We start from the raw sequence: 144,179 nt of genomic DNA, 5'->3' as shown, positions 1-144,179 counted from the left end.
TTTGACGGTTCAATTGCAAAGAAAAAACTCTGCCAATTGGGGGTTCAATCAAAATATCTAGTTTGATATTTTTCTTTTTGGGGGGTTCAATTAGTTTGGTAGTTTGACTAGTTTCTTTACGGGTGAAGCAATCATAGGAAATAGGCATTTTAATTTGAATGTGGGAGCGATGGGTGATGGGATTGGAGCCAATTGGGATATGGCAAAATATCAAATTTCTTGCATAATAAAATTTAGATAGAATTTATTAATTTTTTATTTTTTAATAATATATAAAATAATATAATATATATTTATGACGTCATTGGTTCAACCACGGTTCAACCGCCGATCCAACTAGTGAACCGTGAACCGGTAACTTTTCCGGTTCAATGACCGGTCCGGTTCTGAAAACATTGATTAAAATACAAAATCGCAAGGTTTTATATCAGAATCCTAAACTTTTGAGTCAGCCTAGTACAAACCAACATCCAGGCATGGCAACTTTAAATCCGAACTGGATTTTGGCATAAAATTTCATTTGCAATCTGATTGTATCCTTGTTTTGTTTCTGAAGCTTTTTTGTTCATTTTACCTTGCAACCGCCATATGTATAATACATGGCCATCAAAATCATATAATAAACCGCAAAGCACAAAGCATGCTGAAGTTCTATGGAATTAATCCATTACTAGAAAAAAGGTTGTTCACTTAAAAATGCCAATTAGGAACCACAACAACAATTCTGTTCAGGTTTTCTCTATTTCAGCATAGACTGAGTTTGGCTATTGAAGCTGAAATCCTAGCCCAGCTAGGAGAAATTTCTATGGGGATTATGAATCTTATACTTGGGAGTAACTCTTCAACTGTTATTTCTGGGACTCCACTAGGAGCAAGGCCCCATGATGATATGTTCCTTGGACTATGAGATATTAAGGATCTATATAGGAATACAGCAACCACTTTTAGGTGGCATCTCAGATCAGATATTCAGATGATAGATGGGCTAGCCAGCATTAGAACCCTTGAGGCTTGTAGGAAACTGTTTTTCCATGTGTGTTTATGTGCATGTTGGCAAGAAGATACATCTTTGAACATCTCTAACACAAAGAAACCAAAAAATTACCTTCTCAATCTGAAACCTGAGGGCACATTTTAACCAACCAAGATAGACAAATAACAAAACAATTTTAAAGGCATACCTCAGTTCTTTGTTTTCTTTCATGATTACAAAATGCAAGGGTCGTGTCAAAATCCTGCTGAAGAAATTTCCTGCCGAAATTAGAAACATTGATATGTTAGAAAATTCGGAACAATCACAACAAGCAATCAAAAAGATGTCATAACAGGGTCATCTCACTGTTGAGAACTGTGGTTTTGCACATTTTGATAACGGTCACATGCATCAGAGAGGGAACCGTAGTGATGTTGTCGTTGCTGATTGAGCTGATGATGCAGTTCTGCAACTTTCTGCTTCAACCTGGCTACATCTGCTTCAGCAAGAGCAATCTCCTCAAGTTCAGCCCTTGTCTTCAGATCAGCATGAGCCATAAGAATAGTATTAGATAAAGCTTTTCAACCATAAAAAAGGACACTTAAATTCTGCTAAGAACTGTACAAACCTTGGAATCCATACCACGTGAGTTGGAAAACTGTCCAGAGGGCATACTCAGACCAACCTCTAATGCAGCTCTAAGATCTCTTTCAGCTTGCAACTGCTCTTGAAGTCTTGAAACCTATATCAAGTCATTTACAAGTAAGCAGACACATGCAAAGTGGAGTGAAATAACATAAGTTTTTCCCCCCTTCTGCAAGTTAAGGGAAAGTACATAAAACTCTCTAAAACCATAATACATTTGCACAGTTGACAGAAGATTACAGAAAACCCCAAGAAACTACACCCATGCTAAGTACTTGTTACCACACTTCTCTGGACCTGGATTGAGAGCAAGAAGGGAGGCTATAATAGCTGTTTTAATTGTTGGAGACTAAGGCCCAGTTTAGATTGGCTTCTAAGAAGCTGACAGCTCTTGTTTGAGCTAAGTAAGAGATTTTATACCTGTTTGGGTGATTTTATTAGAAGAGTTTATGACTTAAAACTGAGCTTAATATGGAGATCAGGAAAATGTTACCTCACTTAAAAGCACTATTTTGGCTTATACAAGAAATTATTCCATGTATAATAAAACTTTTATAATACAATATTATCATTTTAGAATTATGATTTTGGCTTCGACTTTAGCTACTATTAAATCCAAAAAAAAAGGGCCAAAATCCTAGTGCCTTAAAGTTAATAATTTATGAATAATGAGATCATTACAAACTTTTAGAACCTCATATTTTAGAAGTATCTCAAACTTATATCACATTACTACATGGTACTAGAAAAACACAGACTCAAGGTAGAAACACCAATATGCACAAACAAATAATCCATTTTACATATGTATGACTATAAAGGTCCAGATACCTATCAAGATATTTCCTCTAGTCCTCCAAGTGGAGATAGGGATGCTAGTTTGATTATTTTTATATTCTAATGTGAAACAGGTTGTGTTTAAACATTATATGTTATTTACTAAGTTAAACTATATGGAAATTTTATTTATTTATTGTTTTTTACAGTTAAAAGTAAAAAATTTATAAGTAGGTGGAGGTGCCTGACAAAACAAAGAGGTTGCAGCCCAAGCATACAGGATGTGTAGAAAGAATGCCCAAGGCAAAGACAAAGACCACCTTAAGTCCTTAATAGATGGTCCAAAAAATCAATAATTGAGCCAAAGTTAAAAGAGTTCTCTTCAGAAATAAGTCTTTGTACTTCCATTGCATATGCCTCCCTCAATGCCTACAAATAAATCCAGAATCTTAGCAACCTCAGCCCATGACCATCCTCTAATCTCAGCCCATGATAATCCAACTCCAACCTTAAATAAATTCACATCTCACTCCCTCTATGGCCTCTAGTGACCTATCTAATATCTATTTAACGTCGTTAGCTAAAGAGCATCGATCAAAATTTAACTTAAGGCTACCCTCTTGGAGAGGCCTCCACTAACATAAAGACATCTGTTCAAGCTAAGGACCTGATATGGGTTTTTTTTATCCCCTGAAGCAATCACTAATACTGACCTCCTTTAGGTAACCAACAAACAAGAGCATTTATTTTACAAGGCTTTCCAAATAAGCATGGAAACTGCTAATGATAATGTAAAAAAGTCAGAAGTAGATTTGGGTCTAATTTGCTGCTGAATTAGAGGAAGATTAAATCAGAGAACAAGTCAAAGATTTTATAGATTATTGCTACATTTGAAGTTTTATTTCAGTTCATATATTTTAGGCAGCCTAGATTTTCCGTACAGTTGTTCCCTTTCTTGTATATTTTCGGTACTCTTTCAATACCTTTGTATATACCAATTATTCATTAATGAATGTGGACAACAGATTCTCTCAAACATGTGTTCAAAACTGATAATCACTGGTAATGCATTTAGATGTAAAGTGGGATTTTCTATTCAAAACCCAACATCTTCCACCAAGGAAGACAACATATACACTTTCTCCAAGAAAAGAAAGGAAGTTATTTCTTTGACTTTCAAAGTTCCAAGAACGAATGCAAGTTTGAAATGGGAATATCCCTCAATCTTGAGATTTTAAAAAATGAGTTCAAGAAGAGCTCTGTGAATAATGATCTCCAATAATCTAATCTCAAGCCCATTTCCAATAATGATCTCATATGAGACAACAAATCTTAGTAGCCTAAGGAAATGCTTTCTGCAACAACAGAGGGAGTGCCTACTTCAATGAGTATAATCCCAGCCACTATTTTGCAACAAGTACTTACTTTCAATAGTGTAAGACATGAACAACTCTGTGATTTCTTGAGACACAACCATGTTCCCATCCCATGGCTCTTGTCAAAGGACCCTTGACTTGGTATTAAATGACTTCCCTCCTCTAACTTGTTACAAAATTTGTTCCAACAACAAATCCAAAATTTTTTAAGCAACAAAATTCATTTCTTAGGGAAAATAATCATTCTTTTTTTAAATCAGAAACAAGATAATCCATCACATTGAACTTTTTTAAGTACAATGAAGGATAAGAAGTCCTTCCAAGATTTACAAAAAATTTACCCAAAAGGAAAAGTAAATCTTTACCTCCATATATAAACAAAACAAACCGTAGATCTTATATAGGAAACTGAACTGAAGTACAATGCAAAGCTGTACAACACATCTCAAAGGGGTCAAAAGACCCCAACAAAGGGCACCAACTGTTTAGTCCCTTGCTTGACTAAATGATACGCTTCTTGGTTAGAAACATCTCAAACCGCTCGCAACATCAGTAATTTGACCTATCCACCAATCATACTTCTATGGACCTATTTCCCTCTTGGGCACCAAAGAAATGACTCTAAATATCTCAAATCTTTAACTTGCAATAAACACTCTAAAAGAACTTGAATCTCTACCTCAACAGTTATACCCTCTCCTGCTAGTTTAGAAAATTCTCCCAGTACTATACCACAATGGTCTCTAAACACTCTTCCAGTTCCAAATTGTTCTAAGTCACCTAAGAAACAATATTTAACCTTATTCCTTGCTAACTCCTGGTAATGATCACCAGTCATTTATGGGGATAATCCATTTTCGAAAAATCTGATAAGCAAATCTGCAACTCACTTTCTTTGACCAAACAACAACCTGAATAAAATACTAACTGTAAACAAACTAATAAAGGCAAAGTTTCTTGTTCAATTTACACTAGAATCATGCACAATTTTTCATCATAGGTACTGATAACAAGGTTCTCCTAAATAAATTAATTTAATATATCAAACAGCTTAGAACGGTACAAGTAGAGACTAATTTAATATAGCCATTCAACAAATTGAGTATGGCATGTTATGTATTATATGCACATTAGTTTAGACAGCATACACAACCGGTAGACTCAGCAGCTTGACTTACATAAGAATTTAAACATTATGGTTGGAGGTATAAACAGGAACCGTACAGACCACTATTCTAGAACGCCAAGTTGAGAAAGATCAAAAAAGCTTAAGGCTTATGCACTGTTTAATGGGTTCAAGACAACAAGGCAATTCAACACTGCTAACACCTATGTGAAAGGTAAGTCCAGGAATGTAAGCAAGTACAGGCAAGAATTCATTAATCCTCTAAGGACTGTCTGATTGTATTTGGAAACATTTTCATCCTTATAACAATAATAAACACCAATTCTCCACAAAAAAAAAAAAAAAAAAATTGAAGAAAAAAGTGGGGCTGACAAGTATAATGGTCCACAAGGATTGTCAATGCTTTTGCCTTTTTCTCCTTTAATATCACACACACACACAGATGACCATGTAGATAGGATGTTTGAAGAAATTTCCAATCATAGAATCAAGCACAACTTCATTCCTATTAATGTAAAGAATAGATAAAACCCTTCCGGATATTAGTGATTTAACCAAAAGCCAGAAATACACAGAGTGTAAGAATAACTAAACTCATGCACTCAAAAAAAAAAACAGCAAGCTGATGAAACCAAGTAAAATTAAAGAAGAAAAGAATGACAGTATTTAATTGGGAAAAAGCCCTACATCTTGTTCAAGTGCCAAACGTCGCTCATGCAAAGCTTGCTTCCTTCTCTCCAAGCTAGCCTGTAAAATTGCATTTCCTCTGGCCTAATATAGACAACAACCAAATCATCTTTAATGAGAAGACCAATATTCAATATTCTAAGATTGTATGAGGAACTGTTTCCATGAAAGAAATGATACCTCCTTGGCAATTCTGTGCCGCAAGTCATTTTTTGTAATCTCAAGCCTCTGAATAGCAAGTCTACAAACAATTCACCAAATTCAATTATCAAAACAGATTCACAGAAAAGTAAGGAACAAATCAGATGCAATGAATCAATATTAATAAAGGGTTGCTACAAAATTGAATAACAAATTCTAACAAGCTTATAGTAGACAATTTAAAGCCTTCCTCCAATTCCACTTGAAATGACAAGTTGTGAAACCACTTTCATCATCCTCAGAAGAACCCAGACAAACCCAAAGAATGAGAAAAACAAAATCCACATATTTCTCCAAGCAGAAAATAGATAAAATCAGACCCAATCACTCATTTATTTTGCACATGCAACAATGATTGACTAAAATTAACCCCTAAGCATAAGCTGGTCAATTAGCCAAAATTTTCTCCTGCATTACTGAACATTAAAAGAAGCCTCTTTAGGAGACCCCAAGGACTTCCTAATCTCCCCCCACCTTAGAATCATTTAGTCACTCCAGAAAAGGGTTCACTGTCTCTAACTCCCAGTCATGAAATTCCCTATTAAACGTCAGATCCCAATGAGATTGGACTCATCCACAATGACAATCTGCAACTCTAGCATCTCTGTTCTCAGCAATAGAAAACAAATCCAGATATCTTAATGTCAGCAGTCAAGAACACATCATTCAGCATAGTGAATGCATCCTCTGATTATCTCCCACCATGTAACAAAAGAATTGTGAGGTCACCCTCAACCAAGCACTCCTGATGGTTTCCCATGGCAGAAGCCCAAGTAGGGCCGAGACCAGGTTTGAATACTCCATGCTATCCACCCATTGCTCTCCTCCACAAACTATCATTTACCCTTGTAAAGCACAACCATCATTTTTCAACCAACACTTTAGCACACAAAGCTTCCAACCTATACCTAGTTATGGTCAAACTCCCCACACCCCAATTCACCAAATGCATATTTTTCTCCTCTAACCCTCCCAAATGTGATATCATTGCAATTTCTAAACCATTTAGCACCAAAGCATGCTCATCAAAGTGGCATACAATACACCAAGAGGCTTCATGGGAAACTGTTAATGAAATATGATAATGGCACAACAATCCACTATATTCTTAGTGATTCTTCAAAGTTTGCATTTTTCACTATAAAATGAGCATATATAGCAACATCTGAAACAGGCATGATCATGTAGTGCATATAGTATTAATAATCTTACCCCTGTGCACATATAAATGACTAATTAATTGATCCATGCACAAGTTGATCCAAACATCACCATTCAGACTTTCCAGCCTCAGTTGAAGATTATTTAGTTCTTAAATAGCATAAAATAATGGATTGTTTCACATCTGAGCATTTTATATGCATGCTGCATAAGCAGTATAAAAAGTGTATATACTATTGAGCAAAATATTAACATAGACACGGAATATCTTACTCTTCTTCCCCAGATGAATCAACTGATTCTGTTGATGGTGTCTTTCTAGCCTGCATAAAATAAACATGAATATCAGATGTCTAATATTATATATACACTAAATAGCAATGATCAATTTACCCCCCTGAGTTGTACAGAGTCTTTGGAATCCTCATTGTCTTGTCTCATAGTGTTAATGTCCAGCTGCTTATTTAGTTATAGTTTGGTGTACATTCCACTTACTTTGTCTTCAATCAGGTTATATATATTTGGAAAGATTTCTCATATTCTTACTAGCTATTAATTCATAACAATAAAATTATTGCTTCTGATCATTAAAAATAAAGTGCATTTCAAAGTGCAGCACAGTTGAAACAGAACTTGAACATCGCATGTTCATGTCTCATGCAAACAAACTAATAAAGCTGCTATATATCATGAAACAGTTAACATACTAAGCCTAAGCATTTCCATCCACACAAGAAGTCAGACACTCTATACTTTCGTGGACACTTCTAACAAGCAAAATATGCATGTTGCTCATGTGTGAAAGTAAAATGCATTTCAAGGTTTTGTCATAGTGGTACTAAGCACTAAAAGATTACCATTGGCCCAGTCTCTGATTTCTAATTTATCAAATTGCTAAATGCAACACCATTTAGACCATGGAAACCAACAATTTACACAACAACAACAACAACAATAATAATAAAAAGAATAAGTATTATAACTAAAAATGATAACAATAATAATAGCAATGGCCTAAGAACAATCATAATAAGAAAAGCTTTGGGCTTGTCCAATTTTGTGGTGGAGGGGGATTTTGTTGTTATTATCTCATGAGTGGTTAAAAAGGAAAGAGGTTCATGGAGACTTGATGGGTGCCCACACCAAATATTCAATATCCTTACAGACTTGGAATGCTCCATTCGAAAGGTTCCTCCTCACTTAGCTAATCAAGTGGTGAATGCACTATCTAATGTTTGTTTCAAATGTTGTTTCACTTTTTGCAATCTCTCCCATTTGTTCAGCTATATGGGTCCATGTAAAGGAATCCATTCCCTTGTCTAGATCTAAATTAGTACACTGTGGAAGGATGTCTCTTCCTTTTTAATATTTATAATTAAGAAAAGATCTATTGTTTTTTATCAAATAATAATGATTACAACAATAAAAACAAGGAGAAGAACAATGAGAACAAAAACAAAATAAGAATAGCAATAACAATAAGATAATAACAAAAAATAATGATGATGATGATGATCAATGAATCAGGTTGCCCATGAAAATAAATCACAAATTTCAATGGTAAGACAAGGAAAAGGGTGGGGACTTCAACACCCCAAGGGACAAAGAAGACCAAACAGGCATGAAGGCTCTATAATTACCAAACAGAAAGAAGAGAGAATTAAATGTTACAAATTAAAAGAAAAACTGTCACTGAAAATGTCCAAAATGCTGAGAAAATTAAATGTTACTAATTAAAAGAAAAAGCCTCAGTGAAAATACCTAAAATGCTACAGAAGGAAAAAGGTTAACATGGGAAAGAGAGAGAGAGAGAGAGAGAGAAACCGTGTGCACAATTAAATTTTTAAGGGAAATTTCCTGAACCCTTTCAATCAAACAACCCCTAGTTAATAGAAAGTTATAGAGAAACAGATACAATATCAGTGGATAAAACAACTCAGTTTTTAATATAAAATAGAAGATGGATTGAAAAGAGACAACTACTCACCGTGCTTCTTCCCCAAAATGTTGATCGCTTCCCATTAGGATTTGAGCTTGTAAGTTTACCAACTGCCTTCTCAGCACTTGATTCAAGTCCAGAGACAGGCAGAGGAAGCCCAGGATCCATTGAAGCCAGAATCTCCCCCATTGATCTTTGAGATTCAACAGCTGGTAAAATGCTCGGACTGTCCATCTCATTAATTGGGCTTTCACTTCCTTTATTCTGTTTATCTTGTTGCTCAATAATTTGAATATTCGAGTCCCTAACTGGTTGAGAATCAAGTAAATTTGAATTCACTTCTGAAGCACGATTATCTGTAGGTGATCCAACATCTGAATCATCAACCCCAAATGCCTGCAAGTTTATAAAATGAATGTAAATGTCAATAAAAATTAACAAATACAGTGACAAAAAGCAAAAGATAAAGGAATTGACACACTATCAATTTGCCACCTCTTTTATTCAGTAAGTACAACCACAACTTCATAATTATAGAGATGCAGAAAATACTGGAACAGACCATTACATGCTTGGAAGTATATCTGGAATCCATTTATCCATCGGAACAATATTGGCTGTCAGACCATAGAAACCTCCCTCCCTCACAAGCAAGAAAACATTATAGACACTGAAGCACGCTACCTCTAAAAACCTGAACACCAATGAGGAGGGAGGAAGTTCCCCAAAAACTCAAGAGATGAAGAGGCTCTCCTATTAATCAAGCTATCAGCCTCCCAATTAGCTACTCTAGGCTTCCAAATAAAGAAAACAACATTCCCTGGCATATCCTACACTCAATGATCATAAAGCCACAGTCCTGTCCTTTCTGTGGAAGCTGACGAGGTAACAAACCAATTGCATTCCCCACATCCAGTGAACTCTGGGATCCTCCCCCTTCTGTGGAAGCTTAAGAAGTAATTATCGAAGAGTCCCTCTTCTACCAAGATTTTTTTTTTTTAAGTAAACACACAGAAAAAATATATATTAGAAGAAAGGGCGCCTTAAGGCTGACCCAAAGCATACAGGGGTATACAAGAAGTGCCAAAAAGCAAGAACAAAAAGAAGAGGGGATTAAAAAAATCACCAATCCTCATCTAAAACCCAACCAATCAAAAAAGTTGATTAAAGAAAGAGGTCCTTCATCTATAATTGACTTAGTCCAAAGCCAAAAATTACATACAAAGAATTTTTCATCCTATGAATTGAAAGCTCCTCATTTTCAAAGCAATTCTATTTTTTTCCTTCCAAACCACCCAAAAAAGACATAAGGGGGTTGTCATCCACACCTTACTACGCTTCTTACCCATGTTGATACCATGCCAACCAAGAAGAGTATCTCTAACCGAATAAGGAAGGACCCACATCACTCCTAAAAGAGCAAACAATAACTCTCATAAAACTCTGGCCTTGGTGCAATGAATTAGAATATGATCAATAGACTCTTCTTCCGCACAACAAAGGAAGCATCTATTAGCTAAAGTCCACCCGCTCTTTTTAAGTTGATCCAAGTTAAGACCTTACCCCAAGAGGCTTCCCAAGCAAAAAAAAACCCACTTAGTAGGAACATAAGGACTCCATATGATGCTCTTTGGAAACTGAACAGCACTTCTTGAATCTAGAGCACTATAAAGAGATTTGACAGAACAAAATCATGTCCTTAGTCTCTTTCCAAAGCACCCTATCTTCCAAATTAGGATTAAGTCTCCTTCCTTGTATTGTCACAAGTAGCCTCTCCACCTCCCAATCATTGAAGGGCCTAGAGAACCTAGGACTCCAACCCCCTTCCTCGCCCGTTGAGTCCCACAACTCCACTAGCCGCCACTTTAGAAGCCACTAAGGCATACAAAGAAGGGAGAGAATCACAAAGAGCAATGTTCCCATACCATTTGTCTTTCCAAAATTTCACTCTTCTACCATCCCCCATAGAAAATACAACTTTGTTTTGCAAAAGAGACCCTTTCTTCCTGATTTCCTTCCAAAATCCCACACCAAACCCCTCCCTCACTTCCCTAGTACACCACGCCACTTCTTCCTCCCCAAATTTCCTACTAATAATATGCTTCCAAAGAGACTCTCTTTCATTCGCAAAGCACCAGTTCCACTTACATAAAAGGGCCCTATGGAGAGTAGAAAGACGTTTAACTCCCAAACCACCCTTCCTTTTGTCTGAACAAACGGTATCCCACTGTACAAAATGAGGCTTCCTCTTCAAAACTCCCCCTCCCCCAAAAAAATCCCTTTGAATTTGCTCTAATCTTAATCTAACCACTCTTGAAATACGCAATAAAGACATCAAGTAAATGAGCATACTAGACAAAGTACTGCGAATCAGAGTGATTCTCCCTCTTTTAGAGATAAATTGTCTCTTCCACATGGCAAGCCTTTTCCAAAATCTCTCCTCCACCCCATCCCAAACAGCCACGAACTTGTGCTACGCACCCAATCGAAGCCCCAAGTAAGTTGTAGGGAGCCTCCCCACTTTACAACCAAACTCAAAAGCCAAAGCTTCCATATTCTCTACTCTCCCTACCGGAAAAATTTCACTCTTATCCAAATTGATTCTCAAACCTGAGATGGCTTCAAACCACATCAACTACCAACTTAAATCAGTCATCTGATCTTAGGAAGCCTCGCAAAAAACCAGCATATCATCAGCAAACAACAAAATGAGTGACCAATACTCCATCACCTTCCCTCAGCCACACTTCTCTTGATTTTTGCCTCCAAAAAATCTCCTCCATAAGAGCCCACTTCTTAAAACCCTCTTTTGCTTCCTTTCTAGCTTCCAACTCCTTCATCGATAAAGATCTCAACTTCTCTTGAGAGTCCCAGTAAGACACTTTGTCAAGAGCCAAACTCTTATTCACCCCCACCTTCCCAAAAACATCTTTGTTCCAGATTTTGAAATTGGACTTCAAAGCCTTTAATTTCTCTGCAAGGATAAAGCTGAAGGATTTGCTGAAATTGAAACCTTGTCACCATCTATTCAACATATCCTTAAACCCCTCCTCCTTCGACCACATGTTTTCGAATCGAAAAGGGGTTGGCCCGCTCCTCACCCCTCCCCCATCAAATAGAATGAGAAAGTGATCAGACACCAGCCTGGGAGGAATGCACTGCACCACCCCATTGAAATGGCTTTCCCAATCCTCCGAGACCAAAAACCGATCCAATCTTGACATGGATTGGCTATTCAACCCACCACTCCAGGTAAATGGGCCCCCTTGAAGAGGGAGATCCCTCAAATCTAGATCATCGATCATCTTCGAGAATCTTCTCATAGAAGAAGACACCCTCCCTCCTCTACTATGCTCGCTTGGGAATCTTATCACATTAAAGTCTCCTCCAATGCACCATGGGTCATTCCAAAGCCCACAAATGACCCCTAACTCCTCCTAGAAAAATTTTCTATATCTTTTCATAGTAGGACCATAGACACCTGAAAAAATCCACATGAAACCATCCTCACAATTTCTGAATTGACAGGAAATGGAAAAGAGGCCCACCTCTATCCTTATCGACTCCAAAACTCTGTTATCCCAGAATACTACCACCCCTCTAGCAGCACCCCTAGCATTCAAAGCTCCCCACTCCTAGACTTTGCACCACCACTAAAGACATGTCCTGCATTTTAGTTTCCTATAGACAGACCAAATCCACTTTTTGAGAGTTGATTAAGGCTTTGATTATCTTCCTATTATTTATGTTATTAACCCTTCGAACATTCCAAGATAAGATCTTAATTTTCATTTAAAACATGAAACCCTATCCCCTCCACCTCTGTTCGAACCATTCTCCTTGTTAACCCCATCATAATTAATTGAACATTCTAACTTTTTTAATTCCCATTCAATCCTAATAGTCCTTGAAATTCCCCTCTTCTTGCCTTCATCTCTTCTACTTTTCAGTCTTAAAAGCAATTTTAGGATTTCCCCTTCAACACCTTCTGTCGAAAATCCCAAAGATTTGTTGAACTTCACCAAACAACTATCATCCCAACTACTGCTAGAAACCCCCCTTTCCTACAGTGGCTCATCAAGCGCAAGCCTTCCCCCCCACCCCCTACCCACTCCAATCTCAGCCAAGGACTTTTCCCCCTCTGTCTCCATCACCCACGGACTACCAATAGCCAAAATAACACTCAACGGAGCCTGAAAACCAACATATTTGACGGCAGCCAACCCTCCCAAGCCAGAGGACTCCCCCACCACCAAAGCCAAAACAAACCCAAGGGAAGGAGTAGAAGAGAAGAAATACCGAACCCCCACAAAGTTAAAGGGAGAGGACTCGTACTTGAATGCCTCGCCAACCAACGCTTCATCAGTAATCTCCACTCTAACATTCACCGTGAGCAACTCTAATTCCCTCATAGCCCCTCTGAGAAAGCAAACGAGCCCCTTATCCTTCCTATCTTGAACAAACGAAGCCTCCTCTAGTGCTCTAGCTTCTGTCTCAACAAACGCAGATGAATTAAGAACCCTCACTCCCTCTAACCCCGCTTCTCTGAGCCCAAAGCCCAAACCGAACAGCTCTTTGCAGCCCACTAAAGAGCCCTGAAAAAGAAGAGCCTCTCCTCGAAGCCTGCCAAAGTGCCCTTTAAAAGAAAGGGCCTTGGCTCACTTTCCTCCCAACCTCTTTTTAAAAGAGATTCCGCCCCTTGCGACTGGGTCACCATGTGAACAGGCACACTTCTAACCTCCCCAAGCCCAATTTTGTTCTGGGCCTCCAAATGAACAGACCCACCTTTAAGCTCCTCACGCCCAATAAATTGCCCACCCAATCTATCGACACCCCCCTACTCCATGACCCCTATTCACTAGGCTTCCTTCCCCAACAACTACCTCAGTGCCATTGACAATAACACTGCAGAGGATGCAGAGGAAAAGCCCGCAACACTCTTTAAAAAGCTTCCAGAGGGTGACACGTCTTGTACCCAAACTTGCACCTTGTACTCCATGACCCCTATTCACTAGGCTTCCTTCCCCAACAACTACCTCAGTGCCATTGACAGTACCCTGCAGAGGATGCCGAGGATGCAGAGGAAAAGCCTGCAACACTCTTTGAAAAGCTTCCAGAGGGTGACACATCTTGTACCCCAACCTGCACCTTGGACTGAAACTCCTTTTCCAACAAGCTTCCACTACACACGGCGCATGGTCTTCCCCCACCAGCTTCATCTTCGTCCACTAAAACACCTACCCCAAGATATCTTCCCGCCGGCACCACTTGAGAAAACCAAGGCGGGGTTTCCCACCATAGTTGAATGGAGAAACTCCCCGACCCAACCACAATCTGAACAGAGCTAGGCAAATCCCTATCAAACAACTTCACCAAAATTCTAGCCCATTGCAACTCTGCCATAAAAGTCGTATTCTCATCCACTCCAATGAAACCTCCACAACCATCTCATATCAATTTAAACAGCTCGCAACTCCAAAGATGAAGAGGGATACCCGCCACCCTCACCCAAGCCTCATTAGAGATGGCTCCATTACAAAAGCACCCCCCTCCACGTTCCATTTTTCCAAAAATAAAACATTCTCCTTAACTCTCCTCTTGCCTCTGGCTAAGACTCGCTCAACCTCACTTAACAACTCAAACTCAAATAGCAGAAGTCCTCTTCCCAACACAGCTATGTTCAACTCCCTTTGAGGAGCCAATGGTGATAAGCCCAACTCTTTAGAAAATCCAACCCAAGGAAAGGAATAGAGAAGTTTTCCCACCGACGCACTAAACAGCGAGCCAACTGTTCCAATCTTCCTTGCATCTCCCTCCTCCCCAACTCCAACCAGACTTTGTCTTCTAACCTACCCGTTTTTTATTTTTCAACATCCGCAAAAGTCCTTAGTTCCAACTCTTTTTCTTCCTAAACACCTCAAGGGATCAAGAATCCTTTAAGCCTCCAGAGGGAACCACCCTAGTCTCTCTCAACTTCTCCGCCAAGATATTCCAGCCTCCAATCAACCCCTTCCCTTCTAGAAAAATTAGAAAAAATCTTTTTGCCTCTAAATCATGAACAGAGCAAAGAAGAAATCTTCCCGCCTCATTTGAGTGACACTCCAGCCTATACTTCCTTCCCCCCCTCCTCCCAAACAAGGGACTAACTTCTATCGTCACTCCCTCTACAGCAAGTCTCAACTCCATCCAGCAAACTACTAAGGCTTGCATCCCCAAATCTGATCCAAGAAGATAGCCTCTGCATCTCTCCCAAATGCACCCTCTCAACTTCCCTCCTATGTTGTCAACCAAAAGCTCAAAAGATTTGGACTCCACAGCAAACCATCTTCTTCCACCCCTGGGGCCTTCCTTCATCTCCATTTTTTATCCAATTCAGAATCTGTCTCTCATCCTCTTCTACCAACATACTTCCTAAAACCAACAATAGAGCCTCCTTTAAATTCCTCAAGTAATGATAGTAAGTTTTAACAACCCTCCCACATCCAGCCAGCTTTAAAGCAAGACTTCCTTGAGATCTCTGAAAAAGTCCCCAATTCCCAAGCTACCCATATTACCCAGAAAGCAACCATCAGACTAAAGTTTGATATAAACAATGGGAGGAACCTGTTAAAAGATTGTGGTTTTTCTCCCTAAAAGAATGAACGTCATTCCCCTATATATAGAGATCAAACCAATGGGATAGTTACTCGCCCAGGTCTCAATGGCCCATCAATTCTTAAATCATCATTCTTACACACATGCACACACATACATACACAAATATATATATATATATATATATATATATATATAGAGAGAGAGAGAGAGAGAGAGAGAGAAAGAGGAAACCTTATAGTCATAAAGATCACTGCCAGCATAACCACTGCTTTCACTCAATTTGCCACTGTGCACACGTTCAGGATCATCTTCAGTGTCTGGATCAACTTCATTTTCTGCATCATGGTAACCATTGTCTCTCATGTCTATGTTTTCATCATCTGTTGAATCTTCACTCCCACTGTTTTCAATCCGAGAATCTGCTGAAATAGAGCATCTGTGTAGATTGTCATCCTGAAAGAACAAATGACAACAAAGCACCACATAAACAACAGCAAAATAGAGTACCTCCTAAATAATACAATAACGATAAAGATCAACAAGAATGTAAAAGCTGGCATCACAAAATGAGGGAAAGCATGCAGCTACTTGTACTTGCGAGGGCATATAAAACATAAAGTAGGTGAAGACTCAATACTAAAACATAGAAACAGAAGCATCATCACAACTGCAGAAAAAATCAGCATTGCCAAAATTCTCTAAATTTCAATGTTATAGTCATGTGAATTTGCATATGAATTAAGATTTTGTTAAGAGTCAAAAACTTGTTATTCCTCATTTTCTCTTGCAGAATAAAATCAGCATGGCACCAGTATGATAATTGTTCATATTTTCCGACCTTCAATAGAAAACTGCAGCATATTCAATTATCAATAAAGAATAGTATCACAAAGAAAAGGATACTTCTTCCTGGCTCTTCAACATTCTAATAGCAAACAACAAACCAACCCAACCATATAATCACAGCAAAGCAAAAACTAGCAAGATTTTCCCCACTAATAATTATCATAATCCATCAACGCTCATTACGCCAGATGTGGAAGTTGATAAGAAAAAGATGGGAAGTTTGAGGTGAGCAATGAGACAAGAATCAAATTTGGCAAGATGTGTGATGTGGTGGTGTTCATTTAAAGGACTCTTTTCCATCTCTATCCTCCTTTGCAACTTCCAAGGAGGCATGAGTGGATGATGTTCAAGAGGTAGAGGGTGGGTTAGTCATGTGGAACCCGTGCTTCTTAAGACATTTTCAAGATTGGAAGATGGATAAAGTTGAGGAGCTTCTTCAGAAGCTATACATGTTAGGAAGAAGCAGCGGAAATGACAAAATGGTGTGGGGTTAAGCTTAAAATAAGGAGAGGGGTTTTTTTTGCTTTTTTATTTTTATTTTTTATCAGTAAGTAATATGTGTATTGCAAAAGAGGCGCTAAAGAAGTGACTCAAATAGATACAGTGTAGAACAACTCACCCCTTACGAAAGAACCCAAGCCACTAAGAAAGCACAAAAAAACCCTCTCCCTTAACGCATACACACCCATTCAATAAAATCTATTCAAATCTAGTAAGTAATATGTGTTTTGCTTTTTTTTTTTTTTCTTTTTTGCTTTTATCCTTCTTGCCTACATTGAGCATTTATTGTATGCTTTGTGTATACTGTATTGCACCTCCATTTAGGAGCCTTTAATATATTTTTTCATTTATCTATTAAAAAATTAAAAAATCTATAAAAATCTATAAAATAAATAAAAATAAAAAACCTCCTCTATGCCTTTTTGAACAATTTGGAAGGAACGCAACTGAAAATTTGAAGGGGTGTGATACACAAATCAATCTCTTAACAATTCTCTTATATCGAATCTTTATATGTGGTCTAGAGAGTATATATATATATATATATATATATATATATATCTAGGCAATAAAAAAGAATATATTAATAGTGTTCTAGAAAGGGCACACAAAGTACAGACGATGTATACACTATGTACCTAAAGGCTAATCAAGGAAAGAGAAATGTAAATACATATGTTCTTATTTGCCTACCAAAAAATGCTTTTTTTTATAGATAAAAAAAAAATTTAAAAAGGGCCGCTAAAATAGCAACTCAAGGTATACAAAACATATATAGCTACCACCAACAAACACCACAATAAACCTAAGTTACAAAATAAGAATGAATTTAAGCCAACCCACCATCACCAAAGGCCCAACCAATCTAGAAAACTAAAAAGAGTTAAAGGAACATCATTTATACACCCTTTTGCTTATGACCAAAGAAAACAAACAAAAGAACTTTTTAAACTTTGGATTAAAAGTTCTTCCTCCTCAAAGGCAATTTTATTTCTTGTCTTTCAAACTATCCAAAACAAGCATAATGGACCACCTCTCCACACCTTCCTACGCTTCTTGTCCACAAATGAACCATGTCACCGTAACAGAGTCTCTCTAACTGACGATGGCAACATCCAAGACACCCCAAAAAGGGCAAAAAGCAACTCCCACAAGACTCTTGTCTTTACACAATGGACAAGGAGATGGTTTATAAATTCTTCCTCAACATGACATAGAAAACATCTATTCGCCAAAAACCACCCCCTTTCCTGGACTTGATCAAATGCGAAGATTTTTCCTCAAGTCACCTCCCAAGCGAAGAAGCTAACCCTAGGTTACACCCACGCCTTCCATATGTTGCTCCAAGGAAAAGAGATCAATATCCTCGACTCTAAACCAGTATAGAGCGACTTCACAGTGAACTTCCCGTTCCTTGTCTCCATCCAAAGCACCCTATGTTCATCATCCTATGTACCCTCATTCCATCTAACTATGAAAGAAACCTCTCCACACTTCCCAATCATTGAGGGGTCTAGAGAAACACAGGCTCCAGCCCCCCTCCCCAAGGACAGAAGAATCCCACACATCCTCCACCCATGCATCCTTTGAACTTGCTAAGGCAAATAAGAACGGAAAAGAGTTACACAACAAAACATTCCCACACCACTTATCCTTCTAGAATTAGACCCTCTACTCATTACCCACCAAGGAGATTGTTGAATATAATGAATTTATAGTGTACAATCTTTCTTTTTTAATATAGGTCACATGTATGGTAGTTAGGACTCCTAGCCTTGTATATATATATTTTCTTAATTGTAAGTAGACACAATGAATGAAAATCAAGGTTTTCTTCTCTCTCTCTCTTAACATGGTATCAGAGCCAAGGGAGAAAACCTAATTCTTTCCAGTTTCCCCGTGTCATCAATTCCGGGAAACCTTCCTGTGACCATGTTTCATTCCGGCCACCTTCCCCAGACCCCAAAGCTTTCCGATCGGTAGAATCGTCGTCAGAAAACATTCACCGCCGGCGACTTTTCCGACGACGTCTTTTTCCCACACCGCAAGGAGCGCCTGGAGGAGATCTCCAATTTTTCCCAAAGCACCGGAGCCAAAAAACCACCCACGCGCATTTTTCCGGCCGACGACTGCATCTTACGCTCCGGCGCGTGAGCCACTTTCTAGCGACGCGCTTCCTCCTCCAGCCTCGCCTGATGCCGACTAGCCACCCTTCATACATGTTTCTGCCATCCGAGCCCTGCACGTGCCTCTTTTGGGGTTCTTTTGCCTCCGCCGGCCCTCCGAACAATTTTTCCGGCGTCCTCCGGCTATTTTTTCTCAACCCTAATCCTTGCACGTGCCTTGGGAAGTGTTCTTCTACCTTTCCGGTGGTGCCACGGTTGTTTTTCTTTTCCATTTGGTCTCTCACACGGGTGATTCTTCGATTTTTCCTTCTTCGGCCGCATCTGAAGCCATATTAGGGCTCTCTTCGATCCAAATATACTTCATTCTCCAGATAAGTGGATATGGCTACTAAAACTTCCATTTTTCCTCTGTCATATCTGGATCTCCTATGATTACTTCGGAGAAATTGGTTGGCAGTGAAAATTATCTTTCTTGATCTGCCTCTGTTGAACTTTGGTTTATGGGACAAGGATATGAGGATCACTTGGTTACACAGGAGGCAGATATCCCTGAGGTTGAGCGCGTACAGTGGAGAAAGATAGATGCCCAGTTATGTAGTGTATTATGGCAATCCGTTGATCCTAAGATCCTTCTTCATCTTCGGGCTTACAAAACTTGTTTTAAATTTTGGACTCAGGCCAAAGGATTATACACGAATGATATCCAGCGTCTTTATAAGGTGGCTTCTGCTATTGTCCATATTAGCCAACAGGACTTGGATCTATCTACTTATATTGGCCAGATTGCCTCTCTTAAGGAGGAGTTCTTGACTGTGATGCCTCCTTCTCCTGATGTTGGGGCTCAACAAACATAGCTTGATAAGTTCTTCATGGTCCTTACTCTTATTGGCCTCCGTCCGGATCTTGAGCCTGTCCGCCATCAAATTCCTGGTAATTCATCAGTTCCGTCCTTAGATGATGTGTTTGCTCACCTCGTTCGTATCTCATCCACTCAGACTTTGCCATCTGATAGCATTTCAGATTCTTCTATGTTAGTTTCTCACACTACCTCTCGAGGAGGACGCAGTGGTAACCGAGGTAGAGGCCAACGTCCTCATTGCACCTATTGCAATAAACTGGCCACACTCGCGATCGTTGCTATCAGTTACATGGACGGCCTCCTCGCACTGCCCATGTGGCCCAGTCCTCTGATTCTCAGTTGCCTCAGCCTCCAAGCTCCTCCGCATCTCAGGCATCTCAGGCTTCTGTTGCCTCTGTTGCCTAGCCTGGTAATGCTTCTGCCTACCTTACCCACACATCTTCTCTTGGACCCTGGATTCTAGATTCTAGAGCTTCTAATCACCTATCTGGTAATAAAGATCTTTTCTCCTCTATTACTACTACCTTTGATTTACCTACTGTTACCTTAGCTAATGGTTCTCAAACTGTAGCTAAAGGTATTGGTTTGGCCCTTCCTCTGCCTTCTCTACCTCTCACTTCTGTCCTTTATACTCCTGAATATCCTTTTAATCTTATTTTCATTAGCAAAATCACTTGTACTCTTAATTGCTCTATTACCTTTTCTGATAAATTTGTGACCTTGCAGAACCGGAGTACGGGGAAGACGATTGGCATAGGATGTGAGTCTCAAGGCCTCTATCACCTCACCTCGGATTCATCTCCTACAGTTTGCATTTCTACTGATGCTCCTCTCCTCATTCACAGTCGTTTGGGCCACCGTAGTCTCTCCAAGTTCCAGAAGATGGTCCCTCGTTTTTCCACTTTGTCGTCGCTTTTGTGTGAATCATGTCAGCTTGGGAAACATACTCGTGTCTCGTTCCCAAAGCGTTTGAATAATCGGGCAAAGTCTCCTTTTGAGCTTGTCCACACTGATGTTTGAGGTCCTTGTCAGACTGCGTCTACTTTAGGATTTCAATATTTTGTCACTTTCATTGATGACTATTCTCGATGTACTTGGTTATTTTTAATGAAAAATCGAGCTGAGTTATTCTCTATCTTCCAAAAATTTTATGCTGAAATCCAGACCCAGTTCAATATTTCTATTCGTGTGTTACGCAGTGATAATGCCAGGGAATATTTTTCAGCTCCATTTACTTCATTTATGTCTCATAATGGGATTCTTCATTAGTCTTCTTGTGCTCATACTCCTCAACAAAATGGGGTAGTTGAACGCAAGAATCGATATCTTGTTGAGACAGCTCGTACTATCCTCCTCCATAGTAATGTTCCTTTTCGTTTTTGGGGGGACGTTGTTCTTACCGCTTGTTATTTAATTAATCGTATGCCCTCCTCTGTTTTACATGATCAGATTCCTCATTTCCTTCTCTTCCCTGACCAACCACTTTATTTCCTTCATCCTCGTGTCTTTAGTTGTACTTGTTTTGTTCATATTCTCACTCCTGGACAGGACAAGCTTTCCGCCAAAGCCATGAAGTGCCTCTTCTTGGGATATTCCACACTTCAGAAGGGTTATCGCTGTTGTTCCCTTGAGACTCATCAATACTTTATCTCCGCTGATGTCACTTTCTTTGAGGACTCACCATTCTTTTCCACCACTTCTGAGTCTCTTCCTGTTTCTGAAGTCTTGCCCCTTCCCATTGTCTCCCCATCTGATGTTATGCCTCCTCGACCACTTCAAGTTTATCATCATCGCCCTCGTGTCGCTGCTCCTCTCCCTTTTGCTGAGGCACCTACTGACTCACTTCCTATCCCTTCGGCTTCTCCTACCTCGGCTCTGCCTTCTCCTGATGATTTACCCATTGCTATTCGGAAAGGTACTCGCTCTACTTGTAATCCTCATCCTATTTACAATTTTTTGAGTTATCATCGATTATCTTCACCCTATTCTGCTTTTGTTTCTGCTATATCCTCTGTTTCTCTTCCAAAGAGCACCCATGAAGTTCTTTCCCATCCAGGCTAGCAACAGGCAATGGTGCATGAAATGGATGTTCTGCACTCTAATGGCACTTGGGATCTTGTTGTTTTACCCTCTGGTAAATCTACAGTTGGCTGTCGTTGGGTCTATGCAGTTAAGGTTGGTCCTGATGGTCAGGTTGATCGCCTTAAGGCCCGCTTAGTTGCTAAAGGCTATACTCAGGTTTATGGTTCTGATTATGGTGACACATTCTCCCATGTTGCCAAGATTGCTTCTGTCCGCTTGCTTCTCTCCATGGCTGCTATGTGTTCTTGGCCTCTTTATCAGTTGGATATTAAAAATGTCTTCCTTCATGGTGATCTTGCTGAGGAAGTTTATATGGAGCAACCTCCAGGTTTTGTTACTCAGGGGGAGTCTGGTTTAGTGTGCAGGTTACGTCGTTCTCTATATGGCTTGAAAGAATCTCCTCGAGCATAGTTTGGCCGTTTTAGTTCTGTTGTTCAAGAGTTTGGCATGCTTCGCAGTACAGCAGACCATTCAATTTTCTATCATCATAACTCCTTGGGGCAGTGTATTTATCTGGTTGTTTATGTGGACGACATCGTCATTACAGGCAGTGATCAGGATGGTATTCAAAAACTAAAGCAACATCTTTTTACCCACTTTCAAACCAAAGACTTGGGGAAACTCAAGTATTTCTTGGAAATTGAGATAGCTCCATCCAGTTCTGGTGTGGTCCTTTCCCAAAGGAAGTATGCTTTAGACATCCTGGAAGAAACTGGTATGTTAGACTGTAAACCGATAGACACACCTATGGATCCGAATGTCAAACTTGTACCAGGACAGGGGGAGCCTTTAGGAGACCCTGGGAGATATCGACGGCTCGTAGGTAAATTGAACTATCTCACCATTACTCGTCCAAACATTTCTTTTCCTGTGAGTGTTGTTAGTCAATTCCTACAGTCACCATGTGATAGCCATTGGGATGCCGTAATCCGCATTCTTCGATATATCAAAAGTACACCAGGCCAAGGTATGTTATACGAGAACAGAGGTCATACTCAGATTGTTGGTTACACAGATGCAGATTGGGTTGGCTCACCCACAGATAGACGTTCCACTTCGGGGTACTGTGTTTTTATTGAAGGTAATCTAATATCTTGGAAGAGTAAGAAACAAGATGTACTGGCCAGATCTAGTGCTAAAGCTGAGTATCGAGCTATGGCTTTGGCAACATGTGAACTCATATGGTTGAGACATCTTTTTCGAGAGTTGAGATTTGGAAAGGATGAACAGATGAAACTCATCTGTGATAACCAGGCCGCATTACATATTGCATCCAATCCAGTCTTTCATGAAAGGACCAAACATATTGAAGTTGACTGTCACTTCATTCGAGAGAAGATCGCATCAGGATGTGTTGCTACAAGTTTTGTTAATTCAAATGATCAACTAGCAGACATCTTCACTAAATCTCTCAGAGGTCCTAGGATTAAATACATTTGTAACAAGCTTGGTGCATATGACGTATATGCTCCAGCTTGAGGGGGAGTGTTGAATATAATGAATTTATAGTGTACAATCTTTCCTTTTTAATATAGGTCACATGTATGGTAGTTAGGACTCCTAGCCTTGTATATATATATTTTCTTAATTGTAAGTAGACACAATGACTGAGAATCAAGGTTTTCTTCTCTCTCTCTCTTAACAGAGATCATACTACTCACAAAACCCTACTCCTTCCTTATGACTTTCCAAACACCAACACAAAACCCCTCCCTCATCTCCCTGGAACACCACCACACTTCCTCTTCCCTGTACTTCCCACTAATAACACAATTCCAAAGGGCCCCTTTCTCAATAGCAAAGAGCCAATTCCACTTGCTCAAAAGAGCCTTATTGAGTGTGGAAAGACGTTTCACAACCAAGCCCCCTTTCCTCTTGTCAAGGCAAACTATATCCCACCACACTAGACGTGTTTTCCGCTCAAGAGTCCCACCACCCCAAAGAAAGTCCCTTTGAATCTACTCCAATCTCAATCTAACTAGCATTTGGATGCGCAACAAGGACATAAAATAAATGAACAAACTAGACAAGGTGCTTCAAATAAGTGTAATTCTCCCTCCTTTGAAGATATATTGTCTCTTCCACATGACCAATCTTTTTTTAAACCTCTCTTCCACACCATCCCAAACCGCCATAAACTTAAATGGGGCACCCAACGGGAGGCCTAAATAAAAGGAAGGAAGCCCACCCACCTTACAACCAAGCTCAAAAGCCAAGTGCTCAATATCGTTCATCTCTCCCATTGGAATTAACTCACTTTTATCCAAATTTATTTTCAACCCCAATATGGTCTCAAACCACATAAGTAACCAACTTAGATACGGCATTTACTCCTCAAAGGCTTCACAAAAGACTAGGGCGTCATCCGCAAACAACAAATGGGAAATATTCACCCCTTCTCCACCCTTGCCCCTCACTTGGCAGCCCTTCAAGAAACCCCCACTGACTGCCCTTCTTATCAAACAACTAAGCACCTCAATAGGGCTTGATTCGTTTGGTTGTTTTTTGAGGGTTGGTAGCTTTGTATACTTCCTGTATGCCTTGAGGCTGTTGGCCGTTTTATATATATCATTTGCTTATCAAAAAAAAAAAATAGCCACAACAAATAAGTAGGGTGAAAAGGGATCCCCCCAATCTTAAGCCTCTAGAGCTCTGAAAGAAACCAATTGGAGTACAGTTGAACAAAACAAAGAAGCTTGTTCATGAGATACACCTTTTCATCCATCTAATCCACCTTTCACCAGAACCCTTCTTATGCAAAACCGAAAGCAAAAAAGCTCAATCCAAATGAATATAAGCTTTTTCTATGTCAAGCTAGCATAGAATGCCACAACGATTATTTTTCAAAATGGATTCAATGGCCTCATTAGCAATAAGTGAGGCATCCAAAATTTGTCTCCTCTCCACAAAAGCATTTTGAGCCTCTAAGATCACTTTTCCAACCACTTTTTTGAGTTTATTGGCTAACACCTTGGCCAACCACTTGTATAGTCCACCAACCAAGCTAATTGGTCTAAAATCCCTTAAATTCTCTGCACCCACCGCCAAAACGGTCAAAAGAGGAAAAGAAAACATTGAAACAGACAAGACTAAAACAACCTTAACAAGAGCCCAACCAATCAACAAAACTAACTAAAGTTAAAGGATAATCATTTATAAACGACTTTGTCTCTAACCAAAGGGAATAAACAAAAGAATATTTTAGTCTCTGGATCAAAAGCAATTCTTTGTCATCTAACAAATTAATTAAGTGTATACATCAATTACGATAAATAATCAAAATACTAAAATCAATAGTTAAAAAAATGTTCTAAAGTTTATTAAAAAAAAAAAAGTTTATGAAAGAAATTCAAAGGAATTTATCAAACAAATTTTTAAAAAATAGGAATAAATTTCACTAAAAAAAATGTTAAATAATATTAGCAATTTTTTTTAACAAAAATTTTAAAGAATTCAATAATTTATATGGTAAAATTTGGGATTTTTTCAAATAACTAAATATAAATCAATTAAAAGTTATGAAGCCTTTTATTCAATAATTATCTCTCATATAAGGCATCACAATCACTAAAATTTGAAGTAAAATATAAGTAGCATCACAATCGCTAAAAACCCCTCCAAGTAAAATATAAGTAATTTATTTATTTTTTATCATAAAATATAAGTAGTTTATGAAAGTTTGATAGTTATTCTTTATAATTCAATGTATCCTATTAAGTCATATTGTCTCTTATGCTTAAAATTAAATAAGACTAATTTTATCAAAAATCAAGTAGTATAAAATTTAATATATTTTAAAATTTAAACTAACCAGCCATTAAGAAACTTATTAAATAAAATATCAAATACAAAATTACAAAAAAAAATTAATTTTATTTGAAAAATCATAATTTAAAAAAACATTCAAATACATTAGGATAACGAAAAATGTATTAGGATGATGATCAAATGAAAATAAAATTTAAAAAAAAAAAAACAAATAAGTATGAATATTAAATAGATTTTATAAAATATTTTATTTGTATTTTAAATTTTATTAAAATCTTAATATAGAGAGTAAGTGTTATATCTTGTCAATAATATTTAGTTATAACTTTAGGGGGGGACTTGAAAGGTTGCTCCGTTATGTGTATTCTAGACCATATGGAGGGAGAGAAATAGGAGAGTCTTCAATGATTGTGAATGCTTAGATCAAACAATTTAAAATTCTTTTTTGAACCTTTTTTGGGATTGGATAAATTGTATATTAGAGACGGTTCTTTGTCAATGTTAGAATTTGTAGATTGGTTACGCTTTATGTACAATGCGTATGCTGGTTTCTGTGCCTTCGTCCTACTTTTTTGGGTCTTTTGCTTGCTTTGTATACATCATGTATACCTTCTTTTATCATTAATACATTTTCTTTATCAATCAAAAAATAAATAAATTTAGGGGGGCAGAATTTTCATTCTACTATTCTTTCTTTAAAAAAAAAATATATATGAAATATAAGGATTTTTTTTTTTTTTTTTTTGAATCACCACTGTGCCAAACCCACCCCCACCTCCATTCATGCTCCCCAACACAACAACCAAAGTTTTGTTGGGTTTTAGGTTTACCATTTGTGTTGAAACAACATAGGCTATGAAGCTAGAAGAATTTTGATCATAGGAAGGGTATGGGCCTATTAATTAATGGGAATGAGGATCTTTGATTTCCACTACAAAACAAGCTCTGTGTTTTTCCTCCCTTTTTTGGTGTGTCTTGTTGGCTGATTGATTTATTGCTAATAAGTTAGATGTTATTTGGTGTTCTCCTTACCATATATAATTAGCAAATTCATAGAAAGCATTTAAATCAATATTCTTTCTAATATGTATTTAATAGAATCTTTGAGGGGTTGAAGACTTGTTGAAGACTTGTTGCAGAAACAGACTCTTGGTGGAAGTGTGTTATTCCTAAGAAGTTTGGGGAGGAAGGAGGTTGGACTTTGGGGGTACTTAGTGAAGGTTACGGATTAGGCTTTTCGAGGGCCATCAGAAAAAATTGGAAGATTTTTAAAAGCAAAGTATGCTTCATTATTGGGAATAGGAGGAGAGTCAAGTTTTGGCTGGACAAGAGGTGTGGCAACACCTTGCTAAAAGAGTCTTTCCCCACCTTGTTTGTTGTCACCAATTCCAAGAATTCATGGGTAGCAGATATGTGGCAGTTGATTTTTTTTCATTATTTGGGTTGCAGCGGGTGATGCATTCTTCAATTAGATTGATGTTGCTAAGCTAGAATGAGGTTCAAATAGGAAAAAAGTAGAAGAAAGCTTGGTTAGCTGCTCCTTTGTGTCTTTTTTGAATCATTTGGCATGAAAGAAATCGGAGGACTTTTGAAGATGTGGAAACCTTAGATCAATAGCTTAAATCCTCTTTTATGCTTTCCTTTTTGGATAATGTTAGGCATCATATAGAAGGAAATACTACACCTATGATCGATTTTATTGATTGGTTTAGGAGCTAAGTAGTTGTAAGCAGGTGGTATTTCCCCTTTGTTTGCCCTCCTTTTTTTGTTCTTTTCACTTGGCTCCCTTTGTATACGTACGTTAGCTAGCTTTAGCCCTTCCTCTATCAATAATAATATTTTTTTGTGTGCTTATCAAAAAATAATAATAATAATAAACAGACCACAGGATAGAGAGAATCTTACATCGAAAATGTTCTCATACTCCTCCAAAAGAGTCGTAATGATGGCTTGAGCATTATTAGCAGCATTTGCAGCAGCAAGAAGCTGGGCAGAGCTATCACCATTCATGTCAAAGTCATCCTCCAGCTCGCATTCACCAGCTAAAAGAGGGCGCAACAACAAGGGTGCCATGCAAGCAGCAACAGCAGGAGGAGTCATCCGATTCTCAGAAGCATGAGAAGAAATTGCATGCATCATCTTGAGAATTCTGAAAAAGACGAAACAAAATTAAGAACTGGAATTGAGTACAAGAGAAGGAATTGCCAAAAAGTTGAGATTAGAAATTACAAAGGATATTCACTAAAAAGATGAACTTCTGAAGCAATCTTTAAGCCACAATAACCAGAAAGGATGCTTCCATGCTTCCAGATGCACAAATTGTTTTATTAGGAAATTACTGGATATCAGCAGATCAAATGTTGTGATTATGTCATCAACAACAGCTAACTTGATATCCAAACCCAACCAATCAGATACCTCACCATGGGGAAAAAAATTATGTAACTCTATCCTGACTTGTCAGAACAAAATTAAGTTTCTCTCCAAAGAACTCAATTTTTAACCACAGACAAAGTTTAAGGAGGTAAACAATCAAATAAGTAATGTGGTGACTATTAAAAATCAAACAGCAGTTATGATTTATGCATTCTCTTGGCCAGCAGGCAGTGGAGAGGCAACTGAAGCTGAGATTTTAGCTTTTGCCGAAGGGCTTGAGAAAGGAATCTGCCATGGGTTTTAAGAATTATCATTTAAGGGATTCCTCAATCGTTAAACCTCGACCACCATGGGGAGAAGAGGCCCTTGATCGTATGATCATTGGATAGGATAAATACAGACATGGACATCACCTTCCAGTGGAGATCAAGATTGTGAAGGGGCAGGGTGATGTTAATGTTGACGGTTAACCATCTCTTTTCTTCTTTAAAAGATTTCTCATAATCTGTAACATACACCTTTGTTCTTGTCATAGATTTTTCTTTTCTTCACTAAGAAAGAAACCCCTAATGCTTCATCTTAGGATTAAAGTTAAACCCCCCAGAAGGCAACTTATACCCAAAATCTGATCCCACCTGCCCTAAAACCAAGCCTGACAAACATAAATTCTTTTTCATCTGAATACTTATAACAGCAGATAGTTTGAAATCAAATTGAATGATCCATAAACCGAACAACAATCTAAAAAAAAACAAACTTGATTATGGTTTCTTCAGCTATCTCTTCCCCCTTCTGCCCTCCTGCAATGGGATCTCCAATAATGGAAATTGGGGCATAATCAAATTATTTCTAGGAAACAGCCCATACTATTATTTTGTTTTATTCTCTTTTTTTTTATTATTAGGCAAAAAGCATGTAATTTAGGTATTCCACAATATTATAATTTATTTGAAGTGTTCATTTCTGTATTTATTAAATAAAAACTACTTTTTTACAAAAAGACCTAGTGTTTTAAACACATGCATGCTTTGCTTTGAACTCTGCTATATCCTAACTCTGGTCATATCAGACAGCCAGCTGTGTCCAGCATATGTTGAGAACAAACCCATGATGCATGAGTTTGGGTGCAGGAGTTTGGTGTTAGGTGTTGATATATGTCTAGGTGTTTGATCTTTTATGCCTCCAAAATTTTTTTTTTTTTTTTTTTTTTGACCTAGGAACCTTCCATGGCCATGCCCTTACACCTCCAAACCTTTGATAAAAACCCCCTCTCTTTTATCTTTTATCCAAGTCTTATCTTTCGTGTCTAAGCATTCTTATTGAAGTATACTTTCCAACTAACGTTCTCTTTCTTTAATATAACCATTTTCCAAAAGAGTTGAAATTTAAAAAAATAAAAATAATTAAGATCAATGAGTCATATCCAAAACAAAATGAGAGTGTCTAACATGGACCCCACACCCTTATCGTGTCAACACAAGTGTGTTGGGTCTAGTTGATTTTTGCTTTGCTTGGTGTATAATGGGTGATGCACTCTTCAGTAAGGGGGTTCTCTTAAGCTGGAGCAGATCTTTTGTTGGGGAAAAAAATGATTTTGAAGGTTGCTCCATTATACGTGTTCTAGACCATATGGAGGGAGAGAAAAAGGAGAGTCTTCGATAATTGTGAAATCTTAGACCAAACAATTAAAAATTCTTTCTTGAACCTTTTTTGTGATTAGATAAGATTGTATATCTACAATCAGGGACAGTTCTTTGTCATTATTAGAATTTGTGGAGTAGGTAGGCTCTTTGTAGGGCACGGTTGCTGGTTTTTGTGTCCCCTCACCTTTTTTTGCTCTTTTGGTTGGAATTGTATACATTATGTATACTCTTTCTTCTCTTCAATACGTTTACACTTATCCAAAAAGAAAAGTATGCTGAGTCCAGTTGGAGAATCCAGGTACCAAAGGTACAAAAACATCCTTAGGAAGAAGTATTTATGTTTTAGAACGGATGGTGGTTGAACACTAGTGCAAAAAGTACCAGAAGCATTTGGGAAAGTATCACTTGTACAACCTTTTGGTGTAGCTGGGAGGAGATATCTACGATATTTCTAAAGCTGAGGAGCTCTGGGTTTTTAAGTTGACATGGCTCTTATTTTATAGACTGTGTGAAACATGGAGGAAGCCACCTCAGAACAGTTTTTTTTTTTTTCTTCGAGTCCTTAAATTTGTAGTTTTGGCTACATCCCTTCTTTCTTTTCCTCTTGGTTTTCAATAAAATGTTCTTTCATCAAAAAGTAAATTCTCATAGACATTTCCAAGGTCAATCACAGGCAGCAGGATATTGGTAGCTCAAAGTAATTCTTCATGAACCATTCACTTCAAGCCTTATATCATTCTAAGGAAAAGAAAAAGTAATGAAAAAAAAACAAAACAGAACAGCTATCAGACGAGTCAGGCGATATTTTCATGGATTTGAAAAAGGGAAATTCAAAATGCAGGCATCAACAAAGTTATCATTGACAGGGATAGCTCAATGCCATAAACTAGATTAGATAAAACCTAGGAAGCCATTGGAACTTCTAAAATCTTCTGGAATAACCTATAGACATTACTAGATCACTCAAATGATCAATCAATCTAGAAATGCTTATAGGCTCTTATAATAGAGAGCTATTCTTTTATGCAGTCCATAAAAGAAAAAAATTCACATATGGGCTTTTTTGCAAAAAGTAGAGTGCATATTCCAGAGGATTTATTTGGAGACAATATCATTTGTTAATAGGAGTGCGACATACTTTAGAGGACTTCTCCAAGGAATTAATATCATTTGTTGATAGGAATGCGACATACTTTAGAGGACTTCTCCAAGGATTATACACCTCTTTGATTTATGGCAAGGTCAAGGCCCAAGCTTAGCATTTGGCATTTCCTTTTTCTCGTGCAGGTAGTTCTTATTAAGTGTTTTTTCTTTAGGCACTTGGTTCTCATGCAGATAACTCTTATCAAGTCTTTTCTTTTTTCTTCCTTTGATGTAACTCTAGTGGATCTTTTTTTCGATATATAAAAAGAAAGATGGTAACTCTAGTGGATCTCACATCCTTGTCAATTTCTCTTCCCTTTTTTCTTCATTTTTTTTTTTTTTTTTTGAGACAGAAACAACAGATTTATGTCATTTTCTCATTTTTCGCAAAACCTTATCACAAAAAGGGATTGAAAAGCAAGAAACTTGACACATGGGATCTTACAAGAGTAAATTTTATAGCAAAAAAGCACAACCACCATACGGGACAGAATTTCTACCAAAACAGTCAGATCAGACGATTTAGACCACTTCTCTATTACCTCAACCTTTTTAGAGTATAACAGTGTACATACATCATTCAAGTACTATATCGTGTGGCCAAAAAGGTATGACATCACATAAAAGAATATTGACAAACAAATTATAAGTAAAAGATGCAAAAAAGGGAAATTGGGGGTGAAGACAAGCCATATCACTTGAGAGAGAGAGAGAGAGAGAGAGTACCTTTGTAATAAACGCCGGTTTGGTTCAGGAAATGTCTCTAATATTGCAGAACGCATCGCACTAACTCTAGCATCCTTCCGATCAATTTCTTAACCAGTGACACAGCAAAGCAACAGTATCAGCATTTAAGCATGCATGCAAAATGTAATCAACTAAAATATGATAGCCAATAGACCTACATGCCTGAAAATAAGAAAGGAAATTAAGGATTGAGATACAGAGTGTGACCAAAAAGCTTAACATGATGCAGCTTCTAGGCCTCCAACACAAATTGATTGGACTCAAATGATAGAAAGACAAAAACACTTTGGGGGATCATTTAATCAACAGCATAAACATAAAGCTCAAAAGTTTAGATACCTACGTGCACATATATAATTTGTTTATGGATCTATAGAACTTGACATGATGCTAAACTTTAGTTGAGGATCCAACCAAAAAAGAATGGTGACAAAAATACAAGATCATCAACACAGCAGTCTCAAACAATAAAAACTATAAAACAGCTTCCAGAGCCCAATACAGTATCCCACATGATTAAATACAAGGATGAGATGTAAACAAATATGGCATGCAGGAAGTATACAAGGACCATGCAATGGACCTAGTATAGTGTAAGAGAAGTTAAAAACAGTTTTTGGAATCGACCTGTAAAAAAAGAAAAAAGATAGACGTGTAAAACAAATAAATTTCTACATACAATGATACAAAAACTACCTGATATAACTTTGTTAATAAGAAAAGATCCACTGCTGTTGTATGTACATATATAAAGCCACAGAGAGAGAGAAAGAAAGAAATCTGACTTACTATAAGCTTCCAGCAATGCAGTGCAGCATGACGCTGGAACTGGAGATGAGGGCAGCTCCCGTAGAACATGCTGCAGATCATATAGCTTGGTGAATACTGGACTAATTGGGGATCAAAGAGAATCATTGATCTAACAATTACAATGACATCAAGTATCCAAAAGAGTACCTTAACACAGTCACCAACAACATGAGCATCCTCATCAGCACCAAATTCAGTTTTTCCTAAAACAAGCATGGGAAATACCTCAGTTTAAAAGCATATGTAATAAGCTCTTATGCAAACATATTACAGCAAAAAAAAATTCAACTAAACCACAAGTACATTTTAAACGTTTTGCCAATTCAATAAGAAGACTAGAAAAGAAATGTCAACTTGAAGAGACAGATACCTTGTTCATATTCTTGAACTCTGCGATCTACTTCCTCAACATCTGCAGACTGTCGCAAAATTCCTTCTACTTTGATTCCTATCCAAAAAATGATATCAATTAGAAGAAATGTTGAATGTATCTCTCATGCTACTGTTTAAGCTTCCAACTTTTCCACGATAAGGTCTGGTTGGCAATCAAAATAAACAGTTATCACACAGATATACACCCTCTATGATCTTTACAGGTAATAGAATACAAAGAAGCTATTCATTTTTTAGCTGCATAGCTCACTTCCACTTCTAATAATATCAAGTGATATTCAATTAAATGAACCACATATTAAATCCAATATATCGATTTCTATATTCTTCCAGAGCACTAAATATGATTCCAATGAAACATATTCCATTGATGAGTAACCCATGACATCAATAATCTTCTTGGAAGCACATATTAAATCCAATATATCCATTTGTATATTCTTCAAGCGCACTAAATATGATTCTAGTGGAACATTATCCATTGATGAGTAGCTCATAACATTAATAATCTTCCTAGAAAACATAAATAAATGATTGACAGGAAAAACATTATCATTCAGATAAATGAAAACATTATCCATTGTTGTGGTTGCATCATTCAGATACCAATGATGCAACCACGACAAAAAATCACGTGCCAGGAAAGCCAAAATTCTGGAGAAGAAAAAAAGAATAAAATACAGAGACAAAAACTGTCAAAAGTGGGAACCACTAATAAGGAGTTCACTACTAAAGTCGTTACTCATCACCGATGCACAGAGAGAGTGGTGTCAAAGCAATTCAACACTAGCCAATTTAAAAGACCTTTGGAACCACCTGATTGACCTGAATTTCTAGGAAGACGTGGAGCAAAATTGATCTTTTCAACAATATTCAAGTTGTGGAAAGTTAATCCAGATCCAATCAAACCTCAACTTCACAACATGATAAGCCTTTATTTTTCTTTTGACTTTAATTTCCTTGGGTTTTCTCCTTTAATACTTGTATTCTTCTATTGATCTCCCCTGGTTTAGAAAAAAATTAACTTCAATAACATGACAGATCATCATTGTTTAGTGCCCAGACTGGACTTCATGACCATGAACATTTGATGAGTATTTTTTCCAAGTAACTAAATTTATCTTCAATTGCACAGAACATGGCATATGCAACTAGGTTTTTTTTATTTTAAAATTTTTTAAAAAAATTAAATTTTATAGGCAACATATGCCACTAGCTGTAGATAATAACAGAACAAAAAATGATATACAAATGTTAACTACATTTATGGTGCTTTTTAGTCATTCTCTTTTTTCACTTCTTCATTAACATGGTTGAAACTTGAAAGCATGAATAACACATTTAGAATTAAAATTATAAAAATATAACCCAAATCATAATTCTATATCAACTTGAAGATTATTAGCAGTTTCAAAATTGATGTTAACAAGATCATGATAATGGCACAAAATCAACCAATCATGCTTCAGCCCATTGGATCACTGAATCTTCTTGAAAGGAGCTAGGGTTCACCAAAGAAAACAAGAGAAAATATTTAATAAACTTAAACCCAACCCAGAATCATAAGCCTTTTGCACAAGCAAGAAGACTAATGAGCCATGACTAGCCCCATCAAACAATTTTCATGGGCTGCTAAGCTGGATCTTTATTATACAGCCAGTAACACAAAGAGTAATCTGTTTTAATTTTTAGAAAAAAATTTACTAACCAGAATGGTACAGATGACAACAATCATAATGGTAACCATGAGAAAGTAACAGATTAGAAAAGGAAAAAAAAACAAAACAAAACAAAAACTCACTAAAGAAATAACATGTCTATCAACTCTCAAAATAACAAAACAAAAAATGAGAAAACCAAACCACAAGAATGTTAAACACTCCTATGCAAAAAGTAAAAATATAGCTTCAGTCTCCACGAGAAATATGAAAGATAACCAAAGGTTATGACAAAGCTCTGAGATACAGAATCCCAATCAAGATTGACAACAAAACTTACCAAACTTTTCCAGAAATCGAAGAGCTTTCTCAAGGAAGGACGGACCTCCATCTATATCTTCTAATGCAAGCAAAATTGGCCGCCCAACAACCAAAGATTTAACAGTACGCTTATCCCTCCCTGAATGCATGTGCAAAATCTAGTGAATATCAATATAAAAAGAAAGCCCGGGAACCTAAATATAGAGAGAGGCACAAACACTGACAGAAAGACCCTTCCATTGTATCACTTGTGTCATTCCGAAAAATCCCATTGTGACCCATAACAAGGGCAGCACTTGGTGCTTGGGCAAGAGCTTGTTCTAGAGCCGTCTTCCATCCATACAAATCCTCTGATGACTCAGCCTGAAATTTAGTAAGGTCAAAAGGTCAATAATTAAGATTACGTGGCACAACAAAATTGGAAAGGAAGATAATGAAAATTATATTCTGTGCAAGAAAGAAACACAAATTAAAACAGATGGCGACAGACAATAAGCACCTTAAGGGTAAACGCTCGCCCATCACGCCCATCAGGAAACAATACTGTTAAGAGTTTTTTGTCTTCTCTAACAACAACACTGCAAATTAAAGTAACAACTATCATCCAAATTGATTAAAAAGCTAATCCAAGACAACACACAATGATTGTGCATACCTCCCTGAATTGTTCAAGTCAATACCCCCTAAAGTCAAATTTACTTCACCACCTCTCTGCGGCAGAGCATTCTACATAACAACCAAAATAATTAGCATTTGCCATTATCTATTAATCATCCAATATTATAACTGAGTCAATCATGACAAACTCCTATTGCACCTTAAGCAAATGACCAACTTACTAATAATTTACCCAAAACTGGAAAATATCTTTCGACCACACAAACAGTGCCATCCTAACATCATGAAATTACCAACAAATAGAACCAATGGAAAAATCATCATGTTATGTTGTTATGATTAAGGTATTAGTCCATTAGATAAGTGGGCAACATGACTACACATTGATGCCTTACATGATCAGACATGTCACATAAGGAACTATGATCATAGGAAAAGACAAAATTAGCAATGTTCAAGCACTAATGATGACCTCATTTAACATTTGGCAAATAGCAACATCTAAAATTACTTAACAGTATTCTTACATTTCTTAGAGAGAAAAAGAGTCCAACGCATGTTCCAACCTTCTTTTCTTCTTATTGCATATTAAATGAGAGGACTAAGGCAAAAAAATCAGGGAAACCCTGATGTATGCCTTTTATCAACCTTCATCATGGTTTTCATTCATTTTTATTTATTTCTTGGACAGAAAATGACATTTAACTAATGGGTAAAAGTCTTAAAAAAAATAAAATAAAATAAAATTAATTAATTAATTAATTAAATAAATAGAAAGTACTACTCTTCAGGCCAAGAGACCAAAGGAACTTGAAACCAAGAGACCAAAAGAAAAGGAACTTGGAACCAACAAACGCCCAATAGGACACTAAAAGAAACACAAAATTTGGGACAGATGGGTTCCCCAATAAAAGATAATGCCATTGACTCCCATTGATTAGCCAACAATCCCTACCTTTGCAGCTGACCCAGGCATCAAGCAAAGGAGCACCATGCACCCCTCAAAAGGTCGACAATCTTTCAAGCCCAAGGATCCAATTTCCAAGATCCCCTCTTACCCTAACATACCAACATCTTTTTTTGATGGATAAACCTTTTTTTGGTCCCCATTGAGACTCAAGCCTGGAACCTCCCATAACCCCACCCCAACCACTTACTTGAGCCAGGCCTCAAGGCCCTAAAACACCAATATCAAACAACAATTATCTCCCACTGGCAGGTTTTTAAAGCCCAAATAGGATTCCTGGAAACTCTCTCTTAACCGACCATGACATCTTATAAATGATCCACAAGCCTCCACTTACCCTCAAAAGCCTGACATTTCTCTCAGTACAGATTAATCAGAGATCGAAAAGACAGCCCCTTGCCAAAGCACTCTCCCATTAGATCTTTTCCCCAAAAGCCCACAAGGCAAGAGTGATCATATCTACAACCTCTCTAGGGACCCCAAGAAATGCTATCCAAAGAGAATAGCCTAGAGCTCGAGCTGAGTGGAACTGGGCAGGCAAAGATAGGAGAAGTGGGATGATTTCCAACCCCCAAGATAAGGTAGAGATAAGGATAAAGAATGCAAAATGGAAGGTTCTCAACAAAATCATTCTATTTGTGTCATAGCATCTCTTTTCCTACATAAAACAGTATGGAGATCCCCTCCCCCACCAAACTAACCCCAACACAAAAGTTTGTTTCTGTGTTTAGAAAGCAACTAGGGAGAAGATCCTTTTGGATCACCTCCTCCCCCACCCAAACCCCAAGGGCCAAAACATCCCAAATAAAGCTTTCTCTTTGTTTGGGAAGCAACTTCTTTTTTTTTTTTGATCGGTAAATGAGATTTGTATTAAAAACGACAAAAAGAGCAAACCAAAGTACACACGATATATACAGTGGCAACCAAAAAGCACCAAAAAAAAAAAAAAGAGGTGGTGGGGGAAAGCCTTTTAAAGTTTATTCAAGGAAGAAAGGGAAGACCTAAGTAAACTTTAAGTAGGATTAATATTAATTAGAATTGAATTGGGATTGGTATTTATTGAAGTCTAATTAGGATTAGCTAGTTGAGTTATAATATAATTAGAATTTGAGTCATGATAGGTTATTAGAGTCCTAGTAGACTTTGAATGTTATAATTAGAATTAGAATCATAATAGGTTATTAGAGTTCTAATAGACTTTAAATTTCTTAGAGAAACGTATAAATAGGTTAATCAATGTAAATCAAAGGGATGAATTGATATGAATAATATTATGTTTTCTTTCATTGCAAGGTTGCAACTCTCAATGGCGAGACTCCATTGATTTTCTTCTAGGTGAGACTCCTAGAAGGCCTTAGTGAGACTCTAAAGGTTTCCATCTTTTCTTCATTGTTTCTTCTTTCCCTCTATTTCTTATCTTATAATTTTCTCTACCATAAAATTTATTCTTTGTTCCTCTCCTTACACATTAAAAAATAAAACCCTAGTCCACCTACCCTTGAGTGTAGGCAACCATCCTAGGGTTGTCCTACATCAAGAGGAGAAGACAAAACGATACTCCCTCCCTCAAACCGACCCCAACCAATCAATGAAATCTACTATGGACATCAATCTTTCACCTATAAACAGTTTCATCCAAGTTAACAAGTTACACAAAAACAAGTATTTCAACCTTTGGATTGGGAATTCCACATTCTAAAAAGATCTTCTATTTCTCTCTTTCCAAATAGTCCAGAAGAGGTATAAAGGAGCTATCCTCCAAACCTTTTTTCGCTTTCTTCCAACAAATGAATTATGCCAACCTAGCAAAGTCTCTCTAACTATGAACTGCATCACCCAAAAAATTCTAAAGAGAGAGAATAATAGCTCCCACAACACCATTGCCTTGTCACAATGCAAAAGGATGTGGTCAATAAACTCCTCATGAGATAGACATAAGAAACAACAGTTGGCCAAAGACCACCCCCTCCTTTGAAGCTAGTCAAGAGTTAAAGCTTTTCCCCAAATCACCTCCCAAGCAAAAAAGCACACCTTAGGATACCCTCTTCTACCACTTTATCTTGAAGTCTTGCCAAAAAACATTCCACAATAACAATCTCCCAATCATTTAGGGGTCTCAGGAAGTTAGGATTTCAACCACCCCCCTCATTAGAAAGCTGCCACAACTCCATCACCCAATCATCTTTAGAGTTAGAAAGAGCAAATAAAGAGGGAAAAGAAACATTTAACGGCTCGTCCCCGCACCACTTATCTTTCCAAAACTTTATCCGTTTCCCATTGCCCACCGAAAAGGACAATTTAGAACTAATTACATCCCACAACTTTCTTATGGTCTTCCATAAACCAACACCATAGCCTCCCCTCACTTCCTTAGAGCACCAATCCCCTTCCAAATTCCCATATTTACCACTAATGATTTGTCTCCAAAAGGCCTCCCTTTCTGAAGCAAAGCGTCAAATCCACTTACAAAGGAGGGCCTTATTAAGCAAGTGAAGGTGCCTAACACCTAGGCCCCCCACCCTTCTGTCGGAGCAAACGGTATCCCACTTCATTAGATGAGTAAGGTCCCACCTCCCCATAGGAAGTCCCTTTGGATTTTTTCCAACCTTAACCGTGCAATCCTTGGCGTCCGAAAAAGAGACAAAAAGTAGATTGGCAAGTTGTTTGGGAAGCAACTTGAAAGAAGGTTCTTTCAGACCATTTTATGCCAAAAAGCAAGGCATTAGCCAATTGGATGTTTTTGTATAAGCATAAAGAAAAATCAGCTATCCATTTATTCATCTGTTGTAGGAAGGCATGGAATTATGATCTTTATCATTCTCAACTTCTGGTATGCATGGCTGTCGTTTCAGTCGATTAAGATTAGTTTGAGTGGTTAGCATAGAGCAATTGTAAGGTTAAGATATCCAATCAAAAAAAAAAATTGTAAGGTTAAGATAGGGAAAGCATGGCTTCTATTCTCTGCAATGAAATAATGTTTGCTGGCTTAAAGCATCCAAATCCCAGTTGAAATTTTTTTATGAATTTTTTAGTGAGTGATCCAGTAGATCAGTAGAAGATGTAAGCCTTCCTTTTCTAGATCTGATTATTGTGTCAGGTGGTACATAAGATGAAAGCAACCTTTTTCTTTGACCTTTTTTCATTCCGTGTCCCATCATTTTGGTGCTCACTTCATTACATCTTATTTACTTATCAAGAAAGAAAAAAGGTAAGAGATAAATCATAAATAATCATTTTTTCTAAGTAACAGTAATGTAAAAACAAATGGAAAATGCACTACTAATTATGTCTAATGGTGAATGAAATTGACTAAGATGATAATATATGAAAGGCGGTCAGCATCCCAAGGTTTGGGTCCCCATGGAGAGTCTAAAGGGTCGGCCATGGAAGGTTCCTTGGTTATCAAAAAGAAAAAGTAGAAGTGGAGTCAAAGCAAGCATACCTGTAATTTTTTGTAGTTTCTAGTTCAACAATCAAATCATAGAACCACATAAACAACCCCTTATACACAGTAACTAAGAGAATTGATAAGTATTATTTTGAGGCCCCAGTGGTACTTACAGGATCACTCTTAAAGAAAACCAATGAAGTGCGTGTCAGGATAAACCAGCGCTTCTTCCAAGACTTCCAACCTATTCCTGCAATTTAAATTAATATTCATGACCAATATTATAAAGGCAAATCTTAAAAATTTCCCATGATCTCTTAGGCATGGGAAAATGGTGTGATTAAATTTAAATTAGTGTTCCAAAAACTTCACAAATTGGCAGGATCCTAAATGCAGTAGAAGACGAATTCAATATTTTACAAGAAGATGGAGGAGCTAAGTGGTAAAAAGGTAGTTGTCTGCAAAACACTAGTTCAGAAGATTGACCACACCATTTACTATAAATGTAAAGAAAACGTTCAAACAAGGAAAAAAAATATTCAAACACAAGTTAAGAAGGTCAATCACATGCTGTTTGTAAGGAAGAAAACAAAACAGATAATAGAAAAAAATCACACTGAAATGGTACAAGAAAAGTCTTCAACTGGCAAGAGAATCAAAGCAAGTGCGGGTTATTTATAAAAGAAAATCCTTCATATTCTACTACAATGAAGGTGTAAAAGAAATTTACTCAAATAAACCGCTCTCACGCCTCTGCTAATGTATTCTACTTCATTGGAGAAAATTTATCCACAATCCACACAGATGGAAAGACAAGCACTGTTAGGTATAACTGACTTTGGGACTGAGTGCATCTTGCTTATAATAGCATATCTTCATAATCTCCTACTTTCTACCCCAAAGGATCAATAATGCTGCATCTAAACCATACTTGTATTTGAAACTTCTAAGGGGCTGTTACAAAGTCCTAATCCTACCTTTTACCACCTGTACCTGAATCAATAGCTGATAAACTTATCATCAAACGCCCAATATAAAGAAGATTTCTTCAAAGGTTAAGGTTCATCATTCTCTTTCCATCAATGACAAGATTGACAATAATGACTAACCAGAGGAGGAAATGGAAAGAGAACTCTTGCCAAGAGTACGTAACACTTCTCAATAAGAGATTTCTTTAAACTAAACTTGGAAATTCCTTTTTCTTTTTTGCTGCCCAGGAAGTTTGGTGTGATCCAGGGAACAATGGCAACTGTACTAACAGAAAGGAATTGAGTCCAAGGAAGGTGAGATATATTTCAAGTTAAAACACAAAAAGAAGAGGCTACAAGAGAAGACTATAACAGGGCACCAAAAGATGCCCCCCAAAACCCCAACTGAAGCCCAATAGAAACCTAGCACTCTCCTCCTAAAGTAGACAAATGCTCAACAGGGAAGAAATCCCTAAGAAAAACCTCTAGGGTTGGCTCCTCAATTGCCAAGCTATCCAGCAATCTAGCTTGTCAATCTGGGTGACCAAGCAAGGTGGCACCCAGCTCTCTAACGAGGAACAATCTTTCAAATCTGAAGGTCCAATTTCTATAGTTCCTCTTTCCATGAAACAACCACAAGAAAACAATGGTCAAATCCCCCACCATGTGAAAGTTATTAACATCCCGCAAGGATGCTTAAACCAAACCTTCCCACAAACCAAGAGCACAAGCATCCACTTCAATGACCAAACTAAATCTAACTAGTTTAGAAAAAGCTCTAACCATCAATATGTCCCTGCCCTTTGTAAAAAGCTCTAACCACCAAGCCCATAAAATCTCAAAATATTCCACCAATTTTGCATTGTGCATACTACCTATATACACAGATATGCCCCCTTTCTTTGGTACTCTTCAGATACTCTATTTGTTTAGCAAAAACAAAATACTCCACCAATCTTTAGTTTTGCTTGATTCCCCAAACAATGACCATCCAAATTAAGTTTAAGATCCATCCTCAAGCAAGAGGTCCACTCAACTCTAGATGTAGTTGTCTTCCTTGAGTGATTGCACTCCTTAGGCCTGGCTCAAATGATTAGAGGTTGGGGAGGGTTTATGGGTCATTCCAGGTTCAAGTCCCGACAGCAAGAAAAATTTACCTATGAAAAAAAAATGCAGATGAATACCCTCAAACTCTTCAAACCATAATAGTGAGGTAGCATGCAGAATTCCACAGGACATCTATGATCCTCTATCTAACCTCAAAGTTTTGGCATTCCCCTTATTGCTCAAGAAATTGGCATGCATTGCTCCTTGTCACAGTATCAGCCCCCCAGGTTTCATCCCAAAAGCCCAAAATGCTATTATTAGCAATTTTGTCATACTTCTAGAACAAACGCAAGAGTTATATGCCAAATCAAACAACATCAGCTACAAACACAGTGCAATCAGATGGTGGATGAAGAGTAACCAGCCCTTTTTCTACATCCAAAACAAAGAATGCAACCCGCAAGACCAATGGCTTTATAAGGTCTCCTAAAAAACCATATAAATTCATCTTTTTATTAGCCAAAAACCATGCAAACACTAATTTTTTGGAGAAACTTTAGACTTCCAGACGAAATTAACCTGAAAAATGTTAACAACCTATCACTCTTCAAAAGGGCAAGATAAAACGGCCTTGATGAAAACAGACTGGATGGGCAAGAGCTCAACAACCATAATCAGTTAAAATAAGAGATATAAAGATGTTCCTTTTTTCAGAAACAAGAAATTCATTGAAATGACTCCATTGTGGTAAAATTCAGCAAACCCTCTTAGGGTTCACAAGCACCCTTGCTAGAATGCTAAGGAAAACAGACCAGAGGCTGATGCTACCCATCTGAAGAATGTATCCTTTAATCTCATCCCTTTCAAACAATCTCTCTAACCAAGTTGTCCTCTCCTCCAAGGTAGGAGATCAATTCAGTCCTTCAACTCTCCTAGTCTCATCATTAACAGTGAATCCCCATTATTTCTCTTTTATGTGAGATCCTAGAAAGCTAGTGAGTTTCAATGCTCTTATTTTATTTTTGCTGCTATTGTGTGCGCTGCAAAGAAGACAACCAATCCTCAATGTCAACTTTATCCCTAAACCACTAGGCTTTGATCACTCCTAGTCTCATCATTAATAATGAATCCCCCATGATTTCTCTTCTATGTGAGATCCTAGAAGGCTTCAGTGAGTTTCAATGCTCTTATTTTATTTTTGCAGCTACTGTGTGAGCTGCAAAGAAGCCAACCAGTCCTCAATGTTAACTTCATCCCTAAACCACTAGGCTTCGATCACAAACCTGAACCGTACCTTCACTCCCAAATTCTGAAGTTAGATCAATAATCCTTGCTTCCTGTCTAGAAATTCCAGCAACATTTTCTTTTTCATTTCAATTTATAAAACACCATAAGTCAGAGACAACATAAACCTTATTTCATCCATAAAATCTAATTCTATTTTCCCTCAACCAAAAATCCAAAGCCCTACTGAGCCATTATTCGACTATAGCAGAGTTCTTAAATGTTGCCCTACAACATAAGCTATTTCCTTCTTCCACTGCCCAACAATCTTCGACTGAACCAACCTTTCTTCCCTTAATTTGAACTAAATCAATGACAAGCAATACCAGTCCATGTTTCCCACAAGGAAAATTCTTGCAAGTGGAAGATTTTGAACAACTAAAAGTAACAGCACAAGAATTAAATAATTTTACTACGTAGAGCCAGATTCCTGATTCCCACAGCCCTATCATGAATTAGGAAGCATTTTTTGGTTTATTACTTTAAGCAGATGCATTTTTTAAAATATCAAACTCCAAAAAATAAATGTGCTCTTGTTTAGCAGATTGAATGACATACCTCGTTAATCATCTTTGGGTGACAAAAAAGTGACTCAAATTTCAGATTTCTACTGAGCAAAAAGCAGGTTGTGTGACTTCATTTGACATGTTTTTGTCATGACATATAAGTATTAAAATCAATTTAACAAAACTTTTCATCTAACAGAATTATTCATATTGATTTTTTATCTTTTTCCATTTTCAATTAATTCAAAATTGCTTGCATAGAAAAATTAATTTTAACATTCTGATAAAGAGTTGCATGAAATTATGTATTATCTACTATAACATCCACCTAACAACACTCACTTGAAGAGCAAAAGCCATCAGCAGTTATTGAGAGTAAGCATGATTTTTTACTGAATTGGCATTAGCACTGTCCAGCATGAATGATGAATCTCATAGCAGAAAAGACATTGTGCAATGCAAGAATCTTTTTGTAAGATTCCGTTGTAAGATTAGTCCCCTAAAAGGATCTAAGACTTTATTACATTGAAAAAGCAAGTTCCCAAGTGGGTGTTGGGAAAATTGATGAGCATAGTGGACTAACACATGACAAAAAGAACCCTGATAAAAAGAAGAAATCTAGCAGGAAGAAGCAAAAATATTTTTCTACCTTTTGAAGATATGAAAAGCGGTCCACTCTTGAAAACCTGCCAATTATTGCATATGTTAGAAACCCAAGAAAAAAATATTTACCCAGCACTGAAGGAGGCGGACTTGCACATTAAGAACATTAAGAATTAAAAGTACGGGAAAAAAAACACATCAAAACAGATACGTGATTATAGAATCCAGATACTTTTCCATAGGTAAAGAAACAGAAGAAGAATGTTTTAGTTTCCAAAAAAAACTAAATTATTTATAAATAAATAAATAAAAAAAAAACCTAAACATCAGAAATTAGTTAGCCGTTAACATGGTACCCAAATAAGCACATTCAGATGTGCATGGGTTTCACCAGTTGATATTGGCATGTGATCTTCCGTGTTATGACACTTCACAAGGTTATCGATCTCTCAGCAGCTCTATGAGGTACATAGATTCTGTATAGAACTTTCAGTGATGACCATTGAATTTTCCAAAGCCCGCTAAAGAATGTAGGAATTTGATAGTACAAGGGCTAAAACCCCTTCGGATTTAGTGCAAGAACCCACAACAGAACAAAATTTTTTGAAAGCTGGAAAGGAGAATCAAGTGCAAACCAAATTTTTGAAAGGTTCAATAAAATTCCTGCATTTTCCTTGGAGTTATTTCTACAACTCCATTTTCTTCTCTTTTCCTAATTCTAATAGGAAAAAGAAAAAACTTCTTACGTCCACTAAAAACATCCCAATCTTCACAGAATCTTGGCCCGTCCGCTAAAAGACATCCCAAATTTCAGGAAAACTTCACTAACAATTCAGAATCCTCAAACCAGTAGTTGCTTTTGCCCTATTGACTTGAATAAAGAATTCCAACAATTGAATTTTTTAGAGCCCAATTTCCTACTCACGTAAATGCCAAAATGCAAAAGATCACAAAATACACTCAGGTAATCAACCACAACCACCTGAAATGGTTCAGCGATCTTTACATTTTTCCTCCCTTTTCAAAACTAAAACATGAATTCCTCAACTTTCATTTTTCCTCACATTTCCCAGCAACCAAACATACACTGAAAACCAAATGCATCTCCACATCACTCTAAAAACAAGATCCTCAAACCCCAAATTGAACACAAATCCAACACCACCCCCACCCCCACCCAACAAAACAACAACAACCCTACCGTAGTGGACGGTCCGATCCGAGGCCGCTCCAATGCCGCCAAAGACGCCGACATCTCCAAACCAAAACACTGAAACTCCTACATCCACAACCCCCAAAATGCCGAGCATTTCAAGCCAACGAAATGGTCCATTGATCGGAGAACCCACCCGAAGCACGTGAACCTCGTTGCTCCGGTGAGAGACCCGCCGGATCTGAAAGCAGCGGCTTCCGGAAAACGCTAGGGTTTGGTTTTTTGGAATAGATAAAAGAGACAAATGATGATGAAAGATGTAGCACAACTTCCCTCTTTGTTTTTGGCCAGTAGATTAGGTAGAGAGCAATAGTGGTTGTGGAAGTCAGTCATATGGTAATAATCTTCATTCTCTGTTTTGCTTTTCACCTACTCTCCTGTTTTCATCGTTGAGTCACAAATTTTCGGCTACTCTCCACTGAATTCTAGTCCATTCAATCCCACCTAGTCCACACCCTCAAATCCATGGCTTTGACCGTCGCTTTAATTGTGTGCATGTTGAATTTGGTAAAATCTTAGGGATCATTTCACAATTTTTAACCAAATCAGTTATTATCACTTCATTAATACTAATGAAAAATAACGAAACCACCCATGTTATAAAATTAATAACCTTCACATGTATTAGGAAAAATGAAGTTAATATTCTTCACAATTTCTAGATCGTAATCCTCGATTCAATCTATCGGGTCGGTGGTATTTATTTTTTACCTAATTTTAAATAAAATTTAAAATTAAATAATACTAATAGGGTTAAGTATTAAGTTGTTTGTTTGAAAGTTGAACTTGGATATTTTAAAATTTTATTATTTTATTTAAAATATGAAAATATGTATAAAATATATAATGAAATAAATTTTTACTTTTTTATTTTTGTTTATATAATATGATGAATTTATCATTTTTATTTAGTTATTAAAATAAATTTAAATATTGAAATTTGAGTTTATAATAATCATTTATATTAAATTAATAACTAATAATGCATTTTATGAGTTTCATACATATTTAACTTATTTATTAATAGATATTAGTAAGACTCGATTTGATAATTATTTTATGAAACTGGTTCTAAAAAATGGTTTTTGAAAATTGTTTTATAATTTTTTTTTACAATAAAAGTTTATTAAAAAAGATTTAAATATTTTTAAGTATGTTTAAAAAATAAATTTTTTATTTAATTTTTTATTTTTAATCATTTCATATATTTTATATAGTTATTTTTAAAAATAGACTTTAAGAAAATAGTGAAAACAAAATATTTTATGAAAACATTATATTTTATGTTTTTAAAAGTATAAAATGGAAAACAGTTTTTGATTTTTAAAACCCATCCACACGCATAACATGGGTTAAAAATTTTCAACACATATAAGCTAGTTTGGTTATAATGATGATAGGATATGTTTATTATTAAATGATATCATATCATTCGATAGAATATGATTTCTAATGGGATATGATATCATTTTATATGCATATCTTATGGACATGATATTTTAAGATAGTATATCAAATGAAATACACTATATTATATTAAATTATATTTAATTTTAAAATTTGATAAAAAAAAACATGAAATATATATTATTTACAATGTTTTAAATAAAAATTATATCACATTTAAATATTTTCTATTTTAAAAATTGAAAATTTTGTTATTTTTAACAATATTCATAATTAAAATATTTAAATTTAAAAAAATTATATTATGTTATTTAATATATAAAAATAATTTATATATTATATATTAATATTATTTTATAAAATATTTTTTTAGTTTTTCTTTTTTAATCATAAATTTAATTTATAATAAAAAAAATATTTTATAAAATGAATATATTAGAAAATAAAATTTTGATACATGAAATATGTACATCATATATTTTACCATAAGATTAGCATATCTCGTATGAAAGGGATAAAAAATATAAGGTGGATAATATATTTTATCACTTATCTTATCACATATGATTGAACATAAAATACGATATAATATCTCGTTTTTTCTATTCTATCCATGGTACATGTTATATTGGGCGAACCAAACATAGTCTTAATGTATAACCCTTATTAATATTACAAATTAATATTACATGGTATGGTTGGTTGGTTACGGGTCTTATGACATATTGAGTGGAGTGCGATACAGGGGATTGTTCCCTTTGGAGAGGCGCATTATTTACTGTCGTTCGAAGCGAAAAATACCCAACCAAAGAGCGACGTGAATAATTTTTTAAACAAGCACAACGACCACGCGCTAGTAGTATGAGGCTTTCATGTGATGTGAGCGCGTAGGGACAAAAGCGAGTGGGTCCACTTTTCGTGTTTACCTATTTAAGAGGTAAGCGGTCAATTGATGTTCTGTAAATTTGTCCACAAGGGTAAAAACAAGAATAAAGTGGGAAGAATGGCCTGTCTTTTGGGGATTCGGTTACCGGTGTGACCTGTCAAAGTGCTGGAGAAGGTTGGTCCCGTGATAACTCCATTTATTTGTTTGTTTTTTCGTCGGTATTGTATTTTTTCTAATTTGGAAAATCATTTTTATATTAAATAATTAGAATGAAATTTAAATTAAAAATGTATGGATAAAAAGTTAAGAATCGAAGTATTTATCATTTAAAAAAAAATTATTAATAATAATTTAACACTAAAATATTTATTATTTTAAATTATAATTTTCAAAATAATATGATGTGAAATACCATGAAAATTATTAATTATCTTATTTATATATCCTAAATAAGAAGGCTAAGGATCCGTTTGGTCATGTTTTATAAAAATTGTTTTTAAGTTAAAAAATAAAAACAGTATTTAAAAATAAGTTTTAAAAAATATGGTTAAATGAGTTTATATTTTTCTTTTATTTTTAAAACTTAATGAAAACAACTTCTATTTGTTCTCTAAAAATTATTTTTTTATTTCACTTCGTTTCTAAAAATTGTTTTAAAATAAAGATTAAATAGTGTTATAATTTTATTTTTTTTAAAGTTTGGCCTTAACTATTTGAAATGAAAAAAAATTAAAAAATAAAATAAAGACAAAATCCTTTTAAAAAAAAAAGGGACATTTTTTAAGATAAAAAATGTTACAATAAGGAAAATAATGAAATTTAATCTCATAAAATGAAATCATGTGTTACTTGTGTAATTTAAAAATGGTTTTCTATTTTTAAAAACATCAAATTGTTTTTAAATTTTTTTAATATTGTTGGGTTGTTACTTTCTATAAATAATTTAAAAAAAAACAAAGTGAAATAGAGAATAATTTTTAGGAGAACATAAAAATGTTTTTAAAACTTGATAACACCATTTGGTTGTCATTTTCTAAAAAAAAAATTAAACAAAATTAAATAATGAATAACTTTTAAAGAATAAATAGGAGTTGTTTTAACCTATTTTTAAAAAATAAAATAAAAATATGAGTTAGTTTAACTATGTTTTTGAAAATTTATTCTTAAAAACTATTTTTAAGTTAAAAAATAAAAAATAATTTTTAAAAACAAGTTTTAGAAAATATGACCAAATAGACTTAGGTGGTATTTGTTTTTTTTACTTAATTCTAAACATAACCTTAATACCTAATAGTGTTAAATATTATGTTGTTTATTTTTGTACTATTTTATTTATATCAAGTATTAAAAAAAACTAATATGTTATTTTTTCTATTTAGAAAAAGTTATGTGATATTTTTTTTTTTACTTTTTGTTGAAATTAATTTATTTTCATAATTTAGATTGTTTGTTTTTCTATTTTTTCATAACTTATTATAAATTTTTTACTAAATAAAAAAAGACAAAATATATAGTTTTTTCTAAATATAAAAAATAACATATTAGTTTTTTTATACTTTTTAATACTTAATAGAAATAAAATATTAAAAAAAAACAATTAAGCATTAAGGTTATAAATAAGTAAAAAAACAAATATCACCTTATATATTTTGACTTTTTCTATTTAATAAAAAATTTATAATAAGTCATGAAAAAGTAGAAAAACAAACAACTTAAATTCTGAAAACAAATTTTTCAATAAAAAACCAAAAAAAACAAACATCACCTTAATATTTTATTATGAATTTTGTTTAATTTATTAATGATAAGCATTGGCATATTTACAATATTTAACCATCATTTTTGCTGTAAAAAAATGGAATCAAATGTATAAAGAGTCACATCACTATCACCGCCACGGTTCACTCATCATCGTATTATCACCGTCAATGGGGTGGTGGAAAAGTGAACCATACCACTAGACTGCCCAAGAAAATGTCAACATTCCAATTAAATTTATAATTTTATTTTATGCTTAGATATAAATTTCAGTTGTAATTCAAGGTCACGCTATCAATTTGAATTTATGATTAAACGCGTATACTATATTTAGAATGCGTTTGAGAATGTTTATATTTTAAATACTTTTAGTAAATGTGTTTGCTCATGGATCGTTTTCTAAGAAAATTACTTATCAATTGGTTTTTTATAAAATGATATAAATAATTTTTTTAATACTATAAGTTAATTTTTAAAATTTTATCAAAACACTTTATGTTTTTTAAAAAATACTTTTAAAGTTAAAAACACTTCATAAAATTACCGTGAAACATATTCTTATTTATTAAATAAATAAATTATTTTTATATATTTTTAAAACTCATTTCACATTTTTTTATCTTATATAAATTTTTTATAATTAAAATATATATATAAAATTTTTATTAATTTTAATTATAGTTAGTTTTATTTCATATAACAAATAAATCAAACATTTTTTTTTTTAAATTTTGTAAATCAAATATTATTAGGAATGACGATGAGGTGAATTCCGGACAGGTCACCCATATCTCAATCCCACCCCATTAAAAAAATTAAACGGGGTTGAATGAGGTGGGACGGGTACCCACCTTTGTGATGTTTAAATTTTTTAAATTATATTAAAATAAAAAAATTATAAATAATTAAATTATTATATTTTTATAACTTATTTTATTAAAAAACTATTATTTTTATTATTATCTATATATTAAAAATAAAAAAATAAAAATCAAATTAAATTAATTTTATATATAATTGACCTATAACAAGGCAATATTTGAACTTGCCCTTATCTCTGTTTTAGGTTTTAAAAAAAACTCAAATCCATCTCAAACCCATTTATTTAAATTTCAAATTCCAACTCACCCAAACACTATTTTAGGTTTTTAAAAAAATCTTAAATTTGTCCCCATCCATTTAAATTTCAGACCTATAAATGGAGGGACCATATAGCTGCCAGAAAAACTTGTTTCACTGTCATTCCTAGTGTCAGATTTGATGAGTGGGGCTATATGATTAGGCAAAGATTAATATTAATTTTAAATTCAAGAAGGATAAAAGGTGCCACATGTGGTGTGGATAGGCTTAAAGGGGGGATGTTTATGGATTTTTCTAGGTATTTTCTGCGAATATTCCGTAATTAAGTGACTTGTACTGAATTAATTATATTAGGGTTATAATTGAATTCCGGAATATTCCTTAATCATTTATAGTGACCATTGAATAATCCAGTAGATAAAATGAAAATGTGAAAAATGATAGAGATAATGATTCTACTAAATATTAAACCTACGCATCAGGATACCCTTCTCCCATGCAACTCCTTAATTTGTAGCTGATAAAATTGAAGGAAAAAATAATATCAATAAGAAAAAAAATAAAATTAACTTCTATATCAAATAAAGTAATTCATTTATTAAAAAGGAAAAAATATCCTACCTTATATATACTTTTTTCCTTTTTAATAAATGAATTAATTTATTTGATATAGAAGTTAATTTTATTTTTAAGTTGAAATATTAATTTTCTCCTCAATTTTATAAAACACTTTTTAATTTTATATAGGAATTATTTTTATTTTTATTTTTTGTTTTTAAAAATGCAAATCAAACCGTGTATGCCAACATTTTTAAAAAATGTGTGACTATTTATAATAATATTTTTCTATTATTTATGTGATAATATGTTTGATGTTACTTTGCAATAATTTAATAATTCAAAAAAAATCCCTTTTAAAACTTGCATATTAATTTAATTTTTAAAATTATTTAGGAATTTTTTACGTATCATCATTTAGATTTTTTATTGGAATAATAATTTCTTTTGTTATGTTTAATAAAAGCTCACATGTGACATTTGTCGTTTATACTTATTTTATTTTTAGTTTTTTGTTGACCACTATTCGAAATTTATTATGATAATTCTAAAAATTGAATTCCTAAAATACTAATTGTGGACCCCATATTTCTGCTAATGCACTTCCACTTGATGGTGAACTTGCTTTTTATTTGTAAATGATTTATTTTTTAGAAAATGACTTGAAGTTCCCACTTATTTTTATTTTATTTTTAAAGGATAAATAAAATAAGAAAGAAAACTCTAAGTGTGATTCCTTATTTGGAAAAGGTCGTCTGTGAAAAACCAAATCTAGATTTGGGAGTCAAGTTACTTATCGGGAAGGTACGGTAAAGACCGTAGCACCCCTCTAAGTCCTTAAAAAACGAATCTCTACTAATAAAATGAAACAATCATGGCAATTGGTAAGGAAATCAATGGATACCCAGTAAAATCATACACATATGGAGATCAAATCATGCATAGAGAAGAATCAAAGTGAGAGTGCAAGCGTACCTTAACTGCAAGCGATAATGCGTTATCATGAAATGGGGTTAGTACATAATAATGAGTATAAAATATTTCACATGCATCACTAATAGGATAATAAATCACCAATGGTGAACACTGCACTTCACTCAAATTTATTTTTATTTCTTTGATGTTGGGCCCCCACCAAAGCCCAATTTATTTTTGCATGAATTCATTCTATAAATTCCATCATTTGGAATAACAAAAATTAAATTCATGCTTATTTTAAAACATTTTAGAAATCATGGAAGTTATGAAAATTGCATGCTAGAAAGAAAAATGGCAGAAATTTTTTATTAAAAATGGGACTCTTGGGTGATCCTAAAAACTCTAGAAATGAAAAATCATGGAGTTATGATTATTATTTTTTAATAAAACTAGAATTCGGAAAATTATTTGAAGAAAGGAATTTGGAAAATTATTTGAAGAAAGGGATTTGGAAAATTATTTTTAGAATCAAAGATGATGGAATGAGAAGAGCCAACGTGTGGCCCAAGATTGCATGCCAAAGGTGGCCATGCAAAATGAGGTCTTGTACGTGGACCTGAAGTGCAATTGATACAACACAGTGAGGTGGGTGATTGCAGCTGCCATCATCTTGAAATTAAACCGAGTAAGCATCCTAACCTGCTGCAACTTTTCCAAGTTCATCATATTCTATTTCACTCCCATAAAAAAAATGGGAGTTTTCATTGACACTTGGCTCAAAACTCGTAATGATGCTTGTAGCAAGAGGAGAGCCCGAAACACTAGTTGTGCCGCTCTTTGTGGGCCCTGATCTCACACTGTACATAGAGGAAGCTAGAATATTTGTCATTAGTGGGTGGAGATTGCCCTGAATGCTTCATCTTATATCCATATGACTTAAAGTCGTGTTTAAAGATTTCTTTGAGAGGGTTCATCCAAAGTGGGAGCTGTCTAGAACTGAAAAGGACTTTCCAGTTGGATAAGCAGAGTGATGATCATCTTGCTTAAGTGGTGCCAATTTCCTCATATTTACCACTCCTTCAAATGGGTCACATCTAAGCAACTTCGATGGAAGGTAAACACCATCTGGTTCGAATGATGGCATAACACGTGCCAAGTTTTGAGGTTCCCACTGTGGATAGACGTGCTAGTCTCTCAGGGAATTAACTCCAGGCCACTACTTCTCAGTTGACGTTCCCAACAAGCAGAATATACGAAGTTGTTGTTGAAACTCAAAGTCACCCGGAAATAAAACTTGTTTTCTTACCGTTTTAGCAAAAGTGCATTCAACAAACCACATGTCCACACCGGTAGAGTAATGCGTAGAACCAAGCAACACTTCTAAGGTTCTGTACCACAGTGTGACAATCTCATGAGTGTAGCTCTTGAGAGGAATAGCAAAGGCCTTCCAGAGGTCGAGATCAACAATCTTGAGAGCCTCATCCTCCTTATCCACCAATAATTTCTAAGGCTTCAAACCCTGATGAATAACATTGTGGTTGTGGCAGTGCGCAACACCCTTACGGAGTTGGTAGAGAAGACATTGGATGAGGGCGAGTTTGAGGATGTTAAGTAGGTTGACAGTGGTGGGTGTGGAGACAGGTTCGGTGAGTATAAAGGGGGGTGGTGAATATGGCACCTGGGTCAATCTGAATATGGGGTGTGTGTATGAGGTTGAAGGTAGAAATGTGGTGATATGAACGCGGGAATGTGGTGATATAAAGGTGGTCATGTGCATGAGACTTTATGTATGTGGGATGGGGAAGGAAATGAACCGAAACGAACTAGGTGGTGGGGTTGGGAGGGTGATAAACCAAATAGCTAAGTGTGTTATGGTGATCAAACTCAATGGGTATGAAGGATGGGAATTGGTATGGAGATATGGAGGATGGAGATATAAATGGTGGAATGGCTTAGCAGAAACGTTTTGTGTGGCCATGCATGGCTATGCAAAGGTGGGGGAAATGGGTATTAGAAAATGGGTATGAAGGGTACGTGGTGTAGAGAGATGTGCATGGTTCGTGTGAGGACTAAAAATGGAATGAGATGGAGGTGACCATGTGCATGTGAATGAAAATAGGGGTTATGAGTGGTGAGGTATTTGCATGGGAATGAAGATAGGGATTATGAATGGTGGGACGATTAGTAGAAGATGGAAATGTGGGTATTATGGAAAATGGGGGTGAAATGGAATGGTTGGGGAAGTGATGCATATGAATGGAAGTGGGTATGAGGATGTAGGCATGATGACGGGTATAATGGAAATTGAGGGATGGAATGGTAGAAACGTTTGCAAGGGTTTGTGTGGCCATGCATGGCCATGTAGACGCGTGGGGCATGGATTTAATGGGTATTAGAAAATGGCTATATGCATGGAGGGTTATGAAGGATGAGATGGGTAGTAAGAACATGGGCATAGTTGTGGGTATGGCTACGAGCAGGTGGAGTGTGAGGTGTGATTAATGAAGCATGATGATAGATGGAGAAAATGGGTATGAGAATGGTGAAGGATGAATGAAGGATGACCATGCAGGCATGAGACTTCACGTACGTGAGGAAAATAGGCAACAAATGGGTAATGAATGGAAAGGGTGATGGGTATGGGCATGAAGGGTTTGATGGGTATATTCGGTATGAGGTTAAAAGTGAGAGCATAGTGATGGGTTTTGAAATGAAATTAATGGAAAATGTGATAGGAGAAGTGGGTCAATGGGTTTTAAAGAAAGGGTGATATGCATGGGGGCTTATGAAGGATGAGATAGGTAGTAAGGACATAGGTGTGGTGATGGGAGCACGATTCTTGTGTGCATGAGTAGGGATGGATATAGCAAGGAGCACTCACAGCAAGCTGAAGTGCCGCCACCCAAGCTCTCATGGGAAAAGATTTGTTCCTCTCTCAAAGCACAAACTAAACCTTCACGATTCATACAAACAACTTCCTCACCCAAATTAATAACACTAAAACATCTTTATTGCCATTGTGTTGCTTAATGAACCCAGATGGCAACGTGATCCCAAATAACAAAGCTTCAATGCAGTTCCATGGCCAACCCAAGTGAGATCTTCACACCTCAAACTTACCAGAAAGAGGGGAATGAACATAAGAAGATAGAAGCAAGGCAAGGACTGAAGAGATAGCGCAAGGAAACTAAGCAAGTCATGAATGTATAGAGCCTCATTTCAGATGACATCCATAGGCCAATACAGGTGGAATCAAAAGAAAGCAAAAGTGTGATTTTGATACACCAAGTTATGGGAAGGAACAGGGCATCAGATATTTTGAAGAAAAGTCAAAAACACCCAAAATAAATCTAAAAACAGAGTATGCATACTCAGAGTCCTACAAAACAAATGAGTGGCATATAATATCCACACCAATCAGTAAACCAAATACTCAAAATAAATACTGAAAATGAGAGTTAGTCAAGAAGGAAATGAGAAATAAGGGGCTTACAAATAATCATACTTGGAATGCTCATTTCAAGCAAAAAGTGGGTTTGTTTCCAGCTGCGCGTTTTCTCTTCTTGCCACCCTCTATATTTTTCTGGTTCCCCTTCTAAAGGCTCCCCCAAGCCATCCCAAAACACACTTCGATCTTTCGATAATCCCCCCCAGGTCCTCTTGTCTCTCAAGCTATGATAATCCCCTATCTTGTCTCCCTCCCAGTCTTTTTCTCTAAGCCATGATAATCAGTTATCCCCCGTCTTAACTCCAAAAAAAAAAACTACAATATCTCTTTGTAACTGCTACCTTTTCACTCAGTAATCCATCATTTTCATACAATTGTGTCTCCTTTTTGCTCAGTTGTCTCATTTGTCCCAAATAGTTCGCCTTTCCTTTCTCTTCTTGCATCCCGTCCTCTTTAGCCGCCCAAATACAACTCACCCATCAGCTACTTTCTTTTACTTCCAGTCCTCTTTAGCCACCCAAATACAACTCACCCATCAACTGCTTTCTTTCACTTCCAGTCCTCTTTAGTCGTCCAAACACAACTCATTCTCGTGTTGATGAAGAAGAAGAGAAGAAGAAGAAGAAGAAAAAAAAAGAATTCCCCCCATTCGAGGGGGTCTACACTAATAATTTAATATTTTAAAATTAAATTCAATTACTAATTTATAATAATTAATAATGATTGGCATCATATTTCCCTATTATTCCCAATGAATTTTGAATTCTTTTTAATTATTATTAGTAATTATTTGAAAAATTAAATTAACAAATAGATGAAGCCCTTTGAATGAAAAGAAATAAAATTTCTAAAGGTAATTAACAAGTGTATTATTTTTTAGAACTGAAATAATTCGAATTAAATTTAGCAGTTGTCTATATATATTCATTATTAAAAAATAATAATTCGAAGATAAATTCTTTTGTTTAAATAATTTATAATTAATTAAAATGATAAATTAAAAATAAAATATTAATCAGTAAATGATATTTATAAATAGATAAATCAAATATATAATATTAATAGATAATATATTGTAATATAATAAAATAATATAAGATTATCTTTTGAGTTTCTTTAAATTCTTTATATTTTTTATAATTAAGTAATTAATTTAGTTTTTATGCCCATCTTCTAGGTTATATATTTTTGCAATAATCTAACTTTTAGTTATATCACTATTTCATTCAAATTATTTAAATCCAATATTATTGTGATAATTCTAGAGATGTAAAATATCAATAATTTAATTTTTAAAAATTAATTTTAATTTTTAATAAATAGTATGCTTACTTAGTAATGATGCATATCATGTATCTCTTCCTATTCCTATTATTCCCAATGAATAATTTATTTTAATATGAATTAACATTAAATTAATTTCACTTATGAATTTCTAGTAATTAATAATAATTGATATTATCATTCGTAATGAAATGACTTTTTTAATAAAAATTTTGAATTCTCATTTCATTTATTATTAATAATTATTCTAGAAATTAAATTTATAAATCATATAAGTGAAGCCCCTTGAAGGGAACGAGATAACATTGGTAAATTTAATTAATGAGTGAATTATTTTTTAGAGGTTGAATGCACTATGGATTGAGAACATGACTCTATTTATAAGGGATAAAATTAAAAGACATTAAATATGAGGTTAAAAGGAGATAAAATTCTTATGGTTCACATTAAGAAGATATCGGGGCATAAAGGGGAATATGAATTAATATTTATTGTCTTTTAACATTTATTGATTTAGTAAGGTGAAAAAGATTTAACTCTTTAAATTACATACTTTAATGATTTCACTTAATAAAATTTTAATAAAATAAATAGTTGTGAATCTATTTTAAGAAATATAATATTTTTCAAAATCATTGTTTAAAAATACAATTTTATCACAAATCTATAAATTATAGTAATTTTTTTTTTTTTTGAAAATCATTTTATGATAAGAATAAGATAAACAATAAAAAAAAATATCTACTACAAAAAAAAAAAAAAAAATCTCTTTTTAAGAAAAAATGGATTTTACTAAGCCAAACGTGTATATATATGGATTTTACTATTTTTATTTTTATTTTTTGAAAATCATTTTATAATAAGAATAAGAGAAACAATAAAAAAATATCTACTATAAATATATATATATATATATTGGGAGATATAAAAGTATAATAAAATTTAATGAGATGAATATATTCATGAGACAATTTAGTGAGATGAAAAATATTGGTTTTGACGTTTGAATATTTTTTATGTTTAATTATTTAATTGTTTTTCATAATTGAAATAGAAATTAATAGATCATAACATTTGAAATTTATAAAATAGATCACAACATTTGAAATTTATAAAATATGAATGATATTTGTGTACAATTTTTAATTAAAAAAAATGATAAAACAAGAAAAAATAGTAAGAAGTAAAATAAAAATAAAAATAATAAAATTATAAGTAAATTATGATCATTTTTAAGGAGAAATTAGGAATAAAAATATAAATATATGAAGAATTTATTAAATATATTAGTTATGAAATATTATTATTTTTAATTAAATTATAATAATTCTTTTTTAAAGAGAAACATTATCCAAATCAATTTTTTAGGTTGTTTTAAAAATTAATAACCTATTTTTTTTAATCTATAAAATTTGATAATAATATCTAACTTTTTATATTAAAATTATTTTAATTTAATTATGGTTTTTTTAAAGATAAACATTATCTAAATCAATTTTTAAAGTGTTCTTGATAAAAGAAAAATATTAATAAAACAACGGTAGTAATTGTATATGTTATGAGATCTCTAGAGAACCTATACAATCAACCAATAGGCATTTCAAACTTTTTGAAGAGGTGGAATTAAACTCTATATATTTTATAGTCATTGTATTAAGTGGAAGCCATGTTCCTCAATGCATGGCCAAGTTGGCCAACCCCATTAGCTTCTCCACAAACTTTGAGAACCTTGCCCTCCAAGCTTCTATAAATCATCTCATGCCAAGCTTTTATGAGGATTCATCTCATGATTTTTTTTTTCTTTTTTTCTTTTTTCCTTTTTTGAGTGAGTACTACAATACCTTGAGAATCAATTTCAGCCTCTACTTGTTTATAGTTTTTGCCTCAATGGTTGCTGCATTTTTTGATAGGGTCATGCAACTAACCCATAGGGTGTAGATGAAGTAGGGTTCAATAACAAAGAAAGGAAAATTAGTGTATCTTGTTCTCAAATGAAGTTTTTGTTAGGACAGTCCTTAAAAATAGTAATATAATGTAAAATTTTGATTTCTTTATATATTGTATATGATATTTGCTTTCCATTTTCTATCATATTTTGTACCATAATATATTTAAGCATTTTGACTTAATCATTTATATTGTACATGAATCGAGTATATTAAAAGTTATATGAAAAATTCAAATAATGCGTTCTTGACAAGTTGATGTGTTTGTTTATGATTAATTCATGAATTTGGGTAATCTATTAAAAAATGTAACACTTTCTAATTGAAGGGATAACTTATCTTGATTATCAGGATGAGTTTTCTATGGGGTGTATACTAATGTGTATGGTTATACACTAAACAAGATTTATGGAGTGTCCTGATTGAATGACTATCCGGCTACCATTATTGTTTCAAGATATTGTGTTGCATGGGTTCTCAATTTTTTTTATAAAATATTGTGTTAATACTTAATACCGAGGTTATCAATTATTTTAACCCGCAAGTAAGATATTAAGGTGATCGCGCCCTTATGGATTAGGTGACTAATGGTTTAGGCATATGACAACAAATATCCTCGATAGCATATCCCCTTAGGTGATACTAAGGATTCATAATTACGAAATCTAAAGTCATAGTAATTCTTTTAATGGAATTTGGTACATGTCCTTTTTAGATTTTGTACATCAATTGATCATGGAATAGGTGGGTTTGAGACTCAAGGATTGGGAGGTAATCTTGAGAAGTTGATAGCTAATACAATGTTAAATTACAAATATCAATTCATGTGAAACTTACATGCAACAAATAATAGGTCATAGAATCAAACTTTGTATCTTGAGTTAATATTACAAGATATTAGAGTGCAATTAACTCTTTTTAATAGAGTATTGAGTCAACTTTAAAATTATGATTTGTTTTTAGAGAGCCGATATTTTCCTATGGGTCCTAGTGGTTCTCGCTCAAGCTCACACACTTTTGGTGGGACTTTGTTTAAGGGAATTACAAGTGTAAATAAACATAATCACATAAATGCTTTTATATGAGGACAATGTTGTATAAGTGACTTATGATCTCTATTGTGCTAAGATCTAAAAGAGAAATCCATTAAGTAGAAGGCTATTGGATATTGAGATTGCCCTATATCAACCTAGAAATATTTTGAGAACATTCAAATCAAGGTACATATACTTTTAAATGCTCTATAATTAAAAATTGTTCTCTTCCGCTATGCATAAGATCTCTCCCAAAGTCTAGATCTATGAACTGTTTTCTCTTTAATTTCTCTTTCTTTTATGGATGAAATAGTATTTTTATATTGCTTTAGGTCATGAGGAGCCTTGTTAAGGTTTAGTAGATGTAGATGTGGTACAATTATTGATGTTAGGAGGTGTTGATGTAGGTGATTTGACAATTTTCTTATTAAAATATTCAAAACTGTGATGATATCTGATGGAAACTTTGGATTACTTCATTCCTAAGTCGTGAATCATGTAAGATGTATGCAATATCTTAGGCTTCTCTAGATCTAATACAATGGAAAACAATGATTATAAAAACCATAAAATATACTAAATCTAGAGATTAGAAGAAGAATGTATGTGATTTGAATGTTCTTAGATAGAATCTAATCCAAAGAATATATATCAAATCTACGATAGTCATCATAGATGTCATCTATCATATGATCATCTACCCAATCTCTCCCTTCATGGATCCCGACACAAGAAAATAAATGTACTTTCCTTTCTCTTGAGCATGGTTAGGGTTTTCTCTCATTCTTTATGGAAGACGATGGTTAAAAGGATGGGTGATTGAGGTGGTGTAATGCCAAAATGAGGCGTTTTTTTCCCTTCTCTTTTTATAAAATGATATCTTTGGAATTAAATAAGTCAAGAGTCAAGAGAACAAGTCTATGAATAATTGAATTCAATAGATGAAAATATAACTACTTTATAGAAAAAATTGATAGAGCATTTTTATCTAAAAAGAGGTCTTATGTGAGTTTGGTTTGTTGATTGAAGGATATTTTATAGGGAGTTCTATATGTATTCCCTTTTGAACTAAACATACATCTTTCCTTTACCCCATCCCTTTTTAAAATAAAAAGATACATGAAATAATATTGTCCTCTTCTTCAACTTCACTTAACCCATCCAAAATCCTAACCCTAATTTTCTTTATTTCCGTCTCATCAATTTTTGTCATTCTCCATCTTATTTTCTTATCTTTTCGATGACTAAACTCAAATTTCACTTTAAGTTTCAAAAAAAATAAAAAACAAAAGGGTAACATATCACCTTTGATTTATGCATTTATTTTTATTATTATCATTGTTGAGATTATGCTAATTCAACCTAGGTTAATCACCCAAAGGAGGCGAATTAGATGATGGTTACTTCTGAAAATTTTACAATTATGAATGCAAGTAACAGTTCAAGATAAGATAAAATAATAATCAATAATTAAATGAATAATAAAAATAAATGAAGATCAAGAAATAGAGAATGTAAACTTTGATTTATAATAGTTCGACCCAATCCCAATCTATGTCCACTCTTCTCTTATTTCAATACCAAGCTCAAAGTTCCAATATTTCAAAACTTCCAATCCAAGGTTTCAAGTTTTACATTTGGATTATCGATTTCAATGGATCTTTAATAATTTATTTCAAAAAAACCTCACTCTTGAAAATTCCTAAGTAATACTACACCTTCCTTACAAGGATGGAAGATTGATTTGGTAATAATAAAAGTCCTAATTTACAATTTTAACTCAATTGAATATAGATAAAACTTGAATTAAAGTGCATTAAATGGAAACATAAGTTTAAGAATAGTGATGCACTAAAAAACCACTCTATTGATGATTGATATTCACTACATGGTCACTGAAAGAACATAAATAAGAGTTAAAAATCCTTTATACTTGAATTGAATGTCAACTAGGAATTAAAGACATTTTCTTGAAGCCCAATTCGACCGCCTGGTCTACCATTATGCAAGTGACAAGTGGAAGGCATCCAAGGTGAACTGTGGGCCACCTAATTGAGCTATAAAGGTCATTGTATCTTTTGACCAAAATGAACCATTTTCAAGATATAAGGGAAGCACCACCATGCCACTCAGGTCAATGACTCGATTGAATTGATAGCCCAATTGCCCGTTGATTGATTCTCCCATTTGTTCTAATTTGGGATTTGTTCGAAATATTTAATCTTCTTCTGTAAATATTAAAAATACTAAAAACACTGTCAAACACACTTTAAGACTTTTAACGTGGATATTTCAAAATAATATATATACAATTAAGAAAACACAATTTAGGTTCGTCTAATAATATAGAGAGTGCTTAAATAATATTAAATGCATGCATGTCGTCTTAATATATCAACAATTTTATAAAAAGATCTTATAAATATATAATTTTTATGAACTTTCTCATTTATTTTTTTGTTTTTTTGTCTGATATACCTTTATAATTATTTCTTTGAAAATATTATTGTCTAAACACACCTAAAATAAAAACATTAAAATCAAACTTTATTTTCCGATCAAAATTAAGATTAAACAAAACTCTGTCTATTAATTATTATTTTTAACTTAAGGTGGAAGCTGGGTTTAGGACTTCAAAGAGAAAAATTCAAAGTAAAAAGTAAATAAATAGAGGGAAACGAGGGGACAGCTATGAGGATTAGGATTTTGAATAAGATGGCCAGGGTTGAAAAACAATTGAAAATGTGATTACCCCATTGGAAGTTTACCAACCCACCTTTTTATTTGTCAACCTACCTTATTTCCTCCTTCACCTAATTCCAAAATTTTCTTTCTCACCCACCCACCTAAATCCATTATCTAAAAGCCTACTAGTCTACTGTTCCTTTTTCAAAACCCCTCTCCACATTCATTCAACCCTTAAAAATCATTCACATTTAAGGGTCTCCAAAAAGCCTGCGGCCCGCGGCCCACTTTAGGCCTGGCTCGGCCTGACGGGCTAAAGCCCGTCCCAAGCCTGGCCCGAGCCCGTTTCTGGGCGGGTCGGGCCGCCCGTAGGCCCATAGGCCCGCCCATAGCCCCACCAGCCCGCGGGCCTAGCATTTTAGCATGGCCCGACCCGTTGACCAGTCAACGGGCCCATAGGCCCGGCCCGAGCTGGGCCGTGGGCCTCCTATTTACGGCCCGCCCGTTGGAGACCATTATCACATTTGAAGCTTTCATTGAATATTCATGAATATACTATAATTGGGGTGAAAAATAAAAAAATAAATAAAAAACAAACTGATTGTCAAGGAGTTGTTTGATATTGAGCTGTAGGACATGTGGTAGTAGTCATCTAGTCCTTACATCATGTCTAACATGTGACTCTTGTCTGGCCTGTACTACCTTCTAGCCTTGGTGTGTTAGACATCTTTGTGTCACTTGACTCCATGGTGCTAGACACGTTAAGGCCATCCATCTCCTTGATATTGACTCCATGGTGTTAAACATATCCACGAAGAGCACTAGTTACATGCACTCTATCACGCGGGTTCGACCATGTTGTATCATGGAGGCTTTGATGAGACTATGCAATCATATGTCATCCCCTAGCAACCATGTGATATTGCTTCTTCTCGAATGCCCCTGTGGTTCCCAAATTAGTACTTCAGCACTTGGACATGGAGCCCATAAAAAGATGGAGTGACCCTTTACCAAGGAATGGAGGAGATAGATGACCTACCGTAAAGTCATAAACTATGAGGATTTGGAGTGAGTCATAGTCCTTCTTTACTTGCCAAGTTTACCATTTAGAAAATATTGTTACTTACAATTGTGAAAAAGTATAGTACTCATATCACTAATACCAACATTATATAATAGCCAAAATACATCATTCACCATCCAAATCGAAAATATCCCGAGTGACACATAATTTGAAATAAGATCCAAAATTTAAAGCACTTTTAAAAATCATTTTTAGAATTATTTAAAAAAATATTTTCCAAACAAAACTTTTATTTTTTTTATAATTATTTTCTTTCTTTTTAACTATCACCAACTAATGATACCAAAATTAGATACATGTCATTAGAGTATTCCTTGAATGAAGCAACCAATCTCAACCTTATGCCAAGAAAGAAGGCATCCTCTAGGTACCATGGTTGAAAATGTTGGTTTTTTTCTTCGAAATTTCTTCGAAATTTTGTGTTTCGGGCATTGGCAAAACGAAATAAGGGGGCGAAATGTTGACGGAAGAAATATCCAAAAATTTCGTTAAAAATTGGAGAAATATCGATTGGAGGAGAAATATCAACAATTTTTTCAAAAAAAAAAAATCACCTCCAATTGAAAAAAAATCAGGGATATTTCAGTTTATTTAGCCTATTTTTCGCTGATTTTTTGAAAAAATCAGCACCCTCCACTTGTTGCTGATCTGATGCTCCCAACCTCCTTGTGTTGATTTAACGATCCAAATTTATTTTAAGCTCCAACGGTCAATTTCATGCGCATCTGATGATCCAAATTGAAGTTAGATGTGATCCAACGACCAAAATTGAACCCCAACGGCTATGTGATGATCCAATTGTCAGATTGTATTCAAATTTCAATCCAATGACCAATTTTGTTTTTCAATGGTAAAATGAGATTCCAATAGCCATTTCGGCCCAACTTTTGTCTCAATCAGCAAGACGCCTTTATCTACCAATTCTATTAAACAACATCAATTCTTATTTTGGTACTAAAGGGTCATTGCAATGTAATATATACAAATTATTGATATTTAATGAAATCAAGTCTTTCATGAAGTTTCATAATAAGTGTATAATTACAAAATTCATATTTTTTTATCGACCGACATGATATAATTACATTTAATATCGTAAATCATATAATACATATATCAAATTCTTTCAACAAAACAACTTTAAATTGTTTATTATATTTCTAATTACATTGCTATGAAGTTTTTTTTATATTTCTATGAGTTTTAATTAATTTTTGCCCTATTGAAACTTTTTTTCAAAATATTCGTTGATATTTTTCTGATATATCCGTAAAATCAAATCACTTATATATCCGTGATTACCGATGTTTTCATCAATGTTAAATACTACCCACTAAAGGGTACCTCTCTAAGTTACTACTTGATCATTAATATGATCGTACTAAGAATTATGAATTATGAATGTATGGGAAAGTTCGCACCCGTTACCATTGTATATAAGGCAAGCAAACCTATTGTAATAATCAAGACAAAAAAAAAAAAGAAAAAACACTTCTACCAACATTTTATTTTTCTAATAATTTTGTTATTTTTCTAATAATTTTGATATTTGTATGATTTTATGCTTCTATAGTAATAATTTTGAATTTTATTATATTGCACGTGTGCCACAGCAACTAGAGTATGAAAATGAAGTTTAACTAAAATTTGCACAGAACAGCAGATCGAATGTGGCGTTGGACACGAGATCTCGTGCGGACAAGTCCATCCAGAATCGCTGCACTCCCACAGCCTACTCTGAAAACCCTAGATTCCCAGTACCGATTCCACCGTTGGGCCTACCGGTCGGCCTCCCGGCCGAGTTTGTCGATATGGAGACGCAAGAAAGAGATGGGCAAAGAAGGCCTGATAGCGGCCAAAGAACTCAAGAGGCTCCGGTCCGACCCGGTCCGGTTTGATCGGTTCATGCGATCCTCCGTTTCTCGACTCCTCCGATCCGACCTTGTCTCCGTTCTCGCTGAGTTCCAGAGACAAGACCAGGTCTTCCTCTCTATGAAGGTTAGTCTTTGTTTGTTTGGTTGCGGAGGAAATGTAGGAAAAGAAAAGATTTTCAGGCTTTGGTCGGCTGCTGAGAAATTTCAGATGGTCAATTAGGAGTTTTTATCTTTTGTTCTCCACAAAAAGTGGAAAAAGTTCTGTGCTTTTTTCGTTAAGCTGACAGAGCATACATTTTTGAGTGCGGGTCTCCCCTCCGTTTGGTAACTGGGAAAATGCATGGAAAAAAAAAAAGGAAATTTGAAACCTAGATTTTACATTTCCTGGACCAATAGACCTAATTTGTATTAACTAAGGTGCGCCTTACAACTTTTTTGCTTGGTTTTTAGGGAAGTGTGGGAAGGAAAAAAATTGAGGCTTTATTTGTCCTCTGAGATATTTTAGGATTAATCAATTTGGTGTCTTTATTTTTATGCTGTTTGGCATGTGGCAAAGATGATTTCTTTTCTGTGTTGTGACAAAGGTGCTTCTTTTCTGTGTTTTGACATGAACTGGACCGAGCTTACAATTTTGAGTGTGATTTTTCAGTCGAGTTTTTTGCTGCACAAATGCATGGAAAAGAATAGAATTGAAATTTGATGCTTAGGTATTACACACCATGGGATGGTGCACCTGTTTTGGATTAGTTGAGGTGAGTTTTCAATTTCGAGGAGCTGTGTTTATTTGAATTTTCTTCCAGTTTTAGGGCTCCTCTCATCAACACACTAAAAAATAGCATTTGTTTGTCCCTCTATTTAGTAGTCTATGCTCATTTTCAATTTCAAAATGAATGGTGGAAACTAAATGAAAACCAGTAAAATAGCATGAGAGCGGAATTCATTTTTTGGAGCCTTTTTTTCTTTTTTGTCAGAAACGATTTATTCAAATCAATCAGAAGTAGCCATTCACCAAAAAAATGTGGAACATGTGATTTAAATAATTTTCTTGTTTTGATTTCCCTCAATTTGCCTTGTGTGGAGGTTTAATATCATCTGTTTAATTCTCAATTCAACTGTAGTTCTTCCATATTTTGCCAAGCAAATATATCATAGATGCAGTATATTTTGCTCTTTTTCTTGGGATTTTCACCCTTTTCATAATAGAACTAGTCCTCCATTTGGATGTAGAGGAAATGGTTTGATTGAGATCCTTTACTATATATTATTCTGGTTTCATTAAGGGAAGAACTCAAATCAAGTAGGGTAAATAGTTTTGGTAGGCTCATTTTGTGGATGTTTTAGTTTTCTTGGAGCAGCTATAAACAAAACGTTCTCATTCAAACTCTCAATCTTGTTTCTCTTCCTGACTGCCAAGTGGAGGATAAATGAAATCACAGCGGTATCAATTTGGGTTCCTCAGGATGGATCCTTAAATGCCACAGGGGAAGATAGTACACAAAAAGACACACATGGGCATCCCAGTAAGGAATTAAATGTGCAGGATAGATACCAATAACTAACCAGTTTGGGATGAGCCACTTTTATGGTTAGCCTTCATGGTTTTGTCCACTCCATGGTCCAGGATTCCACTTCTGAAGCAGCATGAAAGTTCCATATGAACTTCTTAAGAATTGGGTTATTACAATGCCTAGTAGTCATGTTCAGTTCCTTGTTATTCTGACCTGGTGTACCTCCCAACTTGTGATTTACTAATTTAGCTGCTTCCATGACGTAGGTGAAGAAGTTAAAAGAACCTTCACTGAAGCAAGCTCTTGATTTGTAAAATTTGTAAAGAATGTAGGAAACCATGCCATCCTGCCTCATGTATTGGCAACTTAGGAGGTATGCCCTCATCTCTTAAGCTAAGTCAACATTGTAGAAACAGCCCAAAAAGAAATTGTGTGAGATATACATGACCTGGAAGATACTAACCCTACCCTTGAAACCCCCCTGACTCCAGAGATAATTTTACACAATGTCCATTAAACTCAATAGTCTTGCTCGATGCCCGTCTTTAACATACTTTGCTCCAGTTCACTAGATAATATTAGAATCTTCTCTTTTACTGATCCAAAAAGGGAAAATTTCTGTTTCTTCTCCAAATTAGTTTTCATGAAATTTGAGATAAAGAACCAAATAAGTGAGAAGACTCAAATATGAGCTTTTCCTACTGGGTAGTTTCCTCTTCCAAATAGCGTTCTTCTTCATTGTTCAATGTTTGGATGCCAGATCAATAGTAAATTTGGAAGAGGTACCCATAAGTACACATGTGACTTTCAAATTGTTTATGTTGGTGAGCATGCATGCAGTTTTCCCTAACTGATCATTGTATTGAAATTGCTTCACTAGCCACTAAATGTATGCATTATAAACCAAACAAACTTATAGATCAAATCCTTGGACAGAATGTTATGGTTGTGTCTTATTCATGAGCCTCTTGTGGCTCAATCAGAGTGCGGCGCAAACCTTTTGTGGTATGGAATCTTTGTAGCAACTCAATCCATTGTAAAGCAGCATTGTTCTGCGAATCAGTGTGACAGGTGTAAACTGGGAGAGATGCATCTTACCATCTGATCCTGTAATCTCACCCAAAAATGATTTCCTCAAGGAGATACAGCATTTGCCATCATCTGTCTCTTTAATTTTCCATGTATTGTTGAGCCAAGGAGGTCAGTCAGAACAAATCCTTGGACAAAATATTGTTGTCTTACTCATGAACCTCACATGGCCCAATCAGGCTGTGTCATAATCCAGCTGTGCTACAGGATACTTGTAGCAACCCAACCATTCAAAAAGGTACCATGTGGTCTGTGAGACAGTACAACAGGGGTCAAGTGGGAGATAAGATCTATATCTCACCATCTGTTGCCACCTATCTCCTTCATAATGCATTAAGGAAATGCAATATACTCCATCACTTGTCTTTGTGTTTATTTTTGGCACCTCCGTGGATGGGGAAAATCACGGAAGACTAACCTCTCCCTAAGAACCACGTCAGGCCTCCCGATCCTGAGCAAATATTTTGAAGAAACTTGTAGGACACAGGAGAAACAAAAATCAGTCTCCCATACTCCCCCCAGCCCATTTAATGATTTTTTAGGTTCTTTCCCATTCATATCTTGGAAACCATCATTGGGGAAAATAAAGCTACGTGACCTTACCCCCCAAGAACGATGTCAGACTGCCCATTCCTAATGAAGAGCACATGCCAGTTGAGCTGCCTTTGGGGTCTATAGTGTGCTTGGTTTGTTAAAATTATTCTGTAAGTGTACTTATTAGAATTTAGAATTTCTCTGTAACTTTATTTTTGTTGCATGATAAGTCGATAACTAGAGAGCATGTCGAAATTTCAATTCTTCATGGAACATCAAATTGTTAATATTGTGTATTTGCTGTTAATGCTTATGTTCATTTTACAGTTATATGATGTGGTGCGAAAAGAAATATGGTACCGGCCAGATATGTACTTCTACAGGGACATGCTAATGATGCTAGCAAGAAACAAAAAGGTGGATGAAACAAAGCGGGTTTGGGAGGATCTTAAGAGAGAGGAGGTTCTGTTTGATCAGCATACTTTTGGAGACATTGTCAGGGCCTTCTTAGATGGTGGATTGCCATCAGAGGCAATGGACATATATGAGGAAATGAGGCGATCTCCTGATCCCCCATTATCTTTGCCCTATCGAGTTATATTAAAAGGGCTCCTTCCATACCCAGAATTGAGGGAGAAGGTGAAGGATGACTTCTTGGAGCTTTTCCCTGGTATGATTGTGTATGACCCACCTGAAGATTTGTTTGAAGATGAAGATGGCAGGACAGAGAGTGAAGATGATTGAACTCCGATTCACTAGGATTTGCATCATGACATATGTATGGCCTTGAGGAGCTAACTAGGGTCAAGGGCTTTACAGTAGACACCTTAATGGCTGATGGATTTTGCTCCTCAGAAATGTTGTAATAGCCAACTCAAGGAGAATGATCTTTGAGTCAGAAGCTTACTCAACCTTCAGGCAAGCAAGAAGTAAACTGCATTCTCACTTGGAAGCGTGTCCAGTGGCCTGTGGCAAATTTGAAAGATTAGTTATGGCAGTTTCTTGTTCAACACTTTTTAAAATTCTATATGCTGGATGTGTAGTAGGGAAAGGTTTCAATTTTGGCATCTTTATTATTATTATTATTATCATTATCTTTTATTATAATCTGTTTAATCTCCTTGTAAATACTTCTCAATTTCTGATCGAGATGACAAATTTCATTGCTTCTTATGGAATGATTTTTTGTTGCTTTGTTGACATTTTACTGTCCTTGTCCTTGTACAGGTTCTAAGCCTTCCTCAATGCTTCTTTATTCTCTTTTCTGGTTCTGATCACCATGGAAACCATATTCTAAACTTGGTTCCATGTCCTTGTGAATTATCCTTTTGCTTCTTTAGAAATGAAGTTAATTGGACCACATGAGGTATGGTTAAATCTCTTTTAAGGTCCATGCCCGACCAATTTGATACCCTTCGAGGAGAGGCAGGCGAAGGATTGAAAGAATTGTTTTTCGGTTCATCCATTTCCGATTCAACGGAGAGGAATTAAGCCATAGACTTTGGGTATACAAACCAAGGGATGATCAATACGCTAATTAATCTTTGGTTAATTCATGATACATAACAATACATTGAGTAGTGAGGCTTGAACTTTTAATAATTTATCAATAAAGTGGTGTTATGATTAGATATGACAAAGTTTAATACAATTCATTAATATGACTTCAACTTGATGTATTTTTCAGGATTCCGGTAAGTATCATCGTGTGTTTAAGTCAAATTTGTATATGACTTATTCAATAAATTAAATTAATTATTTTTGAATTAATATATGATAATTCAAATTTAATCTAAATTGATATATTTAATAATTATATGGTTTATTTGATTATAATCCTAACATATTTATTCTATATTTAATTCATTTTAAATAAATAATTTAATTAAGTAATTAACGTATTAATAATTAATATTATTATTAATATGCGTTTTGAATTCGCCCATTTACTATTAGTCTGAGTTTTCGAGATTTTACTACTTAGGAAACACACCTCATCGCGGCCCCGAGCTCTGTATCATCTCGTTCAAACAATGATGCGTGACGCTCAAAATTTTCCTGTTCAATCACCGCTCCGATTCCAAGACGTTGCAAGCGCTTTCACTCCATTCGGCATGGAAACGGGCAGCCGTAACTCGTAAGCATATAAATTGAAGGGAAGCAGGTGAGTTTTCTTCTTCTCTATGTTTTTGATGTATTAATTCCGGTCTCACCACTGCGACAAGCCTTCTTCTTTAGGTTAAAGGCCTTCTTTTTCGTTGAAATGGTTCTCAAACCATTATTCAAGCCTCATCTCCACCCCCATCTACCATCCCAGTCTCTATACCTCTGCTTCAATCTCTTCTCCTCTTCAATACCAATTCCCATTTCGCCGAATGACTTAGAAACGCAACTCAGGTCCCTGTGTCAAAAGCCCAACTCCCAATTCACCGAAGCCGTCTCGCTTTTCCACTCTGCACTCGATTTCAACCTTTTGCCTTCATGGGCAACCTGCAATTTCCTTGTTGATGCACTAGCAAGGTCGAGAAACTATGGATTGGCCTTTTCGGTTTACAGGAGGATGACCCATGTTGATGTTTTGCCTAGTTTTGGGTCATTGAGTGCTTTAATTGAATGTTTTGCGGATGCCCAGAAGCCCCAATTAGGATTTGGGGTTGTGGGGTTGGTATTAAAGCGTGGCTTTACTGTCAATGTGTTCATCATGAATATTGTCTTGAAGGGTTTGTGTCGAAATGGTGGGGTTTTTGAGGCCATGGGGCTCATTCGTGAAATGGGAAGAAAAAGTGTCTCGCCTGACATTGTTAGTTATAACACGCTCATAAATGGACTTTGCAAGGCGAAGAAATTGAAAGAAGCAGTTGGTTTGTTGCTTGAAATGGAGGCGGCAGGGTGTTTTCCTAATTCAGTTACATGCACCACTTTAATGGATGGTCTTTGTAAGGATGGTAGAATGGATGAAGCAATGGAATTATTGGAGGCGATGAAGAAGAAGGGTTTTGATGCGGATGTTGTTTTGTATGGTACTCTTATAAGTGGTTTTTGCAATAACGGAAATCTTGATAGGGGGAAAGAGCTTTTTGATGAGATGTTGGGAAAAGGAATTTCAGCTAATGTGGTTACTTATAGTTGTTTGGTGCATGGTCTGTGTAGGTTGGGACAATGGAAAGAAGCCAACACCGTGCTGAATGCTATGGCAGAACATGGGATCCATCCTGATGTTGTTACTTATACAGGTTTAATTGATGGGCTTTGTAAAGATGGAAGAGCTACACATGCTATGGACCTATTGAATTTAATGGTAGAGAAGGGTGAAGAGCCTAGTAATGTAACATATAATGTTCTACTTAGTGGACTGTGTAAGGAAGGCCTGGTGATTGATGCTTTTAAAATTTTAAGAATGATGATTGAAAAGGGGAAGAAGGCTGATGTGGTTACTTACAATACATTGATGAAGGGACTTTGTGATAAAGGGAAGGTTGATGAGGCTCTAAAGCTTTTCAATTCAATGTTTGATAATGAGAACTGTCTTGAGCCAAATGTATTTACGTTTAACATGCTAATTGGTGGGTTATGCAAGGAAGGCCGTCTAACAAAGGCTGTAAAGATTCATCGCAAGATGGTCAAGAAGGGAAGCTGTGGTAATTTGGTAACTTACAATATGCTACTTGGCGGGTGTTTAAAGGCAGGGAAGATTAAAGAAGCTATGGAACTTTGGAAACAAGTGCTTGACTTGGGATTTGTTCCAAACTCATTTACTTACAGTATCCTTATCGATGGCTTCTGTAAAATGCGGATGCTTAACATTGCAAAGGGACTTTTTTGTGAAATGAGAACTCATGGGCTTAACCCTGCATTGTTTGACTATAACACATTGATGGCCTCCTTGTGCAAGGAGGGTAGTTTGGAGCAAGCAAAGAGTTTGTTTCAAGAGATGGGGAATGCAAATTGTGAACCAGATATCATTTCATTTAATACAATGATTGATGGAACCCTAAAAGCAGGTGATTTTCAATTTGTCAAAGAATTACAAATGAAGATGGTCGAAATGGGTTTGAGACCAGATGCTTTGACCTTTTCAACACTAATAAATAGGTTGTCCAAATTAGGAGAGTTGGATGAGGCTAAAAGTGCTTTGGAAAGAATGGTTGCTTCTGGATTTACACCTGATGCCTTGGTGTATGATTCTTTACTGAAAGGATTGAGTTCAAAAGGTGACACCACGGAAATCATCAATTTGCTTCATCAAATGGCGGCCAAGGGAACTGTTCTTGACCGAAAAATAGTTTCTACTATCTTGACGTGCCTCTGTCATAGCATCCAAGAAGTTGATGTAATGGAGCTTTTACCAACCTTTTTTCAAGGAACGTCAGAAGGAGCGAGCATATCGTGCAATGAATTGCTGATGCAACTCCATCAGTCTCATCCCAAGCTTCAATTACATCCTTTTTAGTGGTTTCATTTGGAGAAATGCATATTCAGTTGCCATGACACCTCTTGATTTTCCTTTCTTGAGTAAGCCTTCTATTCTTCATGTTTTATCTTTGAATTGCTTGTTTGTAACATGTTGTAGTAGTACTCATTTCTCATGGAATAACCATTTGGTTTCCTCTTGCTCATGCTGTGATAGGTGTGGTTATTTTTCTTCAATTTTAGTGTGTTTGGACATATACATCTGTAATTTATTTCAAGATGAGATGGTGAAATTATGATTGTTATTAATTATTCCTCCTGTCTATGACCATTATGTTTTGTAGGACACTGCAAAAACACATCAACTTTCATTGTGATTCCAGAATAAGATGGTCAGTAGCTTCCTGTCATGTCTATTGCTTTAGCTGCTGTAGCTGGATGTGAAGTACTGAAAGAGGAAAGTGGTATGGCTGGGAAACTGAATTCTAACTCTTTAGTGATGCGTGCCATGCTTTATATTGTTAAACATTATAACTTAGTCATGACACACACACCAACAGTCCTTTAAATATAAAGTTATGTTTTACATGGGCACACTTTTTGAGGTTTATTTACATATTTTCCTGTGCTCATATTTTCCTTTTGGAGGTTTAACTTCAATGTTGGTTTCATGACAGCAGAAATTGGAATGAATTATGGAAGTTAAAAAATTACTGTTAGAAAAATGTTAATATGTTTTTGGTTCTGTTTTATCGTTCACCATTTCATTCATGGCTTGGAACTTGTTTTCAAAAGTTTTTTCAAATGAATTTTCTAAAAATATATTTTCTTTAGAAATGTAACATGGTTGTTTTTTTAATTCCCTTTTTTGGGTGTGTTTTTTGCATTCTCATTTTTCATTTAAGAAAGATGGAATAGTAGCCTTTTCTCAATTTTTTATGCACACAACATTTAACAGCTGCCTAACATTTTGTTAGATGAAGCATCATCATCTGGCTGATCGTCACCTTTATATCCCATAATTTACTTGGTATGTGATGAAGGCATCCTCATGGCCATTCAAATACTGCTAGGTGCACTTTGAAGAACCATCTTCTTTAAAATGTCCCTCTCTTTGTTAATGAATCAACCTAAAGTCATGAAAATTGTTTCTACTTGGTATCTCCTCATCTTAATCTTACCTATTCCTTCATTACTACCCCACAATTGTGGTAAAATTAAAAATAACAGCTTGTAAGTCCATTTCTTTTGTGCTTATTCTACAACTTCTGATTCTCAAAGCATCTTTTGATGATTTTGGGTTTGTGATCCTAAGTTAAGTCTTATCAGTTAACTTTCTGGTTGTTATCTGTAATGTCACTGAATTGTTAGAATAAAGAGAGAGACTCAATGTTGATAAATATATTTTGTAACTTTTAATGTTAAACCTCGATAATATATGGGTTGACCATTTTCATGACTTCTAATGTTGCTTCTTATTTCCCCCCAAACTGGATGTGTTACTTCTCTAAGCAGGCACCATGTCACGATTGCATGATTTTGCAAGATGCTATATGGTGTGTGTGTGTGACTTTATTCATCCACAACAAATTATTATGAATAAAACTTTCCCGGTTCTCACATCATCTGGGGTTATTTCAAATTCCAATGACTCAATTGTTGTATGCAGTTTCGTTTCTAACCAACCTGTTCCTTTCCCTATGAATAATTTATTTTCCATAATTTTCTAGTTGTTTGTACACCAACTAATGGTCTGGTTTTGTTTCAGGAGTTTCTGGAGCCCCTGATACTGGGAGGAAGAAAGTCCCATCCCAAAAGAGAGAGAGTTTCTCTTGCAAGCTTTTTGTTAAGGTGGGGAAACAATTTTTTCAAGGTCTTTTCAAAATAATTTTATATGTTTGATTAGTTATTATTTTATTATTTATTGAATGTAATATACATACAATAGCACTCTTGATTACAGAAGAACAAAAGAGATTTAACAATATCAATTTGGTCTCTTTAGTAAATCATTTCTTAGTTCATTATACCTGGTGAAGTTGTGGGTGTGGAAGTTGAAAAGGACGTTGTAGGACTAAATTTAGATTGAACAATCTGAAAAAAGAAAAGAAAAGAAAAGAAAAGAAAAGAAAAGAAAATTTAAAGCAAACACTCATAACATGAGCAAAATTTTAGTGTACTTGATATGGTATAGTGAAAAGGGCAAATGATGCTGTTCTATCCCTGTGCCATTCTTGATAGATGCATATTCTACTTTTCTTTATGAGCTTTATATTCTTTGTTTGCACTGCTTGAAGGATTCCTTGTCCTTCCCATTTACTAAAGTTAATTTTTCATATAAAAAAATGTAAATTATCAGTTAGAGTATGTAAACTAAACCATATTTTCATCTTTTCTATCAGAAGTTTATTTAACTAAATACCATTATATTTCAAGAGAAAATAATGTTGAAAATGTAGTTTTTGGTTCTCTTAATAAATTCCCCTTTCTTTTTCTTTTGTGAGGATATTATTACGCCGCTCGTAAGCCAATATATATTAGTAGTCTTTATCCATATGTCATGGCATCAGATTCTACATTATTAATATTTACTGGGTGGTAGGTTTTTTTTTTTTTTTTGATAAGTAAGCATAGAGTTCATTGAAAAGAGGCAAAAAGCCACAAAGTATATAGGGGGTATACAAGGTTACTAAGGCCTCTCAAGCAAAAAAACTAAAAATAAACCCACCTCCCCTTATCTGGAAGCTAACAACTCCAGAAATCCTATAAGGGAATTCGGCTCCACTCCCATATACAATTTAGCCCAGTCCCAAATGTTACATACAAAAGAATATTTAATTTTTTGAATTACTAACTCCCCCCCCCCTCCCTAAAAGTTAGTCTATTCTTTTCCTTCCAAACCGTCCAAAAAATAAATAACGGAATGAAATTCCAAAGTTTTTTCCTTTTTTTCCTCACAAAGGAACCCCTCCAACTAAATAAAACCTCCTTTACAGTTTCAGGAAATGCCCACTGCACCCCAAACAAACCCAAAACTAAGTCCCACAACACTCTGACCACTGTACAATGAATAAGAATGTGATTTACATTCTCCTCTTCACAAGCACACAAAAAACAGCGATTGGGGAGCTGCCACCCTCTCTTCTGGAGTCTATCAAGAGTCATAATCTTTCCCCAAGTGGCTTCCCACGCAAAGAACACAATTTTAGTTGGAACTCTCTCCACCCAAATTTTATTTTTCGGAAAAGCGATTGTCAAAGGCCTATCCAACAGGCTGTAAACTTCCTTTACTCTAAACTGCCCATTACCTCCTACCTTCCAAAAAACTGAATCTTCCTCCAAAGTTATACGGTGGCACCTCAACTCATGAAGCAAGTTGCCTACCATATCCAATTCTCAATCATTAAAATCCCTAATGAACCTCAATTCCAACCTCCTCCTCCAAAATTCTAGTCCCACATTTCCTCTATTGTCACCTCCCTATGAGCTGCCAAAGTAAAGAGGTGTGGGAAATTTTGGGACAACACTGTATCCCCACACCAATGATCAGTCCAGAACCTAATTTTATTGCCTTTCCCCACTTTAAACACCAAATTTTCCCAGCACCATCCAGCTTCCTTCAAAATCTCCTTCCAAACTTCCACTCCAAACGCACCTACAACCTTTTTTGTCCTCCAATCGCAATCCTCTTGACCATACTTAGCCATAAGCACTTGCTTCCAAAGAGTCTCCTTGTCACAAGTAAATCTCCAGATCCATTTGCCAAGTAAAGTTTTGTTCAAAAGGGTTAGCTTCCTTATTCCAAGCTCCCCTTTCTCCTTATCCCCACAAACCACCTCTCATTTAACAAGGTGAGCTTTCCTTTCCAGATTTCCTATTCCCCATAAAAAATCTCTTTGCAATTTTTCTAGTCTCCTTGCCACAGATTTGGGCATGCGAAAAAGGGACATTTGATACACTGACATGCTTGCCATTGTGCTCTTAATAAGAGTGATTCTCCCACCCTTTGAAATATATTGTCTTTTCCAAAGGGTAAGTCTCCTCCTCACTTTCTCTTCTACCTCGTCCCATCCTGAAACGACCTTATTTGGCGCCCCCAATGGCAGCCCTAAGTAGACTACAAGCAGCTACCCCACTCTACACCCTAACTCCACTGCCATCTTGTTCACCTCTTCCACTTCTCCTACCAGAATGATCTCGCTTTTAGCCAAATTAATTCTTAACCCTGATGCGGCTTCAAACCAAAACAGAATCCAACTCAAATGCGTTAAATGCTCATTTTTTGCCTCACAAAAAATGGTTGTGTCATCGACAAAGAGCAAGTGAGTAATGTGGACAACCCGCCCTCTACCACGCTTAATATTACATCCCGAAATAAATCCCCCTTCCATAACCCTTCTGATTAAAACGCTCAACACTTCCATTCCCATAACAAAAAGATAGGGGGAAAGGGGGTCCCCTTGGCGCAGCCCCTTTGAGCTTGAGAAGAAGCCAACTGGGACTTCGTTCACCATGATTGAGTACTTAGTTGTGGAAATACACCACCACATCCAGCTCAGCCACTTTGGACCAAACCCCATTTTTTGCATAACCTTCATTAGAAACAACCAATTAATGCTATCATATGCCTTCTCAATATCCAACTTGTAGATTAGACCTTTCTCACTCATTTTTTGCCAAACATCAATCACCTCATTAGCTATTAGAGAGACATCTAAGATTTGTCTTCCCTTCACAAACACGTTCTGATCGGGGGAGACCACTTTTCCTATCACTTTTTTGAGTCTATTGGCCATAACCTTGGCCAATAGCTTATACAGCCCCCTCAAGAGACTGATGGGTCTAAAATCCCCTAGATCCTCGGTCTCTCCTTTCTTAGGTAATAGCACAAAAAAGGTGTTATTGAGGCTTTTTAAGAAGACATTTTGCTCATAGAACTCCTTAAACATTTCCAATATATTCTCCTTCACAAATTCCCAGCAATTTTTCCAGAAAGCCAACGTGAAGCCATTTGGTCCTGGGGCTTTATCCCCATTCATATCCATCAGAGCAGCCTGCACCTTAGCCTCAGAGAAAAGGAGCTCCAGCGTCCCCGCTTCTTGAAGGTTGATTTGGTTTAATTGTAGCCTTCCAATGTCCGCCTTCCAATCCGAGCTTTCTGAAAGCAATCGCTGATAGGCATTCACTACTCCTTCCCTAACTTCTTTCTCCTATGACAACCTTGCCCCATTTATCTTGATTATGTCCATGTAATTGGCTTTTCTATGGACGGAAGCCATACGGTGAAAGTAGCTCGTGTTTCTATCTCTTTCCTTTAACCATAACTCCCTTGAAGCTTGTCTCCAATGGGTTTCTTCTAATTCCACCCACTTGGCATACCCCTCATTGGCTTCTTTTTTACAAGCTAATTCCTCATCTGTCAAACTTCTCTCACCTTCCATTCGATCCCAATACTATACTTGTTGGAGAGCTGCATCCTTATTGCATTCCAGACTCCCGAACACCTCCCTATTCCAAACTTTCAATTTCTGTTTCAACTCCTTTAGTTTTGCAGTCAATTTAAAACTGGCGTTGCCTCTAACCACCATCCCCTGCCACCAACTATGAATTAGATCTTTAAACCTCTCGACTTTGAACCACATATTTTCGAATCTGAAAGGGGTGGGCCCTCTCCTTAGGCCACCTCTCTCAAGTAAAACTGGAAAGTGATTCGAGGTCAGCCTAGATAGCCTTCTCTGGACTACCCTGCTAAACTGGTCAAGCCAACAGGGAGAAACTAGAAATCTATCTAATCTAGCCCTTGACTAATTATTAAGGCCCCCACTCCACGTGAAAGCTTCCCCTTGCATCTGTAAGTCCACAAGACCTAGCTCGTCTACAACCTGAGCAAACCTCCTCATAGTTGAGGTTATTCTCCCTTGTCTACTTCTTTCACTTTGAGAGAGGATGATGTTAAAATCACCCCTTAGGCACCAAGGTTCTTCCCAAATTCCTCTAATCGCCCCAATTTCTTCCCACAAACACTCCCTTTCTTCTCTGGTAAACGGACCATAAACACCCGTGAACACCCAAACAACCCCATTTTCCACATTCCTGAATCTGCAGGATATAGAAAACTGGCCCTCCTCCCATTCCAGCAGTTCTAGAGATCTTTTGTCCCAACAAATCAAAATACCTCCCGCCGATCCAAAAGTGTCTAGAGCCTTCCAATCTAAGAATCTTCCTGGCCCTAAACTTCTCACCACCTTATCAGACAAAACTTGAATTTTTGTCTCCTGAATACAAAACAGATCCACCTTTTGCTTCCTAACGACAGACTTGATTACTTTCCTTTTAACACTATCGTTCGCCACCATCACCTTCTAGCTCAACAGCTTGAGGTTCATTGGACAACCACTGACATACCCCATTTGCCCTGGCTAGGACATTTCTTCTTACCTTTCCCCTCATAGTTAATTGAGCATTCCAACCTCTTTAATTCCCTTTCAAATTTTGAAAGAGGCCTTTATTGTGGATCCTTTCCCTCATTTTTCTAATTTTAACCAGGAAACTCAGTATATCCTTTTCCAACCCTTCAGTTGAAAACCCCAAAAATTGGCTGAACTTTGCTAGGCTACTCTCTTCCCAGTTTAGAGCCCTTTCCTCCCTTCCTTTTTGGGATTCAAACTGAGAAGAACCCCCCTTCGAATACCTTGCCACTGATATAGGACCATTAAACTCGACCAATTCCCAGCATTCTTTGCCAATCGCACTAGGTCTAGCTGCATCTTGGAAACTTAGCAAATTTCCATTCTGGCAAGCCTCCCTTAACACCCCAGAATGGTCGAAAAACTCCCCCTCTGGAGTTTGGCCAAATGAAAACAAGATAGAATGAGAAGGAGAACCCGAATCCCTAAAACCCTTCGAGTTTGATAAAGAACCATACCTCGAAAGTTCTTCCACTAGAGCGCTGTCTGTCAATGAGAAGTGGGAGTCCATCTATTGCTTTTTTCCATCTTCCTTCTCCCGCAAACTTATAAACTCCATTTCAAAATTGTCTTCCCCACAGGGCACAGGTTGGGCTGAGGAGCAAACCTTCCCCAACGGCCCTTTATCAATAGGTTGAATCTCTACCGGGCCGTGGTTGTCCCTTAACATAACTGGTGACCCAAAAGGCTGCACCCCAAAATTCTTAAGGTGGGTTAGAGATGGTTCATTTCTTTTCCTTAGAGACACAGTAGGCCCAAATCGCGACCCAGTCACCACATTTGAAACCTTCTCATTTCCCTTAGAGCCCATTGGCCCAACCCCACCATTTCCATCCCCTTTTAATATTACTCCCTCCGAAGGGCTTTGCAGAAGAGGCCCCCCAGCCCACTTCTAGCCCAACATGTCCTCAGCAAGTCTAGTTAAAGACGACCCAACCACCGCCTCACCCACTGAAGATCGGGTCGTTGACCCGAATTGAATCCAGCCCTTAGTCAAATCCTTACCCACCCCGACTACCTGCCCTTCTGTCCCGTCAGCTGTCCGTGACAGTGCCTCGAGCCTTGCGTTAACCCGCTCCTCCACTCGCGGGTCAGCGCGTGCACCTCCGTCACTCCTAACCTCTCCGCTGCAGTGACCAGATGAACCCCGATAGCCCTCCGAAATCTGTCCGAACGATGGCAACACCTCCCACCAAAGGGGAAGGTAGTAAGATGACCCCTCGACTCCAATCTCCAGCGAACTTGGCAGTACTCCTCCTTTTGATTTAACTAGGATCCTAGCCCACCGGAGATTCTCCATTCTTTCCGTTAGTGGATCCATAGCTACAAAACCACCGCACACATCCCACACTCTTCTCAAAATGGATGGGACCCAAAGCGATATTGGCAAACCCATAATCCTCACCCATACTTCGTTTCTTATTTCCCCTTCTTCCAGACACCCGTACCTTGGATTCCATAACTCTAACCCTACCTGAATCCCTCTCACCGACCTTTTCCCCGAGGTGAGAACACTTCTGGCTTCTTCCGTAAGTTCAAATTCTAAAAGGGCCTGACCCTCTTCCAGCCATGCCAAACCAAGCTTTCCTTTCAGTCCCCAAGAACTCGCCATTAGCCACCCCATCCTCTCTAGATTCTCCCCTCCTGCTACCCTAGGGCTCCATCTTCCAACTAAGCAATGCCCTAATCTACTCATATTTCTATTGATTTCCTCTCCTTCTACCTCCACTATGATCGAAAGCCTATCCCTATTCCCCCATCTCTTCCCCATTTCAACATGCAATCTTCCGGGGGTCGTCTCTTCCTTTGTGTTCTCCTTTTTGTCGAAGCTATCAATCAGATCTCGTACTACATCCGCCATAACTGACCATTCACCCCTTTCCCCTTTGCCTTTCGTTGAACAGATGTTGTAACTCTTCTCTTCCGCATCAACGACCCTTAACCGGAGGAAACAACCCGCCTTGTTGGTTTCACACACCATGGAATAACTTCTCCCCTTCTCCTTCCAACCCTTCTCCCATTCGTCTTCTTTCCCATTCTTGACGCACTGATCCAACCCCTCCAGAAAGAGCCTAACACTTGCCAGCCCCAGTCGGACCTAAGAAGACACCCCTTTATTGCTTTCCACAATGAAAAATAGGGTTTTACCTCTTCTCTCCTCCACCTCAACTTCAAAAACCTTTGACTCCACCTCAAAGTGATTTCCTTGCCGTTTCCTCCGTCTCCCCGCTCGTATTTCTCCCTTGTCGCCATTGCCCTCGCCATCGCATTCTCTCTCTCGCTCTCGCCATTGAAATCAAGAGTACTTGTTAATATTTGCTGGGTGGTATGTTATGATATTGATCCATATTTATCATGGATGCATAGTGGAATGCTGTACGGAAAAGGGAACCCTAGCGAATTATTTGGTAGGTGAATGAATAAATTTGAAAGTAAGATTGTTATGGACATATATTCTAGAAGGAAACACACAAACTATAAGGACTAGATCAAAATGGAGTAACCTTGTAAAAAATTGAAACACAATCTATTCGTGCACCAATGTAGTCCGCGATTGAAACCACTAGTCTCTCATCTAGATACTACCATATCCTCTACTAAAACAAGACCATTGTAGGCATAAAAATGCTATTGCAACTCTATGTGTTGGTATTGGCTAATTCTTTTTCCTATAGTGTGTAGCAGAAAACCATATACTCTGGAAAGGCTAGACGTTGGGGGAGGTGGCATTCATAAACCTGTGATGACTTACATATACTTCATCTTCTATTTCTTGAGGAATGTAACTATCTGTGAATCTTTATATAGAAAGTTGTAGACACTTTTCTCCTTTGGTTTGGATTAAATGGTGATCATCTTCTAAAACATAAACATGTCTAATCATGTTTATGGATAGATAAAATCCTTATTTTTTTACTAAATAAGAGTACTTTGATATTTATTTGTTATTTATTTATTTATTTATTTTTTATCAGAAACGAAGAAAAATATATTAAAAGAAGAAAAAATACAAGAGAAGGAAGAGATACAAGAAAAGGATGAGAGGTCCTTCCCACAAAAACAAAAGCTGAACAAAAGAGAAAATACCCAACTTTAGAAAACTAAATACAAAGAAAATCCCCAACACTCTCAAACTTTTGAAACGCAAACCGCATTCTAGTTGAGTTGTAAAACACTAAGAGGAACTCCGCTAAAAGCTGCAATATAAGAGGCCGAAAGAGAAGAATAGAAAATAAGCAAGTCCCATAACATCTCTTCCGTTCTCCCCTTATCCTCAAAAATCCTTTTGTTTCTCTCTTGCCACACCATCTATAACAAAGTGAGGCAAACGATTTGCCAAAGTGTCTTGCCTTTTAATGAAATCTCCAAACCTTTAAAAACAATAACCATCACGTCCACAATACTCCTTGGAGGGACCCAAGCCAACCTTGCTAGATTGAATAGCTTGTGCCAGAGTCCAATGGTAACAGGACAATGAAGAAAAGGTGGTCGATCGATTCTCCATTTCCTTTGCAAAGAATGCACCATTGAGGATAGAGGGATTTGTAGGGTCTTCTCAATTACAACTTGTCGTTTATTTATTATGTGAGGCCTTTTTCATCTACTACCACAACTTGAAACAGGAACTGTTTAAAATTGGCCAACTACTTCCCATGTCTGAATGTTGAAATTTGGGGTCACATTGAAGTGATAGGAAAATCAGGGCATAAGGTTTTTGGCATAGAAACAGCATTTCCTTTAGTCAAAAGTGGCAAAGGGACTTGATTTGCTTATCAAACCACCTGCTGTAAACAACATCTACAGACATATTTGTGCTGTATTCTGATTCTTTTGCCAATACTATCTGTTTCCTCTCTTTTCACAACGGAAACTTTGGGTCAATCAAATGTTGACATAAAAAAGGCCTCTTGTTCTTTGCTTTTTGGTACCTTTTACACGTCTTGTGTACTTTGGTTCGCTCTTTAACACGAGGCTGTTAAAAATAGCAACTAAATATGTATCTATTGTCAATATGAAACATAATACTTATAGCATTTCACTGTTCCAAACATTTTGGTTAGTCATATTAAGGTTCTCTGATTTGGAATGGTGAGTTCTATTAAATTTCTCCAGAGCTGCAACTGGGAAATTGTATAGTTTAGTGCATGTTTGGATATATTTTTTATTTTTTTGTTTTTAAAAACAGAGATTCTTATATAAAATTTATATGAATTCTTATACAAAAAGTGAGTAGATACCGTGTATACTTGAAAAATATTTTTCTCAAATTTTGAAATGAGTTTTAAGAATACAATGTAAAGCATCGTTTGATAACTGTTTTTAAGAACAACGTTTTGTTTTTGAAGATAAAAAAACAAAAAAAAACATGTATGACAACCAAAAAACTGTTTTTTGTTTTTTTGTTTTTTTTTTATAAAAAAAAGATAATGTTTTCAGAAGGGATTTTTTTTACTTTTTTTTAGTTGTTTTCACTTGTTTTTTTAAGAATTGTTTTAAAAAATAATTATATAATCATATATAATTGTTAAAAATGAAGAAGTAGACAAAAATTATTTTGAAAATATAATTAAAAATATGTTAAAAATATTTCATCTTTTTAAATAGATTTTTGTTTTATAAAACATTATAAAACAGTTTTTAAAAATTGTTCTTAAAAACTGTTCTTTAGAACCAATTCTAAAATATACTAAATAGGTCTAAATTTTTATTTTTTTATATAAGAGTTCTTATATTTTATATAGAAGTTATTATTTTTAAAAATAAAAATAAGAAGTGTACTTGGAGAGACTTTATTTGTGTGAATAATTGCAAGGTAGTTTTTTTCTTTAAAATCTTAAATGGGTGAAGTTTTATGATTGGATCCATTTTTGGTAGGCCATAAATTTAGCAAGTGTTTTGTGTATCTATTCCTTCCCTCTTACATACTAAAATTTGGAATTGTGCTCTGACAGCATGTTCCATTTTTGGCTTAAGTAAGTAGCATTCCTTTCCAGCATTTTATTTACCAGAAGTGTCATACTAAAGTAGAAGATGACCCATTACATATTTGAGTAGGGGTCATGATAAAAAGATTTTAAAAGAACATTTGAAAAGTGTTTTGAAAAATAATTTTTGAAAATTACTATATATTGTTTTGTAAAATAAAAGTAAGAAATAGTGTTGAAAAATAGTTTTTGAAAACTATTATATATCGTTTTATAAAACAAAAGTATATTTAGAATTTGCAATCTTCTTAATCTATTTTTCATATTTTTAAGTGTTTTTACAAAATAATTTTTGTTTATAATATTTTAATTTCAATTCTTTTATAATTGTTTTTTAAAAGAGTAGTTAGAAAACAAGTGAAAATAACTCAAATGTGTTTATACGGTAAGTCTACTATGATGTTTGTTTTTTCACTTGATTTTAAATAAAACTTTAATGCTTAATAATGTTAAATATTAGATTATTTGCTTTTATAATATTTTATTTCTATTAAGTATTAAAAAATAAAGAAAAACTAATATGTTTTTTTTTATTTATTCAAACTACATATATTAGTTTTTTCTATTTAGTAAAAAGTTTATAATAAATCATGAAAAAAAAGAAAAACAAACAATTTAAATTCTGAAAACAAATTGCTTTTAGCAAAAAACCAAAAAAATAAATACCAGCTACGTATTCCCTAATCTTAAACACAATGTTTGGACATTTCAACTGAATGCCACTGGTGCCCTACATAAATTTTAACTTTTTGCTTAATTGCTAAGGTTAGACAATTCCTACATCATCTTCTTCTGTGCTCTGGGTGAAGATGGGCATTTTTTTGATGCGATAGAGCCAGTTCATTCCTTAGAAAAACATATTTGCATTGCCCTCTTTTTCCTATTTACATCATCAAAACCATTGGTGGGGTTTGGACTTGAAAGCCCTCCTGCTGTATATATGATTAGCCCTCTTTGGGATAGGATTTAATTTCTACTTTTACCGATCCAACAAGTAGGAGGAGAAGTAATTAATTATTACCAAAGATAAAAATAATTATGATATTTTAAAATATTTTAATAAAATAAAGACCTGCCTTTTTCTTAAATCTATTTTATTTGTTTTAACTCTTTTATATAAAAATTAAATCATTTTAATTAATTCTAAGTATATTTAATTTTTTTTATCTTCTAATATATTAAATATAAGAAAACCATTGATTTATTTTCTTTCTTTAATAACCATTTGGAACCAAACATTTTTTTAGAGCTATCTTTTTTGGTTGGCCAAATGTCATAAGAAAAGAAAGAAAGCCATTAATGAATAAATACAAATTGTTATTATCATATAACACGATGGAATAACTCTTAAAAATGTTTAGTTTTGAATAACCAAGAAAACTTTTATGATTAAGGTATTAGGACTCTTCATGAAGATTCAAACCTTGAATTGCTGATCGTTTCATAACAATCAATATCGGGTAAATTCAGAATGTCATCCATTGTAAGATTCAAATCGAGGACCATATGTCATTTACTGGGACCACACTTTTAAGCATTCACCTCAACTAATGAAATTGCCTTGATGATGAAAATAGCTTTTAGAAATAATTACCTCCTCCCTTTTAATCATATGTAATTTTTTTAATTATAAAAGAAACTATTTATCACCTTTCCAAGTTAATATTTTCTTATAACAAGGAATATACTCTACCCATCATCCTTTTCACCCTTCATCATGCTATCATTGTTCCAATTTAAAATATGTATGTATTAAAAAAGTAATATAAAAAAAAGTCAAATAGATATGATAGCTTTTAAAGTTTCTTCTCAATTACAACTACATATGTCATGGTTAAAAATTTTAATCATTTCATAATTTCAATTATACCATTTTTTAAATATTCATTTAACTCTACTTTTCTATTTTGTCTTTTAGGTCAAATAGATGTGATAGGTTTCAAAGTTTCTTCTCAACTACAAGTCTACAGCCACATATGTCATGGTTTGATAATTTGATCATTTCTTAATTTCAATTATATTTTTTTCATTTAACTTTACTTTTTCTATTGTCTTTTATGTTTTATTTACTATATATTAAGACTAATTTTATTATTATTATTAAATATTAATACAACTATTAATATATTAATTATTCATGCTATTAGTATTATAAACTATTCATGTTATTAATAATATTATTATTTTTGATATCATATCTATTATTGTTGATGTTATTATTGATATTTTTAATAATATATTCACATTATTATTATGCCACAAAAAAGCCTATAAATATATTTGTTTTTATGATTACCATTAGCATCATTATTCTTATTATTAATATTATAAAAGTATCATTATTCCTATTTTCATTATTATGATGTCATTTACTACAACTAATCCTATAAGACATTTTTTAAAAAAAAAAATTCAAAAAGCTTATAAGTTTCCTTATAAAAATAATCTATAATAGTAATTCACGAAATGTATAATGCTAATGCATTGATAATGTATATTAATAGAAAATTGAAGGTATGGATAGACAAAAATATATTAATCTTATAATATTAATGCATTAAAAATATAATACATTATGATATAATTTAATTTTTTTTAAACAAGTTGGATACTCATCATATACTCTTTAGCATTCTATTCACGATAAATTAAACTAAGAAGATTTGATCGTGTTTGTTTTTTTAGCTTATCGATGATAAATTCATTTTAATTACATTGGTAGTATATATATATATATTGAGCTTTTTTTATTCAATAAAAAAAAAGAAAAAGAAAAAAAAGGTTAGAATTACCAGATGAAATTGGATCATACTTGGGAAATGTCAAATTGCAACGGCAGAGTGTACATAGGATACAGAGAAGGATGGAAGGGGCCCTCTCTATTAAATTCCAATGGAATCAACTTCGACACCCACTTTTTCACAGAAGCAGCCGAGGCCCCCCTCACGCTTTATAAAATTGGAAGATTTGTGACTCACGAGACCCGCAAGCAGAATTCTCTCTTTTTCTCGTTCTCCATTCTCCACAAGCTCTCTTGTTCATCCTACATCCATTTAAATCAGTATGTCTGCCTCTTGCCGCCGGCTAACCGCCGGCGTTCGTGTTCCAATGGTTGCCAGGCAGGTTCTGGGAGCCAGCGAGATTTCGAGGCTTTGTGGAGTTCGAATGAACCGGCGGAAGGGGATCGTTTTGAGGGGGAGGCGGCTGGTGGTGGCGGAGGCGGAGGCTATGGGAAGAGGAGGAGTGCGGGTGAGATCGGATGGGGGAGGTGAGGAGAGGGTGGAGAAGTGGTCGTACGGGTCGGAGGATCGGCGGAGGGGCGATTTGGTGGTGGTGGAGGAAAAGGAGGATGTTGGCTGCGCTGGTGGCGGTTGTGAGGGTGATCGGAGGATGAAAGTGGTTATCGCAGCGGCGTTTACGGTGGTGCTGGGCGTAGGGAATCGAGTGCTGTACAAGCTGGCCTTGGTTCCTCTCAAACATTACCCATTCTTCCTCGCTCAGCTTGCCACTGTCGGGTACTTCTCTCTTTGTTTTCCCTTTTCCATTACATTACTGATTCCTCTTCATATTCTATGAACTATTTCTTCCAAAGATTCAAACAACCATCATTTTAGGTTATTTCAGTGATTTTTTTTTTGGTGTCAAATCCAAATTGGGGATGAACGAACATGTTTTAAGCATTTCATCCTATTTTTCGAACTTTTGTTAATTTTGTTGGGTTCAAATTTGGCTGCACGCACAGAGCCAAGTTTGAGAAAGGGACGCTATCGTCTTTTCATTGAATGAGTGCCCCATAAATGAAAACATAGGGCGCCCGAATCACTACCTCGTCTGTTATTTTATTCCCGCCTCTACTAACTACCCGCTCTTTTTCAGCAGAATGCCCATCCGTTTTAATGCAATTCAAAAGTGGTCCCTTTCAGTCATTCACATGTTTTCTTCCCTTGTTTTCAGACTGTTAACTGCACCTTAACTCTGAGAAAATTTATCGACAAAACGGTAAGGTATCAAAAGGGGCACCCATCGAATTCCCCATCTCAATGTATGATGGAATCTATACTATTCGATGAGAATAGAAACCGATAGAATTAAGATATAAGGATACAGACGAATTGAGCTGGGTTTAAAGTGATGGGTCTTAAAAAGGTCCGTATAACAGAATCACTAAGGGCGTGCCCTTTCGACAAAAACTATTTACGAAAAAAGAAAAGTCTTTCATTACTGTAGCAGGAGCTTTTTATTAATGATTATATATAGATTACTTGTACAACTTGAAGTCACTTTCCTTGCTGATCAACATGAATTCACTTCATTACCCAAATGGGTTGGTGTGGAATGCTATTCAGCCCATCAATCACATTCAATTAATTGATTTTTTTTTTTTTGAAGGTTATTTCTATTTTTAATTTATTTTATATGAGTTGATGAGTTAAGGGTGACCTGAATTATCTCTAGGATTTCTCTTGTGGGTTGAACATCTCATTTTCTCAAGGTCTTGTTGTTTGTAAGTGGCTCGGACTTTGATGGTATGTTTATCAACTCTCTAATATAGTATATGAACACATAAAAAATTTAAATTTAATATTTAAAAAACTGAGTCCAGTTAAATGAACTCTTATTATTCTAAACTTTTCCTGCAGAGATTCTCTTTTTCTTTCTCCTTTAAAGTTTTTTTTTATTCATGCTAGAGGATTATGTATTATTATGGTGGTGAAAGACATTGTGCTCCCTCCTCCTCTATGCTACGAAAAAGGGTGGAAAGCACGAATTTTTTAAAATTTAAAGAGAAAAAAGAAAGAGAAGGGAAGGACGCAGCGAATGTGTTTAGTGATTGGTGGGTCCAAGTTGAACAAAGACCGTAGAGGAAAGGTGGCTTTTTAAAGTTACAGTGTAACAGTCAAACACGCTGATCTAGTAATGATTGAATCACCCGCAGGTCTTTTTCATCAAGAGTCTCATGGGGCAAGTGGACGTTTCAGTGGGCACGTGCTCCTAGAATACTTTCTCTGTTACTTTTTCTGTGTGGTTCAGGAGCATCCCTGTGCTTTTTACGTCCTTTTCAATATTCACCTAAATTGCCAAACCCCCCCTCAAGTTTCTCAAATTACACCTATTTAAACTTTTTAAAATATGGTAAACACCCCTAGGATTTTTCACATATATTTTGATACAAAGAGACATACGAAGGTCTTTGTCTAAACGAAGACCTGGGTTCTAGCCTTTTGTCCAAGAGCTTGATAAACCAAAATAATAATAATAATAATAATAATAAATAAAAAATAAAAGAAAAGGTTATATGTTACAAATTTATGGTGATATGTCAAATTTGTGAATTCAATTGACAGTTTAAAAGGGGTGGTGAAGGTGTAGCTAGTGTGCAACAATCAGTTAACAGGCTAGGTTCAAACATGTTGGTGAACACTGAGAAGTACAGCATTCAATCTGAATAGTGGCTTCAAGCTAATTCCATTTATTTATTTTTTCTTTTTTAATTCGTGTTTTACAGATATGTACTTGTGTACTTCTCTATCTTGTCTCTGCGTTACAATGCTGGAATTGTTACAGATGAGATGCTTTCCTTGCCAAAGACTCCCTATGTTGCTGTGGGCCTTTTAGAGGCTCTTGGTGCTGCTACTGGAATGGCAGCTGGAGGTAATGCAATTCTCATTGTTCTGTGATCACTTACCATTGCATTTGCTTCTCAGGCCCATTGTTTTCCAGAGGAAAAGAAACTTGGCTTTGCCATCTTTTTAAACACAATTCTTTATCATCTGCCCTGAAGTGGCCATAAAAGCAGAATATGAATTTGGGTTGCTGATGTGGTAGCACCATGCAATAATTTGATGATGCCATGTACTACCATGTCAGGTTATAAAACAAAGGTGGTGAGATAGATAATAAAACTAGAATCTTCCTTTGTGGAAGCAGATTTTATTATGTTATATCAATTGCTTGTTACATCTGATCAACAAATTTGTTCTTTTTGTGTTTGACCAGTCTTAGGTTAGGGTTTATCATTCTGTCGAATTTTGTTTTCCAACTTCTGGGGGTTTGCATCTTGGTGAAAAGACTACTAAAATAAGAGCGGAACAGTATTTCATATTATTATTCCCTTATTTCAAATTATAAATTAAATTTTTTATTTGATTCTGGCTTTTCATGTATACCTAAACTGAAGCTTCTGTTTGTCCATGTACATTGCATGCTGCATATTAGAAAATACAAATTCATGGTCTGTCATTTATTGAGTTAAACACTAACTTATTGCTGAATCTAGTCTCTACATAGGCTTGTGATACAATTTGAAATGGTTTTGAATATGTTATTTTACTTTTACCTTTTCTTTGTTTAAATAATTGTTGGATCACAGATTTCCATTGCTCCAGATGCATCAAAGATTCAAATATTTATCTTAACTTAGAGCATAGCATTTCATTTCTTGGCATTGCCTAGAGTGATTTACTAGTATTTCACTATGTTCCTTTATGACTTGTTCTGCATATGATCTAACAAAATACTCATGTATTCTATTTGTTGTTCACTTGCCTCTTCCTTGGACCAGCAATTCTTTCTGGAGCATCAATTCCAATTTTATCTCAGGTAAAATAACATTTGTGAATCTTATTCTGCAAAAGCCCTCTTCTGTTACTGCTCTAGTATTGTTCCCTAAGCTATCAGTTCACTAGTCGAAACCATGACCCATTTAGTTGACCCAAACCTTTAAGAAAAATAAAATAGAGAAGAGAAATCGTTGATGTAATTGTAATTTGGAATTGGAGAGTTAATCCTGTCCTCTTACTTCCTTTTCAGAGCTTTCTTGTCTGGCAACTTCTCCTATCAGCTATTTTTCTTGGTAGGAGATACAAAGTCAACCAATTACTTGGATGTTTTCTTGTGGCTATTGGTGTAATAATAACTGTAGCAAGGTAAGCTGCATTGTTTAAACTCATCTTTGAATTACATTTCCAGAAACTCTGTTTCTTTAATGATCATGAAGCCTGAGGATGTGGTGCTTAAGGGATTCATCTTCTGGCGATTAAATTTTAGCTAGGAAGCTGAAAGATCATTAAATGCATTGCCAAGTGTTGTTTCTTCCTGGATTTTGATCCTAATCTTGTAAACTAAAATCAACAATGCTTCTTATTGAAATCTGACATTATTAACTGGTGATTTTGTTATCCTCTTTCAAAGCATTGATAAGAAAATTAGCACATACTGATGTTATCTTTTTTAATTATTATTTTTGTTTTTGTTATCATTTATTTATAATAGGCATTAACTCAATGATCCTCCACAAATTCAAAGGAAGTCTAGAAATCAAACTCAATCAGTTCTTGGATTGAATTGACTCCAACTTGTTAAAGTAACTGTTGAGCAAGATGACTGCCCCCTTTCTCCTGCCATATCATTAACTGCAGAAGTAACTTGTCTTCCCCAGTTGGACAACTACTCAATAGATAATGAGATTCAAGTTGATCCAAACTGGATTTCAAGACCACCTTAATTAAGCTTTCTAGTTGTTAGTCTGCAACATTCAAGATCAATCCTGCATTGTACTATTTAATAATTATCAAATGCATAATTGATTTCTATCATAATTTGAGTACATATAATCGTTTCAGGAAATAACATTTGCATACTGCAAAAAATCAAGTAAAAACAAATGATACATTTTCTCCTCTTATTGACATGTTTAATACAGTTGCCAGCAAAAATTTATTTGTATGTAAGAAAACTATTATGGTTGTTCATCTATATGAAAATAAATCTTGAATTGCATGTCTATGTTTAATTTTGCAGTGGATCTAGTGCTGGTGCTTCATTGAAGGGAGCTGGCATATTTTGGAGTCTTTTGATGATGGTTTCCTTTTTGTTTCAAGCGGCTGATACAGTCTTGAAGGTTGCTAGCATTCTGAAACGGAATCCCTTGTTTTAAGTTTGTATTACTGGTTTCTAACAGGAAACATATCTATCATTTGTAGGAGAGAATTTTCTTGAAGGCTGCTGAGCGATTAAAGGTACATATGCTGGCCGACTGTTAGAATATATCTATTCTAGTCTCACGATTAAGTTTTTTCTCCCCACTTCTTCTGACAAAATAGAAGTTCTGCAAAACTATGTTTTTGGCCTCTTGGACACTACAAAGAACAAATATATAAATAAGTATAAGCATAAATAAAAAATAATAACAACAATTCAATGTTTGCTGCTTTTGAAGTCACAGTTTACATACTTTAAATTGGACTTAGAAGGGAAAAAGGGGTCATGAGGAGACGAGATTACTATCAATATGACAATGACAAATTTAGATCTAGAGTTGAACTCATATTAATACAAAAGGCTGAATTTTACTGCTTTATTGGAATTTGATTTGTATATCCATAGTCAAGCTACCAACTATATTTCTTGAATGCTATGTTGCATGGATTTTATGATGAGTGCATACCTTTGGCTTTGGCAGATACAACAAAATATGGTGTTCAACATGCTTACTGTCTGGGTCCTAGATACACACCAATGCTGAACATGTGTAACCTAGATGAAATAACATGGCTTGCTTGCACTTTGTTGAAGTTGGACAGTCAAATTTGCTGATTTTTTATCCCCTCTATATTTAGAAATTCGGTGATTACATTGCAGGGAGGTTCAGTGGATCTATTTGTTGTAAATTCCTATGGATCTGCTTTCCAAGTAAGTTCTTTGCAGTGAGTTAATGTTTTAGACTCTTTTGTTTATCTTAGCTGTAGTTTACAATTTAAGTTGTTGCCTATTGCAAACCTGAATAAAAAATTTTGAGTGTTTGTATTTCTGTTTTGTGTAGGCATTGTTCATATGCCTTCTCCTGCCCTTCTTATCAAAGTTATGGGGTGTTCCATTTAGTCATCTGCCAAACTACCTTAAAGATGGTGCAGCCTGCTTTCTGAACATCGGTTCTTTGTCCAGTGGTGAGCTATAGTTTATTCATAATCATTTCCTTTTTGTACATCCTCATAGTGAGCAAGAAAGACATTTGCAGACATGCACATGTGCATGCAAATGCCAGTACGCACACGCCTGCACTCACATGCACATGGACACATGTGTGCAGGCATACACATGCACACATAAACAAACACCTGCATACACATCCCTGCATCTACATGCACATGCATCCACATTCACGTGTTTGTTTCTGTATAAACATAAGTGGAAATCTATGTTTAGATGTGTACATCAAATTTGAGGTCCTCACCATGCTTATGCATTATACAGTTATTAGGATTTATAAAGAAGCATTCCTCAGTTGTAGCAATAATGCATCCCATAATGAGTGTGTTTTTATGCCTGATATAAAACTTATTAATATTTTATCAGAATCCTGGTATGAACAGCATGAGTGAGGATTATATTAAAAGTCCTTAAAAGTGATTAGCCTAAAAAGGGACAATAGATATTAGTTTGGATATTAGAAGATTAGGTCTGAGTGCTTGTAATGATGTATTTAAGAAATCATAATATTTTTATATCCCTTTTGAAATTGGTGGTGTTGACCTTCATACTGCAATAATGGGCAGTGCCATTGAAGTGCCAGATAACTTGTATAGGTGGTCTGTGGAAGGTTCCTCCACAGACAAGGCAGGGGTGGATCCACGAATTTTCCTTTTAGAGGATAGGTGAACGTACTAAAATAATATGGGGGCAGGACTTTTGATCATTTTCAACAAAAAGTAAGTGTCAAAAGATTTTTGACCCTGATATATGATATAGGTATCAAAACATGACAATGCCTTCCACTGATTTATTAGTACGGATATAATACATAATCGCACAAGATCATGGTTTCCTACTATTGCAATGACCATATAGCTCTATGTTTACAATCATATATTTTGTCTTACTGCATAGCATACACTAGCATGCACCGACAGACCACACAAATTCCAATGACCTCAAAATTTGTCATCCATGCCAAAGTCCCTGTTGGTAAGTAATTCACAAAATCTTTAATTAGTAAACATCGCTATTTAGGTTGTTTAAGAATTCAATGACTGAGAGCTGTATATATAATTTATAGATAAATTAGAACTCTTGATGGTTAGGTTAAAAGTCAATTCTTGTTAGGTTATGTAACTGAGAAACAGAAGAAAAACGAATAGAATTCCATTTTCATTCAGAATAAGCTCCCTTGTGAAAACCCTCTCAGTTTAAATCTCTCAAGGTCTTAAAAAGGTAGCCTTAAATACTCAGAATGCTATAGTCTCCGTCTGGATTCAGCTTGTCAAATATTGACATATAACTGTTCCCTTATTATGTAAGATAAGATAGAGAAAATATCAGGTTGGAGCATTTTGTGGAGAGACTCCTCATTTTTTTTAGAAGGCTCAGAAAAGAATCAATGGAGGACAACAATATTAAATGCAAAAGAAAAACCCTAGTGACTTCATTTTCATCCTAAAGTGGTACTAGCAGAGAAATTTGAGTGACTGAATATATTGTTTCTAGTAAAGTGTATTGTATCATGTGATAGAATAAAATGATTGACACTTCCATACGAGGCACATACACTTCTAATTTATGAAATAATCTTGTATACCATACACTTCTAATCTATGATAATGCTCCTGTTACAGTCAGTTTTGGTTGTCATGCAGAATACCCAATTAGATTGGATTGCCTAAATTCTGTATGACAGTCTCAAGGGGAGGGATGAAACACCAATCTGATCTAGAAGAATAAACAAAAGACAGTTTTTTTTTTAGTTCTCTTTGTGACAAAGGTCAAAAAGTACCAAACCTCAACCTTGTCTTAAAATTTTTCATATGTCCATATATATTTAAATTCAAAATGTTTATCAATAAATAAAATTTTATAAATATATGAACTTTTTTAGATTTCATTCAAGAAAGTCATGAGAGACAAAATTCTACTTTCCCCTTCTTAGGGGCATGTGACTAATATTTAGTTTCAATGCAGAAAATATTGAGGAGAGAGATTCAAAATTTAGGAGTGGATTTAAAATAAACCTAGATAGAAGGAGTCTATTGATACAGAGAATGATAAATAGATTGAAGAGTGATTTATGAAAAAGTTTGAAGGAATGAACATTATTGCTGTTCATATGACTTGAATATAATACATAGTTACATGAAATTGAACAATACAAGTAAACTTATGGCTTGGTTACTTGAATCACTAATGTCTGAAATTTAAATTAATGCTTTCTAACAAAATATTCAAATCGATATTTACAGTTAAGGCAAGGGACTTACAGAAATAATATGGGGAAGAATTATGGCATACAAGGATAGAGAAATTTTAAGATAGAGATGCTAATGGTTTAGAATTTGATGATATTCAGATTAAGATTTGGAGGTGGATTGGCCATTGGTAGCTATGGTAGTTGATTTAGATCTTCCAACAAAATGCTAAAAGCTAAGAAAATGGTCAAATGTTTTGAGGAGGTTTTGGCACCTTGTATATAGATTAAGAGTCCTTTTAGGAGTGATTTTTAGAGGGTAAAAGAGTATCCTAATACTTGAAAGCACTTTTTTTACAAAAATTAGGCATTTGGCAAAGTTTCAAAATCTAAGTAATCTTGGACTAGCATTTGGCTGGTGGTTCTTCCAAATTTTTTTTTTTTTTTTTGTATATAACACATTACTAAAAACATTGTGAAAATTTTGGTTTACAGCTGATCATTAATTGATTCTTCATAAAAGCATTTTTGATAGAAATATGATAAAAGCACTTTAAGCTAAAAGCTTTTTTATTAGACTCACTCCTGCATTGGCTTTGAATAAAAAGATATTTGACTGTAACTTAGTATCAATTTGGTTGCACAGGTGGCTTTTGGATACACTTCTATTTTTATTTTTAAAAATAGAAATTCTAGGCAAAATATAAGAACTCTAATAGAAAAAGCAAAAATTTACCTTGTATTCTTAAAAACTCTTATTTGAGGAAGTAAAAATTTTTTATTTAAATTTTAAAATATTTTAAAAGTGTTTTTAAGTACACAAGGTATGTACCATCTTTTTTTACAAGAATTTTTACATTTGTATGAGGTATGAGACTTTCTAATTTTACAAACAAAAAATAGGAAATGTATCCAAACATGTGCTGCTTTCCAAATATATCATGCTGTTTTTTTTTCTTGTAACCTTTATGCTGTAGTGATAGGGAGTGAACAATTTAATTACTCTAGGCTTTGTCTGGCTGCAGGATGTGATGGTGCACCGCTACTGCCATTGCTCTTTGTTGTAGTCAACATGGGCTTCAACATATCACTGCTGCATCTCCTCAAGATATCTTCTGCTGTGGTATCTTGCCTTGCATCCACTTTTTCAGGTATGTGATGTATGCTATGTGTGTTTTTGCTGCGACCTCCATGTGAAAGTCAATAATCCTACATGAAGATGAATCTTAACTATTGTATAACACCTGGGGGGGGCGCGTGCACGGTGAATTGTTCTAAAAACAATTTGAGATGGTACCTAATAAATGCTAAACACCTCCTTGATTTTTCAATTGTTTTGATCTTCTTTTTCAATCCTACCAACAAGAAAGCAAAGCACAAACAATAATGGATACACCAACACTCTCCCAACAAAATAGTCAATGCAATTCACATGCAAATGAGTCAACACTCCCCAACCAAGATATATAAGACATTTCATCAACTCAAATTCACATTTTCACTTGTCCACTTACATCAACACCAAAACAAAAGTATTTCATTTTGTTTCAAAGCTTAAATGATTCAATTTCATCTCATAATCTCAATCACTCAATAGAATAAGTTAATGAAAATTGCACAAACTAATATAAACTAATCAAAAGATGAGATAGATTTATAGAGACATTGACGCTAAAATTTTAACGTGGAAAACCTCTGAAGAGATAAAAAAGCCATGGGCCTCTAGCAATCAAAACATCCACTATGAAAAAAATTAATTGAGTACAACGATTTACCCAGTCGAAGCTTTCTATTGTCTTTCGGATCACTTGCCTAGAATCTTCAAACCTTAGCTACCCACTTTCTTCTTCCATAGCATACTTGGAGTCCACACCGAGCTTGATCTCAGCCTCTTCTTGAATCCACACAAGAAAACATTTGGGTTTTACCCAAAATATGATGATTATGAGATTAGGGATGAAATCCACACTGAATCAACTCATTTTAAAAGATATTTACTCACTTAAAAGATGATTTTCAGTCCAAAACCCAAAAAATTTTATTTCAAACCAAACACCCCCAAAATAGGCTAGGAACTTAAAGCTCAAGGGAAGCCACCTAGCTCTCACAGTTGTGTTTCCCTCATCTGGAAATGGGGTTCTATACTAGAGTTTCAAAACCCATCAAATGTCTAAGATTCATTTGGAAAAAAAAAATGAAAATTCTCAAATATGATCAAATTCTGATTGATTAGACAAGATTGAAAAAATCTGGGTACAACATAAACTGTCATCCCTCAGTTTGATCGATAAAAAATCGATCCAAATGTTTTAAACACAAATTTTGACACTCTTAAGCTTCAACTCCATTTTTCAACCAAAGAATGAAGGATGAAAACTTGGTTGACCAATGTGTGATTAATCTTCAGTCATAAACCATTTGGAATGACTAGAGTCCAAGGGAGGATTTGAAGTGATTGAGCTAGGAGAAATGCAATGGGAATTTTAACCCTGACTTGTCAACACACAAATACGCTTACACTACAGAATCATGCCTTGGAATAAAATGGGACCCCGATGTTTTGGCTTACTGGCCATGGAGATGTTCCTCCAAGGTGTAAAATAGGACTCTAGTCAGAGATTTGATTCTCAACAAGCAAGGTTATGCATGTAAATATGCAATTTGGTTGGTTTGTGAGATTGGGTGCTCCGGTTATCAACCTGACAACTGACTCAAATTGAGCCTTAAACAGTCAAACTAATGCTAGATGTAATCCAATTTGATGCTAACTTAAACCACCTAAAGTTTGGATTTTGGGCCATTAGTAGATTAAAAATCACCAGCCACTCTACTGAAGGTGATCTGGATTCATCATCTCTGTTTTTCATCTTCAAGGCCTGGCTAGTGCAAATATGTTGAGCTGATTAAATCATGCTACCAAGATTCTCTATTAGTTCTTTATGAGGATTGAAAAAGAGAACAAGTGAATTACAGAGATATGAATGATGAGCTCCAACATTACCTGTTTGTAATGGAGTATTTAAGGAGCCAGGCTAAATTTTTTCTAGTTTATGAACTATACTCAGCAGTAAAGGCCTAGGCAAAGCTAACTGTACATGATAAGGGTTTTTTTGTGGACACCTTCTCCATCAGGATTTATGTGTAGATTCATTTCTTCTCCCCCATCCCCAATGCCCCTCTATCAGTGTGTTATGGTTATCTTTGTTTCTCCTTATCCTTTCTTCCAATGCCTCACCTCTTCCTAATTCACTTTTTTTCATTTTTCTCTACGCTTAATGTTTATGTGAAGATGTTAACACTAAAAAAGTTGACACTTTTTCTCTTCATAAAATAGTGTGGAATCGAATAAGGTAGTGCCAAAACAAGTGAAATTTTCTTAGCTTCACAAGTAGGAGCATGGACAAAGTTACTCAAACATTAATACAATTTCATCGCTTCACTAGTAAGAGCTTGGACAAAGTTACTCACATTAATGCAATTTCATACCTTCACAAGTAAGAGCTTGGACAAAGTTACTCAAACATTAATGCAATCAAAGATATCCGAGAGTAGGTAGAACGTGTCACATATCTAGGAAAATGCTAGAAAGAATATCTAATCATAATTAGAACAACACAAGAGAGCAACTTGAATCTTAGGTTCATGTTTCAATACTCAATGTACTTAACCAAACCTTTTGGCATCTTCAGCCCTCCTACTAATTACTAACACCTAAAACCTATCCTTGATTTGCTTATATATAAGTTATAACCTAGCACCTTATACATAAGAGTGCAAGCATGAAATCCTCCAATCCAGGCAATATTCTGGAGACGGAAATACGGACTTCTTAGTTTTACCAAAGAGTGTATATTGTAAGTAGTCTAATTCAATCATTTTTCATTGTCAAGGTTATTTCTAGTTACAGATGCTTAGTAATAAAGGTATGACAGATTATTAGCCCCAAGAGAGCAAATCCATAAGGTTTCATTTTGTTAGCTTACTGCTTAATCAAGTTTATCATATTGTGTTTTGATATCAAATGTTTTTTTTTTTCCATGGCAGTGCCAATTGCTGTGTACATGTTCACACTGCCGCTTCCATATCTTGGTGTCGCATCTTCTCTTCCACCAGCTTTTGTGACAGGTGCTATTATCCTTCTGGTGGGCCTAATGATTTATGCATGGACACCGCCGTCAATGGATCTGAACAGTTCTTCCTCACCTTCAATCCACTAGAACATGATCATTCACCATTAGTTAAACTCAGTGAATGGTGTACAGCCGCTCTCTTCAGTAATGGCAAAAATAAGAGGCAGAGAAGTAAAATGGTATTGAAATTGTAATTTTTATTCCATGTATAAATGGCTAATGGGCATCCATAATCATTTATGTGCAAACAGCTTGAAAAGAAAATAACCTTGTAGCTTATATTGGGGAAGGTTTTAGTCAGAGTTGGATCATTCTGTGTAAATGATCGAAGTATTGATGTGCATAGGAGGTGAAAGACATAAAATGGAGAAAGTGAGGTCAAGGAAGATTTAGGGCCCATTTGGCCCTTTTCTAATGCTTGTTTTTAAGTTAAAGAATAAAAATCCATTTTTTAGTATTTTATAAAAATAAGAATGTTTGACAAGTTGATTTTTTTTTAAATAAAAAATATAATACTTGTTTGGATAAGTTGTTTTTAATTTTTTTTTTTTTATGTTTTGATTTTGTAAAAACAATATAAATTCAATTTATATAATATTAATTAGATTTAATTCAAGTTTTATTAAAAATAAAAATAAAAATAATTTTGTAATTACAAATAAATTTAAAAATAAATAGCTTTTAGTAAGACATGAATAATAATATTATAATAAAATGATAAACTATATTATTTTATAAAAAAATATACATTATTTTAGCACATGTTACAAATATAAGGATATTAACATCTTAGTAACTTTTTATTTATTTATTTGTTAAAAATGAATAATAAGAATAATTTAAAAATAAAATTATTAATAATATTTTATTTAAAATGAATAACGAATAAATTTATCCTTTTTAACATTTGAATAAACCAAGTTTTTCATTTCATGTGCACATTTACTACTCAATTACGAACATAATATTATAGAATGTTTTGATTTAATTTACAATTAATTAGATCAACATTTTGAATTTCAAATTATTCTTAAAAATTAAAAGATTCATTCAACAATTTTAATTATTAATTATGACTTGATTTACAAGATATTTATATTAAAAAAATATAGTGATTAAATCATAATATATTAGTCTATTTTTTTGAGTTTCAAATTATTTTAAAAAATAATTAAATCCATTAATAAATACATAGTGAGAACTTTAAAGGCCTATAAAATTGAGGAGAGAGCATCTTGTTTTCATGGAACACAATAGATGATTGTTGATATGTTGGAGGCGAGAAGATATACCATATCGTGGAGAAAACTTATTGTTTTTGCGAAGAAAGCTTCTTGTTTTTGCAAAAGACAACAATTGATTGTCGATGTGATTGGAGACAAAGATACACCAAATGATCAAAAAATCGGTAATCATGGATATATGAATACTTTGATTTTACGGATATATTGGATATATTAGATATTTATCGATGAATATTTTGACACAAAATATCAATGAAGTAAAAATGAATAAAAATTCTAAAAATATTAAGACAAACTCTAAAAAAATTATATAAGAAGAAAAAATAGATATTTTTAAATATATATATATATATATAATAAATTTTATAAGTGTATATTTACTATTAAGTTGCATTATAGATCATTTTAGAATATTATTATGATAACATGTCTAATTTTAAAATATATTTAATATTAAAATTATCATTCATTTTAATTTAAATGTATTCAATGATATCAAATAAATAATAATATATGCATATATTTTTTAATATTTATATTTATTATATTTAATAAATATATAGATTATATAAAAAAAGACCTATTAAGAAAATTATATTTTTATATTTTTGGTAATAAATTAAATCAAATATAAAAATAAATAATTATAATTAATTTATTTAATAATCAAAAAGTAAAAAAAAATTGGTGAAATATTGGTTCAAACACGAAAAAAATAAAAAATAAAAATCCGTGAAATATTAGTAAAATATTCAAAAATATTAGTTGATGGATATATCTTCCCAAATTTTGTATTGGTATTCATAGATATTAGATATATCTGGATATTTTAAACCTTGGATACACCGAATCGCTTCACCTCAAAGGATCTTTTAGAACCATGTATGTTAACTTGTTGCTTCACACGATGTTGGGCTTTCTTTAAATTTCCTTTCAACACCCACATTATGACATTGTGGTTCTTTAACTCTTGGTAATAGTTGTTAGAGTCAATTAGGATAGTAATAAGTCTTTTCTTGATGAACCTTTTCGCTTGCATTGTTTGACAAGACAATGAACCTGAAAGTGCATGGACAAAAATTAGTGGCTTTTCCAAATCTTCATTGCTATCAAATTGTTGATCCTTGATCTCATTTGTCTTTTGCTTTTTTGCTTCCTACTCTTCTTCCAACAAATATATTTGGCACTTTTTACACTGATGACCTAACATGTGATTTTCATCACAATGATAGCATAACCCCTTAACACGTTTGTCATTCAACTCTGAATGCATGATTCTTTAAATTGGGGGTAAGGAATTTTGTGTCTTTGATTTGAATGACTTGCTAGTTGAAGGGGTTGTTTCTATTGCATTTGATTATAGGCCTTTTAGAGCACCGTGTTCTTAGGTTCCTCTTGTAGCAATGCTAAAGCTATGACTTGCATTAGGGTTGTTGGTTTGAACACGTAGACTTCATTGCGGATTTCTAGTTGTAGTCCACCAAAGTTTTTAAAGGCGAAAGCATAAGGTGAGGCGTTTTTGTGTTCGTGATGCGATGCGTTGAGGCGTAAGTTTTTTGAGTATTAAATTATATAATTAATTAATATTTTTAAATATATAAAATAAAATAGCATAAATAAAAACATGAAAACAATTCATTAGAATCATAAAATAAAAAAAAAAACATACTAGTACCCTACTTTCACAAAAAAACCATAACAAAGTCATAAAATAGATTCTAGATTCAACTATACTAATAGTTTCAAACTTTAACAAAAAGCCATAACTAAGTCATGAAATAGAAAATAGAGTCAACCATAATAATAGTTCTAAACTTTTACAAAAAATCCATAACTAAGTCATGAAATAACAACTAGAGTCAATTGTTTCAACTTAAATCCTCATCTCCAAGGTCATCATCATCCTCATCCAATGTATCAATAGTAGGAAAATGTCCACTATCATGTATCCCCATTTCATGTAAATCTTCATCTTCATCAATTGATGTCTAATTCAACTCATTCTCTTTGCCTTTGCCTCCACTTGTACCTAGCATAAAGAATTAATTAAGTGTAAATATTATAAGTTTTTTTATTAAATTTATGACTTCAATTTTTGAGTACTTACTTGGTACTTCATTATGTTTCCTTTTGTACGAATGTGAAGAAACCATGTGATCCGATGATGCTTCAGTCTATTGGGAGTTGGATGACACAGCTCTAATAGCATCAACACTTAATAACTCATTATCTTGAAGCCAACAAAGATCAAGGGGGAGGAGGGGATCTTCTTTCTCCGCAATCCATTCATCATTTGAATCAATCTCCTCTACCAAAATCGGATCAACATTTTGTTTCCTTTGTATACTTCGCTCTCTCAATCTAGTGTTATACCTTACATACACTAGAGCATTCAACCTTTGATGTTCAAGTCTATTTCTTTTTTTTTGTATGGATCAACAAATAATAAAAGAAACAAATTTATGTGTTAAAATGAAATAAGGTTCTCTAACATTGAAATAGAAATATATTATAAAAATTTACAAAAATAGAAGTATTATTGACTTAAATGTGCTCCAATTTCTTTCACATCCTGAAGCACTACAAGTAAGGCTAAGGACTCGAATAGCAAACTTTTGCAACTCCGGTGTTGAACCCCCAAAACGCATCCACCAACTTGTAGGACTTCTTAATGTTCGAGAATCAATTGCAATACAACTCCCAAATTCACCCATTACTTGGTCATATGAGTCCAACTGAATGTCCGCTTTTAAATGTTCTTGATAATCCAACATCCTATCCATGCATTCAAATAATCCCTTCCTCACCTCATCAGCATTAGAGAACTTATCTCCATACCGTAATTGAGGAATAAGATAATAACCCACTGCATGTAAAGGTCGATGAAGTTGCAGAGTCCATCTTGCATCAATTTTTCTCCAGATTAGGCCATATTTTCTCTCCACACCCCAACAATTAAATGCAATCTTCTCCTTAACTGAATCCATCAACTCATAAATATAACCCATGGCTGGTCTTTCCTCTGAATCAACCTCTCTCAAGACACTAACTAATGGAACAGTGGTCTTTATGCAAAAAGCAACACAAGGCCAAAAATTTGGATCAAACAACACTGTACTTCGAGTTTTCACACCTTCTACCTTTTTAGCCCATGTGCTTGAACACCATTTTTCTGAGGAGAACATTGCTATAAGAGCTTGCTTTTTCTTATAAAGACTTTGGAGAGTAAGAAATGTAGTAGCAAATTGTGTAATTGCTGAACGAAGAAGTTCATAATTTTTTGTAAATGTTCTCATCAAGCTAAGAACCCAAGTATGCCCATATATGAGCTTCACTACTTGCCTGAACATTTATCTTTCCAATATCCTCCAATATCAAATCAATACAATGAGCAGCATAAGGAGTCCACCCCAATTTTCTCATTTTTTCCATAAGGCTTATTCCAACATTCACATAATTAGAGGCATTATCAATGATGACTTGCACAACATTCTCCTCTCCAATTTCTTCAACCACCTCATCAAGATATTTGAACATCAATTCCCCATTTTTTATTGTATTAGAAGCATCAATTGATTTCATAAACCAAGTGCCAGCTGGACTATTCACTAAAAAATTGATAAGACACCTACTCTTTCCATCTGTCCAACCATCTGACATAATTGAATATCCATATTGTTTCCAAGCTTTTTTGTGATCTTCCATAATGATACTTAGGTCATTCACCTCTTCTTTAAGAATCCATGTCCTTAATTCATGCATAAATGGAGGCTTAAACCCGGGCCCAAAATTTGCAACAACATCTATCATAGGAAACCAATAAGGATCATTCACAGTGTTGAATGAGAGACCTTTTGAATACGTAAACCTACCAATTTTTCTACACACTTCCTTCATTTCTTCTTGCTTCCACTTTGAATTCAAAGTAATTTGTCTAGGTTATGAAGTGGTAAATTTATCCATGGGTCACCTAGGAAAAGGTTCCCCACTTCCACTTACACTCCCACTCCCTAATGTCCTTATTGTTTTAGACAAGGCACTCTCATGCATTGAAGTTGGACCCATACCAATTTCTTGGAGCAATTCATTTCTTTTCGTTTTTTGATCCTTAAAATTGGCCAATGCCTTTTTGCATTCCAATCTAGCATTTTCACTAACTTTGTTGCATGGTTTCATACCATGATGAGTTCCGGCTAAGTGATGCTTGAGTCTATTCACCTCTCCCGTGCACTTTTGATTGCAAAATTTACATCTTAAATATTGCTCCCCGGCAACTTCAATAACATACTTTCACACAAAATCTTTTCTTGAATTTTCCGAATCGGATGAACTCATATTAAAAAAAAAAAAACACCAATAATAATATTCAAATTTTTATATAACAATATAATTGACTAAAAAATAATAACAAGACATAATTGAAAGGAATTTAAAAATGAAATACAAAATTTAATTGGTTTTAATTTAAAAAAACCAATATTTTTTTTAGAGGAATTTAAAAATTATACACAAATTTTAATTGGAATTTAATAATAAAATAAAGAAAATTTGGGTGAAAAATAAAATTAAACCAGAAATAAAAAAATAATTTTAAGCAGCCAATTTACTGGAATATTTAGAAAATAAAAATGGATGAAGGGAGAAACGACTTACTGGCTGAGACTGAGAGCATGGTCAAAATTATTGGTTGAGAGCTTGGTCAAATGATTTAAATATATATAGTTATATGCATATATATTGGATGAAGAGGCATTTGATTAAAAAAAAAAATTGATGAAGAGGGAGACTAATCGACTGCCAAGAGAGAGACCGACCTCTGTGTCAAGTCTGTCAACTGCCATGGAAGATGGAGAAAAAGATGAAGAGATGAAGCCGAGAGGGGGAAGCATGGGAGACGAAGAAAGAGAGATCGCGAGTTCGTGACATACCTAGAGATGAATGAGAGGGATTGCCGCCGGAGAAGATGCTCTACGATTGGTCACTGCCAGAGAAGATGCTCTGCGATTGGTCACTGCCGGAGAAGAAGCTCTGCGATTGGTCGTCGCTTGAGGTTGAGTACTCCGTCGCCGCTTCAGGTAGGGTTTCATTTTGGAGTTTTTCTCCCAATTTTTGTTTGCCTTCAATCGAGACTCGGGTTTTGCTCTGGGGATTAGTTAGGGGTTTTTTTTAAAATTTCCGTTCATGGCCACATCAGCTTCTACAAAGCGTGCGTTTTCTTCTCAGAGCGTAAAAGGCGCGATCAAAGCGTGCCTCAGACATGCCTCACTGGAAAAGGCGTACACCTTTCAAGAGTTGCGTTTTATTATTTACGTGTCAAGGCGTTTTTGCCCCGCCTCGCCTTAAGGCATTCTTCAAGGCGCGCCTGAGATACGCCTTTGAAAACTTTGTAGTCCACCGATGAAACAACTAATGAAAAACTCCTTGGTGAGCTCCTTTTATTATATCATGAGTGCCTCAAACTCTAACTGATATTACTTCACACTGCTACTTTGTTGCAACTTGGTTAGTTTCTTGACAATGTCCTTATACATGCTAGGTTCAAATGTTGTTTAACATCCTTCAAGAAATTTTCCTAAGAAACTTATGCATTAGTTATCTCATAATCTTGAATTCAGTCAAGGATTATACCTTCCACATTAATGGAAGCCACATACACATTTTTTTTTAATTTTTTTATCAATAAGCAATATATGTATAGCAAAGAGGCGCTAAAGAAGCGACTCACAGAGTTATAGTATAGAACAACTCACCCCCTTACAAAAGGACCCAAAACACAAGGACCCAAAACACAAGGAAAACACAAAAAAACCCTCTCCCTTAACTCATACACACTCATTCTATAAAATCTATTAAGGTCGAAGGACCATCTTTTATCCACAATGTGGTTTCCGACCAAAGTAGATACACAAAAGAAATTTTCATCTTTTGAATGGACAACACACCGTTCTAAAAAGCAATTGAATTCCTAGCCTTCCAAATAACCTAAAACAAGCATAACGGTCCTAGTTGCCATGCCACCTTCCTCTTCTTGCCCACAAAAGAACCTCTTCAACCTAAAAGGGTTTCCTTTATCGAATGCGGAAAAACCTAAGAAACTCTAAAAAAAGAGAAGAGCAACGTCCACACCTCCCTTGTTCTTTCACAATGAAGGAGGAGGTGGTCAATCGGCTCCCCATACTTTTGGCACAGAAAGCACCTATTAGCCAAAGCCAAACCCCTTTTTTGTAAGCGGTCCAAGGTTAAGTCTCTTCCCCATGAAGCCTCTCACGCAAAGAAGCTTATCTTGGGCTGTGTACAAGAAATCCAAATAATCTTCGAAGGGAATGAAGCAAGAGACACCGGTTGCAACGCTCTATACAAGGATTTTACCGAAAAAACCTCATCATTTGATTCTACCCATCTCACCCTATCCTCCTCATCCACCCTAACCATTTTCCCATCCAAAAAACAAAGTAATCTTCCCACTTCTTCCATCTCCCAATCATTAAACGACCTATTGAAAATAGGAGTCCAACTTCCCCCCTTTTCCCATTCGGCTGTCCAAACTTCATTTACCCAAGCCTCTTTAAACGTTGCTATAGCAAATAATGAAGGGAAAGCCTCGCATAAAGGGACGATTCCACACCACTTATATTTCCAAAAACTCACGTTCTTACCATCCCCCACCTCAAAGCAAAAAAAAATGGGTTACTAGCTATCCCACCTTATTTGTAGCTTTCCACAACCCAACTCCATAGACCTCCTTAGACTCACAAGATCTCCATCCTCCTCTTTCCTCCTCATATTTCCTTCTAATCACTTGATTCCAAATGGTCTTTTTTTTGTTTGCAAAACGCCATGCCCACTTGGCAAGGAGAGCCTTATTGAAAGAACCAAGGTTCTTAACCCCCAAACCTCCTTTACTTTTGTCTTCACACATAATTGACCACCTTACTAAGTGTGGTTTTTGCTTAAGAACCCCACTACCTCACAGAAAGTCCCTTTGTATCTTTTCTAGTCTCATCCTAACCACCCTAGGTAGTTGGAAAATGGACATAAAATAGATCGGTAGATTGGACAATGTACTCCGAATTAAGGTAATCCTCCCCCCTTTTGAGATGTACTGCTGCTTCCACAAAGCCAATCTCTTTCAGAATCTTTCCTCTATTCCATCTCATGCACCAATGGATTTAAAAGGAGCACCTAGAGGCATTCCTAGATAGGTGGAGGGCAAATTTCTCACATTATATCCAAACTCATCAGCCAACTCTTTCACATTCTTAACTCTATCAACTGGAATCAGTTCATTTTTTTCCAGATTGGCTTTTAACCCTGACAAAGCCTCAAACCACATTAACAGCCAGTATAAATATGTCAACTGATCCTCTTTAGCCTCACAAAAAATTAACTTGTCGTCAGCAAACAATAAATGTGAGATTTGGACCCTTTCACTTCTTCTTCCTCGAACCATACAAGGCATCAAAAAACCTCCAACAACTACTATTTTCAGCAAACAACTAAAAACCTCCATCACTATTACGAATAAATAGGTGAGAGGGGGTTTCCTTACCTTAAATCCCTTGAGCTCTTGAAAAAACCCGTTGGGCTTCCATTCACCAAGATTGAAAAACTAACAGTGGATAAACACCTTTTATCTAACTACACCACATTCCCCCAAACCCCATTTTCTTCATCATCGCTAATAGAAACGACCAGTCCACATGGTTATAGGCTTTCTCAATGTCTAATTTGCAAAGAATTGCCCCTCTTTTACTTTTCAAAATGGAATCTATTGCCTCATTAGCCATTAGCACTGCGTTCATAATCTGTCGCCCTTCCACAAAAGCATTTTGGGACATTGAGATCAAGGATTGAAATATCGGTAAATACGGATATATCGGTACTTGGATTTTACGGATATATCAGAAATATCGGTGGATATTTTTCATCAAATATCGATGAGACAAAAATTATCCAAAATTGATGGGAATGCTTAGAAAAATCCAAAGAATGATAAAAATAAGCAAAAATATACATGTTAAAGTTATTTTATAAGTGTAATCAATGTTTTCAGAACCGGACCGATGATCGAACCGGTGACATCATAAATATATAATTTATATATTATTAAAATTAAAAATAATTATAAAATTTTAAAATATATATGAATAAATTAAACATCAATAATATTATTTTATATCTTTGATATTATCAAATTAAATCATATTAATATTTTAAATTTTATTAAATGAAATATGTATAATATTTAAATGTGAATATATAAAAAAATGAAAATTTAAACTAATTTCATAATTTTTAAAAATATTATATTATTTTTATTTAATATTATAAAAAAATTTAAAATCTAATATATATTGTTTTGTTTGGCATATTAGATAACAAAACACATGTAGCCTAGTGGTGTCCTAGGTGGACTATAGTAAAAGATTGGTCCAAGGTTCAAATCCTCTTGGTGGAGTTTTGTTATGTTTTTTTTCATTGATATTTAGCAATCCTACCTCGGAAAATGAGAGGAACAAGGAGCCAAATGACTCCTATAAAAGTCATCCTCAGCAAAGTCTTGGCATGGTCTTGTGGGCTGAAAAAAAAGCCCATAGTAATTGGAGTGGATATGTGGGTTGTGTCATAAGACAGGCCCAACATGGAATCCTTCCTTTCATGCTTACAATGAGAGGGTAATATTTTATTTTGTAATTTTTTTATAAAAAATTAAATTACACGGGTGAAATCTGGTTGGAAAAAATCGGCGATTTATCGCGATTTTATCAACAAAAAATCGCCGATATATCGCCGATTTTGCCGATTAATTGCCGATTTTTTTCCATCCACCTCCGTCTTCTCCGCGCGTGCCTCCACTCGCCGATTTTTCGGTTCTCCGCCGACATTTCGCCGATATATCGGCGATTTTGCCGATTTTTGGCCGATTTTTCCGTCGATCGATAATCGGTGACGATTATCGTTTCGGTGCCGCCCGATATCCGATATTTCTCCGAAATATCGGCGATATTTTCTGATTTTTCAATTCCTGATTGAGATCACCTTAGCTAACATTCCTTTTAATCTATTAGCCATCACCTTAGCTAACCATTTGTATAGCCCTCCCACCAAGTTAATTGGCCTAAAATCCTTCAAGTCTTCAGCCCCCTCTTTCTTAGGAATCAACACTAAAAAGGTAGCATTCAGACTTCTAACAAATCTTCCAATCTCATGGAACTGTCTGAAAATTTTCATAACCTTCTCCTTCATAAAATCCTAAGAAAACTGCTAGAAGGCCATTGAGAAACCTTCAGGGCTTGGCGCTTTCTCTCCGCAACAATCTACTAACGCTTCAAAAACCTCATCCTCTGAGAAAGGCTTCTCCAGCCTCTCCACTTCCACCTCTTTCAGCCTCTCAAAATTTAAACCATCTATACCAGGCTTCCAGTCACCAAGATCTGCCAACAATCCTTGGAAAGTTCTGCTCACCTCCTCTTTGATTTCACTTTCCTCAGTTAAAACACCTCTCATTCACCTTTACTCTAGTAAGCTGATTCCTCCTTCTGTGAACATTAGCCATCTGATGAAAAAACCTCGTGTTTTTATCCCCCTCATTTAGCCAAATTTCCCTAGACTTCTGCCTCCAAGACACTTCTTCTAATAAGGCCCACTTCTTTTTATGACTCCCTTGCCTCTTTCCTAGCCTCATTTTCTTCAAAAGACAAAAAAACTAACCCCCTCTTCCTTATCCCAGTAATCTATTAAATCCCACGCATTCTGCTTCTTGGAGTCAATCTGCCCAAAAACCTCTTTATTCCAATTTCTCAAAATCGGTTTTAAAGCCTTTATTTTTTTAGTCAAAATGAAGCTTGTTGATCCGCTAACTTGAATCCCCTTCCACCACTATCTCAGCACCTCTTTAAAACCTTCCTCTTTCAACCACATATTCTCAAATCTAAAGGGTGTGGGCCCTCTCCTCATTCCTCTCCCATCAAGAAGTATCAGAGAGTGATCAGAAACCGGCCTAACCAGTACAACTTGAATGGTCCCCTAAAAACGCGCTTCCCAATCCTCAGAAATAAGGAAACGATCAATTCTTGACTTTGATCGATTATTGAGACCTCCACACCATGTGAATAGCCCTCCTTGAAAAGACAAATTCCTTAATTTTAACTTCTCAACCACCTCTGAGAATCTCCTCATCGCTGTGGACATATGACCTCCTCTACTCCGCTTAGAGGGGAATCTTATCATGTTGAAATCTCCTGCTATACACCATGGCTCATTCCATAAACCTTTAATTGCCCCCAGCTCACTCAAAAAATCTTATCTCTCTACTTTCACTGTGGGCCCATACACTTCTGAAAAACTCCAACAGAAACCATCATCATAGTTCTTAAATCGACAAGAAACTATAAATTTACCCACCTTCATCTCCACCATTTGCAGCACCCTATTATTCCAAAACACCACAAATCCCCTCGTCACCTCCCTAGAATTTAAAGCCCCCCACTCCAAACATCTTCCAATCCCAAGGCTTCTTACCATTCCATTGGACATCTCCTAAATTTTGTTTCTTGTAGGCACACTAAGTCCACCTTCTGTGATTTAATCACATTCTTTATCAATCTTCTTTTGTCTCTGTCACTTACCCCCCTTACATTCCACGACAGAATTCTAAGCCTCATCTAACACACTCTTGATGGCCCTGATCCCCTTCTATTCCACCATAGTTCATTGACCACTCAAGTTTCTTCAACTCATGATCAAATCTTGAAGGTTTCTGACATTTCCTCTTTTTTCTGGTAATCCTCTCAAAACAGTATTTTCTTTCTCTTATTATGTTAAGGAGTTCCAAGATCTCGCTTCAAAGCCCTCCGAAGGCATTCCCAAACACTAACAAAATATTGCCAGACAACTATACCTCCAAGACTCCTCGTCATCTCCCTTTTTCCCAGCCCTGTCGTCCCTCCCTTCTTCCAACAAAAAGAAATCTCCCGTTCCCTTCTGATCGATCTTTCTTTCCGTCGCACACACTCTTAAAGGGCTTATATTTAACTGCCCTCCACTTTTCTTCATCAAAGCATCAAAATAGCAGCTCTCCTCCACCTCAATCAAAGTCCCCTCTACCCCAGAGAAAGAAGAAGAAGAAGAGACTCGTCCCCCCTAAAAACAAACAACAGAAAGCTCAAAGGGGGAATACTTGGCATCTTCCTCCAAAAGCCACGTGTCCGTAAGGAAAACTCTTCATTTTCCCCCTCTTTTCGTTGCAAAAACCATCCCGTCGGCCAAGAGCTCTTCTTCAAACCACCTCTCTAATCGCGACCGACCGAAAGAAGCCCTAGTTTCTTTTAAAGGTCTGTCATTTGTGGGCCTAACAGGAGAAAAGGCCCACGAAGCTTCTGCAGTGGGATGCCCTTCTTTCAAGCCCATATTGGACCTGCAAACCACACCACCCGACTCGTCCCATTAAGGGCTTGAAGGGCCATCACAATAGGCTTGCCCCATTCCTCTATTGGACTGCACCTTTTCCCAGCAATCCCTTAGCCCACTGAAAGTCTCCTTTTCTTTTAAGGCCCAATCTAGATGGGCTTGTGAAACTTCTTGAGCGGGGTTGCAAAGTTTAAGCCTAGCATCCCCTCACTTAAGCCCATCCCTCCACTCCCTATACCTCCATCCTTCTTCCCAAAAGTTGAAAAAGCTTTAGTTGTACCAAACGTCTAGTCTCCATCATGATTTTCTTCTCCTCCAGCCTTTCTGATTGAATCTGCCCCTTCAGCCTCTACTACACGCCATCTCTCATTTCCTTTGCTACTACTACTCCCCGCGCATGAGCCCACATCCCATTTTTCCTTAGCCTTTTCCTCCTATCCCCCTTTCAACTTCTTCATCGGCACCACTTCAGAGATCTATGACAACCTCTCCCACCGCAACTGTAATGCATAGCAGTAAGCATCAACCACTAAATGCATAGTTCTCAGAAAAAAAAAAAAATCCCCCTATTCTTCACCAAAATTCTAGCCCACTGAAACTAAGAACAATATTTATTTCTTCATCCACCTCAACAAAGCCTCCACAACAGTCTCTAATTCTCTTAAACATTTTTTCACTCCAACAATGAAGTGGGAGTCCCACCACTCTTATCCAAGCTTCTTTTGCTTGGCTTCCTATCTTCAAGCATCATGCCTTCTCGCTTCATCTCTCTATTTGCAGCATTTTGTCTTTAAATCGTCGCGTCCCCCTCTTTAGTACTCTTTCTGCCTCCTCTTCATCTTCGAACTTCAGCAACATGAAATGTCCTCCCATGCTCAACACTTTCATGCCATTTTTTATATTCCAACTGCGTTTTCCCCATTTTCTAATTGAAAACAACTCCGTCTCCACCATTGACCCGTCATCCCATCTTCCAACAAGGCACCGACCCAGCCCTTCCTACCTATTTCTCAACCCTCTCCCTCCAACCTGTAGCCATAAAACATCTCCTTGCCTTCTAGTTGACTCCTTAGTCACATCCATAAAGGTCTTCTTCTCACTCTCCACCTTATTTCCAAGGCACTCATCAGCCTTACCTTCTACTATCACCACTTTCGGCTTTGAATCAACTTGTAGTGCTTCTTCAAACTTTGCTTCCTCTTGAGTAACTACCTCTAAAGCCTGAAGTTTCTCAGCGAAAATGACCCAACCTCCTATCAAACCCTTATCTTCGGGGATAACTAAGCAAAATCTCTTAGTCTCTATGTCAACAACAGAACAAAGGATGTATCTCCTCGCCCCATTTTCACGTCTTTCCACTCTGAACTTTCTACCATCTTCCTCCCACACTTTAACTAATCTTCCTTTGTTTTCCTCCTTGCAACATTCTTCAAGACCTTCCAAAATTTTTCTCAAACTTGCCATCCCGAATCTGATCCAGGAGGAGAACCCTCTACTCATCTCCACAGTGATACCTCTTAGCTTCCCTCTAACTTCCTCTAATGAAACTTCGACTTTATCGCAAACCAACACTTTCCCCCTCTCATGTCTCTCTCCTTCCTCACATTGTCATCTTCTATTGCTCCATGATGAAAAAACCTTTCACATTTGAACACCCATTCCTAAGAGTCACTTCTAGCAAATTTTGAAAAATCAATCTTATTGTACTAAGCTTGGAAGTTGTTGTTACGATTGAGGTTTGTCTTGTTGTCATTGTGGTGTGAGGTCTTGATATGATCTAGATAATAGGTCATAGAAAAGTTATTGATCTAATCATCATTTAGAGTCGTTGTAACCATCCATTTGCGTAGCTCCTTCAAGGCTTGAATTTGCTATTGATAGCTTTAGAATGAGAATATGAATTGTCACAATTGCTTCAATGTTTCTTCAATCTGCTTCGTTTCTTGCCCTCTAGTTCCTTTTGTTATGGGGATGCAAGCAGGATCATTGCTTTGATGCCAAATGATACAAATCAAGAAAAAAGAAATTTGATAAAACTTTATTCATGAAAATTATGAAGAAAACATAATAGATAAATGATTTTTCCTTTCACTTATAATACAACAATCTAGACATTATTTATCTCTAATTAAAAGGCCCTAAAATCAGGATGGTCAATTAACTATCACATTCTTTCCCCCAATTTATCACCCTTAATTGGAAGGTACATAACAACAATGCCTTCTAAAGATGAGTATTACTCTGCAATGGAAAATTCTACAAAAGTTTCTCTTCCATTTAAAATGGAGTGATGCTGGTTTTTGTGAATTACAAAAATATTATTACCATGATCCCTATGAGTCTATGACACAAACCCTATACCATAGATTTTTGTATCATTTCCTTTGAATCTTTGATTGTTTCGAAGTGTAATTTTTTTCTTCTTTTAAAAAAACCCTCAATCCCCATATACACATATAGAGTGTTCCGTATCTGTGGACTTGTCACCCGAAGCCTCACTCTCGACACACAGAAAGAGGAGAAGAGATTTCAAAAGAGAAAGCAATGTTGAGAGCTGCTCATCTCCCACCAGGTGCATCTCCAGCTCTCGTTGCACTGAAACTATCTTTGATTCCCACTCTCAACCTCACATCCCCTTCAATCATTCGCAAATTCTCTTCATTTTCTTCTCTACACGCATTTCTCCCCAAAACATTCCTACCCAGTTCACCTTATCCTCTTTCTCTTGGCCTAAAGAGATTCCCTCCCATGGTGGCTCAGCCATGTCCCAGAGGTAAAGCCTTTGGTTTCTCCATACTTTTCGTTGTTTGATACTAGTGGGTTTTCATTTCCATGTAGTTTCTCGCTTAGTTGCTGGGAATACCGATGCAAAAGAAAAGAAAATGAAGGAAAACTTTGAGTTTTTGCGTTTTATAGTTTATATCGTTCTGGTTTCTCAGCCAGATAGTTGAATTAGGGCCGCTTGAGTCCATGTCGTATCAATTGGTTTCTTTTTCATATGACTAGGAACCAAAAATTTTGGATTGTTATGCTTTAATCGGAGAAATTTAAGATGGGTTTTTTTATTCTCATAATTCAATGTTTGGTGGAGCACGCCCACCATACACACATTGTTTTTCGTTTTTCCATGTAACCGATGTTTTATTCATGTATTCATACTTAGACAAAGATTTTAGATTTTTTTTCTGTCAATTTGAGAAGTTTAAGATGGGTTTCCTTTTAGTTCTTAATTGAATATTTAACAGAGCAAAAACCCAGATACATATTTGGTCATGAAATGGATTGTAATTATTTTCCTTTCCTTTTTATTGATTGAAGATACATTTTTCAAGCTTTTCTTTGCTATTTTGGTTGCTGAGAAAATTGAGAATGAAAAACTCAGCGCCACATATATTGCGCTTATTTGAGTGGGTTTCTTTTTGTTTTTTTTATTTTTGTATTTATGGTTGATTTGGTTTACTTTTCTGTTGCTTGGTTGTGAAACAAGGAAGAGTTGTTCTCTGAAGTTTAACTGAATGCCTTTCAGAAAAGCTAACAGAGGAGAGTACAAAGGGTTGTGTCCATAATTAGTTCTGTGGGAGAACAAATAGTGCCTGACCCTTTTTTTCCCTTTTTGTTTTTGTAATGGCAACATTAAATGGACAACAGAATTCAATAGTCATAAAAGCAAGTGCCTAGAATATATTGTTGTAGAACTGCTCAAATACAAAGCTTTGAATTTCCAAGAAAGAAATAGGTACATGAAACAGAGTTATTGGAAATTAAGTTTAATCCCAACCCTTAAAGAAGCACTAAGGGTACCCTTAAAATTGTGCTTGAGCAACCATGAGATCAAATTGGAACACTCAGTTTCTTGTGAGTCTTAATTGCTTTGAATGAACACTGTTATGAGTTTTCTTTCTTAACTGTTATATCATCTCTCTCTCTCTCTCTCTCTCTCTCTCTCTCAATTTTGTATGAGAATTTCAAACTTTCTAGTCTTTTCCAGCTTCATTTAGTTCTGGGGGCAACACTGGAAGTGGTAGGGAAATATTGGTTCAGCACTTGCTTGTCAAGGAGGATGACCTTAAGCTTCTATTGGAGCTTCAGCAGAGGATTTCTGGCGGTTAGTTTCCACAGATTTTGGTAAATAAATTTTACTTATTTATAAGTATTTAGTTGAAGTTTGAACTTTCCATTTTGGGGTCATCACACTTTTTCTCACTTAGACTTGATTTTTTCTAATGCTCTATTGTTCTAATGTTATTTATTTATTTTTATCATGTTCCAATGTTATTTGTTACATTCAGGAGTGGATTTGAGTGATCTGGCTGTGGAGTACTCAATTTGTCCGTCCAAAGAAGAGGGTGGAATGCTTGGATGGGTGAGAAAGGGGCAAATGGTATGTTGCCGAGACAGAAAATTGTCATGTTACTCTTTTTGGGGATCTTGATGATTAAATTCAAATTTATTTTCATTTTTTTTCCTCAGTTGAAATCAATGAATTTGCTCCAGTTTCCAAGGCAAATATAATTCAGATACTCCTTTTATCATGTTGATTGATAATTTTCTTTTCAGCCTGTATTATAATATAAGCTAGATGTTTGTTATGAACTGCATATAATTGTGTATTTAGAAAGTGTATACTGGTCTGAGACATATAAAAAAACATGGGTAAACTTGTTGATTTTTAATTGTGGCAAGTATGGTGGACTTGAAAATTTTATTTCAGACGTTTTTTTTTGGGTCGAAATTTGAAATAGAATTTGCTACTTTGAAATCTAGTAGTGCTTTTTGGTCCCTATAGTCACTTGATCTCCTTGAGGTGTTACATTAAGAAACGTATAATAACTATCAATGCTTGAGAGATTGTTTCCGGAGGGGCAGGCAAATAGATTTTTTTAGTTCCCACGAGCCAAAAAAGAATGCTTTATGGAGTGGGCTACCCATATAAGAAAGTTTTATTTAGTGTTTGCAATATGATAAATAGGCAATTTCATAGGCATGTCTAGATTTATGTAACGTGTGGGGTGGCATCATGTTAGCGAGCAAGAGTTACATGAAATTTCTTGATGCATGCATGTGAGATTGGCTTTGAAGTTCTTTTGGTGGCGTCTTTAATACTTCTTGTGTACTTTTGAGGTGCTATGTTAGTGATTCTTTTTTATAATATTCTCTTGCTTTACACAAAAAAAAGAAGTTATTTGACTTTAAGGGTTTAAGTTGATGGTAATGCTGGTGATTGTGTGGACAAGTAAATAATTATTAGTTTGTTCTTGAAGTTCCTTTGAACATGAAGTAGAGAGATAATGAATTGGTAGGCTTTATCCATTCAAAGAATATGCATCTTTATACCTTCATTTGATTTTGCTACAACTTGGTTGCTTCATTGGCTTATACATTATTGCCAGTTCTCTGGGAATACTGGATTTCTGGCATGCTTGTGATGTAACATGTGCAAGGGCTAGGTCTCTTTCAAAATAAGAAACTGAGAAGAAATTTTTTAACTAAATTTTGTTGATATCATGATCTATGAGAGAGCAGCCTAGGTGTTTTTAAATGCTTGATACTATTAATCCATTACAAAATATTTTGTACAGAGTTCAACTTGAAGTCAATCAGTTACCTTGTAGAAACTTAATCAAACCATAAACAAAAGTAATATGCCAAACAACCCTTAATATCCATCTAATTTCTACAAAATAATGGAAGAAATTGTCATAGAAAGAAAGGAATCATGGTGAAGGATGCAACTGCAATGTGAACTTCCATGAGCCAACACACCCATGAACTGGGCTGAGAAGACTTATGAACTTCCAAATGATGATGAATGAGAGAAAAAGTGTGCAAGAAGTCAGAAAATCCTTTTGGGTATTGTGGCTATTTTGTATACAATATGTATACCTTTTTTATTTATAATACATCTTCTTTATCTATAAAAAAAAAAATTCAGAAAAAGAAAAGAGGATCATAGTGAAGAGGGAGAAGATCTAGTAATGGAGGAATAAGAGGGTATAGATGTCCTAGGGTGTTAAGAACCTAGACCACTGTGCCAAAGGCCCTAGGACTAAAGGGACATGTTGAATCAAAGAAATAAAATATCCAGGAAAGGAGATAGAAACAAGTGGGATGTAAATGTCTTAGGGTGTTAAGAATATCAACCAATATGCCAAAAAGAAAGAAAAGGAAAAGCCTTAGGAATGGCATAGGATGCATGATTGGTGTGGCCCTTTTATCTTCTATCATTTTGGAAACTAGATGTCTATGGTGATTGGTGCTTTCTGTTCCCCTTTCTTTCCCTTCTTTATTTATTTATTTTTCCCATAGAACATATGCTACACAGTCCCCAAACCATAATGAAGGTGGGAATCTATCCTAGATACTTTGTACGATATATGGTAGTTGACACCTTCCACAATCAAAGCTTTTAACAATGTTTGTTGTTCTCTCTCTCTCTCTCTAGTATTTTCTTTTTATTAAAGTGAATATTGGACACAAGAGCCCTTTATTTACTTAAACATCCTTTTTTTTTTTGTTTTCTTTAATACATCTTTGACCACATTTAGAACAAGCAAAAAGAAGTTTAACAATGAATGGTGGGACTTCTTTTCTTTTTCTTTTCAATGGACTGTAAGAAACCTAGTAGATCAAGTTTAGATTATATATGGTTTCTACTTGTGGTCCTAATTTGCACATGGGACATGCATCTTGGAAAAGGCCCCTTTAGTTTAGGATTCTGATGTTGCTGATGACATATTCTGGCAAACAAGTGAATACTATCTTTGATAGTCACATCTGACTTATGGAACACTAGGAATTACATTTCCTGATGTTGTATTTGAGTGGGAAGGGGTTGGGGTGGGGATGTAGGAAGTTCTAGGTTCATGTCTCAGAAAAAAATACCTATAAAATGATTTCCTAATGCCTTTTTTTTTGATAGGTAACAAATGATTTCCTGGTGCTGGGATTTTTTTCTCTTTTATTAATTTTTTTTAGAGGTTTTTGATTGAATTTGAGGATGTGTTCCCTCGGATCCTAAAATGAAATGTTGCAATATCAGCACCTTTAGTATTTAATAATATCATTTAGTTCTTGAGCGCAATGGGTTACTCAAGAAATATTCTTGGCTGTTCACATGAAATATTCCAGGTACCAGAGTTTGAGGAGGCTGCATTTAAGGCACCTTTAAACAAAGTTGTAAGGTGTAAAACAAAATTTGGATGGCACTTGTTGCAAGTTATATCTGAAAGGTATGTTTTGTAAACCTATCTGAAGGTGAACAGCTCATTTGATGAAGTAATGAAAGTGCTGACATCACTTCCACACACTTGTATCTTTGTGCATTTGAATTTGTGCCTCTAGGGAAGAATCATTACTTCAAGACATTCAACCTGTGGAGCTTCATGCAAAAATGCAAGATCCCAATTTTTTTGAAGAGGTTCAGTTGATTGATGTTCGAGAACCTGAGGAAGTGTATGTTCTCATTTTCCATTTTTCATTTTTCTACTTCTATGAAACTAAATTAGACAATTGAAGGTTAAATATATATATTCCAAATAATTAAGCATTAATCATTGAGTCCTAATAATAAAAGCTGTGGGGTTTTTTTAAGAACTCCTTTTAGTTTTTAAAATTTTTTGTTTGGTGGTTTTTGAAACCCCTTATTGAGGTTTATCTTGTGGGACAACAATAATTACTATTATTATTGTTGTAAATTTGTTTGGAAGTACTTGAATTGAAGTACTTCTTTTATGAAACTAATTGTGTTGTCTGATGAAGGATAATGGAAGAAGTACTTCTTTTATGTAGAAGAGAAATTGGGTTGGGAAAGGAATTTGATGGGCAGGATAATTAGGTGAGAACAATGAGAAAGAGAAAAGACAAATCTTTGAATATTTCTCAAAATTAATAATGATCTCTCATTGTTATAATCAACTCTATTTATGAGCAATTGGACACACTAATCCTAAAGGAGATATACTTTCAATCTTAGTTGAAATATTAAACTAAAGTGATAAAAGAATTGGTGCTGAATTTAAAAGCTAATTTTAAAGTATAGAAATCCTAATTATAAAGTTGAGTGCGAATGGAATCCTTATCATCCTTTATGTCTAAAATAAAATTGAAATGAGTGGTTTTGATCCCCATCGATTCTCCCTGATGGAAAAAGACTTGACTTTGATGAGTTATGGGTATGATGCTCTTCAAGAAGATTAGGATCAAGCCCTTGAAACTTTTCACATGTAATACAAGTCGCATGAGAGACTTGTTGATCTTGCCATTTGACAAGGTAACGGTGATATCCACCATGAGAAAATCCAATAACTTCATCATCTAGCATATCCTTTATTTGCTTCATGTATGGCTATTGAAATGGTGAAGGCTTGGGAACCTTTAAAGTTGTAATTTGACCTATAAAGATACATCTGATGAAATAGGATGCTCAAAAGTGCAGCGATAAAGAAACATGTCCTTCACATTGAAAATTAGGCTAATATTCATATCACCAGGTAAGTCAAATAAATATGCATTAGACCCAAGTTTGTGAATGATGCAAAAAGGTTCATTTGCTATAGCAAACAACTTGTTGAAGGAATGTTTGGGTTATCTCTCAGGGTGAAAATACAAATCATGACATAATCCCCTTAATTAAATTCTTGATTTTTATGATGCACATTAATAGCAAGTTTATAATTTTCATTGCTTAATGTAATTTTAGGTTGTATATCAGCATAGAGATCATGAATGTAATCAATAAAGGGTTTAACAAGTATACAAAGTCTAGATTCATATGATAAAGGGATGAGATTAATACATAGACAAGGAGATTGACCATAAACAACCTCAAATGGCTATTTACTTGTATAATAGTTAATAGAATTGTTATAGGCAAACTCTGCTTTTTGCAGTATCAAATCCCAATTACCTTGTTTCTCTCTAACAGGATGCCTAAGAAAGTCTCCTAAACTATGGTTAAGAACTTCAATTTGACTATCAATTTGAGGATGAAAGGCTGATGAAAATTTTAGATTGGTGCCAAAAGTTCTCTAAAGTGTCTTCGTGGTATAGGTGGAAGCTTTAATGTAAACATATTAGTTCAAGAACACAACAATAAAATAATCCACACACAGGTACACGAGCTCCCTCGCTCCCTTGCTCCCTTGCTCCACTAGGTATCTCTCATTCTTCCTCACATCTTTATCCATCACGTATAGTCTTCATAAGACCATTTCCGTCTCCTAACCTTTTCCCCTTATGATCTAAAATATTTATAAAGATATTCCTAATAACTTTTCTTATTCTGTAAGAAAATCTAATATTGCAATGACATATGTATATAGAAAATATTCTATACGATATTCTTTACAAAAAGGAATCTATACCAATTAGGAATTTGAGACATTTCCCAACAGTCTTCCAAAAATAACTAACAAATTTGATATCCCTATAAGATATTGTGGAAGTGAGTAAACCCATGAAGCCATTCCTTAAAGAATAATTTGGCTATAAGCCTGTATGTAAGATATTGACTATTTTGTTACAAGGAATAAAACGTGCCATCTTTAAAAGCCTATCTATGCAACAAAAAACGAATCATGTCCTTGAGCTGTTTTCGACAACCTAAGAACAACATCCATACTAAGGTTTCTCCAAGGGGTGTGTGGTATAGGTAAAGGCATGTACAAACTAGTGTTTCTTCTCTTTCCCTTAGCTAGTTGATGAGTTTAACACCATGACACAATTTTTGCAATATCTTTTTCCAAGGGAGGCTAATAAAACCTATCCTCTATCAAAGGAATAGTTTTATCTTTGCCAAAGTAACCGGATAGGCCTCTACTATGCAACTCCCAAATCAAGAAATCCCGAATAGAAGTATGAGGAATGCATAACTTATATCCTCTAAATAAGTAGCCATCATGAATGATAAAATAAACGTGATCTCGACGATGGCCATCTTGAATTTCTTGACGAATGTCACCAAAATCAGGATAAGTAAGATGCTCATCATTCATTCTCTCAAATCTAGCCACATGGACACTTATAGCCTATAAAATGGCCACTACTTGACTAAGGACATTGACAACTTTATTTTTAGTTATTTCATGATGGTGGAGAACAAATGAGCTTTCTTGAAGAAACCTTATCCATCTAGCATGTTTGACATTCAAGTTTCTTTGAGAACTAAGATACCTTATTTGATGGTCATAGTACAACACAAATTCTTTAGGCAATATATAATACCTCCAATGACGAAGAGCTTGCACAATCTTTTTTTTTTTTTTTTTGATAAATAAAATCAAATGCATTAAAAAATAAAAATCCCCCAAGAACACTCCAAAGTACACAAGACGTATACAAAAAGTGTCTTAAAGCACAGAAAAAAGAAAAGAACCCCAACAATAACTGCTGCCCTTAACCAAACCAACCACTTAAAGAAATCAAATAAAGACTAAGAATCAATCTCTATATATTGCTTTACCCAAACAAACAAATTTTGTGAAAAGAACATCTTCAAAAACTGAATTGAATGATCTTTATTCTCAAACATCATGAGATTTCTTTCTTTCCAAACTGTCCAAAAGAGATATAAAGGAATTGCTCTTCAAACCTTTTTCCTCCTTTTACTCACAAAAAAACCATGCTGCCCTAAAAGAGCCTCTTTTATTGTAGTGGCTTGCACCTAATGAATACCAAAGAGATCAAATACCAGTTGCCAAAGGAACTTAACCAGAAAGCAATGAAGGAAGATGTGATTTATGGATTCTTCTTCTTCTTTGCAAAAAAAACACCTATTGATCAAAGACCACCCTCTCTTTTGAAGTTGATCTAAAGTCAAAACTTTTCCCCAAATTGCCTCCCATGCAAAAAAATTAACTTTCGAAGGGACCCACAAATTCCAAATTACTTGCCTTGGAAAAGACATAATAACCCTCGATTCCAAAGCGGCTTATAAGAGCTTCACAGAGAAATTAAGATTGTGCAAGTTCATCCACACCATCTTATCTTCCTTCGCCATATCAACTGCCTTTCCTTGCAACTTGACAAATAAATCCCCAACTTCATCCACTTCCCAATCATTCAAAGGTCGTGAGAAGCGAGGGTTCCAATGACCGTTCTCCCCATGTTGTACCCAAAGATCCGCCATCTAAGCCTCTTTTGCAACATATGAAGCAAATAAAGAGGGGAAAGAAACATACAACGGTTTATCCCCACACCACTTATCTACCCACAACTTCACTCTCTTTCCATTTCCCACTTTAAAAGAAAAACACCTGAAGAAAGTGTTCCATTCCTTCCTAATGAATTTCCAAAGACTGACTCCATTCCCACCTCTAGCTTCATTGGACCACCACCCACCTTCTTCCGCTCCATATTTAGCACTAATCACTTTTCCATAAGTGGAATAGCTCTATTTAGCCTTTTTGAGTTTCTCACTGAAATATGCTATAGGACGACCTTCTTAACTTAAGAGACCATCTATGCCAACATTTGGTGCATTGCATGCCACCTCAAAGACTTTTGAAAAATTCAGATGGCTTAAGACATTTGCCTTATTCATTTTGCATTTTATCTCCTCAAATGCTTTTCTTACAGCTTCATTCCAATGAAACTTCCCTTTTCTCATGCAATTGGTAATGGGAGCCACTGAAGTATTAAATCCCTGATGAATCACCTATAGAAAATGGCTTATCCATGAAAACTACGAACATCAAAAATAGTCGTAGGCTCAGGCAACTCTCTAATAGCTCTAAGTTTCTGAGGATCAGCTTCTTGAGGAGGTTATCAATCTTACAAAGATCACGTGGGATTGAATGAAGAAACATTTCTTAAGGTTGACATAAAATTCTTTAGCTCTTGAAGTTTCAAACACCTCCCTAAGATGATCTAAATGCTTCTTTTGAGACTGACTATAGATCAAAATATCATCAAAATAGACCATTAGGAAATTTCTTATGAAAGGATAAAACCTGTGTCATAACCCTCATAACTATGCTCAGGTTGACGTTTTGTCCTAGCAACAACAGCTTTAGAAATCACAGTCATAAAGTTGCACTATCAAGAATGAGCTTGCAAATTTTATCCCCACATTTAATATAAGTGTGAAAAATACAGGTGCCTTAAAACTCATTGCTATCCATCGAAGTGGATAAAATACACTACATGACACTAATGTGGGTGTCATAGTTAGCCCATTTCTTTTTCAATATCAGACACATAATCAAGGGGGTTCATAAACTTGATCACTAGCTTCACCTTCTTGTGAATCCTTGTGCTCTTGTTCTATGATTAGGGTGTAATGCGGATGACATGACACTACATGACCCCTACCATGACAATGGTGACACCCGTTGTTGGAACCACTAGACTGAGGATTAGTTGAAACTAACTCTCTGCCCCTATTATTGTTCACTCTTTGCCTTGTATTGTTAGTGCCACATGAAGTAATTTGACTGCTTTAAAACCTCTAGTAGCCTTAAAATTGCTGGCTATCCTATTCTAAGATAAACTTTGAGAAAGTCTATCAAAAAAAAATAAAAAATAAAAAATAAAAATAAAAAATTAAAAAAATAAAGATAAACTTCGAGAATGATAAGACTCCTCATTTGAGAAATCATGTCTTTTGTTAGGAACCCTAAGGTATCTCTCAATCTCTAAAGCCTTGTGATAGGTGTCCCTTGAAGTTTCAAGAGAATGAAGGTTTACCTCTTTTTAATTTCTAATCTCAATCTGTTGATGAATTTTTCTGTAGTTAATCTGGATTCCTCTCTCACATTGCATCTCAACTGGAACTCCTCAAAGTGAGCTAAGTAGTCGGTCACACTAAAGGTTGCCTAAGGTTTCTCCACTAATCTAGCAACTGCCTCTTGCAATATGTAGGGAGATATTTTTCTTTCAATCTTTGTTTTGTTTCAGCCCAAAGGGTGATTGATTCTTCACTTAAATGCTCTAAATTAGACTAGAGACTTTGCCAATATTGCTCTGCAGAACCAACAAGTTTCATTTTGGTGAAGTAAATGCGTTGGGTGTTTGACAAATCATACCATTCAAAGCAATCCTCAAGATCAGCTAATGTAGGGTCTGACCATCCATCATAACTAGAGGCACCTACTTCCTTTTTAGTTATATCACTTGAATTATTATGTGGCTTTAGCAAATTTCTCTAAAGCACATGCCTAATAGACTGACTAAAGGGCCTATGGTAAACCTTCCTTCATTTTGGCATGAATGGGTTATTCACACCCATTTCTTCTATTCCATCATTAGGATCGTTATTGATTGTGTCATTTTGGGCTTTACTTCCTCTCATAGGTTCTCTTGTTATTATTATTTTATTGATCAATTTCCTTCGATTCCAAATTGATGTAGGACAATGAAAGCACTGTTTTTTTTTTTTTTTAATTTTTTTTTTTATCAAGAAGAGAAATTTGGCTAAAAAAAGGATTAGATAAAATAGAAGGAGAAATTAGATGAGAAACTAGGAGAGAATTAGGAGAGAGAGAAAAGACACAATTTTTTCTTTTGAATATTTTTCAAAATTAATAATGATCTCCCATTGTTATCATGATCCCTATTTATAAGCAATTGAAGATACTAATAGTAATGGAAGTACAATTTTAACCCGAGTTGGAAAATTAAATTAAAGTGATATGAATGGGATGAAAATTAAAAAGGCTAATTTTAATGAGAATACCCTAATTTTAAAGCAAATAGGAATCTTTATCATTGTATAGGAATCTTTATCATCCTTTACGTCTATGTCTAGAATAAACTTGAAATGATTGGTCTTTCTCCCCATCATTTTATGGGATTTGTTCTTCTAGTGGTTTTTCTATGTATTATAATAGATTGGTAAAATAGTTTGAAAATTTTGGAAATCCTATGGTGATGATAAGATTCTACAAGAAATTTTGGCGATACTTAATGGAATGTCAAGAACGAACTTGAATGACAATAAGGGAATACATTGTAGGAAAGGCTCCATATATATATATATATATATATATATATATATATATATATATATATAAGTTTGTTATTTGATAATCTTAGAATTATTTAAATAGCAGGAAATACAAAGTGGTGGCATTCAAGGCTTCCACAACTGCACAAGGGAATGATCTTTATCATTTATGGAATTGTATTTTTGCTTACTCACAAAATGTTGAGCAGTGAGGGAGAGGGCTGAAACTCTCTTAAAATTTTTCCCAACTGTGCTTTTGTTTGTTTTGTTTTCCTTTTTTTTTTTTTTTTACTTAATTGATATATTTTTTTTCCATTTTTTTTGTGCATTTTCTGCTCTAACCATGTTTGATGCAGGGCTCAAGCGTCATTGCCAGGTTTTCAGGTTCTTCCCCTCCAACAATTTGGGAACTGGGGACCAGAAATAACCACTAAATTTGATCCTGAGAAGGATACTTATCTTATGGTGAGCACTCACTTCACTTATTTATTTATTTATTTTTTGGTCAATTGGTGAAGAAGGTTTAGCTTTCTAATGATGAGAAAGGTGTGACATCTGGTAATAAATAAAAAAATTTGTTTATGTTGGAAGATAACATGCATAATAAGAATTTGAATATGCTTTTTTCTTCATATTCGAGCCTGCAACATTTTCATCCACGCATTTATTTATTTATTTATTTTTGATAAGTAAACGATTATATTAACGAAGGCAAAAAGCCAAAGAGCATACAGGGAGTATACAAGGCTACAAACCCTAACCCAAAAAACAAAAGAACCCAACCCCTACTTGGAAGCTATCCACTCCAAGAAACCTATAAGGGAATTCGACTCCATATCAATGTACACTTTAGCCCAACCCCAAAAATTATACCTTTTCATCCACGCATTTAATGCAGCTACTTTTTTAAAGGTGAGGTCTTCCTTGCATTAGTGTTGACTGTTGAGTATTTCATAAGGAGTAAGCATTCTTCCTCATTCCTTGTTAATGAAGTGGTCTTCTAAGTTCTAAAGAAAGACTGCTTTAAATTGATACAATTTTTTTTTTTTTTTTTTTTCATTTTGAAATCTATTATTTTGGAGTATGTATCCTTTCTAATTTTTTGCTTTCTTCCACTTCTTGTGGTTATTTTTTTTATATGGGTATTTGAGTGGTAGAGTTGACTTCTCGAGGGTGACTTTTGGGCTTCCTGAGATGGTCATCGCTTGCTTTGTGCTACTTGTAGTGTTGCTTTTCAAACACACCTTCATGCCCTCTGGTTGGTTTGTTCTAAGATGGTCACTTCTATGGTATTCTTTTATATAATGCTTCATCTATTTAATGGTCATGTCCTCTAGGTGGTGATTGACTTTCAAACTGTTTGACGCCACTGATAGGCCACAAGGAGAGGAGGGAAAAAAAATTGAAACACATGTTCTCAGCCCTAAAATTCCATTAAGATAATTTTGAATCATCTTTTAAGACATGGTTAGACAAATAGAGTACAAAAAACACCAGAAAGTGGATTGGTTTTGTTGATCTCCTTGGTTGAATGCAAGGAGTTGGCATTTGTGGTGTAAGGTCTGCATTAATAATATTATATGTGACTAAAGCCTAGTAGGTAAAAGGAAGGTATTTGACAGGCTATTTCTTTTCATTGTTGCTTGGAGGTTTTTATCCATCATGCACTTGGTGTCAATGTTCCAATTCCTTCAACAGTAGTTTTCTTTGTAAAACAGCAAGGGTAAAATTCAAACCAAGGATAATTATTTTCAAGGAGTAGAGTTTATATATAGACACTGACTTATAAAAAAAAGTCTCTTTTGACACTGCTACCAATGAGATATGATAATGTCTCGGATATATCAAGTTGTAAATTATTGATCTTTGAAGGGTTAGCTTGCTCTTTCTCACTTTCTTTTGGATCTGTGGGGCACCTTGCTAGGTAAGGGATCAGTTGGCAATGCTTAGAGTTTCACAGATAGTCTTTTGTGGGGTATTCATGCCTGCTGAGTTGGTTTTGGACTTAGGGTCTCTCAGATTCCTTTGTTGGGTTCTCTGCATGTCCTTTCCCTCTTGCTAGTGATCTTTTTACTTTTGGCTCGAATAATAGGTCATCCTTGTATCTTTCTTCTATATTAATGAAGTGCTTGTTTCCTATCAAAAAGGAATTTTGGAAAACTTATTTGCAAACTGCTGAAGTCAACTAAATAAGAGAGAGAGTCATGAATTTTCTCCAACCTAACTCTTACATGTGGTTGTTGCTAGTCAGATATTATCATATTAAGAACCCTTGTTCCCAGACACAGTAAAACTTAGAACCATTGTACTGGGTAGAAGAAGCAAAGGAATGTAAGTTGATTTTTATTTTATTGAATATTGTAAGTTATTGGATAACAGATACACCCTTTTGTCCAAAAATATAAGTTTCGCACAGTCATGTGCAAATTGGTAAGGTGTACACTTGGATGCTGGGGAGATGCTTTAGACCCTATGTTGTCCTCAAATAGCTGCTCTCACACTCTTGTTTTTGCTGCCATTCTCATGCTCACTTTGACCTGTGCTTACATAGAGATGGATGTGTTCTGTCACTAGTTTGTGGTTCAACTTTGAGGATCTTTTAATTGGACTTGAATGGTGAGTTTGGTTGGACATGTTCATCACATATCTTCTATAGTGTTCATGTTGTGGATTTCCTTTGTATTTCATGTGCAGTAATATCCTAATCTATTGTTTAGTCTTTTGGTAAAGCACTAACACAAATTTTATCCAGTGTCACCATGGCATGCGGTCATTACAGGTTGCCAAGTGGTTGCAGACACAGGTAAAATATTTTCTTCTTAGTACAAACCACATGGAAACCTAAATTCTTTCATTTTATTTCTTTGTAGCACTTGAATTTTAAAATGGTTACTTTAGAACAAGTATTCAGTGAACCTGACATTCTCCTATACGGGTTTACTGGTTTTGAGTCAATGTGGTAGAGATGATGGGTCCCTCCTTTGGCTGACTTAATTCCACATGTTCAGGGTTTTAAGCGAGTATTCAATGTGTCTGGAGGAATTCATGCGTATGCTACCAAGGCTGATCCTTCAATCCCCACTTACTAAAATATGAAGTTGCTCATCTTCTTCGTCTTTATTATTTTTGAATCACCATGTATGTACCCTACTGAAACTTGAAAGTTCCCATAAAATTTTCACAGCTCCCTGGGTAATGGTCGAGTCTCGGTGATGGAACAGTTCCATTTTTGTTACTGAGTAATGATCTAACTCCTGCAGAAAATTTGATGAGGATAACAGTAGTTTTAATACCAGATGGAGTTGGTTTTCCTTGATTTTTCCTATGGTAAGTAGTTGTCACACTGCCATAGAATTGGCTGATAGAGTTACAGTGACAAGATGAATTGCAGGTAATTTTCTGGATGAGATAGCGGCAAGATTTTCTTTCTTTCTTTCCTTTTTATTTTTATTTTTTTATGTGAGGTTGTTCCCCCTGAGTTGGTGTGGCTGCTGTCACTGGATATGCAGTTTTACTGAAAAGAACAGCATACAGGTAGCAGTAGCATCCTTCAGAGGTTATAATGTTTAGGCGTTAGCATCCTAGCAATGACCATGAGAAGTGAAGCCTCATGAGTAGCACCTTGCATTCATGTGGACTCAAGGCATGACAGACAGCATGTCCAGAGGCTTGGGCATGGTGGTTGGATCGTGGCCACTGAGCTATATTCTAGTGTTGGTTGTGACTATGGACGGATTCCAATTGCTAATTGCTGGTTTGAGTAAAGCGGGCACAAAGGAAGAATTTTGTGGAACACTAGGTGGAAATGGAGCAAGCTATAACATGAGGGGGAGCCTTGGGCAACAAATAGCAATGGTGTGCCATGATACTGCACGGCTCAAGGACGCAGCCAAGGATGCATGGCACGCATAAATATGAGGGGGTGCAGATGAGGTGCAACAGTGCTCCAGCAGGGGTGGCACGCGCAGGACACCCTCTGCATGCACCAGTAGTCCATGCACGTGCCTGTGTAGCACACTTGTTACAAAGTGGCACCAGCATGTGTCCACACTCGTGCAACAGTGTGGCCCGGCCCTGTGCTCACACATTCAGCAACATGGGCCAATAGCAAAGTGGCCTTATCATTAGATTCATTACCCATATGACACCGCCTCTCTTTTGTTATGGAACATCCATCCCTTTCTTCTTCTTCTTCTTCTCCCTTGTAGGCACTGTCAGTACTACCCAAGGTCATTGTGTACAAGTAATCTTCACCCGCACTCTGACTGCTACTTCCATTGTCTGCACCTAGGATTTATCTTCCGTTTTTTGTTTCCTCGTATCATCTTCTCTCTTTGGCTTGTCTCATGCATTTGGACTTCACCTTATCATTTCACGTTCTTCTTCTTCAATCCCTTGTTTGTGACGCTCTTATTGCTTTTATTCTTTCTCTAGAGTTTATTTTTCTAGGTGCTCCTTTAGTTTACTGAACTCCCCTTTTCCATTCGTAGGTTTCCTATTCTTTTCTTCCCATGTTTCTCTTTTCCGCCGACTCTGAACTTTTTTTACCCTTTTCCACAGCAACTCCCAATAATTTAGATACTTGGGAAGCTGTGCTCCATTTCTTGTTTGCCGTGGAGGGCTCCCATTTGTAGGTGGGATTGAGGCTGCCATTTCACCCTTTGATTCGCCGTTTCCTTCACTTTTTTCGAAGACCCACCTGAAGACTTGATCCCTTATTCATAGCTTTCTTTTTAACCTTTCTATTATACTCTCATGACACTGTCGGTAGGACACTATATTTACGTAAGCATCGTCTCTTCTTTCTTCTTGGCAGTCCCAACTCATTTTGCCTATTTTATTTTTAGGTTAGTTCGCGAAGTCTGACCTCAAGGTATGGACATGAATCCCAGTTGTTGTGGCTGCCTTTATCCCATACGCTAATGCGAAAGGCGGTTTTCCAGTAGGCTTGTTGATAGATGCTTGGTATGCCCATAAAACTCCTAGAAGTTCTCCAACCCACCTTTTCTTACCCTTGGCAAGTCATTTCTTCAAGCAATCATGTATAGTTAGTTCTATTAGAGATTTTAGCTTGACCACTTCCCCGTTGGTGTCTGGGGATAGAAAATCTATTTTCGATGCCATGGAAATTACAAAGATCCGTGAATTGAGCATGTTTAAATTGTATGCCATTTTTGGATATAATATCTTTGGTAGATGGACCTGACAAATGATATTTTGCTAAGCAAAATGTTGCAGATCCTTCTCACGACTCCTAGTGTAAGACTTAACCTCAATCCACTTAAATAAATGAAGTAGTTTGTTACTGTTAGAAAAGATATTGAAATTCATGCTTCAGGTTTTACACATCAACGCTCAATCATGCCGCGTTCCTCCCAAAAGTCCCTTTGTGTTGTGTGTGACTCTCTCATATACAATACCTGCTGTATAGTGTTGTTGTGGTGTAGAAACCCTTCCTTTGTTTATCTTCTTGGCCATATAAATTGTATGTTTTGGGGTCAGCCGTCTGTGTGTTGAACCACTTTCAAATACAAAATTCATTGCTTTGTTTTTTCTTTTATTTATTTTTAACTTGGTATCAAAGCAAGGTTCAAACAACATCAAATTAAATCAAGGCTGATTCGCCATCTCTGCCTCCCTCTCCATCTGTGACAGTAGTAGATTCAACTCCATTAACTCTCAACCTTCACTGCAGATAATAACTCTCTGTTTGGGAATGTCATGAGCTTTAGCTCTTGGGTAAAACTAGACCAGAATAACTTTCTTTTGTGGAAATCTGTTATCATTTCGATTGTGAAAGGGCATGACCTAGATGGTTATTTATTTGGAACACAACCCATTCCAGAGAAGATGATCTCTATTATGGAGAAGTATGGTGAAACCAAATTCATCCTCAACCCAGCTTATGTGAAATGGGTTCAGACAAATCAGAGATTACTATGTTGGCTAGTATCCTCCATTTCTAAGAGTGTGTTTACCCAAGGTAGTGGGTCTCTCAACAACTTACGAGACGTGGAAGGCACTAGAAATGGTGTATGCATTCCAAGCTCGTTATAGAGTTTAACAATTAAAAACTCAGCTCCAAACAACCCGGAAAGGGTCACAGTCCATGGATAAATATCTTACCAAAATGAAGATGTTTGCTGATAATCTTGAAACTGCTGGATACTTAATAACAGATGAGGACCTCATGCTCCATGTTTTAGCTAGCCTCGGGTCAGAATATGACCCTATAGTGGTTAACCTTACCTCCAGAATTGTGCCTACTAGTTGGCAAGAAGCTCAAGCTCTCCTACTGAACCATTAGAGTCATAAGATCAAATGAATGCTGCAACAACCTTGGATCTCTCAAATGCTTATGCTAACTATGTCTCTAATCAGAAGGTTGAAGGTAACGATGGCCAAAACACAAGTGGAAGAGGTAGAGGTCCAGGACTGAACAATTCAGAGGAGGCTAGGGTGGACGTGGACGAGGTGCTCTAGGAAATTCCAAACCGTTATGTCAAGTTTGCAACAAAGTTGGGCACACTGCTCTTCGTTGCTACTATCGCTTTAATCATGCTTTCCAGGCTACTTAAAACAATCAGGCCTCTGCATTCATTGCCACATCTGAACTAGTCTCTGACCAGTCATGGTATGCTGATAGTGGAGCCGCCAACCATGTCATTGCTGAACTTGGGAACCTCTCGATGAAATCTGATTACCATGATGAGAACAAACTTGCAGTTGGCAATGGTAATAAACTCTCTATTACTCATGTTGGTCCTACTGAAATGCCTTTTCTATCTTCACAGCTTTATTTGAGAAATATTTTATTGGTTCCCCATATTGAAAAAAGTTTGTTAAGTATTTCTCGTTTAATAGCTGATAACAAAGTGTTTGTTGAATTTCATTCCAATGTTTGTTTGGTGAAGGACAAGGAAAACCATCAGGTGTTATTGCAAGGGAAGCTTGAAGATGGACTCTACAAACTACATATTCCTGAGACTAAAAACCATACAAAGTCAACTGTTAATTCCTCTGTGAATCCATCAGTCAATCCTATTGTTGGGCTAAATTTAGTTGAGTAAAAAAAGAAGGATTGATGCCTAATGTCATGTGTCTTCTATCTCAGTTAGTCCTGACATCTTACATAGAAGGTTAGGTCATCCATCTAATAGAGTTGTGAGTCATGTCCAAGAATCTTGTAATCCAAATGCTTCAATCAATGGAAAACTCAACTTTTGTGATGCTTGCCAATTTGGAAAAATTCATGCTCTGCCCTACAACTTTTTTTTCTTTCAAACTTTTTCACCTCTTGAGCTGATCCACACATATACCCCCCGCTCCAATTGTTTCAAACCGAGGATACAAATATTACATACATTTCATAGATACACTTGGGTTTACTCTCTTCGAAGTAGAGTTGAATGTCACAGGATGTCTCAAATAAGTCTCCCCATGGGTTTATATAGAGCCTTGGAAGCTTCTGGAGACTCCTACACTTAGCCATTAGTGGGAAGAGTCTGGAAGGTTCTAGAGATGCCTAGAGAAGTCCACACAACTCTACACTATGGTGGAAGGCATGAGAAGAGTCCAAAGTTTTCTAGAGAATTCCAAAGCTTTCTAGAGAATTCCAAAGGTCTCTTGTATATTCTTGTACATAGGTTTGTACATAAAATGGTGTAGGGTGCTATGGAATATTCTTGAATTGTAAGGAACCCTCCAAGGTTCCAGAAAGTTCCATTGGTGCCTATAAATAAGTGAGGACCTCATTTGGCCAAGACACCAAGCAAGTGAGCTTCTAAGCATTGTATAGCTTCCTTTGAAAGCAATAAAGCTTCCATTCTTTAAGAGTGGCCTATTACGCCTTCTCAAGCTTCCGAGTCGTGAGCATCTTAGCCTAACAAGCTAAGTGTTGGGAGTAAGGCTAACTTAGCAAGATCAAACGTCTTGACTTGTCTAAGTGCCGCACGAGCTTAGGAAACGACTAAGTCCGTGACATGAAGCTCTAAGCTCCTTTATCCTCTTCAAAAACTAAGTTGAGAAAACTTTGGACACTAAAACAAAGAAACTCCAATCAGATTGGGGTGGTGAGTATAAACCCTTTGAATACTATCTTAAGAATAATGGAATAGTTTTTCAACATCCTTGGCCACATGCTCATGAATATAATGGAAAAGCAGAGAGAAAGCACAAACACATTATAGAAATGGGTTTGACCCTTCTTGCTCAAGCCTCCATGCCTTTGAGATTTTGGTGGGAAGCTTTCCAAACCTCTGTTTACCTTATAAACCGCTTGCTTACACCAGTTTTGAAGTTTTTGTCCCCATTAGAAAAGCTTTATAAAAAGAAACCAGATTACTCTTTTCTCAAAACATTATGATGTTCTTGCTTTCCTTACCTTAGTCCATTTCAATCCACCAAATTTCAATTTCGCACAATCAAATGTGTCTTCCTAGGCTATAACAACTCTCACAAAGGGTACTTATGTCTTCATCATAGTGGTAAAGTTTATATCTCTCGACATGTTGTGTTCAATGAAAATGAATTTCCTTAGTTTGGAGGTTTTCCTAGAACTGAAAAGTTAAGCCCCTTAACACAACCATCATTTCCTTTTCAATTTTTAAATAATTTAGAAAATGGCCCATCATTGGAACCCAAAGAAAAGTCAGTTTCAGCCTTAAGTATGTAGTAAAGAGAGTACAAATAAGAGCCAACTTACAGGTGCAACTCCAACATATGAGAACCAACCTTTAACCACAACTCCATTAACCCCATGCTCTCAAAATCTGGAAGATGTGGCTTCTCCATTATCCTCCACACCAAATCAACCACCAGTTCTATCAAGCCCAACCATTCTTGAACAAATTGAAGCACTAAAATCTCAAAATTCATCAGTCTTACAAAACCAACCTAGACATCCTATGCAAACACAATAAAAAAGTGGTATATTTAAACCCAAAGTTTATGCAACTAGCCACTTGAACTCTTCAAAACAACCACCTGATATTTTTCAAATTGCTAGTGAACCAACTTGTGTGGAAAATGCTTTGGCATCCTTAATGTGGATGAAAGTAATGGATGAAGAATTTAGTGCCTTGATCCAAAATCATACTTGAGACCTTGTACCTTACTCACCACAGTATAATATAGTTGGAAACAAATAGGTGTTTAAGTTGAAAATCAATCCTAATGGAAGTGTGGATAGATACAAAGCTAGGTTGGTTGCTAAGGGGTTTCACAAAACACCTGGAATTGATTTCAAAGAGACTTTTAATTTAGTGGTCAAAGCTGAAACTATTTGAGTAACATTAACAGTGGTTGTGTCAAGAAATTGGGACATTAGATAATTGTGTTGACAGATTGGAGGGTTGGCCACGTCCATCAACTCTTTTTGTGTTTGAACATCATGGACACTTGAGTGAATGCACTAGAAGGTTAGAGTATGCGCCTTTCCTAACAACAATTGCTTGAGGTCCTATAAGTGGTATTAGAGCCAAGGTCACGAGTTCCAACCCCAAAGGTGTTGCTAGGGGGGAGATTGTAGGCAGATTGGAGGGTTGACTACGTCCATCAACTCCCTTTATGTTTGAATGTCATGGGCGCTTGAGTGAATACACTATAAGGGTAGGGTATGTACATTTCCTAACAACAATTGCTTTTAGGAGAGTTGGTAACGCCGAAGGTCCTACAAATTAGATGTTAACAATGCCTTCCTAACAGGAAACTCTTTAAGAGGTAGTTTACATGGCCCAACTTGAGAGATATGTTGATTCTGTAAAACCAAACCATGTGTGCAAACTAAACCGTGCTTTGTATGAATTGAAGCAAGCCCCTTGGGCATGGTTTAATAAATTGAGAACTGCTTTAATATAGTAAGGTTTTCATAACTCAAGGTCGGACACATCTTTCTTCATTTTCAACTCAAATGGAAAGACCATTTATTTGTTGGTCTATGTTGATGATATCTTGCTAACAAGGAATGATGAGTTGTTGTTGAACAAACTCACAAGTGACTTGGATAGAGAGTTCACACTGAAAAACATGGGACAAATTTACTATTTTCTAGGCATTGATGCACATAGTGATGCAACGGGATTATACCTCACTTAGTTGAAATATGTGACTGATCTTCTTAAGAAGCACAATATGGAAAATGTAAAACCTTGTCCAACCCCAATGACAGTTGGAAAAATACCATCAAGTCGAAATCAAGAGAAGGAAAAAGAGTAGATGAAAAATCATACTCTTTATCAAAGTGTGATTCGTGCTCTACAATACCTAACCTTGACTAGGTCGGACATCTCCTACACCGTGAACAAACTTAGCCAATTTATGTAAAATCCAACTATGGTGGATTGGCAAGCAGTAAAGAGAGTCTTGCGGTATCTTAAAGGAAGTGTGGACTGTGACATTCACTTAAAACCAAGTAAAATACATGGTTTAACCGCCTTTTTAGATGTTGATTGGGGCTCTTGTCCACATGACTGAAAGTCAGTTAGTGGTTATTGTGTCTACTTTGGTGATTCATTGATCTTTTGGTCATCCAAAAAACATGTGGTGTTCCGGTTTAGCACATAATCTAAGTATAGAGCCCTTGGCCTTGCAGTAGCTAAATTAACCTGGTTGTAGTCCTTTATGAAAGACTTAAAAATTGCTCTTTCTACCTATCCATTGATTTGGTGTGATGACGTGAGTGCTGGCTCTTTGGTTGCTAATCCAGTTTTTCATGCAATAACTAAGCACCTAGAAATTGATCTTCATTTTGTAAGGGACAAAGTACTTTAACAAGACTTAGAAGTAATATATGTGCCATCTTGTGATCAACTTGTAGATTGTTTTACCAAAACCTTGGCTGTCACTTGACATCAGTATCTCAGGTCCAAACTCGGTGTAATAGAGTCCTCCTTTCGTTTAAATGGGATTGTTAGAAAAGATACTGAAATTCATGCTTTAGCTTTTACACATCAGCACTCAACCATGCCATGTCCCTCCTCCAATTGAGCCAAAAGTTCATTTGTGTTGTGTATGGCTTTCTCTCATATACAATACCTACTGTATAGTGTTGTTGTGGTGTAGAAACCTTTCCTTTGTGTAGCTTCTTGGCCATATAAATTGTATGTTTTGGGGTTAGATGTCTGTGTGCTGAACCACTTTCAAATACGAAATTCATTGCTCTGTTTTTTCTCTTATTTTTTGACTGTTACAAGTAGTAAATTTTTTTTTTGTCCTAATGCTTGGGGCAATTAGCTGACTATGTCTAAACCCCACTAGACAAAGGACCATGGAGTCGTTAGAGTCTAGAGGTTTATATCAGTTGATGTATTATTGGTGTGAAGAGCTGGCAAGCATCAGAGTTTTGTACAAACTTTATTCTTGAGACATTTCCATGTGCGTTATAGTACTTCTCCCTCCTACATGACTTCCACTGTCCATGAGAGCCTTCATGAATCTCCCATATTGTATCTTGAGCTTGATTAGGGGATAAACATCACAAAGTACAACCTACTTTAACCTATAACTTTTGTGCCTTGGGTTGCATCCCATGCTTGAGATATTCTATTGTTAGAATTTTTTATTTTCTCTAGAGTTGATTGATTTTTATCATAAGTCGATGAATATTTTTCTTCATCATTCGCCAACTAAGTGGAAGAGGAGTTTCCATCAACTGCTGTTGTTCTTCATCAAACTACGTAACTAGGCTTTTCAATGAAGTCAATATGGAGGTGATGACTAGATTAGGGTTGAGTTGTTGAACTCGAAGCAAATTGAGGCAAGGAGTCTGTATCTTTGTCGTCAATGCAAGCAAAGTTTTTAAAGGCGAAGACATAAGGTTATGCGTTTTTGTACCCATGAGGTGAGGCTTAAGCCTTGAAGCGTTGAGACGTAAGCCTTTTGAAACCCTCATTTTATAATTAATAAGTATTTTACAATATATAAAAAATAAAAATAAAATCATATAAATTAAAAAACATGAAAACAATCCATTAGAATTATAAAAATACCTTACTAGTTCCATACTTTCATAATAGAAAATAAAGACAACCATACTAATAGTTCCAAACAACCATAACCAAGTCACAAAATATCAAATAGAGTTCAACACATATTACTAGAACGTTTCAACTTAAATCATCCTCTCCAATGTCATCATCATCCTCGTCCAATGTATCAATAGTTGGAAAGTTCCCACTATCAAACCCTTCCAACTCATCTAACTCCTCATCTTCATGAATTGGTGTCAAATTCAACTCCTTCCCTTTGCCTTGGCCTCCACTTTTACCTAACATAAAGTATAAATTAGGTGTAAATATTATAAGTTCATTAATAAATTTAACAAAATGTATAACTTAAAATTTTGAGTACTTACTTGCAAATTCATCATGTTTTCTTTTGTAGGAATGTGAAGAAACCATGTTGTCTGATGATGCTTGAGTCTCTTGGTTTTGAGATGACACAATTCTAATGGCATCAACATTAAATAGTTCATTACCTTCAAGCCAACAAAGATCAAGTGGGAGGAGGGGATTTTCTTTCTTCGCAATCCACTCATCATTTGAATCAATCTCATCTACCAAAATTAGATCGATATTTTGTTTTCTTTGTAGACTTCGCTCTCTCAATTTAGTGTTATACTTCACATACACTAGAGCATTTAACCTCTTATGTTCAAGTCTATTTCTCTTTTTGGTATGAATCTACAAATAATAATATAAACAAATTTATATATTAAAATTAAATTAATGTTCTCTAACATTAGAATAAAAATGCCTATACTATTTTTTTAAAAAAATATAAGTATTCCCAATTCAAAAGTGCTCCAATTTCTCTCACATCCCGAAGCACTACAAGTGAGGCTAAGGACTTAAACAACAAACTTTTGCAACTCCGGTGTGGAACCCCCAAAACGCATCTACCAACTCGTAGGACTTCTTAATATTTGAGAATCAATTACAATTCGGCTTCCAAATTCACCCATTGCTTGGTCATATGAATCCAACTGAATGTTAGCTTTTAAACGTTCTTGGTAATCCAACATCTTATCTATGCATTCAAATAATCCCTTCCTCACCTCATCCACATTAGAGAAATTATCTTCATTGCACAATTGCGGATTAAGATAATAACTTGCTGCATGTAAAGGCCAATGAAGTTGCGGAGTCCATTTTGCATATATTTTTCTCCAAATTGGGCCATATTTTCTCTCCATGACCCCAGAATTAAATGCAATTTTCTCCTTGGCTGAGTCCATCAACTCATAAATATAACCCATGGCTGGTCTTTCCTCTGAATCAGCCTCTCTTAAGACACTTACTAATGGAATAGTGGTCTTAATACAAAAAGCAACATGGGGCCAAAAATTTGGATAAAACAATACTGCACTTCGAGCTTTTACACCTTCTACCTTTTTGGCCCATGTATTAGAACACCATTTTTCAGAGGAGAATATTTTTAAAAGAGTTTGTTTTTGCTTATAAAGACTTTGGAGAGTAAGAAATGCAGTAGCAAACCGTGTAATTTTTGGACGAATAAGTTCATGGTTTTTTGTAAATGTTCTCATCAAGCTAAGAACCCAAGTATGCCCATATATGAACTTCACCACTTGTCTAGCTCGCAAAAGTGTATTAGCATGAACATTTAGCTTTCCAACATCCTCCAACATCAAATCTATGCAACGAGTAGCACAAGGAGTCCATCACAATCTTCTCATTTTTTCCATAAGCCTCATTCCGACATTCACATAATTAGATGCATTATTAGTAATAACTTGCACAACATTCTCCTCTCCAATTTCTTCAACCACCTCATCAAGATGCTTGAACATCAATTCTCCATTTTTTATCGTATTAGATGCATCAATTGATTTCAAAAAACATGTGCCAACATGACTATTCACCAAAAAATTTATAAGACATCTATTCTTTCCATCTGTCCAACTATCTGACATAATTGAACATCCATATTACTTCCAAGCTTTTTTGTGCTCTTCCATCATGATATTTATATAATTCACATCTTCTTTCAAAATCCATGTCCTCAATTCATGCATAGATGGAGGCTTAAATCCGTGCCCAAAATTTGCAATTGCATCAACCATAGGAACCCAATAAGGATCATTCACTGTATTAAATGAGAGACCTTTTGAGTATATAAACTGACCAATTTTTCTACACACTTCCTTCATTTCTTCTAGCTTCCACTTAGAATTCAAAGTACTTTGTCTAGGTTGTGAAATGACGAATTTATCCATGGGTTCCATAGGTATAGGTTTCCCACTCCCATTTACATTCCCACTACCACTCTCACTACCACTACCACTCCCGCTCCACAATGTCCCCATTGTTTTAGAGAAAGCACTCTCACTTAGACTCACACCAATTTCTTAGAGCAATTAATTTCTTTTTTATTTTTGTTCATTATAATTGCTCAATGCCTCTTTGCATTCCAATCTAACATCGTCATTGACTTTGGCACATGGTTTTATACCATGATGAGTTTCGACTAAGTGATGTTTGAGTCTATTCACTTCTCCCGCGCATCTTTGATTACAAAACTTACATTGTATATACTTCTCCCCGGAGACTTCAATAACATATTTCCACACAAAATCTTTTCGTAAAGCTTTCGAATCAAAGGAACTCATTCTTAAAAAAAATAATAAAAATAATAATTAAATTTCATTATATAATTGACCTTAAAAATAATTATAAAACATAATTGAAATATCAAATTAACAATTAAAAATTAAAAGTAAAGCATGAAAGAGTGAAAAAACAGTGTTGGGTTCACTATTTAGAAAAACACTGCTATGTGCCTTGTTTAAAAGATATTGCCAGGTGCCATTTTAGTATTGTGCATGCATAAATGCTGCTACCAGGTGCAATAAATTCTACTGGGGCAATAAAGGCTCTTACAAGTACAATAAAGGTTGTTGCAGGTGCACTAAAGGCTGCTGCAATAAAGTTTGCAGCTGGGATTTATTTGACTTTGTTGTGAGGAAAAAATAAATAAAGGGAAAGATCTAGGCTGCTGCAATAAAGGTTGCAGCTAGGATTTATTTGACTTTGTTGTGAGGAAAAAATAAATAAAGGGAAATATATAGAGAAAAAAATAATGTCATTAAAGGCTTGAAGCTATGAGAAGCTGGACACTGAAAAGAGTGAAAAATAGAGAGAGAAAAGGTGATGAGAAGAGTGCGATTGTGTGAGACTAAGAGATGGTGAGTGACAGAGAGAAAAAACCTACCTATTGAGAATTGAGATGGAAGATGCAGTCCTTCACGTTGTGTTGCTGCCGAAGGAGAACTTTCGTTGAGATGAAGTCATCGAAGTAAGAAAGAGGAGTAGCACTTCAATGTTTTTGCCCAAGAAGAAGTCGATCTTCAGGTTGCCAAAGAAGAAGCCGATCTTTAGGTCGTCGAAGATACGAACCATGAAGAGCTAGGGTTAGGGTTAGGTTTCTTCCCCAACTCGTTCTCTTTGTTCCTTCTTCAGTCTTCATTGTGTTTATGGGGTTATAAAGTCTTCAACGATAAGTTGTTTTTATTTATTTTTTAGCCACCTTAGCAAACCAAAGGCTGACACTTTAGTGAGCAAGGTATGAAAGACGTACGTAGGGCGCACCTTTGAAGAGCTTCAAGCGAAAAGGCGTTCATATTTTGTGTTCAACGTTGTTGTGCCAACGCCTTAAGGTGTTTTCTGGATGCCTCACCTTAGAGCGTGCCTCCAAGCGCGCCTTTCAAAACACTGAATGTAAGGACACTAGCATAAGTTAACTTTGTACAATTCTTCCATTAGGGGCCTAGTGATACGTTGGTATTTGGTCATTCTTTCATCTTTGGGAAAAGTAATATTAGCAAAATGGAACCCAACTTATATGTTTCAAATTATTAATTTGAAATATTAGCAAAATATTAATTTGAAATTTTAGCAATATATATATAATTTTGGGGTTTTTTAGGTCTTCTGATGTGGATGCTAAGGTGGCCGAAGAGGGAGGGCAATTTTGGTATGAAATAACACCTCACACTAGAGTGCATGAAATCCCAATTTTTTTTGTTATCATCATAGGTATCTTTTTTTTTTTCCTACAAAGTTGGGTTTTGAATATGCTATTATTTTGGGATGGGAAGTGTTTGTAGGCATTAGAAAGTTGCATTTGGTGCGTAAACATAACATGGTGCAAGTGGATGAGACCATTAGTTGTACCATTTCTATTTCAAATAAATTTTCAAGGTCTTAAATTGAAAATTTTGATTTTTGCCATGCTAAAATTGAAATGGAATTTGTTCTTACAGGTCCAAATTGATTTTCCACCAAAAATCAAAATCGAGTTATTTCATTTTCTCATTTAAATGGAAACTTTGATTTCCCCTTTTGCTCAAATCAAAATTTCGATTTACAATGCTATCATACATTTCCCACATCAACATCAAATCAAAATTTTGATTTACATTATTTTGCCCTTACTTTGCACTATGAAAATTCAACAACTCAAATCAAAATTTTGCTTCCTACTCTAAATTCAGTCATATCTAGAAGGAAACAACATTTTCCTCAATTTGAGTTTAAGCTTGACCCTCTTCTAACGCCTAATAGAGTCACCATTTTGTGGACCTGTATTTTTCATGTGTCCCAACTGGACAATAAGACTTAGTTTTATTGTAAAAAATTAAAGATGTTACCTATTTTTGTTTAGTTTTGATAAGGAAAACAAAATAAGAAATAAAATCTTAATATGACTTATTCTTGAAGGAAAAAGGCATGTTTGCAAATAATTGAGTTCAAATATAACGATTAAGTTACTTAATAGAAATGTACCATAAAGATAACATTTCTCTAAGCTCTAAAAAAGTTTCTACTCAATTATGACAATCAATTAATTAATCATGTATACCAAAAAAGGATGACACAAATACATATACAATAAGGCATGGTAACAAACAAATTACAAAAATATATAACAATGAGATATGACAAATGCATGAGTTGATTTATTAGACTAATTAGAAAAATGGTTGGATTATTTAGAAAAGTATGACACATTTTTAGGAAATTTCATAAGAATTTATTTACATAAAAACATTTTAAATTAGTGATTTCAATTTATTTATTTACAAGGAAATGTTTCAACTTATTTACAATAAATGATTGAATTTACATTTATTTAGATTTAATTTAATTTTCAATAAAAATGATTTTCACTTATTTTTATTAAAAGGAATGATTAAGTGCAATTTTATTTGGAAAGAAAAATTTCAAATGAATTTGATTTAGAAGAAAAAAATAATGATTCTTACAATTTTATTTATAAAAATATTCTAATTCAATTTGTTATTAAGAAAATAATTTTTAATAAGAAAAATGGTTTTTACAATTTTATTTACAAAAGATGTTTTAATCCTTTTTCTTCTTTACAAAAAGTGATTTTTATTTGATTTCATTAGAAAAAAGTTTATTAAAAAAAGGTTTTACAATTTATTTAAAAGAATTGTTTCAATTTTATAAAAAAGGTTTCGGTCTATTTATTTAAGGGCACTACTACAAAAATAATATATGATGTCACTATTTATGGTGTCGCATTTAAAATAATGACACCATTGAACTTAAAATTTATAAAGGTGACACATCATATAAAAAATCTTCAATTAGGATAGTTAGATGATGCTAATTTCAGATTTACGGTGTCATTTTTTGGAAGTGACACCATATGAAATAAAAAGTTTTAAATTTTATAACTTAATGGGCCCTTTTTAAAAATAGTGAGTAGGAACAATTTATGAAAAGTCCATTGTTTCCATATATACATTAACTAATATAAAAGATCTTATTGCTTAACCCTAACCATCGTTTTCTTCTCCTTCTTCTCACACCCATGGTCGACACACCCATAATTGATATTCTTTGCTTCGTAAAATTTCGGGTAAGTCAAAATCTCTTATCTACCATCTTCATTTTTTTTATTAATGCAAAAAACTTTGTTAGTATAATTG

General features: G+C 35.3%; 5 protein-coding genes and 1 pseudogene across 8 annotated transcripts in view; 4 read left to right on the top strand and 2 right to left on the bottom strand.

Annotated features, from left to right (window-relative positions):
- The window catches only part of LOC100246624 (rho GTPase-activating protein 7), a 48,092-nt gene extending 2,328 nt beyond the window's left edge, over nt 1–45,764 (bottom strand). Inside the window, exons 1-20 of one of the 2 annotated variants that reach the window (XM_002276241.5) lie at nt 45,338–45,764; nt 44,183–44,219; nt 39,902–39,978; nt 35,411–35,481; nt 35,255–35,333; nt 34,980–35,118; nt 34,775–34,894; nt 32,754–32,831; nt 32,531–32,586; nt 32,363–32,432; nt 31,553–31,640; nt 27,570–27,813; nt 15,714–15,935; nt 8,934–9,281; nt 7,220–7,269; nt 5,765–5,825; nt 5,585–5,668; nt 1,602–1,715; nt 1,340–1,509; nt 1,182–1,251 (exon numbers count right to left, since the gene is read on the bottom strand). In XM_002276241.5, the coding sequence (XP_002276277.2) occupies nt 1,182–1,251; nt 1,340–1,509; nt 1,602–1,715; nt 5,585–5,668; nt 5,765–5,825; nt 7,220–7,269; nt 8,934–9,281; nt 15,714–15,935; nt 27,570–27,813; nt 31,553–31,640; nt 32,363–32,432; nt 32,531–32,586; nt 32,754–32,831; nt 34,775–34,894; nt 34,980–35,118; nt 35,255–35,333; nt 35,411–35,481; nt 39,902–39,978; nt 44,183–44,219; nt 45,338–45,391 (2,232 nt within the window). In that variant the 5' untranslated portion in view covers nt 45,392–45,764. Of the gene's footprint in view, nt 1–1,181; nt 1,252–1,339; nt 1,510–1,601; nt 1,716–5,584; nt 5,669–5,764; nt 5,826–7,219; nt 7,270–8,933; nt 9,282–15,713; nt 15,936–27,569; nt 27,814–31,552; nt 31,641–32,362; nt 32,433–32,530; nt 32,587–32,753; nt 32,832–34,774; nt 34,895–34,973; nt 35,119–35,254; nt 35,334–35,410; nt 35,482–39,901; nt 39,979–44,182; nt 44,220–45,337 lie in introns of both variants that reach the window. The other variant, XM_010653217.3, reaches the window with a different exon arrangement.
- A 7,162-nt stretch (nt 45,765–52,926) lies between these two features.
- LOC109122752 (cyclin-dependent kinase B1-1-like) lies at nt 52,927–53,727 on the bottom strand (annotated as a pseudogene).
- An 11,319-nt stretch (nt 53,728–65,046) lies between these two features.
- Nucleotides 65,047–69,644, top strand: LOC100262019 (pentatricopeptide repeat-containing protein At1g62350). The gene is made up of 2 exons (XM_002280482.4): nt 65,047–65,435; nt 68,770–69,644. The coding sequence occupies exons 1-2, from the start codon at nt 65,106–65,108 to the stop codon at nt 69,184–69,186; spliced, it is 747 nt and encodes a 248-aa protein (XP_002280518.1). The 5' UTR covers nt 65,047–65,105; the 3' UTR covers nt 69,187–69,644.
- A 757-nt stretch (nt 69,645–70,401) lies between these two features.
- On the top strand, nt 70,402–82,313 carry LOC100263764 (pentatricopeptide repeat-containing protein At4g28010). 3 transcript variants are annotated; one of them, XM_059737604.1, is made up of 4 exons: nt 70,402–72,954; nt 73,197–73,316; nt 74,621–74,703; nt 82,295–82,313. In XM_059737604.1, exon 1 carries the CDS (start codon nt 70,706–70,708, stop codon nt 72,890–72,892), a length of 2,187 nt encoding a protein of 728 aa, XP_059593587.1. In that variant the 5' UTR covers nt 70,402–70,705; the 3' UTR covers nt 72,893–72,954; nt 73,197–73,316; nt 74,621–74,703; nt 82,295–82,313. The 3 variants fall into 3 exon arrangements, with proteins under 3 accessions (XP_059593587.1, XP_019076360.1, XP_019076359.1); XM_019220815.2 differs by lacking the exon at nt 82,295–82,313 and adding an exon at nt 82,005–82,258; XM_019220814.2 differs by lacking the exon at nt 82,295–82,313 and adding an exon at nt 81,995–82,258.
- Nucleotides 82,314–87,120: 4,807 nt separating this feature from the next.
- Nucleotides 87,121–100,025, top strand: LOC100265335 (protein CLT1, chloroplastic). Its single transcript, XM_002276400.5, has 10 exons — nt 87,121–87,819; nt 89,811–89,956; nt 90,867–90,904; nt 91,115–91,230; nt 92,105–92,204; nt 92,287–92,322; nt 92,945–92,995; nt 93,126–93,249; nt 96,506–96,631; nt 99,525–100,025. Exons 1-10 carry the CDS (start codon nt 87,368–87,370, stop codon nt 99,695–99,697), a joined length of 1,362 nt encoding a protein of 453 aa, XP_002276436.2. The 5' UTR covers nt 87,121–87,367; the 3' UTR covers nt 99,698–100,025.
- Nucleotides 100,026–114,424: 14,399 nt separating this feature from the next.
- LOC100244760 (rhodanese-like/PpiC domain-containing protein 12, chloroplastic) lies at nt 114,425–129,521 on the top strand. The gene is made up of 8 exons (XM_002276502.5): nt 114,425–115,036; nt 116,252–116,368; nt 116,553–116,644; nt 119,392–119,492; nt 119,605–119,715; nt 126,562–126,670; nt 128,958–129,008; nt 129,214–129,521. The coding sequence occupies exons 1-8, from the start codon at nt 114,808–114,810 to the stop codon at nt 129,292–129,294; spliced, it is 891 nt and encodes a 296-aa protein (XP_002276538.1). The 5' UTR covers nt 114,425–114,807; the 3' UTR covers nt 129,295–129,521.
- The last annotated feature ends 14,658 nt before the right edge of the window (nt 129,522–144,179 follow it).

The sequence above is a fragment of the Vitis vinifera genome, chromosome 6, assembly GCF_030704535.1.
Source record: "Vitis vinifera cultivar Pinot Noir 40024 chromosome 6, ASM3070453v1".
Classification (NCBI taxonomy): Eukaryota; Viridiplantae; Streptophyta; class Magnoliopsida; order Vitales; family Vitaceae; genus Vitis; species Vitis vinifera.
The sequence above is the reverse complement of the archived record's forward strand: the minus strand, read 5'-3'. Positions and strand labels throughout refer to the sequence as shown.

Coding starts and splice junctions, on each gene's coding strand:
- LOC100262019 (XM_002280482.4), top strand. CDS start 65,106: ATGTGGCGTTGGACACGAGATCTCGTGCGGACAAGTCCATCCAGAATC. Junction 65,436..68,769: donor AGGTCTTCCTCTCTATGAAG/GTTAGTCTTTGT, acceptor TTCATTTTACAG/TTATATGATGTGGTGCGAAA.
- LOC100263764 (XM_059737604.1), top strand. CDS start 70,706: ATGGTTCTCAAACCATTATTCAAGCCTCATCTCCACCCCCATCTACCA.
- LOC100265335 (XM_002276400.5), top strand. CDS start 87,368: ATGTCTGCCTCTTGCCGCCGGCTAACCGCCGGCGTTCGTGTTCCAATG. Junction 90,905..91,114: donor CAATTCCAATTTTATCTCAG/GTAAAATAACAT, acceptor CTTCCTTTTCAG/AGCTTTCTTGTCTGGCAACT. Junction 93,250..96,505: donor CATCGGTTCTTTGTCCAGTG/GTGAGCTATAGT, acceptor GTCTGGCTGCAG/GATGTGATGGTGCACCGCTA.
- LOC100244760 (XM_002276502.5), top strand. CDS start 114,808: ATGTTGAGAGCTGCTCATCTCCCACCAGGTGCATCTCCAGCTCTCGTT. Junction 119,493..119,604: donor TTGCAAGTTATATCTGAAAG/GTATGTTTTGTA, acceptor TTGTGCCTCTAG/GGAAGAATCATTACTTCAAG. Junction 119,716..126,561: donor GTTCGAGAACCTGAGGAAGT/GTATGTTCTCAT, acceptor TGTTTGATGCAG/GGCTCAAGCGTCATTGCCAG.